Source organism: Quercus lobata, chromosome 2 (genome assembly GCF_001633185.2).
Source record: "Quercus lobata isolate SW786 chromosome 2, ValleyOak3.0 Primary Assembly, whole genome shotgun sequence".
Lineage (NCBI taxonomy): Eukaryota > Viridiplantae > Streptophyta > Magnoliopsida > Fagales > Fagaceae > Quercus > Quercus lobata.
Window position 1 is genome coordinate 91395416 of NC_044905.1, and position 144179 is coordinate 91539594.

The window sequence follows — 144179 nt, forward strand, 5'->3', positions numbered from 1 at the left end:
GTTTTAAGACAATCACAACCAGGGTAGTCAGGATGCTCTACCCTCGGGACACGAAGCACATCGAATACAATATTCGATGTGACCATTATGCGCGTATCTCAAACACGAGTAACAAAAAGAGGTACTGAATAATCAAATCCATGCATGTTAGAGTAGAACTCCTAGATCAACATGGATGGACAAGTGACCGGGACGTTACATAGTGACTCCCAACCCTTATTGTGAATGACAGTGGGTAGGTCAGTGTCGAAAAAGTCTGACAAAATGACTTGGCGTTCCGAATGAACGCCTCATCCAGAGAAGTTCTCAACGAAATCCGTTTTGGCATTCTCATCACGGAACCGGACGTGTGAGGGAGTAGGATCAAAAGAAGAAGTGGATGCCCCAAAGCGAAAGGGGTTCTGGGCCGGAATAGACTTACGTTTAGGTGCCATGACACATTAACATAAACTAGAGAGTGAATGGGGGGGGGGGGGGGAAAGGGACAATCAAAAAAGTCCCAAAACAGTTCAAATATATAAGAATATATAGAATGTAAAGGACGTATGCATGAAAATGCATGAGCATGTGATATGCAATAGTAATTGCATCATGGGCTTAGCCTAATCCAATCATACCAGCACACAATCAGTTTAACATATATAACACACATCTAAATGCATGAAAATATAGTTATAATGCACATGAGATGCAATGCATGAAGTTTTTAAGATCAAATCTACAAAACCCATTTCAAAAAGTTTGCAAAAACCTCATCAATTTGAAAAATCCCAAACATTTTCCAAAAACCCAAATTTTTAGGTCAAAAGATATGAAAATGCATGAAAATTAAGGATTAAGACACTTTCCAAATGAACGAAACTTGATTAAGGCCGAAGAATCCTTAAGGAAGAGATTTGGAGTGAGAGAAAGAGGTTTTGGGAGTTGAAGAGTCTAGAGAGATCGAGAGAGATCAAGCAAAATGAAGTCCAGATCGTGCTAACCCTATTTATATAAGTTCAGTAATTCTCGACAGATAGATAGGCGTCGAAAGGTATCGAGCTTTAAAAGAGTTGACAGATGCAGCTATCGAGCAGGTGTCCAGAGGTGTTCACAATAAAAAAGAAGCTTGATGGATCGAGGAGCTATCGAGTAACTATCGAGGAGACAGAAACTTTCTCGATGGATTGAGGAGATATCGAGAAGCTGTAGAGATTGCAATTAAAAGTAGCTGAAGAGTTCGATAGATAAGCCAGGTATTAAGAGGTGTCTAGGAGCCGTCGAGATGGCTTAAATACAAATTTTCAAGAAGGGAAAAACACAGACATGAATGCAATCAATTATGCAACTCAACCAACGATCCAAACTATATTTTAAGCTCTCTAAATCATATCTCAATAAGAAAAATGATAAGCATATAGATCCCAAAACACACACACACACACATACTAAACAAGTCTAACCAATTTTATATTTCAAAAATAAGTTAAGACAGTTTAGTAAGCATACATTAACATATGTAAACCTTGTGATGGCCAAATCACATTGTACCTGCACATGTATCAAGAGTAGCAAAGAATATTGTATGTTGTGTGTGAAAAACATCGTAAGATTGCATAAGTGTCTACATGTTATGATAATTTGAGATATGAGAAAATCACTTTAACTCACACACAATCATAATTGTTTGATGGAGACTATCACCTTCGAGATACATCCTATAACTCTCACATTTCCTAGAATACATGCTTGCAATCATATATAACGCATTTTTATTCTTTTTGCTTTTTATTTTCTTTGCAAATTTTTCATTTTAAGCAAATCATACATGGGCATATAAGAGAAAGAAAAGAAATACCCAATGGCGTTAAGCTTTTGACATTGCACTTTTACTATGCCGAAGCATACAGATGTTATTGACATGATCAGCGGGTAACAGTGGTGAGATGGTTATTTATGCCTTTCTCTTAGGATTTTCTAGTCCTTCCCGTCAAAAAAAGTGATACGAGTGTTAAGTATAAGAAATTATTTAATCTTATTCATCACAAACACAAGCCACAAAGTTCACTTGTTTAGTTGTGCATAGAGATGCTCATCTAAGTTACAAAAGTTACAAAGTTTAGAAAACTTTGCTTTAATGGCCATCCAAGGTATACAAGTACCAATATACACATACACACACTATTTTTGTATTTTTCAATTTTTTTTATTTGTATATGAAAAACAAAATAAACCAAAAAAAAAAAAAAAACACAACAACAAAAAAAAAAAAAAAAAAAAAAAAAAAAAAACAAACAAACAAAGCTATGGATAAAACTAGACTAACTCAAAATAATAAAGCAAAACACACAAGTAATGCAAACAAAAAACAAGAAGAGGAGAGAGAAAAAGTGACAAAATCACTTGGAGCCCTTTTCTTTCCACACTTTGGAAGAACCTTTCCGTTTAGCGAACCCTTAATCCGACGGTGAGGGGGAAGAGTTAAAACCGTTCAAGTTCGAAAGGAACATGAGGGCTTTGAGAAGATCTCCAAGAGGAGTAAAAGAGAATGGAAGCTGATTCTAATCTCTTGACACGATCATGCTATTGCTCTTTTAAGTGGCTAATCACTTGTAGCAATTAGGTTGAGTATGTCCAACTGCTCCACAGTGATGACAAAAATGCTGCTTTTTCTGTTTTGGCTTTTGAAAGTTTCCCTTCTTAGCCCTAAGGTTCTTACTTTCTTTCTTATCAAATTTAGGGGGTGCTCCTAAGATAGATTTACCCTTGTCTATGTTCTCACTAACTAATTCATTTTTAACATCATTATTCTTAGTTTCAACATTATTAGTAAGAGGAACAAAAACAGTAGTACTAGTAGAAGCAATACTAGGAGAAGAGAAATCATACCCTAAACCAATTTGATTGGAAGCAGATTTCTGAAGACTTAGCATCTCATCGAGCTTAGCGCTTGAAGTTCTTTCCAGCTAAGCTCTGACTTGGAACAATTCTGCCTCAAGCTTCTTGGTTTTCTCAGCCAAGAAGTTATTCTTAAACCTCAGTGCTCCAATAGTCTGATTTGCTTCATCAAACTTTGTAGAGATTTCTTCTCGCTCAAACTCCACACCACTAAGCTTCTTGGTGGCCAACCTATACATCTTCTCATACTTTTCTGAGACCTTGTATAACTTTGCATAGGCTGTGTGGATGTCATCTTGTTCATCTATCTTCTCAAACTTGGACTCTACCAATTCCTCTTCTTCATCCACATCTTCAACAATCCCCTTAGTAGGATTGACAGTGGTAATGAAGGCATTTAGGATTTCATCATCCTCATTGTCGGAATCATTCTCAGGCTCGGTATCGCTCAATGTAGCAGTAAATGCCTTGTTCTTCCCAATGGTCTTGAGATATGTGGGGCACTCTTATTTCATGTGAATGAAGCCTTAACACCCAAAGCACTTTGGTCCTAAGGAAATATTGTACTGACTGCCATCCCTAACATCCTTATTTCCTTTGTCTTGACTCTTGAACTGTGAGGAGCTAGATTACCTACGGTCTTTGTCGAATCCCTTCCCATTTACATTCTTCATGAATTTCTTGAATTGCCTGGTAATGTAAGATTTTATCTTAGAATTTTCATTGTCTGAAGACTCATCTGTGTCACTGCTCTTGGCATTCAGTGCCATGCTCTTACTCTTGCTCGATTTCTCGATTCTAGACAAACCCAACTTATAGGTCTATAGATTGCCAACCAGCTTTGTCAAAGGAATTTTGTCAATATCCTTCGATTCCTCAATCGCGGTAATCTTGGCATAAAATCTCTCGAGTTGAGATCTGAGCACCTTTCTCATAATCTTGGGTTCAGGAATGGTTTCTCCCAGATTAAAAGTTGAGTTTACTATGTCCTTGAGTTTGGCATAGAACTCACCAAATGACTCATCCTCCTCCATTTTGATTTCTTCCAAGCTTATAGTTAGCCTTTGAAGTTTTGAATCCTTAACAGCCTTAGTTCATTCATAGGTTGTTTAAAAGATGGTCCATGCTTCCTTAGCAGTTTCAGTGGAGGATATCTTCTTGAACTCCTCATTTGTGACCGCACTAAATAAAGCATTCAATGCCCTACTATTAAAGTTTGCCGCCTTGATCTTAACATTGTCCTAATTGGCTGGCACTTCTATAGGCTTAGTCTAGCCTATTTCCACAACTTGCCACACTTTCTCATCTAAAGATTGCAAGAAAGCTCTCATGCGTACTTTCCAGTATGTATAGTTAGTGCCATTAAATAAGGAAGACATAATAAGAGATTGTCCTCTATTCATGACAAATAGGGGCCAATGGATCACACAACAAAGATTAACCCTAATTAGAGTGTGTCTGCCCTAATACCACTTGATAGGCCAAAAACGTATTGACCTCTTATGATAAATTAATTGATTAATTAGCCGATTTTATTAATTAATCAAATTAACATGCAATGTACGTGGTAGCACAAACAAATCACCAATTAAACTAAGTATGCAGCAGAAATTAAATTGACATGGTGATTTGTTTACGAATAAGGAAAACTTACATGGCAAAAACCCTATCGGGTGATTTTAAGGTCATCATTCCCAAGAATCCACTATTATCAAAACAAGCGGTTACAAGTAAATGAATCACAGTACCTTATACCAACTTACAATTGAATTCTTACCCCAATACCCAATTGGACTTGTTCTGTAGTGATAATCTCTCATTTCAATGCATAACTCTCAGTACATGACTAACCAATTGTGCGAATCCCAGTACATGACTTTAATCGCCAACTAGAGAAGGTTGTTGGCTGCAAAGTTCTTCAGTTCATCACAAGATGAAGATCATGAAATTGTTTGGTCCCAAAACCCTATGGTGTACAAATACAGCAGTTTCTTCAAGAACTAGGGCAAACTAGGTTTCCGATCACACTTCTTCACTTTTGTGCAATTCTGTATAACCTTTTACGGTCCTTAAAATAATCATTATATATGTTTTAGAGTTGTGAGAAAAGAAAGCTCAAACACATACTCACGAATTAGATGAAAAACAGTCTTGAAAAACTGAATTTCATAAACCTCGACAGATATCTATCTGTCGAGCAGTTGTAGAGCCACAGGATTCAGACAGCTCTCTAAACCTCGATAGATGCTAGTTGTCGAGCTAGCTGTCAAGATTTAATGAGTAGCATTTTCACACTTGATTCTTGGACAAACTTGCATGACTTTAGCACTTGAAATTGAAACCTTATTTCTGGAAGCATTAAACACATCCTAGATCTACCCAATTACAAGTAAAGTGTGTTTTATCAAAGGATTAGTCAATTATATAAAATAGTAACATATGTTCCTATCATTGAATCACATATGTCGTAACGGTTTTGTTTATAATTCTAAAGTAAGAACCTTTTGAAATTTAAAGATTTTTTAGATAATAACTGTGAGGGGGCAAAAAGTGAAACAAAAGATTGATGATGGTATCATGATCTAGTTACTATTCGCTCACACAATGAATTTATAGAGATGGGATGCAAGTTCAACTTTTAAGTACCTGTTGCAAAGTCAAAGATATGAGTCTGATCAATATTACGTGTGTAACATTTAATGTTCAATTGAGTAGAGCCTAGAAATGGCTAAGTGTTCGTCCTCGGGTTTAATTCGAGGATGGAATTACAATTAGATGATTTTTCTCTATCCTTTTTCTTCTCTCCGAATTAGATCTCCCATTGAATCCAAGTGTTTCTTAGCTTTATATAACTTAGCAAAGATGCATCTGGACCTTATATTTGGAGGGTCATGATCAGACTTTCTTGATATGTGTCCCATCAAGACCTTTCTATAAGGTTTTTACACCAGAATATGAGCTGGGAGAACACTACCAAGTTACCTTTGTCCCCCTTGGGATTACACCATGCTCCCTTTATTCCTAATTCTTGGCCTTCCAAGGTTAAGTAAGAGCTCTCGGCATCCTTATCAACTGCAACATTCCGAACTCCGTATTAGTTAAATAGGTCCTCTCTGAGGATACCTCGTGAAGTTCCCCTCCTCGGAAATGCCTTTATCTATTTTATTAATTGCTTTGGATCCTCGTCCCCCTACAATAACTTTTTTATTTTTTATTTTTTTTATATAAGATAGAAATTCTACTCTAACTTAATCTTAAGCGTATATATGTGTAAAATTCTCTCTTGGAGATTTAAACTCCGGCTTTTGTCCCCCAACATCCCACAAACACTTATATTTGTGGAGTGACCATCGTGCCAAGAGTATGCGGTAGTCCCCCACAATAACTTAATTATTCATTTTGATCGTCTTAATATTTTGTAAGTGTATTTTGTAAAAAAAAAAAAAAAAAAAAACTCTCCATACTTTTAATAAATTTAGATGATCGGAGATTAATAACCATTTTATCTAAAAGAATTTAAATTAAATTTTTTTTAATGTTAGCCAGAAAAAAAAAAAAAAAAAAACAGAAGAGGATTTTTATATGATTAATTGTTGATGACCATGTACCATAAGGTTGTAAAGAGAAGAATGGACACGATAAGTAAAAGACTATAGTATAGGAAGCTTTACAGAAGCTAGCATATGGCACGATTCGCATAGGATATTCCAGTCCCACTTTTTTTGGGCCAACCCTTCCGAGTTCGGACTTCGGACAAGGTGACACACCATCTAGTACCTGGTGGTCCTCCACGTCATCAACTTGACCCCCACACAACATCGAACGGTCCAGATCCAACCAATATTTGTGATCAAATCAAATATTCAACTTCAAGGCCTCTTGTCCTTTTGAGGGTTACGCAATCCAAGGCTCTCCAAACTACAATCCATCACCCACACAGTGCTTTCTCTTTTGTTTGTGTAGCCATGGCTGGAGGTAGAAGGCGACCTGCTAAAACCCAAAAAAACAAAAGCAATAGCAATAATAGCAGCAGCAACAACAAGGGTAGAAGAAGAGGATCAGATCCTTTATCTGTTAGAGCTGGTTTGTTCGTTGAAGGTGGCTTGTTATCTGATTGGCAAAATCAAACCCCTTCTCGAGGTCTTTCTCTCTCCTTAAATTGACCTCCAACAAATAAAAGTTCTATCTTTGTTTGATTTATTGGCCAACTTGATGTTTGGTTGCTGGGAAAACAGAGGAAAGTGTAGGAAAATAGGGGAAATTTTTATTTGTTTTTTTTAGATTAAAGACAAAAGAGAAGATGACTTTAAGATTAAGTTAGGTGGATGCTGAACTGGGTAATCCATAGAATTTCTTTTTGGTATCTTAGATGATAGGAAATGTTATATAGTTACGTGTGTTCCAAATTTCCGGTTCTTCCAAGTTTTTGTTTTGGAATTTTGATTGGTTTTTTGAATTGCAGGGAGGAATTCCAATTCGAATAACAAATCTGGGTCTGTGTCTGTGTCCAAATCTGGAAGCTTTGGTAAAAGCAAAGCTTCTGGTTCTAAAATTGAACCTCGGAAAATGGGTGGGAATGCTATTGGATACCGATACCCTGCGCTTGACTTTGAGGTATGTTGTATTGAATCAAATGTTACATGAGTTTAATGTTTTGGAAATTAATTTCCGTTCCAAGTTGGAGAGTGAACAAGCAAGTAAAGCCTTTCTTTTTAGAATAGAAGACTAATTTTTAAAGTGTTTGTCCAGAGCCTTAACTTTCTAATCATATTAGCAAGTGCCATATAACTTAAAGAAAATGGGGTATCTTTCCTAGCCGGATTGGTTTCCTTGGTTGATTGTGTCCCTAGAATCAAAATGATTTTGAAATTTCGTGCATTTTTTTTGGGGGGGGGGGGGGGGGGGTGTGTTGGGACTTGGGAGTTGTTACCTTTTTTATTAAATTCAGTTTCAGTTGTTTTGGTTGTTAATGATGGAGCTCAAATTCTTTAAAAGTTTCTGATTTTGTAATCATTTTGGGGATAGTATTTTGGTTAAATCCTACAAGGCACTAAATTTTCCCTCTCTAAAAAATTCTTCTTTAGCTGTAGATAATTCTTAGTTTCTGCAGAAATTGACCAAATACTTTAATCTTCTTTTAAACTAACGTGAATGTTGGTGACGTTCTATGAGCTCTCATTTGTTTGCTACATTGGAATTTCCATACCCTCCTGAATCTTTTCTTTCTAGGGAAAATGTTTTTGGGAATATTTGTCCATTTAATTGAAGCATTGGATGTTCTATTTCCTAAAATATTTAACCTGGAACAAATTTTTGTTTAACAGAAGGGCAATAATGGAGATAACAGTATAGATGAGTCGCACCCCATTGTTTTAGTGGATTCAAAGGAGAATCAAATTGTGGCTTATGTAGACCAAATGCCATCTTCAGAGCCTCGTGATGTGGAATTTACTTATGACTACCATTCAGATTTTGAGTTAGGTGATGGCTCTCATCAAGGCTTGGGATTCCAAGCTGAAACTGAAGGAACCTCATCCTATGAGAAGGAAATTAATGCCGGTGAGAACATTAATGATGAGATAGGTCAGATGTCTGAAGAAATTTTGGCCGAGGTTTCACCTCCAGGAAAAAATTCGGGGTTCTTGTCAATTGGAGGCATGAAATTATACACCCAAGATATATCTGATGAGGAAAGTGATGAAGAAGACAATAGAGAGTCTCTAGATGAGGAAAGCAATGACACTTCTGAGCCTGGAGAAGCAGTTGGATCGTCTGAAAGTGATAGCTCTGAAGACTCATCTGATAGTGATTTAGATATTGATGATGAAGTTGCAGAAGATTACTTAGAAGGAATTGGTGGAAGTGACAATGTTTTAAATTCCAAATGGTTGATGGAACAAGTTTTGGATGAGTCAGATGATGATAGTTCTAGCAACAGTTTTGATGAGACTGTAGAGAAGTTGGGTGGAATTGCTCTCCAGGATGCATCTAGGGAATATGGATTGAAGAAGCCCAAATCAAGGAAGAGATATTCCAAACCTTCCAAAGAGAATTTGTCATTGGCAATAGATGACCTTATGCTCATAAAAGATCCAAGAACTGTTTCTGCAAAAAAAAAGCATGTTGCTAGGTTTCCTCGATCTTGGCTTCTAGAGGCTCAAAAGAGTAAAACTTCCAGAAACTTTCCTGGTAAATCTCAAGTCTGTTTTTATCTTGGATGATGCACATTTTTATTTTCTGCTGGGAAATAATCTTTTATTTGTTTTAAGTTCTCAATTCATAATATTTGGAGGCAGGGATGCATGCTGCAATCATACTTTCTAAGAGATCATGATTTAATTTAAATAAAAAAGGGGGTTTGAGGGATACCCCAGTGGTTCTAGCACCTCTTGTGGTGCTTGGGATTGGGGTATGATCCCCACCAGCCCCGCACTCCCAATTTTCTTATATAAAAAAAATATGTATATATAATTTTCCAAAACTAACCTCTTTAATCTAAACTCAAATAAAGCTAATGGGAAAAACAGTTGAGACTTTTCAAATAAAGGGTAAGTTAGGAAAGTTATTAATATTATATCTATTGATTTGTCAAAGAGGACAACATTTTGGGATGTCCAAAAATGAAATTGAGGACTGGTATTTTTCTCCAAAAATAAAATAAAATTGAGGACCAGTAAAAAAGGGATGGAGGGAGTAGTACTTTATCAAAATGCTGCATTTAATTGGAGTATAGGGATGAGTTAATCATTGAATCTTATCATTGTTGGTGTGTTCATGTTTGTGTAGCTTTATGACCAAAGATTTGCCTATGTGTGTTGTGTGAACATACACATGATTAAAATCCTATAACCTTGTGAAAGTCAGGAACAATCATAGGTTGATGATTTGAAATCCATGGGCAAATGACTGGGTTGGCCAATTTTATTCATATACACAAGGACCTTGTGTATGTAAGAGAGTCACTCTGTTTCAATACACCTCATATATTTCCTCTTTGTTTTAAACATCTTGCAAATGCTGGCATATGTCTATGATGGTGCCTTGATGCTGTCATCATTTATGTGCTTGAGGCGTAAGTTATATTGTTTTATTAAATCTTTAGTAGGTTGACTGGTTCTCATGAAATTATGAGGCATAAAGCTAAAACCTGGGAGAGCTGGCTTCTTGATATTTGACACACCTAATGAAACCAAAAGTAACACAAATCTATAAGGATAAGATAAATAAATAATGTTGGGGATAATGGCCAATTCAAGGAATTATGACTTTTACCAAAAATACAAATGATTTTTTGAAATGAATGGACAATTAAAGAGCTAGTGGATAATAATCATCCACATAGAGAGCTTCATTAGCAATGGGATTGGAGAGTTGGTACTGATTTTAGGCATTGATGTGTTTCATTTAAAAGAATCATAGAAGATAATCAATACAGTTAAAAGAATTGTATGAATGATGAAGAAACTAGGAAGCAGCATATGAACAGTATGATCAACATCTTAGGAATAAATTAAAGGAATTAATAGAATGTCAAAGTTAAGATTAGTCTTTCTGTGCTTGACTAAAGAAATATAACCTTTTGGCAAGAGAGCCCCAGAATAATTTTCTTCAAAAAACATTTCCTGGTAGGTCTAAAGAAATAGTTTTTTGATCATACACATGCAAACATTGTTATAGTTTTTCTTTTTATTTATTAATGTAGGTTTGGGCTTTCATGTTTTAGTTTCAAATAGCAATCATATTCATGGTTTTAGTTTCAAATAGCAATCATATTCATGGTTTTAGTTTGTTTGTAACAATTAGGAATTTTATTTCATAAATTTCTAGCCATGGGTCTACTTTCTTTAAGCTAGCATTTGTTCTTCTCTGTTGGTGAAAATTTTCTTAACTATTATTCTGCTCTGTCTACTAAACTAAAGGGTCTGCCTTCAGTTCATATTGTAAATTCTTCTACTTACCATTCAGGTGAAAAAAAGAAACATCGTAAAGAAATGATTGCTGTGAAACGTCGGGAGAGAATGCTGCTCCGGGGTGTTGATCTGGAGCAAATTAATTTGGTAAAAGCAGAAAGGAAACTTAATGTTGTTGCCCTTCCTTTTGTTGTTTTTATTTCCATTGAAATTATGGAAAGCATACTAATGCCATTCCTTTTCTAATTAGTTTATAAGGGTTGTTGTTTATTGTTGATTACAGGCATGCTTCATGAAGTTTGGTTTACCTTAACATCTCGAATGCAGATTTCTTTTTTTGGCTTTCTTGCAATTATTACCAGTTATATTGAAGTGCAAGTGTCCTTAAAAGCTAATTAATCAATTTGATTACTGGATATAAACCTTTTCCTTTTTCAAATTGTACCCTTTTAGTTACTTATCAAAAAAAAAAATTGTACCCTTTTAGTTAGATAGGGGTTTCTTAATTTGATATCAATTCCTTTCAGACAATCATACTGTTTATATACTTATGAGATTTTTCAGTATTACTAACAGCTTAATTGGTTTGAACTGTAGAAACTAGAGCGGATTGTATTGGATGGTGTGGATATGTTTTCTTTTCAACCTATGCATTCTCGTGATTGTTCCCAGGTATATACTCTCTTCACAACCCACCTCCCCCCTTCAAAAAAATAAAGAAAGAAGGGAATATAGCATCATTTTTTTTCTTTTATGGATAAATAAAGCGCAATCCTAGTATGGATTATGTTTAACATGCATTTGAATTAATCCTAGGAATCTTAAGAATCTTTCATTGATTTCAAACTGTTTTTGATGTATTAGGTACGACGATTAGCTGCAATATATAGCTTGCGAAGTGGCTGCCAAGGTTCTGGAAAGAAAAGGTATATAATGAAATGTGTGTGTGTGTGTGTGTATTTACATATGTATAGAGATATACAGACATATACTTCCTAAATTTGTTTAACATAGAGTTGATTTCAAGCTAGCTGTTATTTTGTTTTTTCAGATTTGTAACAGTGGTGCGAACACAACATACATGTATGCCATCAGCAAGTGATAAAGTTCGCCTGGAAAAGGTTCAGATGTTAATTAAACTGCATACTAAGTATTATGCATTGTTTGTTCCTTTTTTTTTATTGTCTATGAAGTTGTCTTATATGTTTTCGAAGAATCTAGATTTCTACTGTCTACTTAATATATGTATCAGCAAACCTAAGATTAGTGGTTTCATTATGAATTTCAGCTGATAGGTGCTGGCGATGAGGATGCTGATTTTGCTGTGACTGATTTCTCAAATTTAAGATCTGCCAATAGGAACAGGGTTAAGAAGACTGCTAAGGGCAGTGGTGAAGCAAGTGAGAAGAAACGGAGTGGGAAAAAGAGTTCATATGGCAATAAGGTTTCATATGCGGATCAACCCATGTCATTTGTATCATGTGGTATAATGCAATCAGATGCTGTTGAGATAACAGCAGTTGATTCGCAAGAGACAAATGAAAATCGTAAAGATAACAGTGTGGTAGGCTCGGCAAGTTTAGGTTCATTTGAGGTACACACCAAGGGATTTGGATCTAAAATGATGGCTAAAATGGGGTTTGTTGAAGGTGGAGGGTTAGGAAAGGATGGTCAAGGTATTGCAGAGCCCATCGAAGCTATCAAACGCCCTAAATCACTTGGATTGGGTATGGAGTTCTCTGAGTCAACTAGTGACCCAGCCGGGACCAAATCCGACACAGGCAGGACCAAATCCCAAAAGGCCCAAGTCTCCAAATCTGGCGGTGACCCAACAAGAAACAGGTCCCAAAAGATTGGAGCTTCTGGGTCCCAAAGGATTGGAGCTTTTGAACAGCATACGAAGGGGTTCGGATCAAAGATGATGGCAAAGATGGGTTTTGTTGAAGGCATGGGCTTGGGCAGAGATTCACAAGGCATACTCAATCCTTTGGGTGCTGTCAGGCGACCAAAATCTCGAGGATTGGGTGCCAAAGGTTAGATATCATTAAAATTGATAGAAATTTAATGTCTCTTAGTTCTCTCAATTTTATTTCTTTTTCCTTGTAAATTAATAGCTAATTATGGCATATTACTTCCATTCTTATCAAATGTGCAAAGATTATTTATTAGTTTCATGTTTGTTGCTTCCATGTCTGATAGTCTCCAGCTATCATCTGTTCTTTCAGAGATGATATGTAATTATTTTATTGTCTAGAGCAAAAATTATATTATTCAGTTTGATTGGTATTGGTCCTCAGATATCTGACACGTTTTATTCAATTGATTAATTGTATTATAGCCGTCTAGGAAATTGACATGAACTTTTGTCCAGGTTGCTCGATCATAAGCAGCCATATTGCAATTTTCAAAGGAGGCAATATATATATGTATTTTAATAAAAAATTTTAATGGCTATTCTAGACAGCCCACAGGAATATTCTTCCCCTCCTTTGATGGGACAAAATAATTTTTAAAACTATGCAATTGGTTGGTATTGTAACCAATCTGTCAAATTTTGGCTAGCATCATCATAACATGGCTAGGAAATCGAGAAAATAAAACAAGCAGTTGAGATGAAACTATCAAGGTAGAATAGAATTGGGTGTTTGGATTCCAATTGAAAATTAGACGACAAACCAACCACGAGTATGGAATTTTTTGAATACGAAGATATGCTATGATAACCTGTGGAAAATTGGGCCATGAATATTTGAATTTTGGGTGTGCTTTAGAAGAGAGGATTTTACTGGCTAGGGTGCCGGGCCCATGGCTGAGGCCAGTATCAAGTCTCAACTGTTGTTTGATTAACTGTGAGGATTGTTGTACGGTATGCTCTGTAACTAATCTGAGTGAAGTTCTTCTATGTTATTAAAAAAGAAAAAGAAAAAAAAAAAGGGTTGTCTGGGAAATTGCTTTGCGCACTCTTGGATACACTCTAACAGAACTTGCACATTTGTTAATGTGTTATTGGATTAAATTACTTATGTATGTGTTCATTATTGATACATAGTACCTGTATGGATACTGATGATTTGCTCCAGTGGCTGCGTTTTTCATTTTTTTTTTGAGAAGCGCATTTCAATAACCTGATTTTCTAGTGGGTTCTGTGTACTGTTCACGGGACCCACAAACTTCTTTATTCAACAAAATTTTCATTAAAAATGGATTTCACGATATTATTAACATATTTAAAAATTATTTTGTTATAATATTTTCAGTTTTCAACAAAATAAGTTGTATTTAAACACATTTTTAGTGAAAATTAATAATACAATCATCGCTTGGCATAAGTCTAAAATGTGTTAAAAGTGTGTCGTCTTAAACTTTTTGTTCTAAAAATATAAAGAGAAGACAGGTCTAAAATGTGTTAAACTTTTTGAGAAATCTTAAGAGAAGACAAGTGTAAAATGTGTTAAAAGTGTGTCGTGGTAAACTTTTTGTTTGAGAAATCTAAAGAGAAGACAGGTTCAATGAGGGAACCATTGCAGAGTGGCAGTGGTCCGGGGCATGCATGAGTGAAACGTTAAGACATGTACAAAGACAAAGTGGTGCGTACATTGATGGGCATTGGGCGAATGGTCTTATTCCAGTGATTTTTTTTTTTTTTTGAGATGAAGTGAATTGGATTAATAATAATAATAATATTATTATTATTATTACTCACTGCCCTTGGCTTTGAGCCAGTTCTAAGCACCGACACCCCAAAAATAATAAAAAAGTACAGAATAACAAAAAATAGAGAACCCAATTGTGCCAGCTACATCAAGATCATTTCTCAAAAAAAAAAAAAACTTCGTCAAGATCAAGTCCTCACTTTTAGGCAATACGAGTCTCAAGTCTCAATTACCACATCACATTATTAATTTACATGATACGTACGAAATTAAACAGGAAAAAAAAATGTATATAGGGCTTAAAGACGAGTCTTTTGGGTTAATATTGCAAAATCTGAACTTAATTTGTGTTATAGGAACTGTTGAAAGTTATTTGGGGTTTTGAGGAAAGAGATTGAATTTCGGTATCGTCATTGTCGAAATTCAGCCAAAAGTATGAGAGAGAAGAAGAAAAAGGTGGAGAGAGAAAATGTTGAATTTCGGCAACGTGGATACCGAAATTCCTCTGTCCAATTCTACTGCCCGAGTCCTGTGTTTTGTGTGCCTGAGTGTGGAGTGCTTAAAAAAAAAAAAAAAGCAATTGCGGCAATGTCATTATCGAAATAGGGAAAAAAAAGAAAATATTTTTTTGGTAATTGTGGCAATGACATTGCCGAAAATGGGAAAAAAAATTGAATAGAATTGTGGCAATGTCATTGTCGAAAATGGGAGGGAAAAAAATATATATATTGTTGCCGAAATCTGGGAAGAAATTAAAAAAAAAAAGTGTTACGTTCACAATATTTTTAAAATACTTTCACAACAAATCACAGGTAATTAATTATTATTAGTTCAAATTTGATTTTAATACTGAGATTACTTTTTTAATCTAATAATAAAAACCTGCCACTTAAAATTTGTTGTAAAAATATTGTAAAAATTGTGTGTATCTATCATTTCTTAAAAATAAATAAATAAATAATAGAATTGTGGCAATGGGATTGCCGAAATTCCCATTGCCACAATTCTAAAAAAAAAAAAAAAAAAAAAAAGAAGAAGAATAGAATTGTGGCAATGGGATTGCCGAAATTCCCATTGCTTTTCCTTTTTTTTTTTTTGAAAATTTTCTACACCTATTTCGGCAATCCCATTGCCACAATTCTATTATTTATTTATTTATTTTTTATGAAATGATAGGTACATACAATTTTTACAATATTTTTACAACAAATTTTAAATGACAGGTTGTTATTATTAGATTAAAAAAGTAATCTCAGTGTTAAAATCAAATTTGAATTAATAATAACTAATTACTTGTGATTTGTTGTTAAAGTCTTATAAAAATATTGTGAACGTAACACTTTTTTTTTTTTAAATTTCTTCCCAGATTTTGGCAACAACATTTTTTTCCCCCTCCCATTTTCAGCAATGATATTGCCACAATTCCATTCAATTTTTTTTCCCATTTTCGGCAATGACATTGCCACAATTCCATTCAATTTTTTTCCCCATTTTCGGCAATGCCATTGCCACAATTACCAAAAAAATATTTTCTTTTTTTTCCCTATTTCGGCAATAGCATTGCCGCAATTGCTTTTTTTTTTAGCACTCCACACTCGGGCACACAAGACTCGGGCAGTAGAATTGGGCAAAGGAATTTCGATACCCACGTTGCTGAAATTCAACATTTTCTCTCTCCACATTTTTCTTCTTCTTTCTCATACTTTTGGCTGAATTTCGGCAATGGTGATACCGAAATTCAGTCTCTCTCCTCAAAACCCCAATTAACTTTCAACAGTTTTTATAATGCAAATTAAGTTCAGATTTTACAATATTAACCCAAAAGACTCCTTAAAGACCCTTACCAGAGTCTTTTGGCTGAATATTGCTAAATTTGAAGTTAATTTGTGTTATAGGTACTGTTTCAACTTATTTAGGAATCTGAGGAAAGAGAGTGAATTTCGGCAATACCATTGCCGAAATTCAACAAAAGTAGGAGAGAGAAATTTTTGATTTTCGGCAACACCATCACCGAAATAGGAGGGAAAATTTTTTATTTTTTTTCCCTCCTATTTCGGCAATGCCATTGCCACATTTCACTTTTTTTTTTTTTTTTTAAGAAATGATATGTGCACACAATTTTTACAACAACATTTTTACAACAAATCACAGGTAATTAGTTATTATTAGTTAAAATTTGAATTTAACACTGAGATTAATCCAACAAATATAACCTGCCACTTAAAATTTGTTGTAAAAATAAAAATATTGTAAAAATTGTGTGCACATATCATTTCTTAAAAAAAAAAAAAAAGAAAAAAAAAAAGAAAGTGAAATGTGGCAATGGCATTGCCACATTTCACCTTTTTTTTTTTTTTTTTTTTTTTTTTTTTTAAGAAATGATATGTGCACATAATTTTTACAATATTTTTACAACAAATTTTAAGTGGCAGGTTATATTTGTTGGATTAAAAAAGTAATCTCAGTGTTAAATTCAAATTTTAACTAATAATAACTAATTACCTGGGATTTGTTGTAAAAATGTTGTAAAAATATTGTAAAAATTGTGTGCACATATCATTTCTTAAAAAAAAAAAAAAAAAAAAGTGAAATGTGGCAATGGCATTGCCGAAATAGGAGGGAAAAAAAATAAAAAATTTTCCCTCCTATTTCGGTGATGGTGTTGCCGAAAATCAAAAATTTCTCTTTCCTATTTTTGTTGAATTTCGGCAATGGTATTGCCGAAATTCACTCTCTTTCCTCATATTCCTAAATAAGTTGAAGCAGTACCTATAACACAAATTAACTTCAAATTTAGCAATATTCAGCCAAAAGACTCCTCTTACCAGGTCTTTTTTATTTATTTATAATTATTTAGTATTTAAATATATTTTTTTGGTAACTTATGAGAGTAACTTAAACCTATTTGATGTGATTGAAAATATGGAGGAGAATGTGTTAAACACTGGGTTAAATAATCAAATCAGTAGTCAATCACAAAGAAACCAACGAGTCTTTATTGCTTTAGGTCTCCTCTCTTTATCAGGTCTCAGTTTGCAGTGAAGCACACGGCATAATATGGTCCAATGGGATGCATCAAGATTAAATTAGTGACCTCGGGCCTGTAAAGAAAGTTTACTCTTTCCAGCTTAGATTAAAACTAGTATATGGTTACTTTGTTTACCTAGATTTAGATCTAAGCTACATCAAGTCTAGCTCTCTTCTTTTCTTTTTTTTTTTTTTTTTTTTTTTTTTTTTTTTTTTGGGGATAGAAAAACTAAAAGCTTATAGCTATTTTAACTCCTAAGATACTGATCTACCATGCTATTGGTTAAAGAACATTGCAATGTCAAGTTCATTGAGCCAAGATGCAGAAACTATAAAAAGTCAAACCATAAAAATTTAAATGGTCTCCATGTTCTCCCTCTCTCCCATTTAAATAATTAAGGCTCTAAATTTGAGTTGCTTCTAAATCAGTCTCTTAACTTTAAGAATTTGTAATTTACACCTTCAACTATTATAAACATATCAATATGCTCATTTCATCAAAATCTGTTAAATTTTTTTTTGAGCACAATGAAAGATTTTTTACCCAAACTTGAAAAAAATAACTTCTATGGTTGTACCTTCAGAAGGAGATCTCAATAAATTCTATCTTTTTGTTTTTACTGGGTTTTTTTTTTTTTTTTTTTTTGTTGTAATTTAATGGTATTGTTCAATTCCCTAAATAAGGATACCCTGACTTCAATACACCATCCCTAATTTCTCCCTAATTTCTTGGGCATAATTTCAATAAATTCTTCTCATTGGCCTATTCATTAAACGAGAAGTCAAAGTTAGGCAAAAGTTTTGATCTTGTTGTTTGGCATATCTTTTGACAATAATAATCACACATGCATTGTTATTCCTGTCAAATGTGAAAATTCTAACTTAATTATTGGGACGAGGATTTTCAAATATTTCCTATCTTACGTTCTTACCTTATTATGAATTAAATTGAAATTAACTTTTTGCTCTTTACATTTTTAAAAGCAAGTGCTACAGTGTTACTAGAATCCAACATTTATAATCTTCCTTTCAAAAAAAAAAAAAAAATTATAATCTTAACTTAAAATAATCTATACCTTCAAAATATTAAATAAGTCTATGGTTATGGTACAAAATGTCTCACATTTAAAAAAAAAAAAAAAATTATTGGCACAACATATTTTCATTAGTGCATAATAAATAGTGAATGCATGTGAAAGTGATTTTTTTTTTTAATTTTTTATATACAGAAAGTGATGTTACTTTAATTAAAACTTATCATTTTAAACAGGTTATGAATAAATAACTTGTGTCCCTAACACTGCTTTTCTTATTATTTTATTAAAAAATAATAAGTGACAAAATATAAGAACTTCTTTTATTACTTACAATTTTCCACGGAGTTTATTTAATTAAATTATAATGCAAATTCATTTTTTTAATGTTAAATCAATTTTAATTCTTATAAAGAATGGACAATATTCAAAAAATAAATTACCCAATTATAAGTATCAAACAAGATTTTTACTTCTACTAAATTTAGAAATACTTAATAGGCAGCCTTACTTTCTGTTTTGGAAAGAAAAACATACTCTTTTTTTTTTGAGAAATAAAGAAAAACATACTAAATACTAATAATTCAAAAAAAAAAAAAAAAAGAGATACTAATTAAGTACTAAATTCCCGTTTTATATAAATTATTGGGTAAACTACATATTCGGTCTCTATTCTTTACACTATATTTTAATTTGGTCCCTAAATTGTATCAATTTAGTTCCTAATCTTTCAATGCTGTGTCAATTTAGTGTCTTCTGTTATTTTTTAGATGAAAATTGCTGATGTGGCTAACAACTAAAATAGAAAATTAGTTTATGTTGATATAACAATAAACTAATTTTTTTTTTAGTTGTTTGTCAAGTCAGTAATTTTTATCTAAGAAATAATGACATGGACTAAATTGACACGATATTGAAACATTAGTAACCAAATTGACTCAATTGAAAGGTTAGAGACCAAATTAAAATATGATGTAAAAGATAGAGACCAAACACATATTTTACCCTAATTTATTTCATCCTTTTGAAAATGGGTTGTTTGAATAAGTTGTACTTACCTTCATGAGATACCTCAATATTAGGAGCATTGTTATGACTTATGAGGTGTAACATAATCCTAAAGGTTTTATGTTCAATTTACCACACTATCGATCATGAGAATGGAATAAAATATCTGTTTGTTATTAAAAGTTTGTTTGGTAATGTTGTTTAAACAATACAACACGTATTTCTACAATTCCCTTTTATCCACATATATTTTTACAACAATTAAATAATATTATTTGAAATCTCTTACTAATCCTAAAAATCTAGAAAGGGCGATTAAAAAAGAAATGAAAAATGGACATTAATTAGAGGCCATTGTCGGCATTTGAGAAAACTGACATAGGAGGGTCATTATGGTCAATAAATGAAAAAGCCAAAACAAAACTCCCATGCCATTTTTACTGCGTCACCCCCAAAGCAAAGTCCATTGATATATATCTGATTGCGTTCCTTCCAATTTCTTCACCTCTCTCTCTCTCTCTCCCAAATCCCAAATTCCCAGTGATCCAAGATCTCGTTTTTTTTCTCACAGAGAGAGACCCATCTCTCAATTTTCGTATTCGCTGAAGGTCAGTCAGATCCGTACTTCCTCTCAAATCCTTTTCATTTTTGCCTATTCCTTTATGTAATTGTATTAGATTTCGTAGTTTTCATATCTGAATCTGCAATTAAACCCAAACCCCCCCATCAAATTTTTCCTTTTGCACCCATCTCCCGATCTGGGTCGTCCAGATCCGACACAAACTCGTTCAAAAATGGGGCTCTTTAACCATTTTAGGATCTGGGTATTGACCATTTGCTTGGTATTTCAATCCGGGTATGGGTTTTATCTTCCGGGTAGTTACCCCCACAATCATGCCGTGGGCGACCAATTATCGGTGAAAGTGAATTCTCTCACTTCCATTGAAACCGAAATGCCCTTTAGCTATTACAGTTTGCCCTTCTGTAAGCCCCAAGGGGGTGTCAAGGACAGCGCCGAGAATCTCGGTGAGCTTCTCATGGGGGATCGGATCGAGAACTCGCCTTATCTGTTTAAGATGCATACAAACGAGTCTGAGATCTTCTTGTGTAAGTCGGATCCGTTATCGGCCGACGATTTCAAGATCTTGACTAAAAGAATTGACGAGGTGTATCAGGTTAATTTGCTTCTCGATAACTTGCCTGCAATTCGGTATACTTCGAAGGAGGATTATGTTTTGCGGTGGACGGGGTATCCGGTTGGGGTTAATATTCAGGATGTGTACTATATATTTAACCATTTGAAGTTTAAGGTGCTTGTTCATAAGTATGAGGAGACAAACGTGGCGGGTGTAATGGGGACCGGTGATGCAGCTGAGGTGATCCCAAATGTTGCGAAAAGGGATTCGGGTCCGCCTGGATACATGGTTGTTGGGTTTGAGGTTGTGCCTTGTAGTGTAATGATTAATGCTGATTCAGTGAAGAAGTTGAAACCGTATGATAAGTTCCCAAATAAATTGAAATGTGATCCAAACACCGTGTCAATGCCGATCAAGCAAGGGCAGCCGATTGTGTTTACCTATGAGGTTGAATTTGAGGAGAGTGACATCAAGTGGCCGTCGCGATGGGATGCTTATTTGAAGATGGAGGGAGCAAAAGTCCATTGGTTCTCGATTTTGAATTCCCTAATGGTGATCACATTCCTTGCTGGTATTGTGCTAGTCATCTTCTTGAGGACGGTTAGGCGGGATCTGACCCGTTATGAGGAACTTGACAAGGAGGCACAAGCACAGATGAATGAGGAATTATCTGGGTGGAAGCTTGTTGTGGGGGATGTATTCCGTGCCCCAAACAATGCCTCCCTTTTGTGTATCATGGTTGGAGATGGGGTTCAGATTCTTGGAATGGCTGTTGTGACGATATTGTTTGCGGCTCTTGGATTCATGTCACCGGCTTCACGTGGAACACTTATTACAGGTATGCTTTTTATCTATATGATACTTGGTATTGCAGCTGGTTATGTCGCTGTTCGTCTCTGGAGGACTATTGGCTGTGGTGATTCCAAAGGATGGGCTTCGGTCTCATGGAAGGCTGCTTGTTTCTTCCCTGGTATAGCCTTTTTGATCCTCACCACTTTGAATTTCCTTTTGTGGGGAAGTCACAGCACAGGAGCCATTCCATTCTCTCTGTTTGTTATTCTGATTCTGCTCTGGTTCTGCATCTCTGTTCCCCTGACCTTAATTGGTGGATACTTTGGGGCAAAAGCGCCTCATATTGAATACCCTGTTAGAACCAACCAGATTCCTCGTGAAATCCCAGCTCAGAAATACCCATCCTGGCTGCTTGTTCTTGGTGCTGGTACCCTCCCCTTCGGTACCCTTTTCATTGAGCTATTCTTTATCATGTCTAGCATTTGGATGGGCCGTGTATACTATGTCTTTGGATTCCTCTTTATTGTTATGATCCTTCTTGTGGTGGTGTGTGCTGAAGTGTCGTTGGTTCTAACATATATGCATCTCTGTGTGGAGGACTGGAAATGGTGGTGGAAGTCATTCTTTGCTTCTGGTTCTGTCGCCATATACATCTTCTTGTACTCCATAAACTATCTTGTGTTTGATCTAAAGAGTTTGAGTGGACCTGTCTCTGCCACTCTTTACTTGGGATATTCGCTCTTCATGGTTATAGCAATCATGCTGGCAACTGGCACAGTTGGGTTCCTTTCATCATTCTGGTTTGTGCATTACTTGTTCTCCTCCGTGAAGCTGGACTAAAGAACTTTTTCCCGCTCAAAAGATTGGCACTTTGAAGAGCATTGGTGGCAGCCGTTTAAGGGACAAAGAACGAAACTTGCAGAGTATATGTTTACTTTTCTACAGTTTATTTTGCTAGGGAACTTAGAAAATGTAATAACAATAATTCGTCCAGTTTTGCTTAATTCTTTAATAGATGGATATCATGGCATATGATAGTTTGCTACCAAATTTAATTTGCATTCTGGCGGATGGAGGCATGTCTAGTTGATGGTAGTTGGCATGGGATCTTTAGTTTGTAACTTTTTGACTATTCAGTTCTGTTTGTTTTGAAATACTAAAGGCAAAAATTATATGCTGTTTATTTCGTGACTGTCTTTGAACAATCTTGACATGATTTGTATAGCTTTTGCCTCTGCTTTATTGTATGAGCTTGCATATGAATTAGTAATCTTTATATTTGTTGCATTTCAGGTAGAATTTTTACTTTCCATACTTTTTCAGATAATGAAATTAGTTTATGACTTAGCCTATGTCACACACTTCATTGAGTTTAGCACGATCTAAAGCTGCACAATACACCCCTCATGTTTGCCACACTCCCTGTCATCGTGGTGTTTTAGGCTTAGGTACCTTGATCCAATCCTTGGAACTGGAGATGTACCGAGTGTTGCGTTTCAGCTTGATGGCGTAATAGCATGTCTGATGTCTAAAGCATCAAATGAGTGTTGCGTTTCAGCTTGATGGCATGATAGCAGGTTTGATGTCTAAAGCATCAAATGATTGGATTTGGATAGAAATCTCGTGTATTCCACGTTCCTATATTATTAAAGTGTGTAATGCTGTTGAAATGACCATACCCTTTTTTCAAATCTTTGGACTCCAATTTTACCACTTTCAGAACCCTTCTTTACATATGAATTTGATTTAGAGTCCTAGAAATATCTGTTATATTCTTTCTTCTTGAAGCCCATATTCTTTCTGAATGTTCATATTTTACCCTGGTTTGTCAATTCCTTTCAATTATACACACATTAATATATGAAGATATAAAACAATAACAAATGATAAATACATATACTCTCTCAAGTTTGGTGTAGCAATAAGTTTTCATACGTACACAAATTGATTACATTTTTAACAAGTTGCCGAGGTTTCTTGCCACTGACTGCACTTTTATATTGGTCTCTAACTTATGTCACATTTATAGTGGCAATAGTAATACATCTGCGAAAGTTTAAAAACTTGTTAATGAAGAAGTGAAATCTTGTGTGTGTTTGAAACTTATTGCTGACAACTGCCAATAATTAAATGCTATCTTGTCTACCTACTTTTCACCAAACAGATTGCCTCCTCTACTGGTAAGGCACCCCAGCAGCACACAAAGGAGTCATTCGGTTGATAAATAATACCTAATTTCTGAAAACTTTATATGAAAAATGCCACACTTTAAAAAAGTGAGTTCAACTCACAGTATTTGGGTTCAATCACGATTTCCAATAGACCCATGGTATGTTAGCTCAGTGTTGTGTTTGAGTCCATGATTTTAGACCCTGAATGGATTCAAATCACGTCACTAAAAGTACCACAGTTTTTCATAAAAATTTTAGAAAGTATTTTTATTTTTTTTGGTAAAATTAAAATATGATTTTAAAATTTCAACCATACCACTCATTTTAATCATATCAATTTACCTCTGTCGCTCTTTCATATACCAAGATCTAAATCCAAGTAAACTCCAACTGAGAATCTAAACAAGTTGTAAGAAGACTTGCCTAGAAAACATAATCCATAAACTTTCTTGCAGGTATGGTGCTCCTTTCCCCTTTCATCACGACTGAGCTTGAAGAGGTGATGGGATAAGTGTATTTTTTTTTCTTTAATCTTCATCATTAATCCATATCTGTTTTCAATTGTATTATTCAATTGGATTTTAGATAGTGGACTTTAATTGATTCTAAAAAAAAAGATAGTGGACTTTAATTCTTATAGTCTAAATAGTGCGAGGCAAATGTGAGAAAGAGTAATTTATTGGTTCTATTAGGATTGTCTCTATACATAGTGTAGTTGCACGATTTTCCTGGTCCAAGTCCAACTGATCAGGCCTTGGCTCAAGGCGCAACACACAATAAATCTTTGTAGAGGATGGGTCAAAGAACTTAGCCTCAGTGAACTTAATCGGTCTGATGAATGGACAATGTTATTGCAGAAACAAAAACACAAGAATGGATATCTGACCGAAGATTCTATTTTCTGGGTACAGTTAATACAATTTTTTCATCCCCCTCTTTGAGGGACTTCACTACATTATATAGGCCTCTCATTCTTATCTGAACCTTACACTTGTTGATCATCTAGGTTCCCACTTGAGCACCTGTCCTATCAGACACCCTTGTCACTCCTTTGTGAGTTGCAGTGGCCAAGGTAACACTGTTCATGGGTCTTTTCCTCATTAATGCGGCCAAGAGAGTGGTTGTGACACATTTAATGTGGTGGTGGCAGCTTTCCATGAGATATTTTGGATTTTATTCTTTTTTATATGCTTGGAGGGTGAGCTGCAATGGTTGGGGCGAGCTCTTGATCCGGATTTCGTAATGTCCGAGGAGGAGTTACTCCTCGGACAGGTTTCTTTTATCGCAATCGGGCATAAATAATGTTTGGGCTATGATTTCTCCTCGGACAGGATTCTTCTCGGACGGGCCCGTAGTTTACTTAGCCCATTATTTTGGGCCGGGCCCCACACATAGAATTACCTTTTATTTAATTTAAGAATATATTGTGGCAAGATCTTATCGAATGAGGATTTTGCAGTCTTTATTATAAGTATTCTTTATAAAATTTTAATTTATAAATTATTTATGCTATGATACTAGCAATATACTGTACAAACATTAGTTAATTAATAAATAAATAAAAAGTAAATATTGATATCATTGAAATTTTTCCGAAATATGAAAATAAAAACACCTAAACTCTGCCAATCATGTGATGAAATAATGTATTCATAAGGTAAGCTGCAATGCTACACAACAGAAGAGGGAATGGGACACTCAGGATTCGACCCACCCAACGTCCATGTTATTATTTCTATTAATATGACATGATTTAATTGGATCAATTAAATATGATACCTATCGACCACCCCTGCCATAAGTATGGACGGAATGGCTCCAATCTATATGCTACATCATGTTAGGGGTCTAAATCCAAAATTTTGAACTTTTGGTTGCAAAATCAAAATGATCCACTCTAGCTGTTGTTCAAAGTTGAAAATCCAACTCAACTCACTTTTCCATTGCCAACCTCTTGCTTACATTTCCTATCTTAATAAACTATTTTGCTTTCCCTAATATCACATATACAACTTCTGATTAAAGTTAAGTCAAGAGCCTTCTAGCTTAACTAGCACATATTTTCAATGAAAATGTTCAGGTTCAAATGCTACATTCTTGGTTCTCCTCTTATAACTGTTGAATTTATTCCCCCCCCAAAAAAAAAAAAAAAAAAACTGTTTAGGGTTATGAGTTATTCCCTAAGTTTCTCTTTGCTGCAAATGATTTATAAAGAAGAAAATCTCTAAAGAGAAAAGGAAAATTGAGGTAAATATTGGAACACGTTCACTAATCACCGGCACTGCTTCTCTTACTCTCAAATTGACTCCAAACCTTAATGAGGGTGCAATTTGGAGCTTAGTGTATAATATGTTAGTAAAGGTGACTTATTCCAAGTAGGATTTTTGCACATTATTTAGAGTGCGAGAGTGTGGATCAAGGCTTTTTACAAGGTGCCATTCTTCTATTTGTCTTCCTGATCAAGCAGGATGAAAGCTCCTAGTCTCCATCAGTTTTTGAGTTGGATTTTTTACAAGGTGCCATTCTTCTATTTATCTTATTTTCACACTTTCTTATATTTTTTATTTTTGTAGGCCCTCCTTTTTTTATTTTTATATTTTAAAATGCATCTTTTATTAGCTTTGTGCTCTTTTCCTTTTGAGGCGACTCTCCTCTCCTCGTGGTTTTTTTTTTAAACAAAAAAAAAAAAAATTATTTTTTAATAAATTTATTTTTAATTAATTAATTAATTTTTAAATTCTTTTTTTTGTTAGAATATGGTTTAGAGATTTGAAATATTCTAAGACTTTAATTTTCTCTAATTTTGTGAATATGACAATGCAAATAACTGTAAATTATACTAAAAAATTTGAAACTATTAAGCAAGAATGCAAATGAAAGACTGGCTTCAAACGAAGCACTAAAATGTCTTTGTCCCTTCGCCTTTAATGGTATAGTGTAGGAGTACATACACTTCTTTTTTGTTTATAATGGGAAATTAAATTACTATTCCTTGCTCTTATCATTGACATTTCTCGTTTAATAATCTCAATTCTTTTGGTAATCTAGTGCAGCCTGTGCTGCTTGTTATGTATTTGGTGCAGAACATGCCAACCATTGGCTCTTGGCTCATCGACAATGTATTTTCTGTACCTTTTAAATCAATAAATCTATACCTCCTACTACATCATGCGGTCTATGTTAGATGCTGTCATTTATTTATGAATCCAATGCAGCTTGCAAAATAATGCTATGAATTGCTTTTGATTTTTATTTATTTATTTATTTTTTTGATGGAGTACTTGATAAAAATTACTTGTAGATTGGTGGGAAGCAAGTAGGAGTTGCTGCACAGAAGGGAAACACTTATTCATTGAGCTTATTGTTTGGGAAAAAGAAGGCCGCATAGAAAGCTTGTCTACCATCTATTAGATAGTCAACTATATGCCGTAATTCATGCATCAACACAAACTCTATAGAGAGGTCCTTTTATATAAGAACACAGATGGAATTCCAGAGAGGAGGCAAATATGGTTTAGAAGATGGTTTTTGTGGTGGAGGCCATAATGCCATAATACTGCTCAATTCAGTCTAGGCCAACTGATAGGTGCGGTGGTCTGTCTAAGTTGGAAGGATCTACATCATTTATAATTTCCCCATTTGTATGGTAACTTCTGAAAATAATGCAGTTAAGGCAATCTCAGCATGCTTTAAGAGTTCTAAATCTGTGTTTTATTTCGGAAAGAAACATATTTAGATATCATTTGAGAACAATAATATACTATTTGGTATGTGAAAATTTTGTTATTCTTGACATGGAATGCATAGTTACTATCATCTTAATTAAGGAAGGTTCATTTCCACATCATTGGCAGTGTCCACGTGGTGATCAAACAATTAAATAGTAAGTGTAAAAAAAAAAAAGAAAAAGAAAAAAGGTGTGTGATCATATATTCGAAAATTTGGAATTTGCGAAGACACCTTTTTAATTTTTATGCCAAATTGGTTTTTAGTTGATCCCACCTTAAGCCTGAACACTGCTTGGTGTAGCTGTGTTACATTAGGTACGTAGTTTTGATTTTCCTCTGGATGACAGCTCCTGTGGTACACCGTACATGTAAAATTTGTATGAAATAAGAAAATGTTCTGCTTAAAAACGCATAATTTTCTTCAAAGATGTTCTATACCTCCAAAAATGCCTTATTTTTTTTAAGACATTATGGGTAGGTCTAATGAGGGAAAATCTTTCATCTTGTTGTTTATCTGGCCTTGACCAAAAAAAAAAAAATTCCAAAATGGTGCAATGGAGTTGATTTTCAAGCAACAATACACAATGAGAAAGTCTAGATATACACAAAGAATTTGATAAAAAATTTCACACCAATTGATGTGACAGATTGTTAGTAGTAGGTAAAAAAGTAATACAGTAGTAGGTCTACATAAGAACCGGTAAAAGTTTGACAGCTTAACTATTGTGAAAAATGTTGTGAAATTTTTAGTGTAAGTAGCATTGCTGATATGTTATACCACATAACCTATCAATTATGATTTACTAAACATGCTATGAACCTCAACATTGCCTTAATAACAAGGGTTGCATTTAGGTTTAATATGTGTAGGTAATGTTATATCATTCAAAACATATTCTCTAGCATCTTGTAATAAAATGGGGTCCCGAAGACAAGCCTTTTGTGTTGCCTAGCTAGTAGCATATATATGATGGCTATTCCAAACACAAAGTGTCCAAACTTGGAAGAAAGTAGCAGCAAGGAAATTTGGCAGCTGTAGAACTGACCATGATAAACGAGAAATTATTAGGTCCACAAGGAGGATTATTGACATGGTCCTCCCTGACCTTCCAACCAATAAAATGCTGTTATTTATGCAAATGTGACATCATCTGGTAATTTTTATTTATTTTTTATTCCTTATGTTGATTAGGAAGCTTACACATACATTTGCATAGATGACATCATCTTATTGGTCAGGAAAGACCATATCAGTAATCCTCTTAGTGTAAATAATAATTTCTCATGATAAACCTATATAATAGTCCTATATTTTCATTTAGTGGAAAGACAAAAAGTAGATGACATTCTAAGTTCTAACTCAAACAATGTAATATTTTCTTTTTAATGAAAAAGCCAAACTATGATGGTTCTAAAAACAAAAAAACAAGAAATTCTTTGATTTCTTCTGGAAGCAGATGATTATTCATCTGCTTCTCACATTCTGTGAATAGCCGGGACATTGAGGAATATCCAGAGAGGTATTTAGGAAATCGGTCTGATTCTATCTCTGTTCGTTCCATTTGAAGAAAGGAAGGATCCCAAAGAATCGATCCTTCTTTTAGTTGTTGAATCTCTCTTTGATTGATCAATGTGTGATATTCCGAATCCTCATTACTAATCAAAATATAATTTTTTTTTTTTTAATAAAACGAGTAGTTATTTAGTTTATAGAAATCAAAGCCAAAATCCATTCTACGGATTTTGGCTTGGTAGCATTTGATAACATAAGATTTAATTGTAAAAATAATTATGCGGATCATTTTTTATATTATAGTATATAGTAACTTCAAAAATTCCGAACACCTTCGGACTGCAATTGGCTTTACTTAAGAAATTATACACAATGTTTTTATTTTTAGCCTCATCCCTTTGTCTTTGATCTCCTATTTTTATAGAAACTTTTCAATTGTTCTCCTTGTACCGTATAATAGTCCAAACTTCAAACTCTATATATAGTTGAACTTTATTTAGGCCTTTGACATATCCAACATACATTCATTCTTTCCTACAATTTGCATTTCAACCATGACTCACTTCGACTTCAACATTTATTCTTACGTTCTTCAACCTCAGAAGATCCAGTCTCTTCTCAATCCGCTTTTAATCTTCTTTTTATTGCTGCTTCCCCATGCAAACTCAATTTCCTTCAACTTTCCTAGTTTCCAGCCAAACTTAAATAACACAATAACTTTCCAAGGTGATGCATTTTCATCCAATGGAGTTCTCCAACTCACAAAAAATCAACTAGACAGCCCCATCAGTAGTAGTGCTAGTCGTGCCTCTTATGCTGAACCAATGCACCTTTGGGATGCCAGTGCAGGGAGACTTACAGCCTTAACATCGAATTCTCCTTTATCATAAAAGCCGTTGATACTACATCACCACTACATGGTGATGGGCTCTCATTCTTTATTGCACCATTTGAGTCTAACATCCCTAACAATTCAAGTGGTGGGTATCTTGGACAGTTTAATTCTGAAGTTGCTTTAATCCCTTCAAGGAATCAACTTGTTGCAGTTGAGTTTGACAATTATAAAAATCCTTAGAATCCAGTTTCTAATTAATCATGTTGGAATCAATGTCAATTCCATTCAATTAGTGTCAGTGATAGAGTTAACAAGTAGATATCAAATGGGGTCAATTGATCCACTATGAAAGAATTGAAGTTTACACAATAGTAACTTAGACCACTAACATTCTATTACTACCTCAAGTAAGAAACTTACTACTATGACCACGTGATAGTTCTGAGTCCACAGACTACTTTTTTCTTAGATCCACAGCAAGTACAAGCACTCCCGCTTGTGTATCTTTAAGCTGTTAATGCAGCAACTGAATAATCATCAAGCTCTTGACATAAATCTTGATTCTTGATAACCATAAGTATATGTGAAGGCAAACACCTCTAGATCTCACAAGAGATTCACATACACAGCATAAACAACAATTGCAACAACATAAAAATGTGGCTAGGGTTTTCCCTTTTATACTTAGGGCAAAACATAAAACCCTACACGTTAAACGGGCTTGGGCTAAGCTAGAAAATTCTGTAGAAAAACAATCTGCACTAGTTTCGATCGATCGAATCTAATTTTCGATTGATTAAGCCAGACAAATTTACACAATAAATCCTGCAGTACATTCGATTCCAACTTTACACTTAAACATACTTTGAGCAAGTCTAAAATAAGACTAAACGTTTTGATCATGGTTTGCCAACATTACAAATTGAAGTTCTAATACATTTAAACCTAAAATCTTAGAACCCAACAAACTCCCCCTATGGCAATCCGTGACAAAACACAAACTTAAACAAAGTGCTCAAAGTTTACAAAAACAGTCCATTACAATATCATTGCTTATTACAACAAATTCAACCTAACTACTATCTATAAGTTGCAAGTGTAGACAGCAGCACGACTGAATCAACCTATATATTCTTATAACACTTAACAAACACATAAACGCATGTGTGGAAAATACAATTAAAACAAAAATAACTTCTTGATTTCACATAATATAAAAATAAAGACATATATCGTGAATAACCTCATAAATATAAATCAATAAACAATGTGAAACAAGACACATATATAAATACATCAAAGTATCTCTCCCTATCATAAACAACTCAAAAAAAACACAATACATCATGAGCAAAAAAAATATAAATACATAATAAAGCATCTAGATACAATTTAAAGCTCCACAGCTCCAAAAAAAAAAAAAAAAAAAAAAAAAAAAAATCTCCCCCTATCAACAAAATCTCCTCTACATATGTACTTCCCCTTTTTGTGACGAATTGCCAAAGGGCACTCACTCATCATCAAAAGGAGGTGGTGGAGGTGACTGTCTAAAACTTGCCAAATTTGCTCTCAAAGCCTGAAGCTCGGTAAGCATGTCCACCAACAACTGACCATGAGCTGCCTAAACGGTCATAACAGTGTCCAAATCACAACAAATGCTAGAAACATTCGAAGCAGAAGGTGGAGGAGTAGCAACAGTGGTCGGATTAACATAAGCATCTGCAGCCGGATCACCTGAAGTAGAAGGAGGAGGAGGAGGAGGAGGAGGAGGAGGAGGTGCACCTGAAAAGGAAGAATCTACTCTAGGACGTTTAGAGCTAGCTCGCATTTGAGCAGCCTCTGCCTAAGGAAGGTGGCACTTATATGAGCTATAATATGAACAGGCTCAGACACCGAAAACTCATCTAATCCTAGATGTAACAAAATTCGATGAATAAAAACAGGAAAGAAAAGACCATGAGTAGTAGAACTACTCCTATGAACCTCAATAAAAGAATGAATGAAAAGATGAGGAAAACTCATAGAAGCGTCTGTGACAAGCGCATACAAAAATGCACCTCTCCAAAGGAATGGTGTACAGATGAAAGATAGGCCAGATGGAATGGCAAGAAATCCGGAAAAAGAGATAATAAGTCTTGATCAACTCATAAGAGGTGATCTGAGGATCAAAACCCCAATGGATAAAAGTCCCAGTAAGATATGACATGATATCATCAAGGGGAGGAGACTCATCGTAAGGATAAACAGGATGTTGGACCAATGGCACCCCAAAAGCATTAGCCACTACCAAAGGAGTAATGGTGTACTCATCACCCTATATCCAACTTCTCACCAGAGTGTTGGAATAATAGGAGTGGACAGAAAGGTTCGAGTAGAACTCTCTAATCAAGGCAGTCGGGGGAGGGGGGGGGGGATGTGAAATGTCCAACAAAGGAAGCCAACGCCTACACTCAAAGTTTCTCCGAATCTCACCATCTAACTCATCTAACACAACCTTCCTTTCAGCCCATACATTTCTATGAATGTTTAGCTTCTCATAAGTTTCCTGGTTTTTCTCACTAAGGAATCTCTCACTATTAAAGGTGGGGACAGAAGAAGAGGAGGATTTCTTATTAGCTCTAGTCTTCCTAGACATGATGCTAAAGATCAGAAAGGAAAGACAGAAAAAAGATAAAAGATAAAAACAAGAAAAACCCAAGGGTAGACTGCAAGTTAGAACAGAAATAATATAGAAAACCACAATCTATATGATGCATGAACAATATCTACACATGATGCATGCTCTAATGTAGCGAGAATAAGTTCAATTGCACTTTAAAACCACAAAATTGGCTTGAGCATAGAATTTATATCAAAAACCCCAAATTTTGAAAACCCACTTTCAAAAAACTCAACAAATTGACCAATTGATCATTACACAAGTTAGATAACAGAACATAATGATCAAATCAATTAAACAAACAAGTCAATTTCATCAATTAATGCTCAATTGAACAAAATGCCCAATTTGAGTAGTTTCAAGCCCTAGAAAAATCAAATTTTCCCAATTCATCAAATTGATCCAATTAAATCATAAAGATCATGTTAATATCATCCCATAACAAAAACCCATTGATCAATTTAGAAAGAAAAGATTGAAATCACCAAAATCCCCAAATTTTCATAGGTTCGAAATTCCCCAAAATGCATGAAAAATATGCATGAAACATGAAAATAAATGAAAAAGGAGGGGCAAAAGAGTCTTACTAACCTTAGAAGATAAAAACCTTGCAAAAAGTTTGAGGGAAAACGACAAAAAATTGCTTTGAATCTTTGACCGATCGAAGAGAGAGAAAGAGTTTTTGAAAAAGTTTGAATAGTGAAAGAACACGTGAAAACTCAAGGTTTTAAAAAACTCTCTATGTGATTTTCAATTGATCGAAAATTAGATTCGATCGATCAAAAATTGCATTCGATTGATCCAGAAGTAATCAAGCAGCAATCGAACTAGGCAGATTCAAAACAAAATTTTAATTGCAATTTCGATCGGTCGAAAAATAGGTTCGATCGATCGAAAATTTGGAAAAAACAATTTTTTGAAAAACAGAGCAATTTTATGCAGAAACTCCTCAAAACATAGAATTTTTTGAATAGAATGTATGAGTATGAGATGAAATGCTTTTCAAAAACACTTGTCTTGAACCCAGATCTCCTAAAAATAAGACTTTTAATCAATTTTCCTTAAATTCACAAACTTCAGACACATTTGGCATTAAAGTCAAGGAATTTTTAATCTTGGATGGACAAAACAAGGTCACACACAATAACATGTATAAAGTTTAGCAAATAGTAACTTGTGTAGTGTGTGCAACTAGCAAAAACTTGAGATACATGTGAGGTGATATGTGAATAGTGATCAAGCACAATTTCTACAAAATTCATCCCATAAGTTTGAAAGAGACTATCACCTAAAGAGTTACATCATATAACTCCAACATCTCTTAGAAAACAAGTTTGAAATCTTGTAAGTTTCTTGATTTGCCTCATATTGTACACATCAATTTTAAATGATTGAATTAATTAGAGTCTAATAATGTACATACCAATTTTAGCATTTAAACCGAGGCTACACCTTATGTTCTTTTTGTGCATGTGCTATACTTTCTCTAGCACAAAATCTTATGATATGTAATAAGGTGTTCATGATTGGCTAGTAAACATGGTGAAATGATTATTTATGCCTTTCTCAATAAGTTCAAGTCCAACAATCAAAGGCATGTGACTTCAAGATCAAGATAAATTGATCAAAAACTATAAACATTTTCCCACACAACATACACTACAAAACTCAAACTAGTAAAGTGCAATAAGGTTATGTAAAAATAAATTGGCCAACCTTGATTTCAAATCTAAGAAAAATAATGCAAAACACATTTTGCTTTCCTTTTATTTTATTTTTTATTTTATTTTTATTATTATTGAAAAGAAATAACAAAAACAACCTAGAATGAAATGCATGAATGTTATGCAATGCAAATCCTAGAAAAACAAAGAGACCAAAAGCAACAAAGAAGAAGGGTTACAAAGAGTAGAGCAATGAAGCACAAAGACCATGTCAGAAGGACTCAATTAGATCGAGTCTTTTGCATTCAAAACGTTTTAGATGCAACTCTAGCATTGGAGTTATTATTCACATTAGAATTCTGAGTAACTCCAGAATTGGAATAAAGGTTTAAAGCCTTTACCAATTCACCAATAAGTACCATAGGATCTTGTGCTTGAGGCACAGGTACTTTTGGCTTATTTACTTTATTTGCTCGCTTAGTAGCTTGCAACTTGAAATAGTTTGGACAAATGTGCCCAGACTTTCCACAAAAATGACAAACCCATGCAGATCTATCATGCAACTTGCCCTTAGGAGGGTTATGAGTCTTAGGTTTAGATTCTTGAAGATCAACCCTAATTTTTCTAGGAGGTGTAACTTCAATAGGTTTGACAACCTCACTCACGAAAGGCTCAGAAGAAGAAACAAAGTTTGTGGAATGAGTTTCAGGCACATAGATACTTTCTACAAAACCTAAATCAGTTTTGTCTGAGGGAGACTTTTGAACACAGCATGTGATTAAGTTTGGAGCTTGTAGACCTATTAGTTTGTTCTCTAGCAACAGATAATTCAAGTTCCAAATTCTTAACTTTATCAAGCAAAAGTATGTTCTCAGTCTTCACATTATTCAACAATTTATTAGCATCAAACAGTTTCACAAGCAAATTTTTCTTATCAAGTTCAAGAGATGCAATTTTCTTTAAGCCTAAATCAACACTCATATTATCCTTTGCAGCAATTTTACAATGTTTATTATAGGCTTCTTGCAAATCTGCATCCTCAGAGAGTTCCCCATCAGAAGGGTTCTCCTTAACAGCAACACTTTCATCAACTACAATAGTAGCAGTGAAAGCAATGAAGTTTCTATCCTCATCAATACCAGACTCATTGTCAGAAACTTCATCATCACTAAGGGTTACAACTATAGCCTTACCCTTAGACTTCAAGTATGTAGGACATTCAGATTTCACATGACCATACCCTTGACAATCAAAACATTGTTGACCCATAGAATTAGTAGAAGGTTGACTTAATTTTTCTTTAGGTTTTTCAGTGTTATTCACTTTAGTGGGATCATTCCTCCTAAAATTTCTAGATTCAGCATTGTTTTTACCTCTTGCTCTTATGTTGTTGTTCCTAAGAAATTTTATAAAATTTTTGGTAAGATAAGTAATCTCAGTAGCAGAGGGTTCATCATCAAGTCCATTCACATCAACAGACTTAAGCGCCATTGATTTGGATTTGCTTGTCTTAGGTAGGTCTAACTCATAGGACTGAAAAGATCCTACAAGTTCATCAACAGGGATGGAATCCGCATCCTTGCTTTCAATGATTGCAGTTACTTTGGGTCTAAAATTCTCAGTCAAAGATCTAAGTGTCTTCATAACAATTTTAGTTTGATTATAGATTTCACCAAAATTATAAGCAAAATTAACAATATCATTAAGCTTAATATAGAATTCATCAAAATTTTCATCATTAGACATCCTAATAATTTCAAATCTAGTTGTTAACTACTGCAACTTATTGATTTTAACTGCCTTTGTGCCTTCATGCACAGTTTGGAGAATATTCCAAGCAGTACGAGAAACCTCAACATTAGAGATTCTCTTGAATTCCTCCATAGAAACAGCGTTATAAATAGCGTTCATAACTTTGCTATTAAAAGCGGCTGCTTCTTTTTGAGAAGTTTGCCACTCACTCACTGGAGTAATGGACATCTCCCATTCGTATTCAACAGAGTTCCAGACTCTCTCATCAATAGATTTCAGGAATGCTTTCATCCTTACTTTCCAGTAGGCATAATTATTTCCATCAAAGTGAGGTGGAATAACAAGAGAGTGACCATGTTCCATGACAACAAGGGTCAAGGATCAACTCTTAGATCAAAGGATTTAAACACTAAAGCTAACCCGCTCTGATACCACTTGTACGTTTTTAGACCCCTTAAGTACAAACAGAATAACTTAGTTATTTAGCCAAGTGATTAACTTAGGTAAATTATGCAGATCTAGATTAACACAGATAAATCATATAATTGAACAGTGCGGAAAATAAATAATATAACGATATGATAACCTAAGAAAACCAAACCAGTAAAAAACCTGGGGAGGATTTAACCTAACTATCCTCAAGGTAAAACAGATCCACTATGAAAGAATTGAAGTTTACACAATAGCGACTTAGACCACTAACATCCTATTGCTATCTTGAGTAGGAAACTTACTACCACGACTACATGACAGTTCTAAGTTCACGGACTACTTCTTTCTCAGATCCACAGCAAGTACAAGCACTCTCGCTTGTGTATCAAACTCTTAATGCAGCAACTGAATGATCATCAAGCTCTTGGCATAAATCTTGATTCTTGATAACCCTAAGTATATGTGAAGGCAAACACTTCTAGATTTCACAAGAGATTCACATACACAGTATAAACAACAACTGCAATAACATAAAAATATGGCTAGGGTTTTCCCTTTTATACCCAGGGCAAAACGTAAAACCCTACACGTAAAACGAGCTTGGACTGAGTTGGAAAATTCTGTAGAAAAACAATCTACACGAGCTTTGATTGATTGAGTCTAATTTTCGATCGATCGAGCTAGACAGATTTACACAGTAAATCCTACAGTACACTTGATTCCAACTTTACACTTAAACATACTTTGAGTAAGTTTAAAACAAGACTAAACGTTTTGATCATGGTTTGCCAACATTATAAATTGAAGTTCTAATACATTTAAACCTAAAATCTTAGAACCCAACACACTTTTTTTTTTTTTTTTTTTTTTTTTTTAAAGTAAGGACTAATAGTAATAATGTTCTACAGTGACGTATTCTATGCAAAGAGAATTGAAATATTCTCAAGATAAGAATAAATTAATTATTGACTTTTTGGTTCAATGTTTCAAGACTTTTCTAATTAAAAAAATAAATATTCTTTGTATCATTTGGTTCAATGTTTCAAGACTTTTTATGCCTCATATATATACACACAAACTTTTTTGCATTTTAATTCACAATTGTCACCTCTTGCACTTCTATCCCTTTATCTATACCTAGCCATAGCCTTTTAAGCCATCCCAATCTTTCGATGACACCTACCTAGTTCTAACATTTTTGTTTCATCTAATCCTAATCCGTTTGAGTTGCCTACAACCAAGGAAAGAGGGGCTTTCATTTTATATTGAGTGACAACATACGGCAATTACTATTTTGATGTTAAGGTTGGACATTGTGGATTTGTGGTTTTTGTAAATGATATAATTGACCGTGGATGTTTAGTATGTGTATTTGCTTAGAATTAAGAAGAAAGAGAAAGACACATTCTATATCAACTTTTATTCTATAATAGTCCTCCAAAGTTTTTTTTATTATATATTTTATTTCTCATCATTGCAATTGAATATTTATAATGGATATGTGTGTAAAATTTATAAATGTTGTTTTTTATAATGAACTCATTACAAATAAAGTTCTATAATAATTATGTTATAGTATTTATAAAATATTCTCCAAAACCATCTTATATAAAATATTACAATATTATCCATGCATCGCACAGGTAACTTACTAGTTATTGATAATTCCACATCATTGGCAGTGTCCACGTGGTGATTAAACAATTAAATACATAGTAAGTGTAAAAACAAAAATGTGTGTGATCATATATTCGAAAATTTGGAATTTGCGCAAACCCATTTTTGAATTTTTATGCCAAATAGGTATTTAGTTGATCCCACCTTAACCTTGACCACTGCCTGGTGTAGCTGTGTTACATTAGGTACGTAGTTTTGATTTTCCTCTTGACGACAGCTCCTGTGGTACACCGTACATGTAAAATTTGTATAAAATGAGAAAATGTTCTGCTTAAAAAGTGCATAATATTTTTCAAAGATGTTCTATACCTCCAAAAATGCCTTATTTTTTTAAGACATTATGGGTAGGTCTAATGAGGGACAATCGTTCATCTTGTTGTTTATCTAGCCTTTGACCAAAAAAAAAAAAAAACTTCCAAAATGAAGAATGGTGCAATGGAGTTGATTTTCAAGCAACAATACATTATGAGAAAATCTATATAAACACAGAATTTGATAAAAAATTTCACACCAGATGATGTGACAGATTGCTAGTAGTAGGTAAAAAAAAAAAAATATTAATAGTAGGTCTAGATAAAAACCAATAAAAGTTTGACAGCTCAACTATTGTGAAAAATAATGTGAAATTTTTTGTATATGTAGCATTGCTGATATGTTATACCACATAACCTATCAATTATGATTTACTAAACATGCTATGAACCTTAGCATCACCTTAATAACAAGGGTTGCATTTAGGTTTAACATGTGTAACTTTTAAGTAATGTTATTTCATTCAAAACATATTCTCTAGTATCTTGTAATAAAATGAGGTCACGAAGACAAGCCTTTTGTGTTGCCTAGCTAGTAGCATATGATGGCTATTCCAAACACAAAGTATCCAAACTTGGAAGAAAGTAGCAGCAAGGTTTGGCAGCTGTAGAACTGACCATGATAAACCTATATAACAGTCCTATATTTTCGTTTAGTGGAAAGCCAAAATGTAGATGACATTCTAACTCAAACAATGTAATGTTTTCTTTTTAATGAGAAAGCCAAACTATGATGGTTCTAAAAACAAAAAACAAAAAAAGTCAAAATATGTTATATTATAGTATATAGTAACTTCAAAATTTCCGAACACCTTAGGACTGCAATTGGCTTTATTTGAGAAATTATACACAATGTTCTTATATTAGCTTCATCCCTGTGTCTTTGATCTCTTATTTACATAGCAACTTTTCAATTGTTCTCCTTGTACCGTATAATAGTCCAAACTTCAAACTCTATATAGAGTTGAACTTTATTTAGGCCTTGACATATCCAACATACCTTCGTTCTTTCCTTCAATTTGCATTTCAACCATGACTCACTTCGACTTCAACATTTGTTCTTACTTTCTTCAACCTCAAAAGACCCAGTCTGTTCTCAATCCGCTTTTCATCTTCTTTTTATTACTGCTTCCCCCTGCAAACTCAATTTCCTTCAACTTCCCTAGTTTCCAGCCAAACTTAAATAGCACCAACTTTCCAAGGTGATGCATTTTCATCCAATGGAGTTCTCCAACTCACAAAGAATCAACTAGACGGCCCCATCAAAAGTAGTGCTGGTCGTGCCTCTTATGCTGAACCAATGCACCTTTGGGATGCCAGTACAAGGAGACGTACAGACTTTCACGCCGAATTTTCCTTTATCATAAAAGCCGTTGATACATCACCATTGCATGGTGATGGGCTCTCATTCTTCATTGCACCATTTGAGTCTAACATCCCTAACAATTCAAGTGGTGGGTATCTTGGACTGTTTAATTCTGAAGTTGCTTTAACCCCTTCGAGGAATCAAATTGTTGCAGTTGAGTTTGACAATTTTCTAAATCCTTGGGATCCAGTTTTTAATCATATTGGAATCAATGTCAATTCCATTCAATCAGCGTCAGTGGCAAAGTTAGCAAGTAGCTTTCAAATGGGGTCAATAGTACATGCTTGGATAAGTTATTACTCAACAACCCAACGTCTGGATGTCTTCGCAGCTTACGTTGACATTAATGGCATTGGGATGAATTCTAGCCTTTCGATTACTATTGATTTGAGGAATGTTTTACCAGAATGGGTCAGAGTTGGTTTTTCTGCTGCTACAGGTCAGTTGGTCGAGTTACATCAAATAACTTCTTGGTCATTCACTTCAACGCTTGGAGATTGAAGATTTGAGTAAAAACAAAGTGGGGTTTATCAATAATTTGTTTTGAGCCGAAGGAATTAATTTCCTGTCATGATCATTGCTCTCTGGGTTTTTTATACTACATAGAAACAAAAGTAATTTCAAATTGTGGAGATCCAAAAATAAAACTTTAGCTATTTCAATAAAAGAAGTCGATCAATAGATATGTGATTGATTTGTTGTAAATGAATCATGTGAGTGACAGAATTTAAGAACTAGTAAGAAGTCCGTGTGATGCACATGGATAATGTTGTAATGTTTTATATAAGATGGTTTTGAAGAATGTTTTATATATATTATAGCATAATTGTTATATAAATTTATTAATATTATAAATTGAATGCACATATTAATTGTAATTATTCAATTTAAGTAATGAACAGTAAAAAAACAACTTTGGAGAAATATTGTAGAATAAAAGTTGATATTGAATGTGTCTTTATTTTTCTCCTTAATTCTAAAACAAAATATACATATAGCTTTCCCACATCAACATCCGAAATACCCACAGTCAATCACGACCTTTAAAAAACCCACAAGTTCACAACGTTCGACCTCAACATCAAAATTGTAATTGCCGTCACTCAATGTAATATGCAAGCCCCCTTATTTGGTTGTAGTAAACTCATAAGGTTAATATTAGATGGGACAGCAATGTCGAAGCTAGGTAAGTATCGTTGAAAGATTGAAAGTAAATAACATCGTTTTGGTCTATGTGTATTTGATATGGGATGACATGAAGGGCTATGAATAGATGTATATAAAGGAGTTTGGTAGGAATACTTTTAGGGAATTTTTATGAGGTGATACTTTCTATGTAAATATTTGGGCAAATGAATGCTTGAAATTTGTATTTTCTCATATAAATTTCACATGTTTCTCCTTATTTTAAATGAGAAATATAGGGAATGTGAAAGCAATATATAGATTTAAAACCTAATAGTTTTCAATTGTTTCATAAATTCCATCACAATTAAAGGTTCACAAAAATCATAATTTAACCTTACGATCAAATGATATAACTACAAACAAATATACGTCTGAAAAATCAAAGAATTTGAATATATGAGTAACAAAAACTTAGCTAGTGAAGAAACAACAAAACTTCAAACAAATATATGTCGAGAAAATCAAAGAGTTTGAATTATATGAGCAAAAAAAGATAACCTATAGTGAATGATCTTGACACTAGTTTTCATCCGCTATTCCACTAAGCCATAGACACCCTTTTTTTTTTTTTCTCAAGTTACTAATGAAGTAGTTGAAGAAAAAAATTGGGGCTTCTAATTTGTAAAGAAGTTTTTCTTCATGTCAAACTTTTGAAATTATTGATTTTTTTTTTTTTTTGGTTTTTTTATTAGAAATCCAACATATATATAAATATATATATATATATATATATATATAAGAAGCAAAAATGAACCTTTAGTATAAAAATAATAAGAATTGAGAGACAGGCACCACTACACAAATGAAACCAAAGACACACACTTCAACAAAAATAAAATAATATTTATGTAATTCTTGTTTCCATCTATGCTTTTCACAATTTGGCATACCATCAGATTAAATACATTAAAATTAAAGCACAAATAGGCACGACTGAGGCACTTACAACATCTAAAGAGAGAAGAAATTAATGAAGCGAGACCAAAATGGTTGACACACATATTTAGCATGGTAGGAGTGATCCACGGCATTGTACTTGTACTTGGGCAAAAATAGGCTTTTACCCTTTTCTCACAAATTTTCTAGCAAAATGCCCCATGTCTGAAACTAATTAGAGAAATGTCTATTTTTGAAACTCGATTTTCTAATTAAAATCGAGTTCCAAATGTAAAATTCGATTTTTGGAACATCAAGTTATAGTGAATGTGGACTTTTTTTTTTTGGGAACTCTAGTTGCACTCGAATTTTTTCGAGGAACTCGAGTTCCAGAAAAAAAAAAAAAAAATCTTAATTTTTCAGTTTGCTATAACTCGATTGTCCAAAAATCGAGTTTTAAATTGAAACTCAATTTTTAGAAAATCAAATTTCAAAACAGGGACATTTCCCTAATTAATTTAAGATATGGGGCATTTTGTTGAAAAGTTTTGGTGAAAGGGGCAAATGCCCATTTTCTCCCTTGTACTTGTGAAGAGCCACTATTAATGCTAAACATGAACAACATATTTCAGATTAATTGATGCATTTATAAGGAGCATTGGAAGAGGATGATACCAAATATGATAAAGCAAATCCAAACATAAGAAAGAAAGGTCCAAATCATTCATGGAACATATATAAAGAAACATGAGGAGATACAAGTAGATTTGAGAACATTGGATAAGGTGGCGAAAAGGGAAAAAGAAAGAGTAAATTGACATTTTGGAAATTGGAATCACAGAAAAGCACAAAGATCAAGCGAGGGTTAGCTTGAGCATGAAAGATAAAATTTTGTAAGTATGGAGAGAATTACTGTGGTGGATTTGAGGGCTCTTCAGCTTCTGCACTCATTCATTAAAGCTTGAGACAAAACCTCTTGCATTACCAAACATATGGAAAAGAAAAGAGACATAACTACCAGAATCTATCTTCTCATCGTTGTGTCTTTCTTGTTTAGTAATAAATTTTATCCAATTCATCAAAAAATGAATAGCAAGAGCAGGAGGGTAAAAGAAGTTACTATGATCAATTGGGTAGCAGTTATAAAAACTTAATGAAAAGAGGGTAAAAATGCTAAATAAAAAATTAGAGCACCACATGATAGGAACTCATGCACTTCCACATGAGGTCTCTTCTTTTATATTTGTTGCCTTCCACTTGTCCTAGGCGACACTACAGTATGCAGTCAATTCTCCAGAATGATTAATAGGGAAAAGGTTTCTCTCCAAACTAGTTTGGAGAGAAACCCTTCAAACATCCCTTATTTTTTTTATTGATTGTAAAAATTGAAAATCTAACCATTGAATTGTATATTCTTTATAATCATAACACACATCTAAGATTTCGTTCAAATTAGATGTTATTTACTATTCAATCAATAAACTTATTTATGCATAATTTTAGAGCACAAAAACTTGAATTTAAATATTTGAATGATGATATTGTTATTGATCTTTGATGTTCTTGAAATTTTGTAAGTACAGAGGATTAGATTTTCAAAATTCACATTCAAAAAAAAAAATTGAGGAGTTTGAAGGGGTTTTCCCCAAAATTGTTTGGAGAGAAACTTAGTCCAATCAGGAGAATAGAAATTTGTAGAGGTGGTAATAGTCTCCAATACAAGGTTGTTAATGAGTCACAAATCTATATATATCTAAAAGTTGAAGTGTAGCATTTATTGTTGTTGTGCTTCTGTTGAGCCACATCAGCAACTACATCAATAATTTATTTTCTACATTTTCTTTTTAAACTTTTCTTCTCCCTATTCTCAAATAAATAAATAAATAAATAAAACTCTTCTTTTTGCTTTTAGTCCAGACCTACAGTTACACTTCTTTTAACCTTTCCCCTCCTCTTTGCCTCTTTATCTCCCCACTACTCTTTTTTTTTTTTTTTAAATGTATTTTGACTCTTCTTTTCCCCATTTTATTTTGTATAAATTTGATATAATTTCTATCATTCAATCCATATTTTTCTTACACAAAACTGTGTGCTCTGTCTATCTCTCTCTGTATTTTTCTTCATTTTTATAACTGTCCAAATGGGCTTATGTTAATTAAAAATTCCACAAGGCGATGACTGAAGTACGAGGAAATTAAAATGACATATGTCATTTTAATTAAAATGCATCCTTCATGACCAATTTCATTGGCTGAGCGGATTTTGAAATTACAAATCTGGTGTCCCCTAATTTTGAACTTTCACATGTAGAAAGCATCTTTGGCGTTGAAAGTGCAATAATAACAAGAAATTGCCACTAGGCAGTAGCTAGGCATAAACCAACTTGAGTAAACTACTGTCCATGCATATTATATTTTATTAGGACAAAACACAATACTTTATGTACTATTCCTTAAGTTTTCTACTTAAAATTGAGTCATGTGACTACTTAACTAAAAAATACACTTCCAATCCATGAGAAAAAATCCACATGGTAAAATTTTAAGAGGAGAACCTAAAGAACAGCACCTAAGTACTGTACCTAAATCTTTCTCATTTTATTATATTGTACGCAATTACATGGAGTTAGCATAAGGTTAAGTGTTAATCATAAATTAAGATGATAGGATGGTCCGGATCTTAAAGCACTAAAGATTGACTTGGTTTTCTTGAGTCAATAGATGTAGTTAGTAATGTCAACGGGTCGATTCAGGTTAGGTCTGTGCTCAACCCGTATCAGAAACCAATCATATTGAGTAGAGGAGATGTCAATCCACTATCAACCAAAGAGAAGCGGCAAATCAAACCTCCCACAAGTGGCGGGTAGATTGATTGACACCAAAGAGGTGGACGATAGCAAAGATCTAGTGAGATAACGACAGGGAAAGGCAAAAAATGTAGAAAATCCATTGAGATCTTGCCAAGTTCATTGGAGATTTTTCCAGATCTGACAAAGATTCAGCAGATTTTACTAGTTTTGTAATTTAAATAAAGTTTTAGAGGAGGAGACCTACCAATGACCATTACAGGCAGTGGTTGGTTCGAGTCCTGTTGTTTGGGGCTTGTCTTTGGACAACCCTAAGCGTAGTAAATTACATGCCAACGACCTTATATTATATTTGACACAATGCTCTTTTATTGCAAGCTTGCTGCATTGGGTCATGTTCTTAGGAGGCAAAATATCATTGATTACATTTCTCTCAATCACATGAAATTAGGACCACATTAACCGTTAATTTACAAATTTGATTTACCTTTTGACTCTTTAATCAATCTCTTCTTTTTTTTTTTTCTTCTTTTTTTTTTTCACCTAAGAAAAAGGAGATAGAGAGGAGAACAATGTGGAAACCCTATCGCATTCAATGTGCTAAAAGGCTCTAAATAGTAAATACTAGTTTAGCACACCAAATAGTAAAAAACTCCCTCCATCTGTTGTCGTTTGGGGAAAAATTTTGTATAAAGATTTTCACTTACAGTGATGAGTGATCACTGTAGCAGTACTAAAAATTAAAACATCATTTTTTATTCAATCAGTCCTCTCTCTTCTTAATAACATAATCATTTCTCTCCTCTCACTAATAAAGAAATAATATTTAAATAAAATAGTAAAATAATAAAATATGGGATGTAAGATATATTATTAAATGGTGTGTTAAAATAAATAAAATAACTTTTTAGTTGCTTAAGTAGCATTGTTTAGCACGCTAAACACTAATGCTTACCAATAAGGAATCAATAATAAAAGGAATTCTAGATGGACCCACAAAACAAGGATTCTCAAGGACTCCCTGAAGTGAATTCAACCATAACTTAGATTTAATCCTACTGGTATACATAATTAGATGCCTGTTTGGTTTGACTTTATGGGGCAAAACGTGTGTTTTCTAGCTCAAAACTCAAAATGCGTGTTTAGTAAATTTTTTCAAAAGTGTGATATACAAAAGTTCATTTTCTCAGGTCTAGTTAATCAAATTTGTGTCAAAAAATTGGTCATCTAAAACGGGTTGTAATTAGATTGGGTTATTGGTCTGGTCGGGTGATGAGTCAATCAGTATTTTTTTGTAATAATAATAATAATAATAATAATAAATGAAAAAAAAAATTCTTTTGAGAAACAACAAAAAAATTTGTTAAAAAAAAATACTCAAAAATAAAAGTTAAATAATACACTGATTCTTTAATTTATAATTTATATAAGTCAAAGTTCACTAATGATATTGTTACCATTAAATTTATGCAGTTTTCAGTTAAGTGCAAAAAAAGGGCATAGTTTTGTTTTGGTTTTTTTTTTTTTAATTAAAAACATTACATTTATAAAATCCATAAAATACAAAAAGATAGTGTAAATAACAAACTTTTTATTAAATTTTAAATTTTAAATTTTATGTGCTTATGGGGAAAAAAAAAAGTTTAAAAAACTAGTTGGATTGAATTGCATTCATCGTATGAGCCAAGTGGCTTAATCCTTTTCTAACACTACACTCCGACCCATGTGAAAGGTCCCAGTTTTGGCCCGAAGCCCTCAGCCTGCAATAAGCACCCTAATCTGAAGAAGTGGTGTTCGTTTATCGTTTGGTATCAGCCACTTGAAGTTTCCCACTCAATTCATCTCTTTGCACCCAAACCCATCTCTCTCTCTCTCTCTCTCTCTCTGAGTAAGCAACAATGTTACCCACCACACTCTCTTCTCCTCACTCCACCAATGTCACTCCCACTCCCTCTGTCTCTCCTCTCTCCCCTTTCTCTCCTTCTTCTTCTTCTTCCTTTCTTTCTCTCCCACCATCTTCTTCTACCCTACGTCGTCGTCGTTGTCTCAACTCTTTATGCGTCTTTGGCGACACCCATTTGAGGATAAGCCCAAAACCCAAGGTTGGTTCTTGTTTTCTTGCCCAATATTGTGTTCTTTTAAACTTTTGCTTACTGTTCTCTAATAAAAATGTTTTCTTTATTAGGGACTGAAGGTGGAGTGTTTGGTGAGTGAGCCTTTGAAGGTGATGATATCAGGTGCACCAGCATCGGGCAAAGGGACTCAGTGTGAGTTGATAGTCCAGAAGGTAGCTAAGCTTAACCATGTGTCATTTATTATTTAATTGATTAATCATAGTGCAAAGTTGTTATTTTTAATTATTAGAGATTGCAATGTATAAGTAGCTAGTGTAAGTAAGATGATCAAGTTGGTTCTTTGATGAAAGATACTCATTTGTTAGTTAAGAGGTTGTAAATTCATCAAATATTCATTTATAATGTATTACAAGGTCCACCTAGTATGCGTGTAATGGAATCTGTCTATATGTATCAGTCTCATTGGTTATTTTTTGATACATCTTAAGTGGGGAAGGGGGATTTGGATCTGGGCGTTTCCATTGGAAACACCAGGAGGTGCTAGTTGACCTAAAGGTCATTGGCGTATCAGTCTCATTGTTTATATTATTCTCTGATAGGTTTGGGTTTAAGGCGTCTCATTATAATTGGGCACGCTGCGTTTCGTTTGTTAATAAGCTTGCAGAAGCTATTGAACTTTATTATTTGGGCTGATAGCCACAAAAGTCCTCGTACACTAGTCTGATTTTTTTGTAAGAATATCCTCACCTATCCACTACGAACTAGTGAGTTGAGATCATGAATGTGGTTTTATTGTAGGTGTGTGAACTTTTTTGTGTCAGCTATGGAAGGGTTTGGCATATATGTTGACAATTGTAGATTGTAACTGTTTGATCCCATTTTCTCAGTACTCTGGATGTTGATCCCTATACAACAATGCAGAAATGTATAGCTGGCTGAATTTGAACTTCTTGGTAAAGAAGTTGTATAACATTGATGTTCTTGGTGAGGAATTGTCTACAGAAATAAACGGAAAATTTTTGCTGAGTGCATGCGCTGTTTTTCAAAATCATTAAACTTCCATTGACAAAAAGTAGCAACTTATTTATTCGCTAATAAAAAATGTTTTAAGGGCTAGATTTAGTTTGATGCCTGGAAGGCAAAATAAGAGTGTTGATTCCTTTATTCTGCATATGGTCCTGTAAAGATAAATTAGCTAATCTTGAAAATTATAGGCATATTACAAACAAGTGCTCTCGAGATGAAAAGAGTGCATTTCCCTTTTATTCGTTACATTTATCATACTAAAAGTCTAGATGTGCTCTTTTAATGTTACTTTAGAATTTCATCTTGGGCTTCAGTAACTGAATGTAATCAGTTATTATGTAAATACTCATCCATGCCTCATTTGTCTTGGTACTTCAGTTTGGATTGGTGCACATATCAACCGGGGATCTTTTAAGAGCTGAAGTGTCTTCTGGGACAGAAATTGGAAATAAAGCAAAAGAATTTATGAATGCTGGCCGTCTTGTTCCAGATGAAATAGTGACAGCTGTACTGAAATTTTCTAACTCACATTTGTGTTTTTTCTTTATCATATAGTTCAAAGTACTAATGCTTTGCTTTGTAGATGGTCACAGCACGATTATCTCGTGAAGATGCAGTAGAAAGAGGGTGGCTTCTAGATGGTTATCCAAGGAGTTTTGCTCAAGCTCAAAGTCTGGAAAAACTGAAAATTAGGCCAGATATTTATATTGTATTAGATGTATGTGAACCACATGTTTATACTTTTTATTTTTATTTTTTTATTTATAATATATATTGGTTATCATCCACCATAGCTTTCCTTCATTCCTTCTGAAATTATAAAACATAAATCTACTTAGCTGAAAGATTCTCTGGCATATGAACCATCATAGACTTCTACTTAATATGCCTTCAGAATTGAATATTCTGTTTGTTTAGCATCTTTCACAATCTTTGATAAAATCATCTTAGTTGTTCATAGGTAATCATTTATTTATCAAATTGATCTTTTACATAGATGTGTTTCTTAATACTCAGGTTCCTGATGAAATTCTAATCAACAGATGCATTGGTAGAAGGCTAGACCCAGTTACAAGGAAGATTTATCACATAAAGAATTTCCCCCCAGAGACTGAAGAAATTAAAGCTAGGCTTGTTATTCGTCCTGATGATACTGAGGAAAAAGTATGGTTTGCATATTGACATTTTTATCTTTTTCACTCTCATTGTCATTCCCTATTAGATGATTGTATATCATTTTGGGTATGATTAAGTCTCATGATTGTAATACGCTTTTGTCTATTTAACCTGATTTACTATGAGGTTCTGTGTCTAGCACCTAAATTTTCTTTTCTTTGTGTAATATTTGTTTAGGTGAAGTCACGTCTAGAAATATACAAGCAAAATTCAGAAGCAATCTCAGCCACTTACTTGAAAATAATGACCAAGGTGTCTGCAAATTGATTAAAGTTTATCCACTTTCTTTTTGCCCCTATCATTGTAAGTCTATCTTAGCGATGTCTGTTTGTTATATTTTATCTTGTAAACACAGATTGATGGAAACCGTCCAAAAGAAGAAATTTTCAAAGAAATAGAATCTTTTCTTTTGCAAGTGCAGAAAGATACAGAAAAGATGGAGAAATCAGGTGAGTATTTTCAGGATTTAAAGCGTGTTAGTTAAGAGTATATGGTTAGGATTTGCAGAAACAATCAAGCTTGTTTCAAGATATTTTTTCTGGTTCTATATGGTCACTTCTTTTAGTCTTAACTCTATACTGGAAGACATTATCTATTTTTAAGTGGTTACATTCTTCTACTGTTTACTTAATTATGTACTTTATCAGCAGTTAAGCTTCACGACAATATCAATCTTCTTCTTCTTTTTAAATATTTATTTATTTTAGTTGTTTTTATATATTTCCTTTAGCTGCCAACCAAGTATTCCTGTATTGTGTTTCCACTGTTGGGTGCTCATTTCTTTTTACTGAATTATGGCTTTGGAAATTTATCAAAAAAAAAAAAAAAAAAAAAAGAGTTATGGCTTTGGAATGTTACCCATTCGGTTCAGGCTGGAATTGGAAACTACAAGATGAACGAAAGGGAACCTTATTGCTTAAGAAATTAGCTGTCTTGTTAAGCATTTTAACAAACTTACTTTCCATTTCTGTGTGTGTGTGTGTGTGAGAGAGAGAGAGAGAGAGAGAGAGATGAACAGAGGGTTAGATTCTAATGAAAAATAAAATTTTATGCATTCATTTGTCATTTTTTACTTTGTATGCTTAATAGGCACATGTCCGTTGAATTTGTTACGTCCTTTTTATTGGTCTTTGCTAAGTATAAAATTTTAAGAGTTTTTTAAACCTTGATGGCATGGGAGTTGAATAGTCTCTCCCACAAGTTGAAGATTTCTCATTATGGAACCTTGCATTTAAGTAAAACCCAATGTTCAAGACATTACACAATTATTTTTAAACTTGTACCAGTGACTAGCTTAAGGTTCTTTCATTTGTAAAATTCCATCTTTTTCACTCTTTGCACCAGGGAATACACTACTTGAAAGTAAGAGCCATAAGATTCAGGCATCTGCAAGCGAGGTATAATCTATACAGTGTAAAGTTAATGATGATTATTTTCTGTATTTAAAGTTTCACTTTTATGTAAAGCTTCATTAAATAATCTCTGTTGTATTTCTTTTCTTATTTTACTTTAGCTTTTTACAGGATAACTGGAGAGGGATTCCTACTAAATTGAATAACATTCCTCACTCAAGCGAAATTAGGGAATATTTTTATAAAGACGTGCTAGAAGCAACACAAAGAGCCATAAATGATGGAAGAACTCGACTAAAGGTTTGGTATTGATCTTTATTTCTTTTTGGTTGGAGATTAATTTATTTTGATACATCAATGATTCAAGTTTATTTATCATCAATGATATAATTCCTTCGTTTATTTTTTGTTTCTGAGTCATATATAAATAATTATTTTATGAACTTAGATTTGCATGCTAGGTGGAAACTATAAAATAGGTCACTATTTCAGAAAATGAACAGTATTAGGTACAACTAATATTCCTATCCTCTTTTTTGGGATTATTTTTTACTCAGAGAATATATTTGTAATTACTTAAACTGGTCCAATTCATGTGATTAATTTATTTTGGACATGGTTTTGGGAAGGTTATGGATATGAAGTGCATCAAGTTCAGAGAAAATAAAAGGGTCTGTAGATCAGTCACCATTAAACCAACTAAACATGTAGCTAACTACTATTTAAAGACGTTGTGAGAAAGAAGCTAGTTTTTTCTTTTCATTCCAATACAATTTGCACTTACACAAAATATTAAGTGGCTTTACTGTTTGCAAAGATATCTTCCCCAATGAACCGGATTAATCTTGTTTCATTTCTCATTTAAATTTGACAGGTGGAGAATAATATTCCAGAGTTGAACCCAGAAATGGTAAAGGGCTTTTTTCCTTAATTCTCCGAGTGTCTTTTTGTTTTTAACAATATCTTATGATGCACAGGATGTTTATCGAATAGGTACTTTAATGGAACTTGTTCGAGTTCTTGCTCTTTCATTTGCTGATGATGGAAAACAAGTCAAGGTGATTTTATCTGGCCTCTAACATGGATTTTCCAATAATAATATCCTAAAGTGAACTTTTCATTTATTCAGTCTTCCACACCTTTTTTCTTTTAGGTTTGTGTGCAAGGATCTATGGGGGAAGGTGCACTGGCGGGAATGCCATTGCAGCTTGCTGGTACTCGAAAGATCCTAGAGTATATGGATTGGGGTGATTATGGTGCGCTGGGGACTTTTATCAAGATTGGTTCTGTAGGTATAGAACCGAACAGAAATCATGTTTAATTTTTTACTCAGCTTGTAATCTTATGCATCATCTTTATGAGTTGCATCTATAGATATGTATATTCTAGAATCTTTATTATTTATCCTTGAAAAAAGTGCTTATAAAGCTTGTATGATGATGATATATATAAATATAAAATTGGTAGGATAGTGCTGTTAATATGCATGTAGACTTGTTGACAGAATACATATCCCTATCTATTTGCATTGCTATTTTAGTAAGAAATCCGTAATTTTTTTTTACTTCAAAAAATGTGCTAAGCATAGTTGTCAAAACGTGAATCGTATCGTGAATCGATTTTTTATTTTTCCGTATCGTGTATCGTATCGTATCGTGTATCGTAAGATACACAAACACTTAATAAAATTTATAAAAAATTATAGATATACATATATAAATGGTATATTCGTTATAAATTTTAAATATATTCAACTAATAACTAATTTATTCATCACTTATGTAATAATATTTAACAAACTAACTAAATAAATAAATCAACCTAGTATGTGTTTATAACATACACATTCAAATGATTTAAATTTAAAAGTGATAATATATTACAAATGATCAAAAAATAATAATTTATTTTTATCACATTGCCTAATAAACCCCATCTAAGTTAATGCTGTCATCATGTTTATCATTTTACAAACTTATCTCTTCATTAAAATTTTCTTCATCGTTATTAACATTTACTATCTCTCCTTGTTCTTTTTATTTTAATAATTAAAAAAAAAAATTCTTCTTGGCATTCTAGTTTCATGGACTTATAACAATAATGACAAAAATTTAAAAAAAAAAAAATTATATTGTCAATTAATATCTTATTCATAGTATAGAAAATATATTTGCAAATATTAAAGTGAAGTGTAAGTGGGTACTATGTAGTCTAAATTTTATAGGAAAAAGAGAGGGGGAAAAAACTTATGAATATGCTATTTTATTAGGCCAAATTAAGTAAACTAATAATTTTGTGTTAAAAACAAGTCTAACAACTTGTTAGATTCAAATAAAAGTACAAATTTTAACAAAAAATCTCATTTTAAAGCATTTTTTTATGTATCGTACGATATATATGATTTTATGATACGATATGATACAATTCATACGATAGTACATTATATCGTACAATTCATGAGTACTTACGATACGCCGATACAATATAAAACTTTTTACACATGATACAATACGTATCACGTATCATATGATACTGACAACTATGGTGCTAAGCACAAGTTCTCTATCTTATTTCCATATCCCAACTTGTAATTGCAATTATCTTCTATTTTCCTTTGTTCGTTCTAATACACTAATAAAAATCAAGCAGGCATATATGTATCATATATGCTTACCAGAAAAGCTAGTTTTTGTGTGTCAAAAGGCATTACAATCCACCAAATTTTAAATGCATTAGTTTTGTTGCTTATCCTTTCTTAAGGGTTCATTTGCCATTGATGTTAGCTAGATGTTTAAAAAAAAAACTATTTAAACAATAGCTAGATGCATGAGTGCATGGATACAGTGGCAGTGCTTAGATGAAGTGGAATACTCTACAAATCTTTTCCTTTCTTTTGGATAATTAATCTCTTACAAACCATATACAAGCAGGCATCATACACAAGATCTGCTATCAATTCTGTTCCTCATTACATGTGACTTATAGTTTCAATTGCATTTGCAGGTGCCAAAGAGGTTGATGAGCAAGATGACATGTTTATCATAGTGGCTCCTCAGAATGCTGTTGGGAATTGTATTATTGATGTAAGGAACACAGAAAATCTTCTGCTAAAACATTTAGGACATTGCATTGTCTAATGTCCTTTAGTTTTACTATTCTGTATTTAGTGGTCTTGGGGTTGAATGTGCAGGATCTAAAAGCAATGACTGATGCTGCTGGGGACCGGCCAGTTATTCTTATCAATCCTAGGCTCAAGGTTCAATACCTTTTATAACTTCAGCTGATATCCCTTTCGTGGATTGATTTTGTAATTTATTATATGTGATCACTCTGTCCTGCATTCAATCACACACACACAGTAAATTGGAGAATATATAGATGAAATTGTGAACTCGGTTTCTTGGCCTGAACTCCTTGACTAGCAGGCTCTAATTATTTTCTTTTGTTAGATTTAAAACTCCATAACACTTGTCACCGTACTTAACCACACCTTGAAGTGCTACTTGGACTTTTTTTCCACATTTTTTCAGGATTAGTTTCAACAATACCCTCAGTGAGACATTTCTAATTTCCTGAAATTCTATTGAGGAAATCAGATTGAACTGTCAGATCTGTTGGATTGCTTGTATTTAGATCAGGCATTAAGGTTACATGTGTAAAATCTTCACCAATGTACAGTCTTTTCCGGCATACTGTTATGCTTTTGCTGCTATCCTCCAACCACCATTTTAGAAGAATTTTTTGCAGATACTTTTTTATCTGTTTGACTGATATATATGGATTTCCTCAAATTCAGGATTTACCTGGTTCCAGTGGTATCATGCAAGTAAGTTTTGATCCTGCAATTTGACATATTTACCTAAATATAAACCCATCAATTTATACCTTTTCGATTTCTCTTATAGACAATGGGTCGTGACAAGCGATTAGAATATGCTGGATCATTCCAGAATTGCTATTTCTTTCGGCTTCTCTATTATGCAGGAACCCAGTATCCAATTATGGGTGCTCTCAGGTAAAGATATTGCAAGTTTAGTACTTTTTATATGTTACCCAAACCTTCTGATCATCCTTTTTCTATAATTCTTTGTTGAGTAGTTGTTGTCACCACCCCCCTAATAAGTAATATGAACTCACAAAAAAGGGGGGCAGTGGTACAACACTATCCTTGAATACAAGATGTATACAAAAGAAAAGCCTAAAAAGCAGATAGAGAAAACAGTAAACACAAATGGAGAAAACTTAGGTTATGTTTGGTAACAGTTATTGTTTTCTATTTTCAAAAACTTGTTTTTGGGAATATAAAGAAAAAACAATTTTCTTGTATTTTTGAAATCAAAAACATGTTTGGTTAGTTGAAATTAAAAAGATAGTTTTTTGAAGAAAAAAATAGAAAATAACAAAATATGTTGTTATTAGAATTTGAACTCTAATGCTAACTCATTAAATGAGACAGGTTCATTAAATTAAATAGTTTTTTCATTGACTTTTAAAAATTAGAAACTTAGAAACTGAAAATAGCCTTTTGCATGTTTTCAGTTTCCTTTACGAATTGAGTTTTGAGAACAGTTTTTGCTTTCTGTCCATTTTGGATTACTAAACAAGTTTTTTAGTCTCAAAAATAGAAAATTGTTTTTAGAAATAGAAAATAAAGAGAAAAAACAGTTACCAAACATACTCTTAGAGTATGTTTGATAATTGTTTTTCTTCTTATTTCCTATTTTCAAAAACAATTTTCTATTTTTGAAATTAAAAAACTTTTTTGGCAACTCAATTTGTGAATGAAGCTGAAAACACGCGAAAGGCTGTTTTTAGTTTCTAGTTTTCAAAAGTTAAAGAAAACTCACACTTGATTTAATGAATCTGTCTCATTTAGTGAGTTAGCATTAGAGTTCAAATCTTAATAACAACGTATTTTTTTATATTTTTCTTCAAAAAACTATTTTTTTTTAATTTCAACTAACCAAACATGTTTTAGATTTCAAAAATACAAAAAAATTGTTTTTTCTTTATATTCCCAAAAACAAGTTTTTAAAAATAAAAAACAAAAGCAGTTACCAAACATAACCTTAGTCACACACACACATAGACCCACACATGCACTCAAACAAATTCTAGATGCTTAAGTGTTGGTTGTCGTCGAAGTGGTCATATGTAGATAATTGTTTCCCATTGTTTAATGTGGTGTCTCTAGAGGAAAAGAAATAATAAGTGTTTTGAAGATAATGAGAGATCCATACCATTCCTCAAGTTATTTTTTTTTAGAACTTTATTGGATTGGTTGTCTGCTTTGCAAAACCAAATCATTCACTTCTTTTCTTGATTTTCTTGATTCTTGTAATTTTTGTACTTGATTTGTTGACTCCTATACACTCCCTGTGTAATGGTGCCCCTTTTTTGATATCAATAAAACTTAATACTTATCAAAAATAATTCTAGATGTTTAAGCACATAAGATTTCTTACCTCAGAGATAGATGGTGTCATAGATGGGAACACTTGTTGTTTCCTATTTCATTTCCTTGTATAGTGAGTACTGAGTTGAGTAATCTCAAAATAGTGCTCCTATTGTTTGAAAGAAAATGCATTACATGATGTGGTGCTGCGGACACCAAATAATGCTGATTTGTTTTGTTGGACCTGATTGATTGTGATGTTAATGGATGCTATTAGAGAGATTTGATGGCTATTTGAATTTTATTGCTAGATATGATGTAATCTTATTATGAATTTAATTTCTTTCCTTGTTTGATGTAAATTGGGAACTCCATTTAAAGGGTTCAAAATTCACTGTTGTAAGTAGTTGATGATGGATTTATAAAATTTGGATTGGAAGTTTTCTTCTAGTGCTTGGTGTTGTTTCCAAGCAGGCCCAGGTGCTGATTTTTAGGTTCCTATCATGATTGGTGCGGATTCCAACAGCCCTATTTGCTGACACCTACGTTTTATTTTTTTTTGTTTTCATTACTTGGTGCTTATTCCAAGTAAACCCTACGTGCTGATTCTTAGGTTCTATCCATTTGTTTTATTCTTCTTTTGCTTCCCATGCACAAGTTTGCCCTTTAGAGTTTATTGCCTTGTGTCACAATGTCCCTTGAAAACTTGGTTCTAAGAATAGACAAACAAAATGCAATGGAGGGAGTAACTAATAGCCTGTGTCTTAGAAAAAAGATGATATTTTCTTGCCCCAATTCTTTGAAGTTCAAACAAACCTCATTTATCATGAGACTGACAAAAAGTCCATCATAAAGCAATGGAATTCCCGTCCTTAAGGTTTACAAAAAAAAAAAAAATGGAAATGCCAAACTTGGAAAAACTAGGGGTGTCCATCTAATAGATTATAGAAATATAACCTCTTTCACTTGCAATACTAGATAATATGAATTAAGTGTGTTAGTTGGATGAAAATACTCTTCCATAAACATTTGGTAAAAAGGAAATTTCACATAAAAGACAAAATTGTGTTCTATTGTACCACTGATTGCACTTTTTCAAATGAGTACTGGACCATTGCATCATAAACTTTTCAAATTGTGGCTCGATTGGCAAATCCTTTTCCCAACTTGTTTTCGTAGTGTGGCATGTCTTTGCAATGCTCACGTGTTTAAGATTCTTTTTCTTCTCTGTCATATGGACAATTTTTTATTCAAAATCTCAAACCTGATTTAACATAAGACATTTGGCTGAATGAGTACAAAGTTTAATGTTTCCTTTTTGGTAAAAGACCTGTTTAACATTTTGATATATAATGGAAGTACTTACACCATTATATGATTGGAGCAAAGCTTAAAACCATATTCTTGTTCTCAGTTTTTGAAAATGACGTCCAGTCCTAGATATAGCATCAATATCTATCTCAATTGTATTTGGGTATTCATTATTTTACTTTTATTGATTAAGTAGGAGTTACACACACACGCACAATCCAATGAAGAGATGGATGTGTTACATTAATCTGCTGCAAAATTTTATCACCTAAAATACTAATATGAACAATACCTTAAAAGTATTCTCACCTCATTGTTTCAGGATGTCTTACCCATATCGTTGTGAATTGTATAAGAGGATAGATGAACCATCTGGGAAGGAGAAGTATGTGATCTTGTCTACATTTACTGAAAGGCCGACCATTGATGAAATTAATGATGCCTTCCAAGGAAAACCAAGGTAACTCACATTTGATTGTTATATATTAATATTTTTTGGATAATTTCTGTTACTCTATGTTCTTGTTGCTGTTCACTTTCAAAAACCAGTGTCATGATTAAACCCATTCATTTCATTAACAAATGCAGAAATGAAGCTAAGAATACCTCAGGAATTTGGTAAGAAACATCACATCTTACTTATTTCTGGTTGTTATTATCTCCTAATTTTTTAAATGATTTATCCCCTGTTCTTTTGTAGGGGCTTCTTGAGTGGTATATTTTGAGTAGGAGTGTTGCGGTATATATTATTTCCATTACATGTAAATGTCTTCTTTATTTGCTAAAGAAAAATGTATTGTGCTCTTATAATTCTTCCAATCAGTAATTATTAAGTTCCAATCATCTAAGCCTTGGGAAAAAAATCCGGTTATAATTGTATATCTGGTTTAAAAAATATGGGAAATGTTGCTAAAAGCTCAAAATGCATGTTCATATATGACCTTGCCAGTACATTCATCAGAGAGTACTGAGGCCTGAGAACTGAAGAAACATTGTAAAGGTGCATTTTGCAAAATTTCTTTCAGATGTATGTTGTTATCTTGAAACTGTGTGTCAATCTGGAGGTCAATGGCAAGATTATTTTTGTTAGTTGGTATACTACTGATACATATGTGGTAATATGGTGATTGAGAGTATAAAGAAAGCCATTGGCAGACCTCTTGTCACAGGCTTCACTCTTTTCCTGTTTTTTTATTTATATTTTGGGGCTGAATCTATGCTTTGCTTTAATAAAATAAAATTAGTCATCTCAGTTCAGTTTACATTGGCATTGCTCGATCTCTTGTATAATTAAGGGAAAAATTACCTTTTTTGTCCTTACATTTTGGCCATGTTTTAAATTTTGTTCTCAAGTTTTTATAACTTCATTTTTTGTTCTTGTATTTTAAAATTTTTTTGTCATTTTGGTCCTGCAGTATCTTTACTTGAAGATCAAAATGATAGCAAATTTAAAAATAGGACCAAAAATAAACTTATAAAAATTTGAGGACTAAATTGAAAATATCCCTAGGATGTATGTACGAAAAATTAATTTCCCCTATGATAAATGTGGGCTGCTTAATGGTCCACTGAATATATAACAATACAACTAGAGACCATAAAAATTCACAAGGAAAATTCTTAGTTTATATAATACTAGTAATGTAAGACTTACATTATAAATTAAACAAATGTTTACGTTGTTTTGTACATATTTGTTTAGTGAATCTACGATGTAAGATTTATATTGATAATACCATGTAAACCTATATTTACCTAATTCACAATATTTGTACCTACTATAGGCCAACAACAATTTGCAATTATAATTATGATATTTTTGTGAATTTTTGTTAGTTCACTCAGATAAGAAAAGATAAAATTTTGACTATTCTCTTTTCTTTTTGGAGGAATGATAAAATTATATTATTCTAATCTGCCAAATAAGGGTGTTTTGCTATTAATGTGAACAGGAGATGCTAACTCTAAAGACGTAATGATGATCAATAGTAAATTTTCAACAACAAAAAGGAAATTCCTATTGAAGATTGTTTGTTTTTTTTTTTGGCTGAGATACTAAAGAATGTCTTTAGATGTGAGCTTTAAAGGACATGATATTGTGATGGTGATGGTGATGATTCCAATCCTAGGCCCAGCAATTATAGACGATAGTGAATAATAACAATAAGAGAAAGACTTAAATACAGTACTTATGTATTATTTTTTAGGTTCTTATTTTAATATTCTGTCATGTAGATTTTTTTTCATAGGATAGAAGTGTATTTTTTAGTTAAGTAGCCACATAGTTGAATCTTAAGAGGGCAACATAAAAAACAACACTTAAGATATTATACTTAAGTTTTGTCCTAATAATAATAGTCTAATGCGTCGTGCAACTTGGAGTCAACTAAATAATAGAAGAATTTTCCAGATTCTGAGGTTTGCAAGTTGCAAATGTCAGTTTAGAATTTTGAACAGCCGAACTGTCTTCCTAGTTAGAACTCTTGACGCCTAATAATAAGATTATTAAATTTATGGTCTAATTTCTATGGTATTTATTGTCATCCATCGTTTTCATTTTCAGAATAATCAAACCAACAGCCTACAGGTTTGTAATCTTTCATATATATATATATATATATATGGGAAAAATGCACATGACCCCTTCAAATACGGAGTTACAATATGTTTTATTTTGTGATACTACCATTCCCTATAGTTAGTTTCGTGAGGCATTTTCATTTTTATTTTAAAACAATAAAACTAATATTGCACTGATACACACTTTGTCACCACTGTCGTACGTGACATGTTAATGGTAGAAAAAAAATAATGGATTCATATAATAATGATAGATAGCCAATTATAGTTTGTCACGTAAGACAGTCGTGACAAAATGTGTGGTACTAACATTATTGTAAATAGTTTTATTATTGTTTTCTGCTTCAAAATTTTCTTTTCAATACTAATTATTTGCTTTTTCATTCAATATGAGTTTACGAACATCTTACTTGTTATATTTTACGTTAATTGATAATGACTTCATTGGTTGTCTGGTATGGGATTAACTGTGATTCTAAAATATTTTGAATATAATACAATATTTTCAATTCAAAGATATAATATAAGCTTTATATGGACAACATAATAGAAGCTTGATAACACAATTATTATAAGATTCCCAAAAAAGAAAATACACACAAATATAAGGAAATATACATTCCATAAGATTCTCCTAGTTCATTATTATTTTGAACAACACATGGGATGCTTATTTAAATATGTATTATAATGATAACTTTCCAGCCTTGAAACATTGATGCTTCCATCATGATCAACTGCTTATATATCTCCAACTTTTATTATGAGAGGCCATGCATTGTCAACTTCAACTGACCCTGCAAATACAAAAGTAACCATATATGAATTATTTTGTTCTTATTCTCGCAAGTTATACATGCCTTAAGCAGAAGAAGTTTAAAGTTTGGTCGTTCAGACTTAAAACATTAACAGAGACTGATCCTGTATTCATATTAGCTATTGTGGCGAAAGGGGGTTGATTGAGAGTAATAAGTGTTGCAAAACCTGGAATATAATCGACGATTTTAACATTTACAGTCTCATTTAAGCAAGTTTGTGGCACACTCGGGTTGCATGAGACCTGGAATATTTGCCGCATGCTGCCCCATTTAACCATAATTCATCACCTACTGCAGCTACATAGTTACCTTCGTATTGATTTCCAAGGCATGTAGAGGCCGTCAATGGATAATAAAACATTATTAAATCAAAGGTTAGAATTTTTATAATTTAAATTCTATAACATATATATTTAACCAAAGTGTTAAGTTAATAGAGAGTTTCTCAATTGATTTATTTATAATTTCATGGGAAGCAAACTCATTGCAACCAGTCTAATGTAGTAATAATTGACCCAACTAAAACAAGTGAATTAATTTTAATTAAAATTTTGAAAAACAATAAACTTAGCAAGTTCATGTAACAGTTATATCTATGTCTTGAAGTTTGTGGCAACATGGATCGAAAAATCATTTGGGTAAAACTTATTACACACTAGTATGTATACGCACAAGTATGTAATAAACACTACCCCAATTCGTTGTATTGACCATTTTCAATGCTTACCATCGGCCTCTCCTTATTCTTGTAATAGGGGGAAACCATTTTGAACTGTAATATTCTATGAGATGTACCAATTAACTAAAATTGTTGCGTATAAATATACTCACTAACAAAAGGACTGTAGAAAGAGGCAACCCCAGAATAAATACTTTCAACTAAGGTGAGACATATGGCTATGGTCACCATTAACAAATAATGAATAATTACACCCATATTTCTTTTTAGAATAAACTCTGCACCAATATTGTAGCACTTCTACTTTGTGATTTCAAGAAGTAGAGTTTCCCCCAATTTATAGCGGCACCTTCAATTGTGGAATGATTCAAATTTTCATTATTACTAGCAATGGGCCCGTGCGATGCATGGATAATATTTTAAGCTGCTATATGAGAAGATTATATAAAATATTCAAAATATTCGAAAGTAATAACTTGAACTAGTGTTGTTTTTGTTTAATTAATGATGTAATAAAAAATTTAGGGAATGAAGAATTTAGGCTATAGAGTAAATGTCATAAAAATAGAAATTAGTTATTATGTGGCATAACTATTAAGTTGATTTTTTTTTAATCATAGTTTTTGTTTCTTTAATGCATTGGAGTTGGTATAAAATTTTCTGTAGTATCATGTTAATGTTTAGTTGGCTTATGGAAATTTCATAAAAAATTTATGATTTCATGTTTATGTTATTGAAGTATGATTGTGGTAGGTTAAACAATTAGTGAAAATAATAATATCCTACTAATAGAATTTTATTATAATCCAAAATATATAAAGAAGGTGAGGTGGAAAGTTAAAAGAAAAATTACACTAACAAAGCATCACATGGCAGAATTGCATAATTTCCCATATGAGATTTTTTCTTTCTTATATAATTTTAGAGAAAAAAAAACATACAATATACACACACATATATGTAATGCACACCTATAGATTATTAATATGTGTATTTATGCCATTAACATATCCAATGAACTAAACATGATGCAAACTCTGATGAGGTGAAAGCCTAAATGAGAGAGTTTCAAGTAATATGCCACTTGGCACAACCTCATGCTCTCCCACATGAGGTCTCTACTTTTATATATACTAACATTTAACCAGCGCAATGCGGGAGCATTTTACATTTTTAAAATACTATCAATTTGACATAATAATGCAATAAAATACAATAGTTAATATGTTTATCAAAGGCTTTGCTGTAATTGATGAAGCGTGAATTCGTCAGTCAAGATAGGCAGATGGAACCAACCTCCTGTCAACGCGAATGTGTCCTCTAAGATGGTCACCGGTATGGTGCCTGCCACAACGCCTCCGATGCCAAAGTTAGAACAGGAAAGCACTTTGTGAAATGAAATAGATAAGCAATATAATAATGGGTGTTTCTTAGAGTGTGTATGTACCTTCTGTTGACATGTAAGGGCTTTATATATGTGGCTTTGGTTGCTAGCGGTTGTGGTCGTTAATGGCTTTCTTAGTAATGCCTCCTGCCCAATAATAGGGCTTTTAATAGGCTCCCAACGGTCTGCCTGGCTGGTTTTGTAACTGCCTAAGTCACCGGCTGACTATATTGAATGATTTTCCTATCCTCGTCAGTGATGACTGGTTTCTTCATCATTCAGGACGACCTCGTCATAAGTGTTGACTTCGTCTAGGGAACGTAATCTCGTCATTCCCATCAGTTGCCCCCCAGGTTCTGTGGTCGTCTGTGACGTGTCATGAGGACCATAGAAGATGAAAAGTTTTCCTGAGCTGTCCATGACTCTTGGGGTTCTGCTCCGAATTTAATGTATAGTGGCGGTGCAACACGCAATGTGGCCACGTGGTGCATGCTGATCGATGGCGTTAATGGCATGACCCTTGGGTTTCCCGCTATTTTTCAGTTTCCTTGGGTCTTGGTTTCAAAACTTTCTTTTCCTTCATTTGTTCTAAGTTTTATTTTTCCCGTTTATTCCTACGACGGTTCCGACCCTGCTCCGGCGACGTTTTTTCAAATTTTTCTGGATTCAATCGTTTATTCTTCAAGGTACATTCCCCTTTTCTTCCTCTTCTATTCTCTTTTCCTTCACAATCTATTATGAGCTCCTAATTTTTCTTTGCCCTTTGCTTTGTTGTGGTTGTGTTTGTTTTTCGGGTCTTTAGGATTTTATTCCCCTTTTCATGGTCAGTTCCTCTAAGGTTAGGGTAGCTTGCCCCTCAGTCTCTTTCTTTTTTGCTCGCTTAGGGGCGGCTTTAGGTGTTTCTGGTGACTTCTTTCCTTTAGTTGGCGATATTGTTTTTGAAGGTTGTGGGTTGAGTGTGGTGTTAGGGGAGTTATCTCCAATATTAGGCCAATCACTTGCTTGGTTTGAGGGTGAAGTGAAGAGGATGTCGGAGGTGAGATCTAGTGAACTTGAAACTGGGTTGTCGTCTAGCGACGGCCTAGTGGAGGGTGATACGACCGTCTTTGCCCCTCTCCTATTTAGGGCTTTCTACGCACTCGGGAAGGCGTGCGAGCTGGACGCTGATACCGTAGCTAGGTTTAAGGATATATTTCAATTCCCTGAATGGATTCGTGTTTGTCGGCCCAATAGTGAGGATCGGGCATGCCACTTCTTCCCTGGTGAGGTATGCTTCTATGAGGCTGCTTTCACTTGTGGGCTTAGGCTTCCCGTCCATCTGTTGGTGATGGAGCTTATAGGTTATTTTGGTATTGCTCCCGGGTAGCTTATGCCCAATTCATGGAGGATAGTGATCAATTGTATGGAAATATGGTTGGCCGCTAACGGGGATATGATCAAGGTGAGTGAGCTCGTCTACCTTTACCGTTTAAAAGAGTCAAAAGAGTATGGGTATTATGAGTTAGTACCTTAGGTGAGGAGGACTAGGATCGTCAAGGGTTTACCCTCGTCATTCAGGTATTGGAAGTCCCGTTTCTTTTTCGTGTCAAGGGACGATTTTGAGACCCCTTCTAGCGAGGCTTGGGGTGATATCCCAAGGTTGCTTCGTCGGTGGGGAACCCTGAACTTAGATGTGTCAATATTTCTCCTCGTCTGTTAATCTTTCATTCTGCTTATGTGGCCGTCTCTAACTCTTGTAGCTATCTCTTTGGCAGTTAAGAGACGTCCTAAGTTAAAGAGCAAATACCAAGATCGCATTGAAAAGGCGATAGAGTACGCCAGGACGATTGAAAGTTGGGAGGACCTGGTAGATCCACGGACACTTTCGTTCTATTACTTAGGCCCGGACCCATCTCCCTACGTCTTGCGCAACATCAACATCGAGGGAAAAAAGAGTAAGTATTGACTTCGTCAGTGTTAACTTCCCTTTAAGCACCATTTTTTTTTAAGTGTTTTCCTTCTTGCAGAGATGACAACTAAATTCAACAAGGACATGTATGCCAAGATGAGGTCAAAGAAGGACGAACCTTTGTCTAGTATCGGGAAGAAAGGAGTGCGCGTGACTAGGAAGGTCCGTCCGCTACTCTAGTTGTTTCGGTTACTCTCGTCATTTCTGGTGCTGAGACCGTGAGGACGACCTCCCCAGCCATTTCGGTTGAAGAGATTCCTACTCCTTTGTCGAAGAGGCAGCGCATATCAGGCAAGGAGAAGGAGAAGGCGGATTCTCATTCATCCTCTGTATGGGGAGATCAAGGTCTGGCTGTGGATAGGGCACACGGAGTTGTTACGGCCGAGGACTTAAAGGTTTTTGACGGTGTGCATTTCAACGTGGTTGCCAATCAACAAGTTCATAAGCTCGTCCAGGTAATCTACCCGTGTGTTTTTGGTATTTATCCGTCTTTTACTAACGATGTTAGCTTTCTTTTCAGGTGTTGGGGGAGAGTCTTTACATTGCTTCTAAGTACCTTACTCAGGAGGCCAAGGTGGCGTCACTAACGTCCAAAATGGAAGCCCTGGACGAGGAGAATTCTACAATGAAGAAAAAGCTCATCGATTCCATGCATGAGGTTAATACCTTGAAGGAAAATACCAAGGCTTTATTCGACGATCTTTGTGCTAAGCGTCAATTGACCTTGGAGAAGGACGAACAGCTCCTAGCGGCCAAGGAAAAGCTCAAGACAATTTCTGCGAGGTCCGTCGAGGCTTTCCAACAGACTGATGAGTACAACACTGTGCTCTTCAGTTGGTACTTCAAAGGTTTTGAGCTTTTAAGGCGGTATCTCGTCAAGCATCCCACCGGAGTTGATTTGCAAAACTTGGATCTTGAGGTGGTGGACCAGGAGATGGCGACTAACGAGGTGGCCCAATCTTCTGTTCCTGAAAGTGATGTCCTTGCTGATGATGCTGATGCTGCCGGGAATGATGCTCCTATGGGTGACGACGCTGTTGCTGGCCCTTGAACCTTTATACTTATGGGAATTTCTTTTTTTTCATTTGTTAGCCCGTCATGTTTTGGGCTTTTTTTTTTTTTTTTTTGTAAATCTAATTTTAGAACAATTTAATCTATCCTGAGAACAAATTTCTTGTGTTGCCCAGTGTTTATGGGTTTTTTGGGGTATAACAACAATGGTAATTTGCCTTTGGTTTTTGGGCTTTTTAATTGAATTTGCAATATACTTACTTGTTCGTCAAATGCTTGTGCTATTTTACGTTCGTCCATACCTTGTACTTAGCATAAATTTCTTGGCTGTGACCTCTCCATTTGTCAATGATTTGCTACTTACTCACAATCCTTCAGAGGGGCTTGGATACAGCCTGAGTTTTGTTTTGATTTACTGCAAGGTTCTTGTCCCTTTTTATTTTTTTTTGGGTGGATTCGTCGGTAACCTGAATCCGTCAAGCGGGATCTTGTCACTTACGCCTACTAAAGGATTGTGCCTACGTCAGTGGCTTGCACCCATTGAGGTGGAGCCTTGTTACTTGACTTATACCCATTCAAGGGATGTTTGTTGCGTTTATGGTTTCGTCAGTGACTTACATCCGTCAAGGCGGAATCTTGTCAATTAGCTTTTTGACTTTCACCCTTTTTAGGGATTTTGTCATGTTTCCGGCTTCATTAGTAACTTACATCTGTCTAGGTGGAATCTTGTTACTTAGCCATTCTATGGCCCGCACCCGTTAGGAGGATCACCAGTAACTTACATCCGTCAAGGCGAAATCTTGTTACTTAACCATTCTGTGGCTTACACCCATTGGAGGGATCGTCAGTAACTTACATCCATCAGGGCAGAATCTTGTTACTTAGCCATTCTGTGGCTTACACCCGTTGGAGTGATCGTCAGTAACTTACATCCGTCAAGGTGGAATCTTATTACTTAGCTTTTATATGCCTTACACCCGTTGGAGGGATCGTCAGTAACTTACATCCGTCAAGGCGGAATCTTGTTACTTAGCTATTATATACCGTACGGCTAATTGAACCTACTTACAAAAAGATACTAGATGAATAATTCTCTCATTAATTTTAGGAATGAATATATTTGTTTGTTACATCTATTGGTGATACTTCTTTAAATACTTAATGTTCCATGGTCGAGGAAGTCTCTGTTCTTCCATGGTTTCCAGGTGGTAACTGTCTTGTCTTGAGTAGTGAACGACTCAGTAAGGTCCTTCCCATGTGGGACCCGGCTTTCCTTGGGCAGGGTCCTTAGTTGCGGTGGTAATCTTACGCAAGATGAGGTCACCTATGTCCTGTCGTCTGAGTTTAACCCTTTTGTTGTAGTATTTGGCCATCTTCAGCTGGTACTTCGTCATCTTGTTGGAGGCTTGATCTCTTACTTTGTCCAAATAGTCCAGGTTGAGTCGTAGTTCATCGTCATTGCATTCTTCGTTGAACGTCTCTCGCCTGACGCTCGTTACTCCTACCTCGACCTGGATCACGGCTTCGGTGCCATAGTTAAGCCTGAAAGGGGTTTCTCCTATTGGGGTTTTCACCGTGGTTCTGTAAGCCCACAAGACATTTGGTAATTCTTCTGGCCAGGCACCCTTCGCATCGTCCAGCTTGGCCTTGATAATCTTGAGTAGCGTTCGATTCGTTACCTCCGTCTGTCCGTTTGCCTGGGGGTGCCTTGGGGACGAGAACTGGTTCTTAATTCCAAGATTTGAACAGAAGTCTCTAAAGCCTTGGCTGTCGAACTGCCCCCCATTATCTGATATAATCTTCAAGGGAATCCCGAACCTGCAGATTATGTTCTTCCACACAAAGCTCCGAATTCTTGCCTTGGTGATCGTTGCTAGAGCCTCTACTTCAACCCACTTCGTGAAGTAATCAATAGCAACCAGTAGGAATTTTAACTGACTTTTACCTTGGAGTAGTGGGCCAACGATGTCGATTCCCCATTGTGCAAATGGCCACGGGGAGGATATCATCATCAGTCTTTCTGCTGGAAGCCGTTGTACATTCCCGTATAGTTGGCACTTGTCGCACTTCTTGACGATTTCAACAGCGTCCACTTGCATAGTTAGCCAGAAATAACCTGTTCGTATTACCTTATTTACTAAGGATCTGGGGCCGACATGGTCACCGCAAACTCCTCCATGGATTTCTTCCAGTATGTATCTAGCTTCTTCCTCGTCAACACACTTCAAGTAAGGCATGGAGAAGCCTCTCTTGTATAAGGCATCATTGAGGATCGTGAACCTGGCAGCTCTCTTCTTGATTTTTTTGGCCTCTTCTGTATTCTAAGGGAGGTGCCCATCCTGAAGGAAAGACATTATAGGTGTCATCCAGCTGTTTATATTCTAGATGGTAAATGTTGGGACCTCTTCAATGCTGGGGTGTTTCTGGACTTCCATCGCCAAGTCTGTGCTAATCTCCCATTTCTCTGACGATGCTAGTTTCGAGACTTCGTCTGCTCCCATATTCTGACTTCTTGGGATCTGTACGAACTCCACTATATCGAACTCCTAAGTCAGATGTTTCGTCAGCCTGAGGTATTTCTGCATTCTCTCTTCCTTGGCTTCGTACTCCCCCCTGATCTGCCCGATCACTAGCCTTCAATCATTTTGGACTAACAGGTTTTTGGCTCTAAGCGCCTTTCTAAGCCTCAATCTTGTCAGTATCCCCTTGTATTCAGCTTCGTTGTTGGTAGCCGAAAATTTCAGTTGAAGTCCATACTTGAGCATCTCTCTGTCAGGGGTGGTTATGACGACCCCTACTCCCCCCCTCCTTTGGGCTGACGAACCATCAGTTTGTATCGTCCACCGCTCAACTTCATTGGTAAGGCTGTCCTCGTCCGGGAGGGTGAATTCTGCGATGAAGTCCACCAAAGCTTGCGCCTTGATTGCTGTTCTGGGATGGTACTCAATGTCAAATTGACTAAGTTCAATTGCCCACTGTACCATTCTTCCGGCTGCCTTAGGTCTGGTCATCGATTTCTTGATCGGTTGGTCCGTCATCATGAGGATGGGATTTTCCTAAAAGTATTGTCTTAGCTTGCACGAGGCTACTATTAACGCAAACGCGATCTTTTCAATCTGTGAATACCTGGACTTAGCCCCTTGAAAGGCTTGACTGACATAGTAAACTGGGAGTTGCTTCATGCCTTCTTCCCTAATCAAGGCTGCACTCACTGCTGAAGCTGACACTACTAGGTATAAGTATAGGTTTTCCCCTTCTTTGGACAGGCTTAAGAGGGGTGGACTACTCAGGTACCGCTTTAGTTCCTGGAACGCTGCTTCACATTCGTCGGTCCAGGCGAATGCTTGCTTCAAGGTCTTGAAAAAGGGTAGGCACTTGTCCGTGGCTCTGGAGACGAACCTGTTTAAAGTTGTTATCCTTCCTGTGAGCTTCTAGACTTCCTTGACGGTTCTGGGTGATGCCATGTTGATTATGGCTCGTACTTTCTCTGGGTTTGCTTCTATTCCTCTTTGGAACACCATGAATCCCAGGAACTTCCCTGAGGCTACCCCAAAAACACACTTACAAGGATTCAACTTCATCTGGTATTTTTTGAGGGTGGCAAATGTCTCCTTCAGGTCGTCCAGATTTGTGAGCTCTTCCTTACTCTTGACGAGCATATCGTCCACGTATACTTCCATGTTCCTGCCAATCTATTGGTTGAATATTTTGTTCACCAGCCTCTGATACGTAGCTCCGGCATTCTTTAATCCAAAAGGCATTACTTTGTAACAATAGAGTCCTTGACTCGTGATGAAAGCAGTTTTCTCCTGGTCTTCCTTAACCATCCTTATCTGGTTATATCCTGAGAAGGCATCCATGAACGTCAGTAACTTGTGCCCGGCTGTAGAGTCCACAAGTTGGTCTATTCTTCGTAGAGGGAAGCTATCCTTCAGGCACACCTTGTTCAGGTCTGTGAAGTCTACACACATCCTCCATTTTCCATTTGTTTTCTTCACTAGGACAATGTTCGCGAGCCATTCAGGATAGTACACTTCCCGAATGAACCCTGCTGCCAATAGTTTGGTAACTTCATCTGCAACTGCTTGATCTCGTTCTAGGGCGAAGACTCTTCGTCTTTAGTGGATGGGTTTCCGCTCCAGGTTCACATTTAACTTATGCTGGATGACTTCTGGAGCTATGCCTGGCATGTCCTCGTGGCTCCATGCGAAGACATCTAGATTTTCTTTAAGGAATTGGATGAGTCTTGTTCTCATCTCAGGGCTTAGCGTCGTCCCTATCTTTGTCGTCTTTTTCGCATCTCCTTCATCCAGTTCCACTGTTTCCAAGGCTTCCATTTTGTCTTCTTCCTTCTCTTCAATCATCTATGTGTGGTTCTCCTTTGCAGCCAGGACGGCATGATAACACTCTCTGGCCAAGACTTGATCTCCTTTTACTTCGTCGACACCGTTATCGGTTGGGAATTTCACCTTCAAACAATAGGTGGACGTGGCCGCTCTCCATTTGTTGAGTGTGGGCCTCCCAATGATGACATTATAGGATGAGGGGCAATCCACCACTAGGAAGTCTAACTGACGGGTCAACTGCACCGGGTAGGTCCCCACAGTCACTATCAACGTCACTATGCCCCTGGGGTATACCCTGTCTCCGCTGAAACTGACGAGGGGAGAGTCAAATGGGCGCAGTCTCCTTGGATCTAGCCTCAGTTGCTGGAAGGCAGGGAGGTAGATGATGTCTGCGGAGCTACCGTTGTCCACGAGGATCCTTTTGGTATTGAATCCTTCTATATTCAGCATTATAACCAAAGGGTCATTATGGGGCTACTTCACTCCCCTAGCGTCCCCTTCATTAAAGGACATGTCCCAGTCTGTTCATTGTTGCTTAGACGGAGGTATCGTGTGGACACTATTTACCTGTCTCTGGTATGCTTTCTTGAGGGATTTAAACGATCCTCCTGAGAAGGGATCTCCTGTAATCGTCTTTATCTCCCCGATCACATCCTGTAAAGGTTGGGACGGGCGGTCGTCATCCCGGGAAGAGGACCCATGCTGGCTCTTATTACCGTTCCTGAATTTACTATATTCCCCCTTCTTCACATATTTCTGTAATTTCCCTTTCTGTATCAACTCCTCTATCTGCTCCTTTAGATCTCTACAATCTTCTGTGTTGTGGTTGTGATCTTTGTGGAATCGGCAGTACTTGTTCTTGTCACGGACATTAGGGGATGAGTGTAATGGTCTTGGCCATTTGAGGTAATGCTTGTCCTTGATTTGCGTTAAAATTTTGTCAACAAGCATAACCAGAGGAGTAAATTTTACTGTTCGAGGATCTTTATCATCTTTCCTCCTGTTCCCGTCATTGTTCCGACGATCTGGGCGCTTTCTCTTTTGACCCCTACGATCGTCTTCTTTCTTTGCCTTGTCTCCTGGCTTCTCTACATCCTTTATGGCTGCTAAAGCATCTTCAACATTCATGTACTTCTGTGCCTTCAGGAGCATTTCTGCCATCGTCTTTGGTGGATTCTTTGCGAGGGAGGCCACAAGATCTCTGGATCTCAGTCCCGCTTTGAAGGTCGTCAACTGCACCTTGTCATCAGTTTCGTCCACCTCCAGAGTCTCCCGAGTAAAGCGTTTCACGTACAACCTCAGAGTTTCCTTCTCTCCCTATCTAATGGTGAGTAAGTGGTCTACCGGCCTCTTTGGACGTTGCCCCCCTATGAAGTGACGCAAGAAGGCATTGCTCAACTGCTCAAAGTTGTCCACGGACGAAGTCGACAACTTTGTGAACCATTCCCTTGCAGCTCCTTTGAGAGTGGTGGGAAAGGAACGACACAGTATCTCGTCAAGTGGTTGTTGAAGACCTAGAGTCGTCTTAAAGGTATTAAGGTAATCCTGAGGGTCTTTGAGTCTGTCGAATGGCTCAAGTTGAGGTAAGCGAAACTTCGACGATACAGGGCATTCAAACACCGCCGAGGTGAAAGGCGAATCCATGGCCTTTACCATTCTGTCTACGCTTCGATCCATCTTCTCCTTAATGGCGTTCCTTAGTTCATCCATCTTCTTCCTCATTTCTCGAAGGAGATCTGAATTCTGCTCATCCGGAGTAGTTGGCCTCTAATGGATACTCCTCCTATGGCTATCCCCTTCTCCTTCCAGGTTATCTTTGGACCGATTCTCTTCCTGTTGAGCCTGTTGGACCTGTTGAAGCCGTAGCTTCATTTCGTGATTTTGCTTGGTGAGTTCTTCAATGGTGGCCGCAAGAGCTTGAACTTGTTGGGCCAAGACTGTGGAATTTGGATTGGGTTCCATCTGAATGTAAAGGTTTGATGGAAACTACGTTCTCAAATATGAATCTGAAAATGTCTCCCCACAGACGGCGCCAAACTGATGAAGCATGAATTCGTCAGTCGAGATAGGTAGATGGAACCAACCTCCTGTCAGCGCGAATATGTCCTCTAAGATGGTCATCTGTGTGGTGCCTGCCACAACGCCTCCGATGCCAAAGTTAGAACAGGAAAGCACTTTGTGAAATGAAATAGATAAGCAAGATAATAATGGGTGTTTCTTAGAGTGTGTATGTACCTTCTGTTGACAATGTGAGGGCTTTATATATATGACTTTGGTTGCTAGCCGTTGTGGTCGTTAATGCCTTTCTTAGTAACGCCTCCTACCCAATAATGGGGCTTTTAATAGGTTCCCAACGGTCTGCCTAGCTGGTTTTGTAACTGCCCAAGTCACCGACTGACTATATTGAATGATTTTCCTATCCTCGTCAGTGATGGCTGGTTTCTTCGTCATTCAGGACGACTTCGTCATGAGTGTTAACTTCATCTAGGGGACGTAATCTCGTCATTCCCATCAGTAATAATGACAATCACTTCAAAAAACAAAAATGACAATTGTGCGATATAAAGTCAGGTCAATAACAATGTTGAATGTCCAAAATTCTCCATAGTAGAAAATAAAGTCCCAGAACTCATTAACCAAAAAAACATTTAGGGTGTGTTTGGATATCGCTTATTTTGCTGAAATTGAAAAATTATTGCTGGAAGTACTGTAGATAAAGGTAAAAGTTAGTTGAAATAGTACAGTAGAGCCCATAAATAGTAGCAAAAATAAGCTGAATAGTGAAATAATTTTAATTTTTAATCCTAACCCAAATGCTCACTTAGTGAGCAAAGACATATTCTAGCCCTAATGCATTTGTAAGTGCCAGCTCTGTTTCACTTAGATGAATTGAGCCATCATCATTCACCTGCAAAAACTATAGCGCATATGGTAATCCTCTCAAATGTAGTCCATCTTGAACATGCCAACTACAAAGGTATATAAAATAGGAACAAAATGGATTCTTTGGTGTGCTAAATGGGTGATTGTTGTCCAATCGGAGACAATAGCATAATAAAGACCTATTTAAATGCAACCTTTGAAATGATAGAAACTAATACAACTTTTTTAGCCCCACTTTTGTTTTCTTTAGTAGAAGTGTGTTAGGCTTTATGGAGCCTAGTTATGTTTGATTCGGTTGACGACCCGACCTGACCCGACCCGAAAAATGATGCATGGTTTTTAATGGGAGATTTTCTAAGGCTTAGTTCATGGAGTGAAGGCTTGGGTCGACAAGCCTAAGCCGTAGTGCTCATGGACAAGCCTCCTGGGGGTCTGGGGCCCTAGGAAAAAATTTTGGCCCGTTTTGTAGCCCATTGTGAATCCTGTGCGCAGGATATAGAAAACGCAGTTTCGATGATTAAGGTTGGGTTGTTGTAGTTTTTGAGAGAAAGAAAAACTGTATTACCACACTTTGTATTTTTCCCTAATAATAGTGAAATCTCTGCAACTCCATGGACGTAGGCAAATTGCCAAACCACGTAAATATTGTCTTCTGAGTGTGATTATTTTCTTTGGTGTGTGTTTTCTCTAATTTTTTGTTTCTCACAGGTTGGGAATTTCGTGTTAATTCCCTACAAAGTGCACTTCTATGGATACAAAGAAACAATATTTTAATTTCTATTGGTAGAAAAATTTAAATGTGGAAAAACCAAAGTCAAACCTTAATGGGGAAAAAAACCACCTTAAATTCTCCTAAATTTAGAGGTTTTAATCTAAATGACGTTGATAGAGTGACTGATTGATAAGAGAAAGCATAGCTGATAATTCAACGGAACTCTTATGTAATTATAAGTATTATAAGATCTTTTATAGCCTTAGCACCAAAAAACAGAATCACTTACACCTGCTAGGGGAATCCAAATTGGGATGTAGATGCCCAAGATTGACTATTGCAATTTTTATTTTTTTCATTACTTGGTGTTTATTCCTAACATACCCTAGGAGCTGATTCCTAGGTTCTATCCCATTTTTTATTCTTCTTTTATTTCCCAAACACAAGTTTTCTCCTTTAGAGTTTATTTTCTTGTGTCACAACGTCCCTTGAAAAGTTGGATATTCTAAGAATAGACAAACAAAATGCGATGGAGGGAGTAACTAATAGCCTTTGTCTTATAAAAAAGATGGTATTTCCTTTCTCCAATTATTTGAAGTTCAAACAAACCTCATTTATCAAGAGACTGAAAGTCCATCATAAAGCAATGGAATTCCCATCCATAGGGTTTACAAAAATATGGAAATGCCAAACTTGGAAAAACTAGAGAAGTGTCCATCTAATAATTATAGAAATATAACCTCTTTCATGGCCAATCATGGTTTTAAAAATCAGATTGGACCAGCCGGTCTAACCGTTTCAACGAACCAGGCACCAATTCATTCAGGAAAAAACTCAAAACTAGTTAACACCGACTAAACCGGTCAAAACTGGGTTAAACCGAGAAGCGAGAAATGGAGGCAAAAACAGTTTTACCCCCCAGTCGGTTTTTAAAACCATGCTGCGAATACTAGATAATATGAATTGAAGTCTGTTAGCTAGATGAAAATTCTCTTCCATAAACATATGGTACAAAGGAAATTTTACATAAAAGACAAAATTGTGTTCTATCGTACCACTGATTGGACTTTTTCAAATGTGTACTGAACCATTGCATCACAAACTTTTCAAAAAATTCAGATTCTCTTCCAAATTCACTTGGGACAAGAGAAGTTTTACATAAAAGACAAAAAAATTGTGTTCTATTGTACCAGTGATTGCATTTTTTTTCAAATCTGCGTACTGACCCATTGCATCATATACTATAATAAACCACACTCTTCTTTCTCATTTGCCTTAGGCTTATCCCAATGGTTCTTGTTTCAAGTCCCTAGATAGAAGGTCACAGCTTTGTGGCTCAATTGGCAAATCCTTTTCCCAACTTGTTTTCGTAGTGTGGCATGTCTTTGCTCACATATGGTTAAGATTCTTTTTCTTCTCTGTCATATGGACAATTTTTTATTCAAAATCTCAAAACCTGATTTAACACAGGACATTTGGATGCATGAGTACAAAGTTTAATGTTTCCTTTTTGGTAAAAGACCTGTTTTAACATTTTGATATATAATGGAAGTACTTACACCATTATATGATTGGAGCAAAGCTTAAAACCATATTCGTGTTCTCAATTTTTGAAAATGACTTCCAGTTCCGAGATTTACCATCAATGTCTTTCCCAATTGTATTTGGGTATTCATTATTTTAATTTTATTGATTAAGTAGGAGTTACACACAATCCAATGAAGAGATGGATGTGCTACATTAATCTGCTGCAAAATTTTATCACCTAAAATACTTCTATGAACAATACCTAAAAGTATTCTCACCTCATTGTTACAGGATGTCTTACCCATATCGTTATGAATTGTATAAGAGGGTAGATGAACCATCTGGAAAGGAGAAGTATGTGATCTTGTCTATATTTACTGAAAGGCCAACCACTGATGAAATTAATGATGCCTTCGGCCTTCCAAGGAAAACCAAGGTAACTCACATTTGATTGTTATATATTAGTATTTTTTGGATAATTTCTGTTACTCTTTGTTCTTGTTGCTGTTCACTTTCAAAAACCAGTGTCATGATTAAACCTTTCATTTCAATAACAAATGCAGAAATGAAGCTAAGAATATCTCAGGAACTTGGTAAGAAACATCACATCTTCTTACTTATTTCTGGTTGTTAGTATCTCCTAATTTTTTAAATGATTTATCCTCTGTTCTTTTGTAGGGGCTTCTTGAGTGGTATATATTATTTCCGTCACATGCAAATGTCTACTTGTTTGTTCTTGTATTTGAAAATTTGCTGTCATTTTGGACCATGCACTATCTTCACTTCAAGACCAAAATGATAGAAAATTTTAAAAAATGACTAAAATATGAAGTTATAAAAATTTGAGAACCAAATTTCTAGTATCCCCAAAATGTAGGGACGAAAAAAGTAATTTCACCTACGACAAATGTGAGCTACTTACTGGTCCACTGAAATTGACCCAAGCACAATAAGGCTTGATCATTGCTCTTAAATGTCTCAGGGCCAAAAAAAAAAAATATATATATATATATATATATATGGAAAAATCTCTCATACGTCAGGCGCATGAAACCTGCCTCTCACAGGCAGGTGGGCCCCACACGTATCTCATGCGCCAAGCACATGAGACCAACCTCTCATAGGCAAGTCTTATGCTCCTAACGCATGAGAGATTTTTCCGTATATATATATATATATATATATATATGTATATATAGCTAAAACTGAGAGAAATTTCATTTAGATCCCAAATTAGATTTCAATTGTGGGTCAGTTTTGTGCCATGTATCCACTAAGGTTTTTTAATCAATGCAAAGAGAGTTAATGAGTGCATGGGTTACACGCTAATTCTTATAAAATAATGAATAGAAATAAAAACAATGTAAGATTTATACTATATAGACTAAACAAATGTATACGATGCTTTGTACATATTTTTTTAGTCTACAATGTAATATTTACATTAATTGTATAACATAAACCTATAATTTCCCAATTCACAATATTTCAGCCTACTATCTTGCACATAGGCCAACCACAACCTACAATTATAATTTTAAAATTTTTGTTACATCTCTCAGATAAGAAATGATAAAATTAGACTGTTATAATCTGCCAAACAGGGGTGTTTTGCTATTGAAGTGTTATGTGTACAGGATAAACTAAAAGATGTAATGATGATAATAACATGGCAATGGTGACAATGATTGGATCAAACATTTTGAACGAATATGCTGTATATAGAAAATTTTCAAACAACAACAAAAATCCTACTAAAGACGATAGTGATTCGATGTGATGGTGATGATGATGATTCCAATCCCAGCTATAGACAATAGTCAATGATAATAGCCTATCGGATAAAACTTAGATATAGTCCTTTAGGTATAGTTACTTAGGTTCCCTCTTAATTTTTTGACATCTGTTACTTAGCAAACAAACGTTAAAAGACCCATCTCTTTTTGTTTTCTTTCGTTAATTTTTTTTCCCCGACCTGTGACTGCAAGAAAGCACAAAGCAGAAGCTTTCTTCAGTTTAAATCTAAGAACTTTGAACTTTGATCATACCAAGCTTCTTCATCTTCTTCAGAGGAATGGAAATCCTGACCGTTAGACAATTCAAAAAGCAAGTCCTCATAGGAGACAGCGAAATATAGTCCACCACCACCACCGCCGCCACCACCGAAGACCTCGGAGTAGTCGAAGCCGGAGCTCCGAACATCGAAGAAGACCTCAGAGCCTTCCTCGTCGACTGCCGGGAGATCCAAGACTGGAATGGAAGTGCGCATGAGGCGTGGAAGCTCTCAAATATCTCGCTGTAGTCCTCGGCGGTGGCAAAAGTGTAGCAGCCACTCCGAACCTTGAAAAAAAAAATTAACGGAAGAAAACACAGAGAGATGGGTTTTTTAACATCCGTTTTCTAAGTCGCAGGTGTCAAAAAATTAAGCAGGAACCTAAGTAACTATACATAAAGAATTATGCCTAAGTTTTGTCCTAGTCTAAAAATGATGCTTTTTTGTTTTTTTTTTCAACAATAAAGCCAATACTAACTCTTCTTAGCAAAAAAAAAAAAAAAAAAAAAAAAAAAAAAAAAAAAAAAAATACTACCCAGATTCACATGCACTTTGTCATAACTATCTTATATGACAGGTTGTGATTGGTAAAAAAAATATTGGATCCATGTGATAATGATAGATAGTTAGTTACAATCTATCATGTAAGACAGTTGTGGCAAAATATTTGTATTACTAACATTATTGTAACTAGTTTTATTATGATTTTATGGTTCACATTTTTCTTTTCGATCCTAATTATTTGCTTATTCATTCAATATGAGTTTACAAACGTCTTACTTATTAGATTTTACATTAATTGGTAATGATTTCATTGGTTGTCTGATATGGATTAACTAGCATTCTAATATATTTTGAATATAATACGATATTTTCAATTTAAAAATATAATATATGCTTTATATGGATAGCATAATAGAAGCTTGATAACGCAATTATTATAAGATTCCCAAAAAAGAAAATACACACAAATATAAGGAAATATACATTCCATAAGATTCTCCTAGTTCATTATTATTTTGAAAAACACATGGGGTGCTTATTTAAATATATTTATCATGATAACTTCCCAGGCTTGAAACACATATGTTTCCATCATGATCAACTGCTTATATATCCCCAAATTTTATCATGAGAGGCCATGCATTGTCAACTTCAACTGACTCTGCAAATACAAAAGTAACCATATATAAATTATTATGTTCTTTTTCTCGCAAATTATGCATGCCTTAAGCAGAAGAAATATAAAGTTTGGTCATTTGGACTTACTGATCAACGTTAACATAGACTGATCCAGCATTAATGTTAGTAGCTATTGTGAGGAAAGCGAGTGGAGAGAGATTAATAATTGTTGCAGCACCTGGATTATAATCGACGATTTTAACAGTGACGGCCCCACCTGTGCAAGGTTGTGGCACACCACCGTTTGTAGCCCCAGTGCATATGACACTATATTGTCGCCCGCATGCTGCCCCATTGTCCCATAATTCATCACCTACTCCAGCTACATAGCTACCTTCGTCTGCATCTCCAAAGCATGCAGAGGCTACCAATGAATAATAAAATATTATTAAAGCAAATGTTAGAATTTTTATAATTTAAATTCTATAATATATATTTAACCAAAGTGTTAAGTTAATAGAGAGTTTCTCAATTGATTTATTTATTACTTCATGGAAAGCAAACTCGTTGCAATCACTCTAATGTTGTAAGAATTGACCCAACTAAAACAAGTGAATTAATTTCAATTAAAATTCCAAAAAACAATAAACTTAGAAATTTTGTGCAACAGTTATATCTTTGTTCTTGAAGCTTGTGGGAACATGGATCAAAAAATCATTTGGGTAAAACTTATTATACACTAGTATGTATACACACAAATATGTAATAAAAGCTATCCCAACTCATTGTATCGACCATTTCATTAATGCTACCATCAGTCTCTCCTTAGACTTTTAATATTTTCTTCATCAACCTGAATGAAATTCTATTGTTTGGGGGGAAAAAAATCATTTTGAACTGTAACATTCTATGAGATGTACCAATTAACTAAAATTGTTGCATATAAATATACTCACGGACATAAGGACTGTAGAAAGTGGCAGTCCCATAAAAAGTACTTTCAACTGAGACGAGACATATGGCTATGGTCACCATTAACAAATAACGAATAATTACACTCATATTTCTTTTTAGAAAAAAACCTTACACCGATATTATAACACTTCTACTTTGTGATTTTAGAAGTAAAGTTTCCTCTAATTTATAGCGGCACCTTCAATTGTTATAAGCATTTTTTTATAGACTTGGAATGATTCAAATTTTCATTATTACTAGCAATAGGCCCACACAATGCATGGATAATGTTGTAAGCTGCTATATGAGAATATTATATAGAATATTCAAAATAGTTTAAAGTAATAACATAAAGTCGTATTGTTTTTGTTTAATTAATTATATAATACAAAATTAAGGGGGTGAAGAATTTACGCCATAGAGTAAATGTCATATAAATTAGAAATTAGTTATTATGTGGTGTAACTAATAAGTTGATTGTTTGATTAATTACAAATTTTTGTTTCTTTAATGCATTGGAGTTAGTATAAATTTTTAGTAATATCATGTTAATGTTTAGCTGGCTTATTGAAATATCATAGAAAATTTATAATGTCACATTTATGTTATTGAAATATGATAGTGGTAGGTTAAATACTTAGTGAAAATAGTAATATCTTACTGATAGAATTTTATTATGATCCAAAATATGTAAAGAAGGTGAGGTGGAAAGACAAATGAAAACTTACTCTAACAAAGCACCACATGGTAGAACTACATAATCTCCCACATGAGGTTTTCGCTTTTTTATGTAAATATTTTATTATAAAAAACATGTAAAATACTTTATGTGTGTGTATGTTTACTCCATTAAAACAATATTCAGTGAACTAAACATAAATGCAAACTTTGATTAGGTGGATGCCTAAATGAGAGTCTCAAGGAATGTATCCCTTGTTTCTCAAAAAAAAAAAAAAAGGAATGTATCCCTTAGCAGAATCTTATGCTCTCCCACATGAGTTTGCTAAGAGAGACATTAACTATCTCACAATCACTTGCATTAAGAGAGCAACGCCATTTTGCCGTAAGAAAAATCTTAATCAACTGGTCACATTGTTCAAGAAGTATTAAACTCATACATGATCAAATCAGTGACCACTAACTGGCTTAATCATCCATGATCAAATTAGTGGTCATCAAACAAATTCAACAACTGGTTTTCAGGTGTGACAGTGCTTTTGATTTTGTGTCTTGTGATATTAAGATGAGTCCCATTCCACATACACCTAATGCTTTAAATGGTAGTGGAAAATTAAAGCAGCTGGGCCAAAACTCAAAAAGTCTCAAAACCCATTATTATGGATCATATGTGTGTCACAATTGAAGAACATATGTACCACATACCAATATGGCATCAAGTAACCCACGTCTCTCAACTTTAAACCCAAACAAACAATTTGATTATGAGGTATGTCATTGGGTGTCCTTGTGCACTCATTAAGGGGTTAAAAACAAACTCCATCTGCATTAAGAAGAAACAAAAACTAGTAAACAAATATTCATTGAAACTGAAAATGGCTCAAATCCCGTAAAAATCCAATCGATTTCATTATAAAATTTAATCTTAACAAATGCATTAAGACACTCGTTAACCGGACCCATAATTATATTTATAAACTGAGCACCTTAATAGTGATAAGGTACTATTTAACCGGTGGGGGAGGAATCATGACAAGAATTTCAACTAAACAAGAATGGTTAATGATCAATCTTTCCGGATGTAGGACTTGCAGGGAAAAACACATACTTGTTTTAACCAAAAAATCTACTAAACACATACTAGTTTTAACCAGTTCGCTTCTTTTATTTTTCTCTCTTTTTTCATCTTGGGTTTGGGCACTAGCCTATCTTTGTTTTGGTATTATCTTATTAAAATCAACGTCATAGCAAAAAAGCCATTCCTTCTTGCAGCCTTTTCGCAAGCCTCATACTCATTCTAATCTAATGCAGACAAAATTAGGATGTGAACTGAGAATCAGAATCACGTATGAAACAAACACATGTGCCTAATCATTATAAACCCTGCACAGTGCACACCAAGTTGATGTTACAACTTCAAAGTGAAGACCATCTTTTTTGTTTGTCTGATAGGTACAACTCAGGCAAAGCAAAACTTTTTGGGACCTCTCTCTCTCTCTCAATAGACACAGACTTAAGTTTAAGCAAATACAACATAGATATAGTTAAGTTTCAACAGTAAGATAATATCGCTTATTAATTTGCTATTGGATATGGAAGTTAGTTTCAAGTTGTAACATACTGTCTTGCGAGGCTTGTGCACGGCATTTGAGCTCAAACTCAATAGCGTATCTTTTCATACACTTTTTAACCCCTTTTTTTCGGTTTTGCCATATTTGTTTTGTTAATTTTTGCTGTGAAAACTTTTTCTTTTTTTTTTTTTAAATAAGTTTTTTTTTTTTTTTTTTTTTTTTTTTTTTTTTTTTTTTTTTTTTTTTTTTTTTTTTTTTTTTTTTTTCACAAACTATAGGATACTCATTGAAACCATTCCCGCCATAAATGTATGTGTGAGTGGAACCGAATAAGTTAATATCCTATCATATTACTATGAAAAAGAAGTTAGTAGTCCTAAATATGTGGTTGCCCCAAGTGCGTTTTTTTCCATTTTAATTATTAAGATAGTTTACTGAAATTGAAACTCTATTAGCCAATCGAGTTTACTCCATATAAAACTCAATTATCAAAATTCGAAGAAATTTAAAATTCTACTTCAATTGAAAATCTATTTACCAAAAGTTCAAAGCAATTTAAAATAAAAAATATTTATTTTAATTTTAATCATAATAAAATTTACCATACCATAGCTTGCACAAAATGACTTAATATATTACACATTGCTATTTCTTTGTATTTATATATTATATATATATAATAAATACAAAAATAGAAGATTCTATTCTAGCATAATTTAGAGCATTATATGTGTGTGAAACTTCTTTTTAAGACTTAAATTTCGGCCCTTACTCCCCACGCCCCACAAGCACTAACTGTTAATATGTTTCAATTTATTTCCATATAATTTTTAATTAAGTCATGCATTGAATGTGCATGATACTTGAACCAATCCTGACATAATGCATGCATGGGTGAGATTTTGGCTTAAATTTCGGCCCTTACTCCCCACGCCCCACAAGCACTAACTGTTAATATGTTTCAATTTATTTCCATATAATTTTTAATTAAGTCATGCATTGAATGTGCATGATACTTGAACCAATCCTGACATAATGCATGCATGGGTGAGATTTTGAAGACTTGAACCCTGACCCTTGTTTCCCACGCCCCTCAAGCACTATCTATTAATATGTTTCAATTTATTTCCATATAATTTTGAATTAAGTCATGCATTGAATGGGCATGATACTTGAACCAATCCTGACTTAAATTTCGGCCCTTACTCCCCACGCCCCACAAGCACTAACTGTTAATATGTTTCAATTTATTTCCATATAATTTTTAATTAAGTCATGCATTGAATGTGCATGATACTTGAACCAATCCTGACATAATGCATGCATGGGTGAGATTTTGAAGACTTGAACCCTGACCCTTGCTTCCCACGCCCCACAAGCACTATCTATTAATATGTTTCAATTTATTTCCATATAATTTTGAATTAAGTCATGCATTGAATGGGCATGATACTTGAACCAATGATGCATGCATGGGTGAGCCTAACAAATCAATATCATATAAGCTTTTATTATCAAATGCCCTAAAGACAATGGTTAATATCAAATAACACTTTATTAAATAATGTGTTTATACATTCAAAAATAAATAAAATTAAACCGTATGAATATATCCAAAAAACACACACACAACCAAATGAATTTGTGTAGTGAGTCAATGAATCATTAACAATGATATTTTCTTCTTTACCTCTCTCCTAAGGACACACATTACTAGTACCCCAACCAATCACTATCTAAGAGTGCAAGTTAACAATACTTTTGTGTTATAGGCTGGGTTTGGATCCAACTTTTTGCGTTTGCGTTTGCGTTTACGTTCCTTCACTTTTTTTTTTTTTTTCCCAGCTGCTGCGCACTCATTTAGGGAACAACGGCTACTGTTCATGTGAACAGTAGCCGGCAATTGTTGACTTTTCAATGTTTTTATTAGTTCTGTGGGTCCCGTGAACAGTGTACGGGACCCACAAATTACACTTTTTATCAACTTTTTCATTAAAAATGAGTCCCACGGTACTATTCACACATTTAAAAATTATTTTGCTACAGTGTTTTAAGTTTTCAGTTTTCAGTTTCAGCAAAATAAGTTCTATCCAAACAGACCCATAATTTTCAAAATAAACTAATGATGTACACACGGATCGTGCCGAATATCCGCTAGTATTAAGAGAAAAGAGACACAAACGACCTACATCAAATAATTTGTTCACACGCAACTTACCAATTGACTGCTACAAAATAAAACCCTACTTTTTCTTTATAAAAAAACAAATATAACAACTAATTATTAAAGTATTTAATATTCCTTAACGTGTTATCTAACTTAAATAATTAATATTTATTCTAACATTTAAACCATAAATAATTACTAGCAAAACATGCTTTAAGAATTGCTGATTTTATAATTAACCTTTTTTTTTTTTTTTTTGATAGACTGATTTTATAACTTAGATTGAATATGTGTTATCTCATGATGTATTATCCTTTTCATTATATTAATGCAGTTAACTTATTTTCTATGAATAATTAAAAAAACACACCCCAAAAAAAAAAAAAAAAAAACCATTAAAAATTAACAAGGCTTTGGAGGGGGGAGAGAGGAAATTTTCTATTAAAAAAAACACAAAAACAAGCCTTTAACAAATACTTATACTCCTTTATTTAAAAAATATACATATTAACAATTAATAGTTAAACATATAGTAATACTTTCCAATTAATAGTTAAACATGTAGAAATACTTTCCATAAACATTATTTTATGATGACACTCCCAAATCCCAGTCTCATTAATCGTTGACCTTTCTCTCTGTCCACCACCGATCCTTGAACCCCGGATCAAGGTTTTCAGACCCGGACAGTTCATTAAACCGTAAAAGGGAGAGGTTCAAGGTTTTTAAGGTCAAACCGGGGTCGAACCATGATGACGTCATAATTAATTTAATAATTAATTAAAGCCTAAATATATTTTTTAAATTTATAAAACTAGAAAAATTGACAATATATCTATATATGTGAGGGAAATTTAATGATTTTCAAGCATATATTTAATAATTAAATAAGAAAGTTAATAAAATAAAATAATAACCATGAAAACATTAAAATTTATGATTAATTTTTGAAGTAAAATTGAATATCTTTGAAGGATTTTAATTATAATTTTTTTTTATTCCTTGTAAGAGATGGATAATTTAATTAAGTAAAATAAAATTGTGTTAAGTTGTTTTTTTTTTTAAAAAAAAAAATTGCTAAGGGGTTGGACCGCACGGTTCTCACCAGTTCTTACGGTCCAACCCTGATTTTAGGAGTTCACGGAATTAACAAAAAATCCGGTTCTTTAAACTTAAAAAACCGATTTTCATCCAGGTTCCCGATTTTCACGGTCCAACCTTCCGGTCCGGTCCGGTTCTGAAAACACTGCCCCGAATCTCTATGCTAGCATGGGTGGGTCAATCACTCAATCCATATTAACCATTGACCTGTTGCATACACCAAAATCCAATCCAAATAGTTCGAAACCCACACACTAAGTTAAAAGACTTTGTTGTCTGAATAGGATTAGGATAATGTCATTGACTTATTCATCCCTCCCCCAAAAGAAAGGCTAAATCCTAGTAGTAAATAAAAATAATCACATGTGACTCATGATAAATCCTAAATTCAGCTAGAAAATATAAATAATCACATCACTTTACTTAGCAAAAAAAAAAACACATTTGGGAAAAACAGAATTGTGTCAAATTTTATTCATTACCTTCTCATAAAGATTCTCAAAAAATATAAAAATAAATTCATTCATTATCTCCGTTTTTACCTCAACTAATTATCTTCTCCCAAAAAAAAAAAAAAAAATCATCTGATTTAAATGACAAACGTATGGTGTAAATGAGGAGATAGAGCCAACTTTTTTAGCTAGAGATAGAGCCAACTATTGGACTATTATGTGCCATTAATTATATAAGCCAGTAACACATAAAACTCCACAACTTTTACCATAACTCTTTTTTGTGACAGACTATGATTAATTATATGTCATTTTCATATAGACCTACTACTCTCTTTTTTACCATTCATGGTCTGCCATATGGATAGTTGTGACCTAAAATTATGGTATATTACATGGTCTTAAAATTTTTGCTAATTATATAACCCTCATGGTAATTGGTGGCAATGGGATGTGGCATTTCAGAATTTCTAGAAGGCTCACTTTTTGAAAAACTCAGTAAAAACAAAAACAAAACAAAACAAAGCAAAGTTGTGTGTCATTTTCCATATTTGTCATAGTTTCCACTTTCCACAAGTTGAAAGTTATTGCAAAATAAAAGATGAAAGTGAAATCCATGTAAATCTAAGTAAAAATACTATGGAAAGGGAAATCCATCTGTATATTGGATGCTTACTGTTTGTTTTATCCTGCAAGGGTACAAAATTATTCGCATAATAGAGATTAGTGAACATTCTCGATTTAAGAAAGTGAAATCCTTTTTATTTTAATTACACCTTTTTTTTAATCAAGCAATTATTATTGCAACACAACACATAAAATAAAAAATAAAAAATAAAAACCAAAACAAACATCGCACCAGGCGGCGTGAAATACAACAGAAGTACACGCCCAGAGAGCACCAAAGCAAAGAGAAATAGGCTTAGATTGAGAGTATATTTGATTACTTTTTCTTACCAAATTTCCATTTTACTATAATAAATCTCATTTTTCCTTCTTACACAAAGAAGAGGATCCAACTTGTATATAATAATAATAATAATAATAATAAATTAAATGAAAGAAGGTGAATTACACCCAGCCACCCAATTCAGATTTTTTTTTTTTTTTTTTAAACTGAAAGTACGACCTTTTCGCAATTTAAAAAACTTATGATGAATTAAATAGAAGAAGGTGAATTATACAAACCTCCCTTGAAATTTGAGATAGTGACACTTCATCCACCTTGAGGAAAATGACACCCCTCCCTTGAAGTTTGAGAGAATCAATAAATTAGTTTTTTTCCTTAATGGGTCCTGTGGGAGGGAGGGATCCGAACCAAGAAATGAGGTCCATAGGTCCAGTCCTAGGAAAGGCAAAGGCCCATTCAATCACCAATCAAAGCCTCACATATAGGTAGTGTCCGAGGAAGTCTGACTTGAAGATAACGCTAATTCAGGCAAAATGTGCGAACAGAGATCCAATGATGGGATGCGGACGAACCATTTGTCCGAGGAGCCTGAGGAGCCATGGCACCTCAAGATGTGCCAGCTGTCCACCTACACCAAAAAGTAAAGCACTATTGAAGACAACAGAGTCGAAAAATATCTGGGAAGGTGGCGATTACCTCCACATTCAATACTCTGTGCCAATTGAGCTGGTCGCATTTATAAGGAAAAAACACATGAACTGTGACTTCACAGCTCACAATTCTCTCTACCACCTCTAGAAGGGTCCTTATGGGACAAGCATCCAAATTATTCTCCTAAGACGTACAGATGGAGGGCTGAGATGTAATGGAAAGAACTATATAAGGAAAGGAACCCCTCTATAAAAGAGGATGAACATTTTACAAATTGAGAGAGAGAGCGAGAGAGAGAACTAAAGATCCTATTGTAAAAGAATCAACTTTGACTGTTAATGAACAACCCCTCCTCAGACCTGCCCGAGGAAGAATTTACACTGAATCTATGCCTCTATCATTCATGTTAATTGCGTTAGTCCTATTATCCTCAAGCTTGTAATTTACTTAGCATTGCAATTGTACTCAAAAAGCCCACTCTCTTACAAATTTATTGTATTAGGCTTAAAGTACTGGGTTCCACTATTCTAAGTGGGTTTGGGCTATCTTTCAAGTCCTTACAGGTCCGTTTGAATAAGTTGTTTTAAAATGTGCATTTTTAAAAAACAGCATTTTTAAAACGTGTGTTTTGAAAACAGTTTTTAAAACCACTGATAAACGTGTGCTTTTAAAACATCCGTTTGCAATTTCTTGACTTCAAAAAATGTGCTAAGCACAAGTTCTCCATCTTATTTCCATAACCCAACCTGTAATTGCAATTATCTTCTACTAGTCGCAAATCCACACAATGTGTGGGTATAAATAATTATTTTGTAATTGTAATTGTAATATAATGTATAATTTGTTCCCTCTAAAAATTAAACAATTGCTATCCGGTCCAATTAGGTCTACTTCAGTCCACTTTGCTCTCATTCGGTCCATTCGGTCAATTTCGGTCCATTTTGGACAAATTGGGATTTAAATTGATTCTTTTATAGGTTGCCTATTCAAGTTTAGCTACCAAAAAAAAAAAAAATCTTAATTTTTGGGTTGAAAAATATGAGATTTTATTATATCTGGGCTAAACTCTTTAGTTTTGAATTAAAAAATACAAACAAAATAAACATTAGAAATTAGAAATATGAGGCCTAAAAATGCAATAAAAATGATAAATTTTCAAAAGTATTATTTGGTCCACATTGGTCCATTCTGCCCATTATGGTTCTATTCATTTTACATTGGTCCTATTCGGTCCAATTTGTCCACTTTGTCCTATTTAGTCGATACTGATCCTATTTGGTCCACTATGGTCCTATTCAGTCCAATATGGTCATATTCGGTCCTACTTGTTCCTAGTCGGTCCACATTGGTCCACTTTGTCCTATTCAGTTCACTTTGGTCCTATTCGGTCCTTCTTGTTACATTCAATCCTTTTTTGTCCATTCGGTCCACTTTGTTCCATTTGGTCCATTTGTGTTTACTTTGGTCCATTTAGACCACTTCAATTCATTTTGGTCCACTTCGGTCCATTTTTGTACACTTGCATATAGAAAAAAGACATGTTTATGTTGAGAGTGCCTATTCTAAATCCAAATTTATTTTATATATATATATATATCTCAAACTCATAATAACTAAAATTTTAAGTATAGAATTTATTATTGCTACACTTTTGTTGAGCCATAATAACATAAGCATTGCAGTCTACTTCGATCCGACTAAATTTAAGTTAAAGTCCTTTTAAACATTAAGATTGTGAATATACAAATCTACTATTTATGGCAGATACTCATTTATTCTAACATCATTACTTTTAAATGAATTGCATGAGGTTGATTATACATTCAAGCAAAAAATAATAAAATAAATAAACAAATATGTGTGTTTGGGTGTGTAACTGGACTAAATTGACCGTATGGACCAAATTGGATCAAATAGATCTAACTAGACCAAATTGGATCGAATAGATCGAAGTGAACTGAATGGACCGGATTGGACGGAATAGGACTGTATTGACCAAAGTAGACCGAATTAGACTGAATGGACCAAAATGGACCGAATAGACCTAACTGGACCAAATTGGCCAAGTCGACCATATGGACCAAATAGACCTAACTGGACCGAAATGGACTGAATAGACCTAAGTGGATCGTACGGACCGAATTGGACTAAATCGACCTAAGTGGACCGTATAGACCAAATTGGTTGGAATAGACCTAATTGGACCGAATTGGTCATATTGGACCAAATAGACCTAGGTGAACCGTATGGACCGAATAGATCGAAGTGGACAAAATGGACTGAACAAGACCGAATTTACCAAAGTAGACCGAATAGAGCTAATTGGACCGAATTGGCCAAGTGGACCATATGGACCAAATTGGACAGAATAGACCTAACTGAACCGAATTGGCCAAATTGGACCGAATAGACCTAGGTTGACCAAATGGACCATATTGGATCGAATAGACCTAAATAGATGGAATGGACCAAATTGACCTAAGTGGACGGTATGGATCAAATTGGACCTAATAGATCTAACTGGACCGAATAAACCTAGGTTGACCGGATGGACCAAATTGGACTGAACAGAACCAAATTGACCAAAGTAGACCGAATAGGATTGAATGGACCGAATAGACCGAATAGGACTGAATTGACCGAAGTAGACCGAATGGAATTTTTTTTTTTTTTTTGGAGAATCAGACCTAATTGAATTGAAGTGGACTGAAGTAGACCAAAGTGAACTGAAGTAAACCAAATTGGACCGAATTGATGAAGTGGACTGAATGCCAATCTGTTATTAGCACAGCCAAGATTGTGTTTTGATATAAATTCAAATTGTTACTTCCAAAATAATCAAGTATTAATTCAAACAAAAATCAAACCAAAACTGTAAGAGAGAAAAATATGCTACTTGTAATGGGAAACTAAAAAATACAACACCAAAATGTATAAACCCAATATAAAGTTTTAAAAAATCACAATGATACATCAATATAAAGAAGAGTTGCAATAAAGAATTAAAAAAAAAAATGAGGAGAGAGAGAGAGAGAGTAACCACGTTTCACGAGAGAATAATAAGAAATTTATAGAAAATAATATGGGAAGAAAAAAAGTGAAAAGTAAAAAATATTGTAATAAACACCAAATTATCCAAGTTATGTTATGTTATGTAATAAAATAACATTATATTCTTATATGCTATCTTTATATATAATGCAATAGGATAATATCTATGAAATCAAATGGAAGAAAAAAGATAATAACTTAAAAACATAACTTAAGTAGAGTTTCAAATAATACAAAAACTTATCAACTTAAAGTAGAGATGAAAGAAAAATCTTTTTAAAAAATCCACCAAAAAATAAAAATTTGAGAGAGAGAAATAACCTTATGTGTGTGGGAAAACTATGTATAGAATGAAATTGAGAATTGTAAATTTATAGTAAGAGGGGGATAAGAAAAGCCAAAAATAAAGGAAGATAGAGGGATTGAGGAAAAGTGATTTTAAGATAGATAATAGTGAGGAGATGAAAAGATAAAAGGGATGAGAAAAGTTGGTAAAAGTATAACATTAAGTTGGAAAATTAATAAGAGAGAAAAAAAAAGTTAAAAAAAGAAGAAGAAGAAGAAAAGAGAACATTGGAAATGGGTGGATAATGTGGTGGCTCAATAGGAGCATAACAACAATAAATGCTACACTTTAACTTTTAGATATATATAGATATACATTTGCCTTTGTTCGTTCTAATAGATGAATAAAAATCAAGTAGACATATAAGTAACATATACGCTTACAAGAAAAGTTAGTTTTTGACTTTTTGTGTGTAGAAAGGCACTGAAATCGCCAAATTTTAAATGCATTAGTTTTGTTGCTTATCCTTTCTTAAGGGTTCATTTGCCATTGATGTTAGCTGGATGTTTTAAAAAAAATCTATTTAAACAGTAGCTAGATGCATGAGTGCATGGATACAGTGGCAGTGCATATATGAAGTGGAATACTCTACAAATTTTTTCCTTTCTTTTGGATAATTAATCTCTTACAAACCTTATACAAGCAGGCATCATACAAAAGATCTGCTATCAATTCTGTTCCTCATTGAAAATTTCTGTAACAAACACACACTGATGCTGAAGCAAGATCTTAACTGTGGATTGTTTTGTATATAGCAGAGAAATTGAAGGACAAAGAAGACTGAGAGAAAGAGTGAGAAAATGAGAGAGAAAGAGGAAAAGAAGAATTGAGAAACTGAGAGTAATTCTTGCTTAATTATCAACAGAATTGTACATCAGTATTTATAGTACAAAGCCCTGGGCATAACTCTTATCAAAAAAAAAAAAAAAAAAAAAAAGCCTTGGGCATAACTGTGTAATAACAAACCCACATTATACGGATCTAATCCGTGATTTTAGGAGAGAGAGAATTCAGTTACAACTGAATTTCGCGCCTAAAAGAAACTCCAACCTGTCCTAACAGAAACGACATCGTTTGATGAATTAAAACTGTGCACGTAATACAAATGAAACGGTGCGTTCTAATAAATACATTTTAATGAAAACGGCGCGTTTCTCTATTCATTCAAACAACAATGGTAACTCCCAAAATCCTTGTCTTCAACCTCCAGCTCTGTGATCAAACCCTATATCAGAATCATTGGAATGTTTATGCTTTGCTCTGGAGCTTGCTCTAGACCGCTGATCACTATTATCATCAACAATGTATGACTTAAATTATACACACACACAGTAAATTGGAGAATATATAGATGAAATTGTGAACTCGGAATATCTTGGCTTGAACTCCATGACTAGCAGGCTCTATCTATTTTCTTTTGTTAGATTTAAAATTCCATAACACTTGTCATCGTACTTAACCAAGCATTACATACAAAGCACTCTTAGTGATATTAAGCCATATGCAAGAGCAAGATCCTTTTTAAGGAGACCACCCCTTGAGGTGCTACTTGAACCTTTTTTTCCACTTTTTTTTTTCTGAATTTGTTTCAACAATTCACACAGAGAAAGACATTTCTAATTTCCTGAAATTTTATAGAGGAAATCAGATCGAACTGTCAGATCTATTGGATTGATTGTATTTAGATCAGGTATTCAGGTTACATGTGTAAAATCTTCACCAATGTACAGTCTTTTCTAGCATACCCACCAATTTCGAAGAATTTTTTTGCAGATATTTATCTGTGTGACTAATATGATATATATGGATTTCCTCAAATTCAGAATTTACCTGCTTCCAGTGGTATCATGAAAGTAAGTTTCGATCCTGCAATTGGACATTTTAACCTAAATATAAACCCATTAATTTATACCTTTTCCATTTCTCTTATAGACAATGGGTCGTGACAAGCGATTAGAATATGCTGGGCCATTCCAAAATGGCTATTTCTTTCGGTTTCTCTATTATGCCGGAACCCAGAGACCCACACATGCACTCAATCAAATTTTAGATGTTTAGCAAATTTTATTTGCTAAAGAAAAATGCATTGTGCTCTTATAAGTCTTCCAATCAGTAATTATTAAGTTCCAATCATCTTACCCTAGGAAAAAAAATCCGGTTATAATTGTATATCTGGTTAAAAAAATATGGGAAATGCTGCTAAAAGCTCAAATTACATGTTCATTTATGACCTTGCCAGTACATTCATCAGAGAGTGCCGAGGCCTGAGAACTGAAGAAACATTGTAAAGGTGCATTTTGCAAAATTTCTTTCAGATGTATGTTGTTATCTTGAAAATGTGTTTCAATCTGGAGGTCAATGGCAAGACTATTTTTGATACTTGGTATACTTCTGATACCTTTAGTGGTAATATGGTGATTAAGATAAGAGTATAAAGAAAGCTATTTGCAAACCTCTTTGTCACATGCTTCACTCTTTTCCTCATTTTTTTTTTTTTTTTTTTTTTTGGGGGGAGGGGGGCTGAATCCATGTTTTACTTTAATAAAATAAAACTAGCCATCTCGGTTTAGTTTACATTGGCATTGCTCGATCCCTTGTATAATTAAGGGAAAATTACATTTTTTTTGTCCCTTTATTTAGGCCATGTTTTTAATTTGGTTCTAAAGTTTTTATAAATTCATTTTTTGTTCTAGTACTTTAAAATTTGCAGTCATTTTGGTCCTGTAGTATCTTCACTTGAAGACCAAAATGATAGCAAATTAAAAATAGGAGCAAAAAGGAACTTACAAAAATTTGAGGACCAAATTGATAATATCCCCAAAATGTAGGGATGAAAAAATTAATTTCCCTTATGATAAATGTGGGCTGCTTAATGGTCCACTGAAATTGGCCCAGTCACAATGAGGTTCGATCATTGCTTTTAAAGGCCTCAAGACCAATTCTTATAAAATAATGAATAGAAATAAGAACAATACAATAGGCCAACCACAGTTTACAACAAAAAGGAAAATCCTACTAAAGAGTGTCTTTAGAAGTGAGCTTTAAAGGATATGATAATGTCATGGTGATGATGATGATTCAAATTTTCCAATCCCAGCAACTATAGACGATAGTGAATAATAAAAATAATAATAGTCTAATGCGACGTGCAAATTGGAGTCAACTAGTGACCCAGTCAAGAAAGGATCTTTTCCATTATTAAGTTTTATATATATATATATATATATATATAGTATTTTGGGGACTAAATAATAGAAGAATTTTACCAGATTCTGAGGTAGGCATCATGTTGCAATTTGCAAATGTCAATTTAGAAGTTTGAACAGCCGAACTGTCTTCCTAGCTAGAAGTCTTGATGCCAAATAATAAGATTATTAAATTTATGGTCTAATATCTATGGTTTTCTGCTTCACATATTTCTTTTCGATACTAATTATTTGCTTATTCGATTCATTCAATATGAGTTTACAAACATCTTACTTATTATATTTTACATTAATTGATAATGACTTCGTTGATTGTCTGGTATAGACTAATTATGAGTCTAATATATTTTGAATATAATACAATATTTTCAATTCAAAAATATAATATAAGCTTTATATGGACAACATAATAGAAGCTTGATAACACAATTATTATAAGATTCCCAAAAAAGTAAATACACAAAAATATAAGGAAATATACATTCCATAAGATTCTCCTAATTTATTATTATTTTGAACAATACATGGGGTGCTTATTTAAATATATTTATCATGATAACTTCTCAGACTTGAAACATGGATGTTTCCATCTTGACCAGCTACTTATATTATCTCCAACTTTTATTATGAGAGGCCATGCATTGTCAACTTCATCTGACTCTGCAAATACAAAAGTAAACATATATGAATTATTATGTTCTTATTCTCGCAAGTTATACATACCTAAAGCAAAAGAAGTATAAAGTTTGTTCATTTGGACATACCGAACAAGATTAACAGAGACTGATCCTGCATCAAGATTAGCTATTGTGGCGAAAGCGGGTAGAGAGAGATTAATAATTGTTGTAGCACCTGGATTATAATCGACGATTCTAACAACGATGGCTTCATTTGTGCAAGGTTGTGGCACACCCTGGTTTACAGGCCCAGTGCTTACGACCTCATATAATAGCCCGCATGCTGCCCCATTGTCCCATAATTCATCACCTCCCCCAGCTACGCAGTAACCTTCGTCTTGATTTCCAAAGCATGCAGAGGCTATCAATAGATAACAAAACACTATTAAAGCAAAGGTTAAGTTAATAGAGAGTTTCTCAATTGATTTCTTTGTTATTTCATGGGAAGCAAACTCATTGCAACCACTCTAATGTTATAATAATTGACCCAACTAAAACAAGTGAATTAATTTCAATTAAAATTCCAAAAAACAATAAACTAAGCAATTTCATGTAACGGTTATATCTATGTTCTTGAAGTTTGTGGTAACATGGATCGAAAAATCATTCAGATAAAACTTATTACACACTAGTGTGTATACACACAAGTATGTAATAAACACTACCCCAAATTATTGTATTGACCATTTCATCAATGCTACCATTGGCCTCTCCTTATACTTGTAATATTTTCAACCTAAATGAAATTCAATTGTTTGGGGTAAAAACCATTTTGAACTGTAACATTCTATAAGATGTAGCAATTAACTAAAATTGTTGCATATAAATATACTCACGAACATAAGGACTGTAGAAAGTGGCAACCCTAGAATAAGTACTTTCAACTGAGGTGAGACAAATGGATATGGTCACCATCAACAAATAATGAATAATTACACCCATATTTCTTTTTAGAAAAAACTCTGAACCGATACTATAACACTTCTACTTTGTGATTTCAAGAAGTAGAGTTTCCTCCAATTTATAGCGGCACCTTCAATTGTTATACGCCTTTTTTAATAGACTTGGAATGATTCTAATTTTCATTATTACTAGCAATGAGCCCGCGTGATGCATGGATAGTGTTGTAAGCTGCCATACAAGATGATTATATAGAATATTCCAAATATTTTAAAGTAAAAAAATGAAGTAGTGTTGTTTTTGTTTAATTAATGATGTAAAAAAAATTAGGGGATGAAGAATTTAGTCTATAGAGTAAATGTCTAGTAAATTAGAAATTAATTATTATGTAGTGTAACAAATAAGTTGATTGTTTGTTTAATCATAATTTTTTTTTCTTCAATGCATTGGAGATGGTATAAAAATTTGTGTAGTATCACGTTAATGTTTAGTTGGCCTATGAAAATATCATAGAAAATTTATAATTTCACGTTTATGTTATTGAAGTATGATAGTGGCAGGTTAAACACTTAGTGAAAATAGTAATGTCCTACTAATAGAATTTTATTATAATCCAAAATATGCAAAGAAGGTGAGGTGGAAAGTTAAAAGAAAAATTACTCTAACAAAGCACCACATGGCAAAACTGCATAATCTCTCACATGAAATTTTTGCTTTCTTATATAAAATTATAAAAATATATATATATATGAAATACTTATAAATATATATATATATATATATATATATATGTAATGCACACCTATAGATTATTAATATGTGTATTTACTCCATTAACACATTCAATGAACTAAACATAATTGCAAACTTTGATAAGGTGGAAGCCTAAATGCGAGGGTTTCAAGGAATGTGCCATTTGGCAAAATCTCATGCTCTCCCATGAGGTCTCCACTATTATATATACTAGCTTGTAACCCCATACATATATATAGATACACTTAAAGATATACAATAAGATATATAATGTAATCCCTATATATATAATTCAAATACTATTGATAGTCATTTTTATATTTTGTTAACTCTTTAAAAAAAATTATTAGAATATTATTAGGTATAAAATATAAATTTTCCATATTTATTTATTATTGTGAAGCACTTTTTTTTTTTTTTTACGATTCATTTATTCTACACTCTTTGGTTTTTATACTTAATAACTCATTTGAATGAATATTTATGATGTGATCCCACATTTGGTTCTAAAATTAAGAAATAAAATTCTATAAGAATAAATAATTTAGGACACATGGCACAAAATTGGAACTCTAATTTGGAATTCTAATTTAAGTTTCTCTCAGCTTCACCTATTATTATATATATAGACTAGTGTTTAGTCTCATGTATATGCACGAGTACAATTAAAAACAATCATAATTATACAGTTTTTTTAGAAGATGTTCAAACTATATATGGTATTAACTTACACATTTTTTTAAAATCATACATTTCTAAAATATGTAATGGTTTCTCATATTTTATATGTGTGTGTGTGTGTGTGTGTGTGTGTGTGTGAGAGAGAGAGAGAGAGAGAGAGAGAGATAGAGAGATTTAGAATTTAATTGGTTTTAGACTCTTTGGTTTTTACACTCAGTAATTCACTTACCACAAAAATTAAAAATTTAGATTGACATGTGGTGGAAAATTAGACTCTAATTGAAATCCAATTTAGAATTATACATAATACACATGTTTTAAATTATACAAAAAATGTTATAAAAATTTTATGCATTCCGAACACTAGAAAACATTCTCAAACTCATTTTCAAAGTCGTTACCAAACACCAGAAAGTGAGATAATTTTCCAAGAAATGCTCTTTGAAAAATAAACCATTTTCCAGAAAACATTAATGCTGAAACAAACAGAGCGTTAGTTTACATTGTACTAACAATGTAAGATTTATATTATATACTAAACAAATGTGAGTTTGGTTTACCTCTAATATTTTTTTAACTGAAATCTCCTTTTTATTTTAATGAGAAATTGCTACATCACTCACTAACTAAATAAAAAATAGAGATTAAAACTCAACTGCTACTTGCTATTGTATATTTTAAATAAAATGAGATGTTTAGTTGAAAAAGTACTAGAAGTAAGCCAAACCCAATAAATATATACGATTTTTGTACGTTCCTGCATAGTTTACAATGTAAAATTTACATTGATAGTACAATATAAACCTATAATTATCCAACTTACAATATTTCTGCCTATTATCTCACTAACTACAATCTACTATTAAAATTATGATATTATTGTGAATTTATGTTACCTCACTCAGATGAGAAATGAGAAAAGATAAAATTAGACTATTCTTTTTACTTTTTTGAGGAATGATAAAATTAGATTATACTAATCTGCCAAATTAGGGTGTTTTGCTATTGATGATTACAGGAGATTCTAAACTCTAAAGATGTAATGATGATAACATGACAAAGATGACAATGATTGAATCAAACATTTTGAACGAATATGCGGATAAATAGTAAATTTTCTACAACAAAAATCCTACCAAAGATTGTCTTTTGATGTCAGGTTAAAGGATAAGATAATTAATGTCATGATGATGATATGATGATTCCAATATTGTTATTAAATTTATGGTCTAGTTTTCTATGGTATTGTTATCCATCGTTTTCAATTTCAGAATAATCAAACCAACAGCCAACAGATTTGTAATCTTTCATTTTTATATATATTTGGGTAAAATGCAAATGACCCAATCAAACATGGAGTTGTAGTGGGTTCCAGTTAGCTTAACTGATAAAGTCTCTGATGGTTGAATAAGAGATCTAAGTTTCAACCTTATCCTACACCGAAAACCAATTGATATCTTGGTCTAATGATAAAAAGCTATCATTAGGAGCGGACGCCATAGGTTGGAACTCTCTCAAAAAAAAATAATAAAAAAATAAAAATAAAAATAAAAGAACATGGAGTTGCAATATATTTATTTTGTGATACTTCCATTCCCTATACTTAGTTTCATGAACCATTTTCGCTTGAAAATAATGCTAGTATCATATAGATACATATTTTACCAAAACTGTTTTATGTAATAGAAAATAAATAATAGAGAAAAAATGGTAGGTCTATATAATAGTAATAGATAGTCAATCACAATCTATCACGTAAGATAGTTGTGACAAAGTGTGTATGATACTAACATTATTGTAACTAGTGACTTTGCAATAAAGAATTTTAACTTAAAAAAATAATAAAAAAATAAAAAACTTTTTAGTGTTCAGAGGGTTTGACAATACATTGATAAAAAAAAAATTACAATTTATTATACTTGTTTGGTAACCAAATTCACCAAAACGTATTCACCCAAAATAGAATTATAAAAAACACAATGATTCATCAACCTAAAGTGGAGTAGAAAAAAATAATAAAAAATTGAGAGAGAGAGAGAGAGAGAGAGAGAGAGAGAGAGAATACTCATATTTTCAAGTGAGCAAGTGAAAGAGAATAAAAATTTATAGAAAATAAGATGAAAAAAATAAAAAATTTAGAAACACATGTAGTAATAAATACTGGATTATCTAAGTCATGTAATATGATAAAATAACATTATATTGTTATATACTATCTCTATAATGCAATAAAATGACATCTATGAAATCAATGAAAAAATAAATACTTAACAACAAAAAACTAAATCACATCAACCCAAATAGAGTTCTAAAGAACACAAAAATTAATCAACATAAAGTAGAGAGGCAAGATAAAAAAAATAAAAAAATTTTAAAAAATCCACCAAAAAATTTATAAAAAAAATTAGGAGAGAAAGAGAGAGAAATAGCATTTTTGTGTGCAAAAATTATTCATAAAATGAGAGAGAGAATTGCAAATTTATAGTAAGAGGGTGGGAAAAAGCAATGGTGGCTCCAGGATTTTTTTCTAGGGGAGTCAGCAGTAGTGGAGGTAAAAATTTATCATGGGAGTGAGTAAAAAAAATAAAATAATTAAATTTTTTTTATATGTGCAACTTCCATATTACATATATTATACAATAATCTAAAATAGTATTCAAAATATAATTTAGTGTAAATATCAGTAAGAAAACAACCATTGAATGGACAAAAAAAATATAATGAAATAACTAATAATACACATGGTCAGTCTCTTGGAGTCAGACTAACGATAAATGTGAAACTAAGATGAAGAAAAAAATAGTAACTAATATAAGTTTTAACTTTGGAAGAGTATGACTTCTTAACCATACATGTGATTAGTCTTGAAATTGGAGAAAGCACTAAAAGACTTTTTGGATTTGGAAATCTATAGAGCATTTATCAAACTACTTGATCAAATAGAGAAAAAAACTAAGAAAACATAGAAGGGAAAAAGAAAGATAGGGAGAATGAGAAAAAAATCACAGATATAAATACAGATTTGTTAGTTGTAATAGTAGTGTACTTTTTTGTTGATGAAGAAGAAAAGTGCAGGGAAAAACAACTTTATTCTGCTATCAATGGAAAATTAAACCAAAATCTTGGGAAAAAAAAAAGATTTTTTTTATAACAAATGAGCAAAAAATTTAAACATTTTTTTCTTTCTTATAAAATTAAATATTTAAGAGTAGTGCTATTGACACAACACTTTCACAACAAAATCTAAGTGGCAAGTTATTAAAAGTAGTGTACATTTTTAGACCCCTTAAACACAAAAAGATTAACCTAGTTATTTAGCCAAATGATTAACTTAGATAAATTATACAAATCTAGATTAACACAAATAAATCATATCATTGAAACAATGTGGAAAATAAAGAACACAACGATATGATAATCCAGGAAAACCAAACCAGTAAAAAACCTGGGGAGGATTTAACCTAGCTATCCTCAAGATAAAACAAATCCATTATGAAAGAATTGAAGTTTTACAATAACGACTTAGACCACTAACATCCTATTGCTACCTCAAGTAGAAAACTTATTACCACAACCACGTGACAGCTCCGAGTCCACAGACTATTTCTTTCTTGGATTCACAGCAATCACAAGTACTCCCACTTGTGTTTTTCTTTAAGCTCATTATGCAGCAATTGAAACGATCACCAAGTTCTTGACATCAATCTTGATCTTGATAACCCTAAGTATGTATGAAGACAAACACCTCTAGATCTCACAAAAGGTTCATACACATAGCATAAACAACAACAATAAAACGTGGCTAGGGTTTTTCTTTTTATACTTAAGGCAAAACATAAAACCCTACACGTCATATGAGCTTGGGCTGAGTTGGAAAAAATCTGCAGAAAACAATATGCACGAGCTTCGATCGATTGAATCTAATTTTCGATCAATTGAGCCTTGCAGAAAGTGAACAGTAATTTTCTGCAATTACTCGATTCCAACTTTACAATAAATATACTTTGAGCAGCCTAATTCTAGACTCTAAATTTTGATCATGGTTTGCCAACATTACACATTGAAGTTCTAATACATTTGGATCCTAAATCCTTAGAACCTAACAAGTAGGAAAAAATAATGTTAGTTACTGGTCCTAATAAAAACCAGTTACAATTTGCTACTTAATCTTTATTGTTAAGTTATTGTGAAAATATTGTGAAAGTAGTATTACGATGATCATATTCAAATTTATATCAGCTGAGTTTAAACAAAATTTAAGGTCAGGAGGTTCAAAATTTTATTTTAGGTACTAAAAGAAGTTATTAAAAATTATATATATATATATATATATATATATATAATTCCGGACAGGTCAGGGGGTTAATTTGAACCCCCTAGCCTTAAGGTAAAGCAACCCCTAGGAATAAGAAAAGTCAACAATAAAAAAAGATAAAGGGATACAAGGATACAAGAAGAGTAATATTAAAGTAGATAGTAATGGTGAGATGAAAAGGTAAAATAGAGAGGAAATGTTGGAGGAATTGTAACAATAAGTTGGGAATTAATAAGAAGAAAAAGAATTAAAATTAAGAGAAAGAGAGAGTTGAAAATAGGTGGATAATGTGACTCAAGAATAATATATACTACGCTTTAGCTTTATATATATATATATAGAGAGAGAGAGAGAGAGAGAGAGAGAGAGAGAGAGAGAGAGAGTTACACTTGGTATAACTCTAAGTAATGTTACACCACCTAATAACTTGTTATTGAATTAATCTTTTGAAAATCTAACCGTTGAATTATATGTTCTATATATTCTTAACATGCATGCCAATTTTCATATTAATCAGATATTATTTACCATTTGATCCATAAACTCATCTTTTATGCATTATTTTAAACTACAAAAACTTGAATTTTAACAATTGATCGATGACATGGTTATTAATCTTTGATCGCCTTGAAATTTTGTAAGCATGGAGAATATATGAAGATAATGTAATTTAACGGTAGAGTTGTCAATATCCGCATCCAATTAAAAAATATTGAGTGATGTAACATCATTTAAAGTTACACTAGATGTAACCTAAACCCAACTTTTATATATATATATATATATATATATAAATGATTTTAACGGGGTGATGATGGGATAAATATTGATATCCTTACTTACCTAGTCAGAAAGATTTGACATAAAGAAACTTTTCTACTTCTACCCCAAGGGCTAGGAGAGACAGTAACCATCTCACAATCACTTGCATAAGAGAGGAACACCATTTTGCCAGAAGAAAAATCTTAATCACCTAGTCACATTGTTTAAAGAAGTATTAAACTCATACATGATCAAATCAGTGACCACTAACTGGCTTAATCATCCATGATCGAATTAGTGGTCATCAAACAAATTCAACAATTGGTTTTCAAGTGTGACACAATGGTTTTGATTTTGTATGTCCTGTGAAATATGACGAGTCCCATTCCATACACTTGAAAACTTTTCAGGATGCTTTAAATGGTAGAGGAAAATTAAGGCAATTGTGCCAAAACTCAAAAAGTCTCAAAACCCATTATTATGGATGATATGTGTCACAATTGAAGAACATGTACCACATACCAATATGGCATCAAGTAACCCACGTCTCTCAATTTCAAACCCAAACAAACAATTTAATTATGAGGTATGTCATTGGCTGTCCTTATGCACTCATTAAGGGGTTAAAAACAAACTTCATCTGCATTCAGAAGTAGCGAAAGTTAATAAACAAATATTTATTTAAAGACAAAATTTAGTTACAACCTTACTTAATATTTTTTTATTAGAGGTAAATTTAATAAATCCTTCATTGAATTACATCTTCTTCTTATATCCTTCATGCTTATAAAATTTCTAAAAAATTAAAGATCAATAACTATGTCATTAATAAATTGTTTAAATTACTAGTTTTTGTAAGTAAAAATTATGCATAAAATATAAGCTTATAAATCATATAGTAAATGATATCTGATTGACACAAATTTTGACATGTGTATTAAGAACGTAAAAATCATGCAATTTAGTTGTTAGATTTTTAAAATATGCAATAATGTTTATTTTATTGAATAAGGTTGTAACCTTATACTACAACTAGTTTTGTAGTTAAATTTTGTCCTTTATTTAAACTGAAAGACTCCCGTAAAAAGGCAATTTATGTTATAATTCAATCTTAACTAATGCATTAAAACACTCATTAACTAGACCCATAATTATATTTAGCACTCTAAATTGAGATGGGGGACTTGTAAAACATAGCATTTCTTTTTATATAGGTGGGGGAGGAATCACAACAAGAAATTCAACCAAACAAGAGCAGTAAATGATCGATCTTTCCTGATCTAGGAATTGCAGGGAACAAACACATACTATTTCTAAGTTTTAACCAAAAAAATCTACTGAACACATACTAGCTTTGACCAGTTATCTTCTTCCTTTTTTTCTCTCTCTCTTTTTTTTTTTTTTTTTTTTTTAATCTTGGGTTTGGACACTACTCACTAGCCTATCTTTGTTTTGGTGTTATCTTATTAAAATCAACGTCATAGCAAAAAAGCCATTCCTTCTTACAGCCTTTTCACAAGCCTTATAATCATTCTAATCTAATGCAGATAAAATTTGGATGTTAACTAAGAATCAGAATCACGTATGAAACAAACACATGCGCCTAATAATTATTGTAGGGTCCCTGGGCCCAGAAGTGCATTATCTATTCATATGTTGGGCCTATGGCTCAAGCCGAGGACAAAGATCCGCTCGAGGATGAGATGTCTTCGTCAGCAGAAATTACATTGATGAATAAATGGTGGGGTTTAGTCCTAGAGGCTCCGGAAAGTTTGCCGAGGACGAAAACTTCCTCGATTGAGCTTGGCCGAGGTCCTGGGAAATGGATTGACAGCAAAGATGGCAATCCCTAAAATTCATTTAGGGTGGACAAGCACGGTAGAGATATGAGATAAGGATGAACCCCAAAATATCTGGAAAGAAAGCTGCTGCCTCCACATTAAATGCACTGCAGCTAATCCCCTGGCCGCATTAATGTGAAAGTGATGTCTGAACAATGTATTTCAGCCTTATAGCTACTGCTTGAAGACTTATGAGAAGAACTGATGGGACAAGTATCAACCCTAACCATCTAGCATACAGGTGGACGGTTGAGGTGAAGGGAGAAGAGGGTATAAAAGAAGAGGAGAAAGAACAATATGGGGGATCGGAAATTAGAAAGAAAAAACACTGTAGCAATTCACAATCAAACTTGTAACACTTTTTAAGAACATTATATTAGAACTATTGTCCTCGGACCAAGCCGAGGACGTTCCTTCTTCATTTCATTTGATTGTCTGGTATAGACTAATTATGAGTCTAATATATTTTGAATATAATACAATATTTTCAATTCAAAAATATAATATAAGCTTTATATGGACAACATAATAGAAGCTTGATAACACAATTATTATAAGATTCCCGAAAAAGTAAATACACAAAAATATAAGGAAATATACATTCCATAAGATTCTCCTAATTTATTATTATTTTGAACAATACATGGGGTGCTTATTTAAATATATTTATCATGATAACTTCTCAGACTTGAAACATGGATGTTTCCATCTTGATCAGCTACTTATATTATCTCCAACTTTTATTATGAGAGGCCATGCATTGTCAACTTCATCTGACTCTGCAAATACAAAAGTAAACATATATGAATTATTATGTTCTTATTCTCGCAAGTTATACATACGTAAAGCAAAAGAAGTATAAAGTTTGTTCATTTGGACATACCGAACAAGATTAACAGAGACTGATCCTGCATCAAGATTAGCTATTGTGGCGAAAGCGGGTAGAGAGAGATTAATAATTGTTGTAGCCCCTGGATTATAATCGACGATTCTAACAACTATGGCTTCATTTGTGCAAGGTTGTGGCACACCCTGGTTTACAGGCCCAGTGCATACGACCTCATATAATAGCCCGCATGCTGCCCCATTATCCCATAATTCATCACCTCCCCCAGCTACGCAGTAACCTTCGTCTTGATTTCCAAAGCATGCAGAGGCTATCAATAGATAACAAAACATTATTAAAGCAAAGGTTAAGTTAATAGAGAGTTTCTCAATTGATTTCTTTGTTATTTCATGGGAAGCAAACTCATTGCAACCACTCTAATGTTATAATAATTGACCCAACTAAAACAAGTGAATTAATTTCAATTAAAATTCCAAAAAACAATAAACTAAGCAATTTCATGTAACGGTTATATCTATGTTCTTGAAGTTTGTGGTAACATGGATCGAAAAATCATTCAGATAAAACTTATTACACACTAGTGTGTATACACACAAGTATGTAATAAACACTACCCCAAATTATTGTATTGACCATTTCATCAATGCTACCATTGGCCTCTCCTTATACTTGTAATATTTTCAAACCTAAATGAAATTCAATTGTTTGGGGTAAAAACCATTTTGAACTGTAACATTCTATAAGATGTAGCAATTAACTAAAATTGTTGCATATAAATATACTCACGAACATAAGGACTGTAGAAAGTGGCAACCCTAGAATAAGTACTTTCAACTGAGGTGAGACATATGGATATGGTCACCATCAACAAATAATGAATAATTACACCCATATTTCTTTTTAGAAAAAACTCTGAACCGATACTATAACACTTCTACTTTGTGATTTCAAGAAGTAGAGTTTCCTCCAATTTATAGCGGCACCTTCAATTGTTATACGCCTTTTTTAATAGACTTGGAATGATTCGAATTTTCATTATTACTAGCAATAGCCCGCGTGATGCATGGATAGTGTTGTAAGCTGCTATACGAGATGATTATATAGAATATTCCAAATATTTTAAAGTAATAAAATGAAGTAGTGTTATTTTTGTTTAATTAATGATGTAAAAAAAATTAGGGGATGAAGAATTTAGTCTATAGAGTAAATGTCTAGTAAATTAGAAATTAGTTATTATGTAGTGTAACAAATAAGTTGATTGTTTGTTTAATCATAATTTTTTTTTTCTTCAATGCATTGGAGATGGTATAAAAATTTGTGTAGTATCATGTTAATGTTTAGTTGGCCTATGAAAATATCATAGAAAATTTATAATCTCACGTTTATGTTATTGAAGTAATGATAGTGGCAGGTTAAACACTTAGTAAAATAGTAATGTCCTACTAATAGAATTTTATTATAATCCAAAATATGCAAAGAAGGTGAGGTGGAAAGTTAAAAGAAAAATTACTCTAACAAAGCACCACATGGCAAAACTGCATAATCTCTCACATGAAATTTTTGCTTTCTTATATAAAATTATAAAAATATATATATATATGAAATACTTATAAATACATATGTAATGCACACCTATAGATTATTAATATGTGTATTTACTCCATTAACACATTCAATGAACTAAACATAATTGCAAACTTTGATAAGGTGGAAGCCTAAATGCGAGGGTTTCAAGGAATGTGCCATTTGGCAAAATCTCATGCTCTCCCATGAGGTCTCCACTATTATATATACTAGCTTGTAACCCCATACATATATATAGATACACTTAAAGATATACAATAAGATATATAATGTAATCCCTATATATATAATTCAAATACTATTGATAGTCATTTTTATATTTTGTTAACTCTTTAAAAAAAATTATTAGAATATTATTAGGTATAAAATATAAATTTTCCATATTTATTTATTATTGTGAAGCACTTTTTTTTTTTTTTTACGATTCATTTATTCTACACTCTTTGGTTTTTATACTTAATAACTCATTTGAATGAATATTTATGATGTGATCCCACATTTGGTTCTAAAATTAAGAAATAAAATTCTATAAGAATAAATAATTTAGGACACATGGCACAAAATTGGAACTCTAATTTGGAATTCTAATTTAAGTTTCTCTCAGCTTCACCTATTATTATATATATAGACTAGTGTTTAGTCTCATGTATATGCACGAGTACAATTAAAAACAATCATAATTATACAGTTTTTTTAGAAGATGTTCAAACTATATATGGTATTAACTTACACATTTTTTTAAAATCATACATTTCTAAAATATGTAATGGTTTCTCATATTTTATATGTGTGTGTGTGTGTGTGTGTGTGTGTGTGTGAGAGAGAGAGAGAGAGAGAGAGAGAGATAGAGAGATTTAGAATTTAATTGGTTTTAGACTCTTTGGTTTTTACACTCAGTAATTCACTTACCACAAAAATTAAAAATTTAGATTGACATGTGGTGGAAAATTAGACTCTAATTGAAATCCAATTTAGAATTATACATAATACACATGTTTTAAATTATACAAAAAATGTTATAAAAATTTTATGCATTCCGAACACTAGAAAACATTCTCAAACTCATTTTCAAAGTCGTTACCAAACACCAGAAAGTGAGATAATTTTCCAAGAAATGCTCTTTGAAAAATAAACCATTTTCCAGAAAACATTAATGCTGAAACAAACAGAGCGTTAGTTTACATTGTACTAACAATGTAAGATTTATATTATATACTAAACAAATGTGAGTTTGGTTTACCTCTAATATTTTTTTAACTGAAATCTCCTTTTTATTTTAATGAGAAATTGCTACATCACTCACTAACTAAATAAAAAATAGAGATTAAAACTCAACTGCTACTTGCTATTGTATATTTTAAATAAAATGAGATGTTTAGTTGAAAAAGTACTAGAAGTAAGCCAAACCCAATAAATATATACGATTTTTGTACGTTCCTGCATAGTTTACAATGTAAAATTTACATTGATAGTACAATATAAACCTATAATTATCCAACTTACAATATTTCTGCCTATTATCTCACTAACTACAATCTACTATTAAAATTATGATATTATTGTGAATTTATGTTACCTCACTCAGATGAGAAATGAGAAAAGATAAAATTAGACTATTCTTTTTACTTTTTTGAGGAATGATAAAATTAGATTATACTAATCTGCCAAATTAGGGTGTTTTGCTATTGATGATTACAGGAGATTCTAAACTCTAAAGATGTAATGATGATAACATGACAAAGATGACAATGATTGAATCAAACATTTTGAACGAATATGCGGATAAATAGTAAATTTTCTACAACAAAAATCCTACCAAAGATTGTCTTTTGATGTCAGGTTAAAGGATAAGATAATTAATGTCATGATGATGATATGATGATTCCAATATTGTTATTAAATTTATGGTCTAGTTTTCTATGGTATTGTTATCCATCGTTTTCAATTTCAGAATAATCAAACCAACAGCCAACAGATTTGTAATCTTTCATTTTTATATATATTTGGGTAAAATGCAAATGACCCAATCAAACATGGAGTTGTAATGGGTTCCAGTTAGCTTAACTGGTAAAGTCTCTGATGGTTGAATAAGAGATCTAAGTTTCAACCTCGCCTACACCGAAAACCAATTGATATCTTGGTCTTAATGATAAAAAGCTATCATTAGGAACGGACGCCATAGATTGGAACTCTCTCAAAAAAAAAAAAAAAAAATAAAAATAAAAATAAAAGAACATGGAGTTGCAATATATTTATTTTGTGATACTTCCATTCCCTATACTTAGTTTCATGAGCCATTTTCGCTTGACAATAATGCTAGTATCATATAGATACATATTTTACCAAAACTGTTTTATGTAATAGAAAATAAATAATAGAGAAAAAATGGTAGGTCTATATAATAGTAATAGATAGTCAATCATCTATCGTAAGATAGTTGTGGCAAAGTGTGTATGATACTAACATTATTGTAACTAGTGACTTTGCAATAAAGAATTTTAACTTAAAAAAATAAAAAAAAATAAAAAACTTTTTAGTGTTCAGAGGGTTTGACAATACATTGATAAAAAAAATTTGCAATTTATTATACTTGTTTGGTAACCAAATTCACCAAAACGTATTCACCCAAAATAGAATTATAAAAAACACAATGATTCATCAACCTAAAGTGGAGTAGAAAAAAATAATAAAAAATTGAGAGAGAGAGAGAGAGATACTCATATTTTCAAGGAGAGCAAGTGAGAGAGAATAAAAATTTATAGAAAATAAGATGAAAAAAATAAAAAATTTAGAAACACATGTAGTAATAAATACTGGATTATCTAAGTCATGTAATATGATAAAATAACATTATATTGTTATATACTATCTCTATAATGCAATAAAATGACATCTATGAAATCAATGAAAAAATAAATACTTAACAACAAAAAACTAAATCACATCAACCCAAATAGAGTTCTAAAGAACACAAAAATTAATCAACATAAAGTAGAGAGGCAAGATAAAAAAAAAATAAAAAAATTTTAAAAAATCCACCAAAAAATTTATAAAAAAAATTAGGAGAGAAAGAGAGAGAAATAGCATTTTTGTGTGCAAAAATTATTCATAAAATGAGAGAGAGAATTGCAAATTTATAGTAAGAGGGTGGGAAAAAGCAATGGTGGCTCCAGGATTTTTTTCTAGGGGAGTCAGCAGTAGTGGAAGGTAAAAATTTATCATGGGAGTGAGTAAAAAAAATAAAATAATTAATTTTTTTTATATGTGCAACTTCCATATTACATATATTATACAATAATCTAAAATAGTATTCAAAATATAATTTAGTGTAAATATCAGTAAGAAAACAACCATTGAATGGACAAAAAAAATATAATGAAATAACTAATAATACACATGGTCAGTCTCTTGGAGTCAGACTAACGATAAATGTGAAACTAAGATGAAGAAAAAAATAGTAACTAATATAAGTTTTAACTTTGGAAGAGTATGACTTCTTAACCATACATGTGATTAGTCTTGAAATTGGAGAAAGCACTAAAAGACTTTTTGGATTTGGAAATCTATAGAGCATTTATCAAACTACTTGATCAAATAGAGAAAAAAACTAAGAAAACATAGAAGGGAAAAAGAAAGATAGGGAGAATGAGAAAAAAAATCACAAATATAGATACAGATTTGTTAGTTGTAATAGTAGTGTACTTTTTTGTTGATGAAGAAGAAAAGTGCAGGGAAAAACAACTTTATTCTGCTATCAATGGAAAATTAAACCAAAATCTTGGGAAAAAAAAGATTTTTTTATAATAAATGTGCAAAAAATTTAAACATTTTTTTCTTTCTTATAAAATTAAATATTTAAGAGTAGTGCTATTGACACAACACTTTCACAACAAAATCTAGGTAGCAAGTTATTAAAAGTAGTGTACATTTTTAGACCCCTTAAACACAAAAAGATTAACCTAGTTATTTAGCCAAATGATTAACTTAGATAAATTATACAGATCTAGATTAACACGAATAAATCATATCATTAAAACAATGCGGAAAATAAAGAACACAACGATATGATAACCCAGGAAAACCAAACCGGTAAAAAACCTAGAGAGAATTTAACCTAGCTATCCTCAAGGTAAAACAGATCTACTATAAAAGAATTGAAATTTTACAATAACGACTTAGACCACTAACATCCTATTGCTATCTCGAGTAGAAAACTTACTACCACGACCACGTGACAGCTCCGAGTCCACAGACTACTTCTTTCTTGGATTCATAGCAATCACAAGTACTCCCACTTGTGTTTTTCTTTAAGCTCTTTATGCAGCAACTGAAACGATCACCAAGTTCTTGACATCAATCTTGATCTTAATAACCCTAAGTATGTATGAAGACAAACACCTCTAGATCTCACAAGAGATTCATACACATAGCATAAACAACAACACTAAAACGTGGCTAGAGTTTTTCCTTTTATACTTAAGGCAAAACATAAAACCTTACACGTCATATGGGCTTGGGCTGAGTTGGAAAAAATCTGCAGAAAAACAATATGCACGAGTTTCGATTGATTGAATCTAATTTTTTATCAATCGAGCCTTGCAGAAAGTGAACAGTAATTTTCTGCAATTACTCGATTCCAACTTTACAATAAATATACTTTGAGCAGCCTAATTCTAGACTCTAAATTTTGATCATGGTTTGCCAACATTACACATTGAAGTGCTAATACATTTGGATCCTAAATCCTTAGAACCTAACAAGTAGGAAAAAATAATGTTAGTTACGGGTCCTAATAAAAATCAGTTACAATTTGTTACTTAATCTTTATTGTTAAGTTATTGTGAAAATACTGTGAAAGTAGCATTAAGATGATCATATTCAAATTTATATCAATTGGGTTTAAACAAAATTTAGGGTCAGGAGGTTCAAAATTTTATTTTAGGTAGTAAAAGAAGTTATTAAAAATTATATATATATATATATATATATATAATTCCGGACAGGTCAGGGGGTTCATTTGAACCCCCTGGCCTTAAGGTAAAGCAACCCCTAGGAATAAGAAAAGTCAACAATAAAAAAAGATAAAGGGATACACGGATATAGGAAGAGTAATATTAAAGTAGATAGCAATTGTGAGATGAAAAGGTAAAATAGAGAGGAAATGTTGGAGGAACTGTAACAATAAGTTGGGAATTAATAAGAAGAAAAAGAATTAAAAATAAGAGAAAGAGAGAGTTGAAAATAGGTGGATAATGTGACTCAAGAATAATATATACTACGCTTTAGCTTTATATATATATATATATATATATAGAGAGAGAGAGAGAGAGAGAGAGAGAGAGAGAGGTTCAAGTTACACCTGATATAACTCTAAGTAATGTTATACCACCTAATAACTTGTTATTGAATTAATCTTTTGAAAATCTAACCGTTGAATTATATGTTCTATATATTCTTAACATGCATGCCAATTTTCATATCAATCAGATATTATTTACCATTTGATCCATAAACTCATCTTTTATGCATTATTTTAAACTACAAAAACTTGAATTTTAACAATCGATCGATGACATGGTTATTAATCTTTGATCACCTTAAAATTTTGTAAGCATGGAGAATATATGAAGATAATGTAATCTAACGGTGGATTTGTCAATATTCACATCCAATTAAAAAATATTGAGTGATGTAACATCACTTAAAATTGCACTAGGTGTAACCTAAACCCAACTTTTATATATATATAAATGATTTTAAGGGGGTGATGATAGGATAAGTATTGATATCCTTACTCACCTAGTCAGAAAGATTTGACATAAAGAAACTTTTCTACTTCTACCCCAAGGGCTAGGAGAGACAGTAACCATCTCACAATCACTTGCATAAGAGAGGAACACCATTTTGCCAGAAGAAAAATCTTCATCACCTAGTCACATTGTTTAAAGAAGTATTAAACTCATACATGATCAAATCAGTGACCACTAACTGGCTTAATCATCCATGATCGAATTAGTGGTCATCAAACGAATTCAACAATTGGTTTTCAAGTGTGACACAATGGTTTTGATTTTGCATGTCCTGTGAAATATGACGAGTCCCATTCCATACACTTGAAAACTTTTCAGGATGCTTTAAATGGTAGAGGAAAATTAAGGCAATTGTGCCAAAACTCAAAAAGTCTCAAAACCCATTATTATGGATGATATGTGTGTCACAATTGAAGAACATGTACCACATACCAATATGGCATCAAGTAACCCACGTCTCTCAATTTTAAACCCAAACAAACAATTTAATTATGAGGTATGTCATTGGCTGTCCTTATGCACTCATTAAGGGTTAAAAACAAACTTCATCTGCATTTAAGTAGCGAAAGTTAATAAACAAATATTTATTTAAAGACAAAATTTAGCTACAACCTTACTCAATATTTTTTTATTAGAGGTAAATTTTGATAAATCCATCATTGAATTACATCTTCTTCTTATATCCTTCTTGCTTACAAAATTTCTAAAAAATTAAAGATCAATAACTATGTTATTAATAAATTGTTTAAATTACTAGTTTTTGTAAGTAAAAATTATGCATAAAATATAAGCTTATAAATCATATAGTAAATGATATCTGATTGACACAAATTTTGACATGTGTATTAAGAGCGTAAAAATCATGCAATTCAGTTGTTAGATTTTTAAAATATGTAATAATGTTTATTTTATTGAATAAAGTTGTAACCTTATGCTACAACTAGTTTTATAGTTAAATTTTGTCCTTTATTTAAACTGAAAGACTCCCCGTAAAAAGGCAATTTATGTTATAATTCAATCTTAACTAATGCATTAAAACACTCATTAACTAGACCCATAATTATATTTAGCACTCTAAATTGAGATGGGGGACTTGTAAAACATAGCATTTCTTTTTATATAGGTGGGGGAGGAATCACAACAAGAAATTCAACCAAACAAGAGCGGTAAATGATCAATCTTTCCTGATCTAGGAATTGCAGGGAACAAACACATACTATTTCTAAGTTTTAACCAAAAAAATCTACTGAACACATACTAGCTTTGACCAGTTATCTTCTTCTTCTTTTTTTCTCTCTTTTTTTTTTTTTTTTTTTTTATAATCTTGGGTTTGGACACTACTCACTAGCCTATCTTTGTTTTGGTGTTATCTTATTAAAATCAACGTCATAGCAAAAAAGCCATTCCTTCTTACAGCCTTTTCGCAAGCCTCATAATCATTCTAATCTAATGCAGATAAAATTTGGATGTTTAACTGAGAATCAGAATCACGTATGAAACAAACACATGCGCCTAATAATTATTGTAGGGTCCCTGGGCTCAGAAGTGCATTATCTATTCATATGTTGGGCCTATGGCTCAAGCCGAGGACAAAGATCCGCCCGAGGATGAGATGTCTTCGTCAGCGGAAATTACATTGATGAATAAATGGTGGGGTTTAGTCCTAAAGGCTCCGGAAAGTTTGCCGAGGACGAAAACTTCCTCGGTCGAGCTTGGCCAAGGTCCTGGGAAATGGATTGACAGCAAAGATAGCAATCCCTGAAATTCATTTGGGGTAGACAAGCACGGTAGAGATATGAGATAAGAATGAACCCCAAAATATCTAGGGAGAAAATTGCTGCCTCTGCATTAAATGCACTGCAGCTAATCCCCTAGGCGCATTAATGTGGAAGTAATGCCTGAACAGTGTATTTCAGCCTTACAGCTACTGCTTGAAGACTTATGAGAAAGACTGATGGGACAAGTATCAACCCTAACCATCTAGCACACAGGTGGACGATTGAGGTGAAAGGAGAAGAGAGTATAAAAAAAGAGGAGAAAGAACAATATGGGGGATCGGAAATTAGAAAGAAAAAATACTGTAGCAATCCACAATCAAACTTGTAACACTTTCTAAGAACATTATATTAGAACTATTGTCCTCGGACCAAGCCAAGGACGTTCCTTCTTCATTTCATAAGAGTTCATTTTTATCTTTTTGTCATGAAGCCTATCCTTGTCGTTGTCTGATTAACTAAAGCCCAGTGTTTCGACCCATTTCTCTACAAATTCATTGTTTTGGGCCTCTTGGGCCAAAGTCTGTCCACATTCTGGGCTAGCTTTTTCAAATCGAGTCCTTACAATTATAAACCCTGCACACCAAGTTGATTTTACAACTCCAAGGTCAAGACTTTCTTTTTTGGCGGAAATCACATTTTCGTCCTTATATTTTCAAGCGATTCTCACTTTGGTCCCTAGATTTTATTTTTACCGCTTTTAGTCCCTATCCTGAAAAACGTTTCCTGTTTTGGTCCCTGCGATTACATCAGAGATGGAAAATGCACATGTGGCAAACGGCAGAATTAAAAAAATATTAAAAATATTTTATTTTATTTTAAAATAAAATAAAATTTTAATTATCAATAATTTTAAAATAAAAATATTAAAAATTTTAGTTAAAAATAAGTTCTTCATGTTCTTCCCCCAAGAACATAGTTGCCTAGAAAATAAGAAATTCAAAATTATCTTCTCTTTTATTTCATTTTCTTAGCATCTAAACAAGCAAAAACATATACAAGAACATAATCAAACTCAGATACTCTAACACAATCAACTAACAAAACCCAAAACACAACATTCACTCTCTTTCACGGGAGGTGGAGCCGGTTCAAACATCTTCTGCTGCATAGCCAAAGAAAGAGAAGAATACAAAGGCACTACTTTAATAGGTCCCACGCCGATTCAAAGAAGCCCCAACCACCGTACACATTCCAGCACCACTAAAACAACCAACCCACACTGATTCAAAGAAGCTCCAACCACTTAAACAACATAGCACCACTGAAAACCCACACCGATTCAAAGTCGAACAAGCCCCAACCATCGAAACTAACCCAGCACCACTGAAATCAAGCTAAACCACATCGATTCAAATCAACTCACCACCAATTCAAGCAAGTCCCAGCCACCGAAACCAACTCAGCACCACCGAAATCAATCTAGACCACCACTGATTCAAACCCAAAATCACTGAATCAACATCTATTGAAAGCCACAACTTCAAACCCAAAACACAACAAATCGGAACCAAAGCAACCCACAATGGTAAATACACCGCTGTCTACCAGATTCAAACCCACGACGGTGAGGGTGATGGTGATTTATGAGAGAGAGAGAGAGAGAGAGAGAGAGAGAGAGAGAGAGAGAGAGCGCCTCCCAAGAACTTTCATAAGTGGTGCATCAAAATAACTCTGAAATTTTTCAACCTCAAGAGTAGCACTCATTACAACTAGCTTCAGATCAGGTCTAGTTGTCAACACTTGCTTTAGAGTCCAAACAGAACATCAGTTGCCAACGTTCTTTCTGAGATCTGATCTTCTCTCTCTCAACCCAGATGGTCACCGTGGTTTGATCTGACTAGCTCATAATTGTGTTTTGGTGTATTTTATTGATGAGGATTGGCTTTGAGTGTTGGTATTTTTTTTTTTTTTTATCTGACTGTGTATTTTTTTTTCTAGGCAACCATGTTCTTGGGGGAAGAACACGAAGAACTTATTTTTAACTAAAATTTTTAATATTTTTATTTTAAAATTATTGATAACTAAAATTTTATTTTATTTTAAAATAAAATAAAATATTTTTTTAATTCTGCCATTTGCCACGTGTGCATTTTCCGTCTCTGATGTAACGGCAGGGACCAAAACGGGAAGCATTTTTCAGGATAGGAACTAAAAGCGGTAAAAATAAAATCTAGGGACCAAAGTGGGAATCGCTTGAAAATGTAGGGACGAAAATGTGATTTCCGCCTTCTTTTTTTTGTTTTGTTTGATAGGTACAACTCAGGCAAAGCAAAACTTTTTGGGACCTCTCTCTCAATACACAGAGACTTGTTTAAGCAAATACAACATAGATATGGTTTAAGTTTCAACAGTAAGATAATATTGCTTATTATTTTTGCTATTGGATATGGGAGTTAGTTTCAGATTTAAATCACTTTGAAAAATGTTAGTTATAAATTATTTTGCAATTTTTTTTACGAACTGATAAGATGAGTGATTATTGATAAATAAGTTAAAAAGTGATGTTAGTAATGAATTTAAATGAGAACCAATAAAAATTTATCATATCAACTGTTTTTAAAAGCTTGTAAAATTGTTTTTGTTTTACTACCATTTTAGCATTACTCAATAACTTTTTCAAGTTGTATTCTATTTTCTTGCTAGGCTTAGGCTTGCGCACAACATTTGAACTCCAACTCAATAGCGTATCTTTTCTCACTTTTTAACCCTTTTTTTCTTTTGGCATTTTTTTTTTTTTTTTAGTTTTTGCTTTTTATCTAAGTTTTATTTTGAAAAAACCTCAAAACAAGTTTTTTTTTTTTTATAAAAAAAAAATAAAAAAAAAAGTTAATTTTTATCTTTTTGTTTCACACTTGTCAAATAGATACCGAAAACTACGGGATACTCATTGAACCACTTTGGTCATAATGTATGCGTGAGTGAACCTCAACCGAATAAGTCAATATCTTATCATATAAGTTGCGGTTGCGTCAAGTAGCTATTTTCATTTTACAACAAGTGTCGACGCCCCAATTAATTATTAAAATGGTTTACCATAAATTAAACTCTATTACCAATAGTTTACTCGAAATAAAACTCAAATGCCAAAATTGCAAGAAATTTAAAATTCTACTTCAATTAATTGAAAATTTATTACCAAAAGTTTCAAATAATTTAAAATAAATTTAATATTTATTTTAATTAGAATTGTGGGGCCCGGCCCAAATATGATGGGCTATTCCAGATTCAGGCCCGTCCGAGGAGCGTCCTGTCTGAAGAAAAACCACGTGCGAAGCGCTGCTCAATCCCAATGACGTCACGGAAACCTGTCCGAGGAGTAACTCATCCTCGGACATCACGAAGCCCAAACAGAAAACTCTCTCCACTCACTCCCGTTCATCCTCCCCACATATAAAATGAATAAAATCCCAAAATATCTGACAAAGGCTACCACCACATTAATTGCGCCCCAACCACCCTCTTGGCCGCATTAATGAGGAAAAGACCCCTGAACAGTACCGCCTTGGCCTCTGCAACTCACAAAGGGAGGGATGGGGGCGGCTGATGGGACAGATGCTCAAGTAGATGCTTGGATGATCAACAAGTGTAAGGTGGAGATGATAGGAGAAGAACTATATAATGTAAAAAAGTCCCTCAGAGAAGGGGACGAGGAAAAATTGTAGTGAGAGCAAAAAGGAATAGAATCAGGGAGGAGAGTTCATTTCTGGTTCTTCCATTCTCGGTGTCAATATTATCCATGCATTAGACCGAATAGGTTCACTGAGGCCAAGTTCTTAGACCCATTCTCTACAAATACATATTGTGGGTTGTGTTTTGGGCCAAGGCCTAACCAATAGAGTTTGGGCCAGGAAAATTGTGCAACCACAAGAATCATTATTTTATGTTACATAATAAAATTTACACACCACAAACGATGTTTGCACAAAATAACTTAATATATATGTATTACACATTGTAGGATCAATGAATTTGTGTCATGTGGCTCACCAATCAGTGGCAGCACCACATAGTACTCAAGGGGTTCAATGAACCTCCTGACTTTGGGATTTTTTTTTTTTTTTTTTTTTACATATAATATTTTTAAAGTTTTTGTTTTGACCACCCCAAATTGAAATTTTGAACCCTCCCCCCCCCCCCCCAACGGGGAAAGAAACCCAATAACAAATCAATTCAACACCAACATTTATCTTAACTTTAAAATAAAAATAAAAAAATAAAAAACTAATTTGATCTAAAATCTTATATAAAAAATAGTAAGCCCAACAACAAAAATTAGTAATTCACTAATTTGTTGATCTTAAATCTCAAAAAAAAAAAAAAAAAAAAAAAACTGGCAGTAAACAACTAACACTAAAAGACAATTAAGTGAGGTAATGGAAGTGGGATGTGGGACAATGGGAACTAGGAAGTGAAAACAATTTTTTTTTAATGATTGTATTATTGTGTTGAATTTTTTATAGAATAATGCAAAAAAAAAAAAATATATATATATATATATATAAAGACTAATTGGCTGTCAAAGTTGAGTTGAATTGTTAAATAAAATAATTGAAAAGATAAAAAAAAATAATAAATTATAATATTCTAAGGAATAATAATTAAAGTTCACTTAATAATAATAATTAGTAACTTTATTATAATAAGAGACAATAGATGATTTCTAAGATTTAATTTTAGCAACACTGATCTTCAATATGTTGAGAAACAGTATGCTCAATGAACTTATAATTTATCCTTTATTCTCTTGCTTTACTATGGATAAATTTTTGATAAAGGAATCACATATACTGCAAGATTCATCTTCTACTTAAGATTTATTAACTAAAAAAACTCGCATTGACTTGAATAATATTACTTCAAATTATAGTTGTGAAAGATCTTATCTTATTATCCTAATGATCAAGATGAAATAAGAAAATATTATTACAAAGAGGTCTTTGCCAACCTCTTCTACATGAATTTGAATGGCTCCCCTAAAAAATATTCTTGAAGCCACCACTGTCACCAATTGTTAATACGTTTCAATTTATTTACAAATAATTTTTAATTAAGGGCTCGTTTGGTAATGTTGTTCTAATAACATTGTTTGTATTTTTTGGAAATATATGTGGGTAAAAAAATGTATAAAAATATATGTACTATTGTTTAGACACTAAAAACTATTATTTAAACAACGGTAACAAATGGGCCCTAATTTCATGCATTGCATGAGTATGATACTTAAACCATTCCCTACATAATGCATGCATGGGTGAGCCTTTATTAAATAATTTGGTATGAATAAATCCAAAACACACACACACAACACCAAATGGATTTGTATAGTAAGTCAATGAATCATAATTTGTGTATTACCCTACAGCTCATAATTAAGAATTTATGAATCCCTTACCTCTATCCTTGGGACACACATTAACAGTACCCAAACCAATCACTATCTAAGAGTGCAAACTAATAATAATTTTCAAAATAAACTAATGACGTTCACGCAACTCGTGCCGGATATTGGTTAGTATTAAGAAAAAGAGACACACATAATTTGTTCTCAACCAACTTATACCAATAGACTGCTACAGAAAATACCCCCCTACTTTTTCTTTATAAAAAATCAAATGTAACAACTAATAGCTGATTATTTAATATTCCTTAACTTGTTATATATCTAAGCTAAATAATTAATATTTATTCCAACATTTAAACCTTAAATAATCTTTTTTTAGGAGATTAAACCTTAACAAATTTATATATGTGTGTGTATATATATATAATTTAAGACCTCATGTGGAAAAGTATGAGGTTCTATCAAGTAGCACATTCTTTGCAAAGAGAATTGAAATATTCTTAAGTGCTACATCAGATTTAAGAACAAATTAAATATTAACTTTTTGTTTCATTTGAGTTGGCTACAACCAAGGAGGGAGGCTTGCATTTTATATTGAGTGATAGCGGCAATTAAGATTTTGATGTTAAGGTCTGACGTTGTAGACTTGTCGGTTTTGTAAAGGTTGTGATTGACTGTAAGTGTTAGGAATGCAGAGATGGAGCTATAGTTTGACCTTGGGGACAATGGCTCAACCCTGATTTGGAAAAAAAAAAATTTATATATATAATAGAATTGAATTAAAATTTACGCCCAAGAAAAATTAAACCTACCCCCTTTCCAAAATCTTGGCCCTTTAAACCAAAAAAAATAATCAAACGACACAGATTTGCCCCAAACTCAACCTTAAAATGCCCCAAACAACAAAACTGTAATGAATTTATATCTTTAGAAAAGTAAAAAATTTTAAATTAATGTGTTATGCATATTGCTCAAATTCTTATATTCATCTTTACTTAGTAATTAACTAATTATAATTACTCGTTCTGTGGGATTCAATCATTGATATTTTTTAGATTTGAAAGAATTTCTAGTTCCCTTTTCATATATGATTAAAATATAATGTATAAGAATTGATAATTTTATTTATTAATACTAAATAGATGGTTATTTGGATTTTCATTTTTTTTTTTTTTTTTTTTTTGTTTAAACTTATGCCTCTCTAACTAGGAATCTTGGCTCCGTCCCTATTGGGATGTGTATTTTGTTTAAAATTAATGAGAGAAAGACACATTTTATATCAACCTTTATTCTATAATATTCCTCCAAAATTATTTTTTTATTTCTCATTAATTACTTAAACGGAATAATTATAATGGATATATGTGTAATTTATAATTTCTTTTTATGATGAACTTGTTACTAACAAAGTTTTATTTCAATTATGTCATAATATATTCTCCAAAATTATTTTATATAAAATATTAAAACATTATCTGTGCATTGTAAGGGCAACTTACTAATTACTAGCAAAAGTATGCTTTAGGTATTGCTGATTTTGTAACTTAGATGGAGAAAAATCTATTTTTCATAAAATATGTGTCATCTCATGATGTATTTTCTCCCCTCTCTCCTTGTGTGTGTGTGTTAAAATACTTAGTATTTTCAAAAAAAAAAAAAAAAAACTTATTTTCTATATATAAAAAAGTAAAAACCATTAACAATGCTTTTGGTTAGAGAAGTGATATGTCTACAATATTTTCACAACACTTTTACAAAAAATCATAGTTGACAGGTTGTTACTCGTTTTAATTTGAATCTCATCACTAAATAAAAATAATCAAATGTGACTCATGACAAATCCTAAATACAGCTAAAAAATATATTTATATAAATAATCACATCACTTTACTTAGCAAAAAAAACCACATGGGAAAAACAGATTCAGTTGTGTCAAAATTCATTCATTATCTTCTCATAAAGATTCTCCAAAAAAAATATATATATATATATATATATATCTTCTCATAAAAATAGAAAAAAAAAAAAATACATTCATTATCTCCTTTTTTTACCTCATCTAATTATCTTCTCTAAAAAAAAATATCTTCCAATTTAAATGACAAACGTATGCTGTAAGTGAGGAGATAGAGCCAGCTTTTTTAGCTATTGATAGAGCCAACTATTGGACTATTATGTGCCACTAATTATATAAGATAGCAATACATAAAACTTTACAATTTTTATCACAAAACTCTTAGGTAACAGATTGTAATTAGTTATATGTTACTTTCATATGGACTTACTACTTTTTTTATCACTTATAATCTGCTATATGGATAGTTGTAGCCAAAGTTGTGATATATAATATCTGTTTAACATGATTAATTTTATCAATTTATTTTACTATTCAGCTTATTTTTAGTACTATTTATGAGTCTCACTGCACTTTAGGTCTCACTATACAATTTCAGTTAACTTTTACCTTTATTTATAGTACTTTCAGTAAAAAGTTTTCAATTTCATTAAAATAAACAGATCCAAACAAACCCATAATATAGTCTTAAAATTTTTGCTAATTATATAACCCTCGTGGTGATTGGTGTCAATGGGATGTGGCGTTTCGGAATTTCTAGATGGCTCACTTTTTGAAAAAGTTCGGTCAAAAAACAAAACAAAGTAAAGTGGTGTGTCATTTTCCATATTTGTCAAAGTTTCCAAAAGTTAAAAGTGAAACCCATGTAAATCTAACCAAAAATACTATGGAAAGGGATGTCCATCGCTATATTGGATGCTTACTGTTTGTTTTATCCTGCAAGGATGCGAATTTATTTGCATAATAGATATTAGTGAATATTCTCGATTTAAGAAAGGGAAATCCCTTTCTTTTTTTCCTTTTTTTTTTGATAATCAAGCAATTATTATTGCAGCACAACAAACATCCCACCGTGCCTACTATTAGTGGCAATTTGAGAGATTTTACATTCCTAATACTAATGCTCTGAGGGGTGAAATACAACAAAATTATAATCCTGTACATGTCCAAACTCCAAAAAGAACCAAAGCAAAGAGAAATAAGTTTAGGTTGAGAATATTTAATTACTAGCTGTTTCTTACCAAATTTTCATTTTACTATAATAAATCTCATTTTACCTTCTTACACAAAGAAAATGATCGAACTTGTGTATGATATAAATAAATAAATATATATATATATAATTTTTTAAAATATGTTTACACCAAACCACCCAATTCAGCTTCTTCTTCTTTTTACCGGAAAGTATGACCTTTTTGCAATTTAAAAAACGTACGATGAATTAAATAAAAGAAGGTAAATTATACAAATCTCTCTTGAAATTTGAGATAATGAAACTTCAGCCCAAAGCTTAAGGAATATGAGACCTTCCTCCCTTGAAGTTTGAGGAAATCAACAAATTAGCTTTTTCCTTAATAACAGTAACATAATATTCTAAAATTTGAAAATATTTCATTGACCAAACTTTAACCATAGTTAGTTTTTTTTTTTTTGGTTAAATATTGTTACTTGTCACAAAACCATGGTTAAGGTTTAATCAATGGAACCTTTTTAAAATTTAAATTTTTTTATTATTATTAATGGAAGGACTAATATGATAATTTCCTCGAATCTCGAGAAAAATATATCCCTTTAGAATGAAGTATTATTTCCTAAAATTTCAAGAGAGATTTGTGTAATTTACCAATAAAAGATAATGAATAATATAAATTTATATACTTCTCTCAAGAGTTGTCCCTAACCTCCCAAAAAAATGACAATTCTCTCTGTCCCGTCCATGAAGGGAACACACCCATCTTTCCCTTTTCTCCCTCGTAAGATTCAAATAAGAGAGAATAAGGAGGAAAGAGAGACACACATTAAGACAATATGAAGAAGGACGAGAGAGAAGATTATTGAGGTATGTAAAAAAAAAAAATTCCTAAATGTGATCTTAAATCGAATTGCATTTATTTTGATCATTTAACCAACAAAGATTACATGTTTATAGCATCCATTGACTTGCTTTTTTTCTTTTGTTTTTTTATCTGAGATAGAAATTCTTCTTTAGCCTAATCTAAGTGCATGTGCGTGAAACTCTTTCTTGGAAACTTAAACCTCGGCTCTTATCTCTCCCACCTCACAAGAACTTCTATTTGTGAAATGACCATATTTTGTTGATACATAATTAGAGTAATGGTTTGAATTCTAAATGTCTCAAATGGAAACACCAAAAAGTGCCAATTGAGTTTTAAAACCCTTTGCAACTTACTTATTTATATTGAATATTATAATAATTTAGAAACTTTCACTCAAAAAATAGATTTTAATTAAAATTAATAACTTATTATAGAGAACTAAAATTGATCATTTAAAAAAAAATTAATGAAATTCAAGGTCCAAAGATTAACAAGCTCAGTTAAGTTCTATAATAAATCATACGGAATTTATATTAGGTTGTTCCTTTAAGAAAAGCATAATTTTATATGCATTCTTAAAAAATATTGCGGTTGATTAAATTTTTTTTTTTTAAGACACCTCTTGCGCTAGAACTAATAGTAATATTATTGAGCAAAAATATTAACAGTAAAAGCATATCGAAGTTACCATGGAAAATCTTCCTATAAATCTTGAGTTACAATTTAAAATATTGGTAGAATTTTTATTTTAATAATTTGCACCCACCACTAGGAGAAATTCCTGACTCGAGTTAATTACAACTTGAGTTGGCCAAGAAACTAAAATTTCCATTCTCAATTAGTGTGCATAATTGATATTTGTTATATGACATTGAAATTAGTATATTTACTTGTTTTTTTGCCTTGGTGAGGAACTTGATATTTATTAACGAAATTAAAACTTCATCTGAAAATATATTAATAGAACTTATCTTGTAATAATGGTTTGCAACTTGTTGGTTCATTTTAAGAAAAGTATTGTCCTTATCCATTAAAAATAAAAAATAAAAAACTTATCCATACATATATGTTCTTACAAAATTATCATTTGTTTGCATGTTTGTCATCTCCTCTAAATTTCTATCCATAAATTTCCTTAAATCCTAATCATTCTTTTATGATTTAAAAGTCTAGATTTTGTCATGTCAGGATTCCACTAACAATACTTTTAAAATAATATAATAATGTTGCAAACAAAACAATTAAAATTATTGTTATTAGAATGTTGATATTGCAAAATCTAGACCCTTGAATCATTAAAGAATTGTTAAAATTTAAGGAAATCTATTTGATAAAGTACCCTAGGAAATCTAGAGAATCTGAATCCATTTTTCTCACCCAAGTTATAGCACTTGCCTATATATATATATATATATATATATATATATTAAGAGAGATGCCAAGATTCATTTATTGTAGACTAAGTGACATTTCCTCCCTCATAATGACATTCCATATGGGGTATGAGTTCCTTTATCAAATAAATAAAAATGTTTCAACTTTCAGATACTATCTTCAAGGGGGTGTGAATCATATTGGTATACTTTAGCAATATCAAAGTTGTTGTTTTTCTTTTTGTGGGTCACCCAAATGTTATCTAGCTGAACCAAGTTTAATGCTAAAAGTTTTTTTCCTTTTTTTTGTTATAGTTGCTATATATTAATTGGAAAATTTTTAAGTACTTTCAAAGCACGGAAAAATGGTACTCCTTTTTCTTAAATTCATAATAAATCCTACCATGAATTTAATGAATAGATCCCACCATAAATGTGAGAGAAGAGAGCATTACCTAAATATTAATCATATTAATTTATGTATACATCCTAACGTGATTTTTTTTTTTTTAATATGGTGTACTTACTTAATAGTCTAATAATAACACCTTTTTTTTAAGCACTAAATAGTTTAATACTTTTCTCCTCCTTAGGCATTGGAAAAGAGGCACTTAACATGGTCCTTTTATTGACAGGGTTTAAGTAGAGGGGTTGTTTGTGTCTCACCCAACTGCAAGCTCTTTTATTGTAAGAACGGAAGCAGAGTTTGGCAAATACTTGTTCTTGAAGAGAGTGAAGGGTTGGTTTGTGTTAAGTTATCTCTTACCTATAATATTTTGTGAGGTCTGAAACTGAGAGGAAGAGAAGTTCTTCTAAGATGGCAGGTGGATCTTTTGGCCCGGCCGGTGTGGCCAAAGAGAGGGCACAACAGTACAAAGGAAGACTCACCTCTTATGTGATCATTGCCTGCACTGTTGCTGCTGTTGGTGGCTCAATTTTTGGCTATGATGTTGGAATTTCAGGTACTTCACTTTCATGAATCCGAATCTTCACACGTTTATTATTAAAGTTCTGGCTTTTTCGATGATTACTGTGGTGGAGAATCTACCAAATATAATAATAGTAACAACTTCTTGGGTATCTAAAAATGATGAGCTAAAAAGTGCACAGTGAAAAGTTCAGATGTCACATGGACTTTGCATGTGTGCATATATGGACAGAACAGAATCAGAATTGCCAAGAGGAAGTGAAATTCTGTTTGGTACCATACAAGTAGGAGTTAAGACCTTTTCTATGACTATGATGAAATTATGAAACAAAGTGCAAATAAATTAGTAGTCTTTCCAATTCATATCTAAAATCTCTTCTAATGCATCAGCCAACATAAAGGCTCTGACATCTTCAAGAAATACTGAATCCTAAAGTTAATTATCTCAACACACCAGTGGTCTTCCAATTTTCCTTCCTCTGCATTTTTATTATTATTATTTGTCCATTGAAAATTTGGAACCCAAGTAAATTCAGTATACCAGTGAAAAATATCTTAAGCCTCTACTTCATCCTTCATTTGGTGCTACGAGGAAAATTATATCATAAAATTGTCGCAGGAAAAGGGGAGGCCTTCATGTTGCTTCTTTTTCAGAAAATCAATGAACTAACTATCCAAATCTTAATCTTCTGATCAATTTGAGACAAGAAAAAAATAATCTTGGAATCTAATTCTATACTTTGCCTGATAGTATAGATCACGGCCATGGTTTATCTCTAACTGAATTTAGTGAGGAGTGCTCTCCTTTTTTAATATAAAATTGAAACAGATTTTACCAAAAAAAAAAAACACAACCAACATAAAGTGCAGGATGCTATGAAAGAAAGAGGTATTTGGTATCCAAAACATCAAATTCTGAAAGCAATTTATTTCATAAGTGTGGAAATCTGCTGTGACATGGTGAAAATTGATAAATTAACATTACTCCGATGATGCACTTTTGCTTGTCATGCATACATGTCTGAGGCATAGAGAGAGCATTCATGGTTTTACCAGTTACTAAATGCTGCTTTTTGATTAATAGGAGGAGTGACATCCATGGATACATTTCTTGAAAAATTCTTCCCTACTGTTTTTGTAAAGAAGTCGCAAGCACATGAAAGCAATTATTGCAAGTATGATAACCAAGGGCTTGCAGCATTTACATCTTCTTTATACCTTGCTGGATTGGTTGCTTCTCTGATGGCTTCTCCTGTTACAAGAAAGTTTGGACGTCGAACAAGTATAATCTGTGGTGGGCTAAGTTTTCTTACTGGGGCAACACTAAATGCTGCTGCCATGAATATGGCAATGCTTCTTTTGGGTCGGATCATGCTTGGTGTTGGCATTGGATTTGCAAATCAGGTATATCCCATTTCACGTACCTTTTCAAGTGTTAGATAAATCAGGATATGATCAATTATATTTTTTCTATATTTAAGAACACATGACTTAATCTTCCCTCTTGTTTGTTTTAAAGGCAGTTCCACTATATTTATCAGAGATAGCGCCAACACATCTTCGAGGTGGTCTTAACATGATGTTTCAGGTAGCAACTACATTTGGCATCTTTATAGCAAACATGATCAACTTTGGAACACAAAAGCTTAATTGGGGATGGAGGCTCTCTCTAGGATTGGCTGCTGTTCCAGCTTTGTTAATGACAGTGGGAGGAATACTTCTTCCTGAGACACCTAACAGCTTAATTGAGCAAGGAAAAAAAGAGAAGGGGAGAGAAATCCTTGAAAAGCTCAGAGGAACCAAAAATGTTGATGCAGAGTTTGAAGACATGATCGAAGCAAGTGAGCTTTCAAACTTAATAAAGAATCCCTTTCGAAACATCCTTGAGAAGAGGAACAGACCAGAATTAGTAATGGCAATCTGCATGCCAATGTTCCAGATACTCACAGGCATAAATTCAATTCTCTTCTATGCTCCTGTACTGTTTCAAAGTATGGGGTTTGGTGGCAATGCTTCTCTCTACTCCTCAGCTTTGACTGGAGCAGTTCTTGCTTCATCTACATTCATTTCTATTGCAACAGTTGATAAATTGGGTCGAAGGGCTTTACTTATAAGTGGCGGGATTCAAATGATTACATGCCAGGTAAAAACTTCAACGCTAAATTAGGTTGACATAATAATACTTCCAGGAGAAGTAAAATCAAAACTAATACCATAGATTCTAAGCGCAATCATATTTATGTTACTTCACTGAACACGGAATTTGCAACATTCCCCTAAAGTTTGTAATATGCTTTAATTCAGCAGCTCTAGTGAGAGAAGCAAAAGCCCTTTCTTAACACCAAAAAAGATCTTGTTTTCCTGGAAATACACTAAAACTTAATGAAATAATTACACCAATTCACAAATGATCCAAAAAGTAATACCAAAGTTGATGTCTGGGTTCTGGAGTTCCTTGATTCTATCAAATTAATCATTCTTTGTGTATCTGAAACAGGTTATAGTTGCTATAATCTTGGGGGCAAAGTTTGGCAACCAGCAAGAACTATCAAAAGGTTTCTCAATATTGGTGGTGGTCATGATTTGCCTCTTTGTTCTAGCTTTTGGATGGTCATGGGGTCCCCTTGGCTGGACAGTGCCAAGTGAGATATTCCCGTTAGAAATTCGATCAGCTGGACAAAGCATTACAGTAGCTGTTAACCTTCTATTCACGTTCATAATAGCCCAGGCTTTCCTTGCCCTTCTTTGTGCATTCAAGTTTGGAATCTTCCTCTTCTTCGCTGGCTGGATTACCATCATGACCATTTTTGTTTATTTCTTCCTACCAGAAACGAAGGGAGTTCCCATTGAAGAGATGATATTCATATGGAAGAAGCACTGGTTCTGGAAGAAGTTAGTGCCTACCAAAGGGGAAAGCGAAATAAGTAATTCAGTGGAGCTAGATGAGAACGTTACAGAGCCATAAGCTGAATGGATATAAGCAGCTGGGATATACAAGTGCGTGTAGTGCCTCAGCCAGATTGCGGGTGTTAATTGGCAAAACTATTTGAACCTAATTATCCAAAAAAATGAAACAAGGCAATGCCTACAAAGGCTCCCGCGAGCATGCTGTAATTGATGTAACTCTGTAATTTATGACAAAAGTTTGACTTGTTACAGGATAAGGTCACTTTTTTTTAAAGCCAGTGAATCATCGTTGGAACTGTATGTTCAACTATAGGAAGGTGTTATCTCAGCCCCCACAAGACCATAAATTGATGACTTTACTCAAGCTGAGGCCATAACCTCATGTTCAACCATAGGAAGGTATTATCTCAGCCCCCACAAGGCCATAAAGGCATATAATATAAATTGATGACTTTGCTCAAGCTTAGGCTGTAACCGCATGTTCAACCATAGGAAGGTGTTTTGACTCAAAAAAAAAACTATAGGAAGGTGTTATCTCAGGCGCCATAAGGCCGAAAATTGATGGGTCATTACACATCACCGGGTCTTGACTTATTCTATAAATTAGGTTGCATACATTTTTGCAAAGCCCAGGCCGGCTTCAGCATATAGGCATGCCCCAAATAAAGAAAAGACTCCTCTTGTAACTAATACTATTATAATATAATATATTTATGTGTATATTTTAATTAAGGCCCCTTTGCCCAGGAAAAAATAATAATAGGGCCCTTTTTGTTCGCTAAAAGAATGCATTGTATTTTTTTTTTTTTAAAATCCTACATTTACTATCGGTCATTTTGAAGTTTGAAATTTATCTACAGTCAACTTACGCGCCTACAAAACTCCCAAAATTGTTTTCTTAATGGAAACAAAACTTGAGAAAACTTCAATGGAGAGAATTGGTCATAGGATGCAGTTTCATAACATTTTTGTGGTTCCATGAGTTAACAGAGGAGGTGGTTTAGCTTTGTTGTGGAGAGATGATATCTCTTTGGATGTCCAAACATATTTTGATCGGCATATTGATTCTTTCATAAACCATGGAGTTGATGAAGCCTGGCAGTTTCCAGGTTTCTATGGAGACCCTGACACCGCCAGCCAAGAAGACTCCTGGTCCTTGCTTAGAGTTTTGAGTCAAAGAAGTAATTACCCATGGGTGGTTTTGGGGGACTTTAATGAAATATTGTTGGCAGAGGAGAAACAAGGAGGATTGGACCGATCTGAACAACAGATGCAAAACTTTAGAGATGCTTTGGATTTCTGTAGACTGAAGGACTTGGGATTTCATGGCTTTCCCTTCACATAGTGTAATAGGAGACCGGATAATCAGAATGTTTGGATTCGACTTTACAGGGGGGTTGCTACTGTTGATTGGATTCTTCGTTTTCCCACTATTAGAGCCCACCATTTGGATTGTTTTCATTCAGATCACAAACCCATCTTTCTAGGTTTGGATTCTGATTTGAATCGTTTCTATAGGAAGGGGCGTCCCTTTCGATTTGAAGCCATGTGGCTTAAGGATAGTTCCTGTGAGGGTATTATTCAGAATTCATGGAAGAAGATTGAGGGGTCGGCCTTGGTGGGGAATTTTAACCGGAACATTGTTTTGTGTCTGGAAGGGCTTAAGGTGTGGAACCGTAACACTTTTGGGCATGCTAAGAACACTTTGCAGCGCGGTCTCAAAGAGTTGAAACATGCTGAGGAGTCTAATGGGTACCAGACTAATCAAGGGCTTATTCAAGATCTCTGATCTCGTATTGAGAAACTTAAAAAGAGGGAAGAATGCATGTGGAAGCAAAGATCCAAAATTGTTTGGTTGAAAGAGGGGGACCAAAACACAAAGTATTTCTATTGTAGAGCTAACCAACGTAATAAAAGAAATTTTATTGCAGGTTTGGAGGATCATACAGGTGCATGGTTTGAGGAGGAAGGCCAAATGGCAAAACTAATTGAGGAGTACTTCGGTGCTTTGTTCACTTCATTAGGTCCTTTAGGCTTTGATGAAATTTTATGTGGAATTCAACCATCGGTCACTAATGACATGAACGAGGACCTTACCCAGGAGTTTACTACAAAGGAAGTACATCAGGCACTAAAACAGATGGCCCCCACCACTGCTCCCTAGCCTGATGGTATGTCACCTATATTCTATAAATCTTTTTGGCATATTGAGGGTAATGATGTCACCAGTATTGTCCTTAATGCTCTTAATTCTGGGGTTGTTCATGAATCTCTTAATTCCACTTTTATTTCCCTCATTCCTAAGGTTAAAAATCCAAAAAAGGTTTCTGATTTCAGACCTATTAGTCTTGGCAATGTGATTTATAAACTTATTTCAAAGGTTTTGGTCAATCGTCTGAAACTTGTGCTCCCCAATATTGTCTCCGATTCTCAAAGTGCCTTCTTATTGGGGAGGTTAATTACAAACAATGTGCTAGTAGCTTTTGAGACCCTCCATTACCTTAAAAGAAAGACTCAAGGGAAACTAGGTTTTATGGCTTTTAAACTTGATATGAATAAAGATTATGACCAGGTGGAATGGATTTTTTTGGAGAAAGTTATGAAGCATTTAGTGTTTGCTGACAGATTGATTAAAATAATTAGGTCCTGTATGTCTTCAGTCTCTTATGCTGTCCTTTTGAATGGTCAACCAGTGGGTAGCATTTGGGGTGTGGCGTATTATAAATAATCCTAATTCTCTATGCCATCGTGTGTTCAAAGCTCATTTTTTTCCAGATTGCTCTATTTTAGAGGCTAAAGATTCAACTGTTGGCTCCTACGCTTGGAAGAGTATCCTTAGTGCTAGGGTATCCTCAATGCTAGGGATGTGATTTGTAAGGGTATGGTATGGAGGATAGGGAATGGATAATCAATGAGAATTAAAGAAGATAACTGGCTTCCAGTTAAAGCTAATAGCAAGGTGATTTCCCCCCTCACAACTGTCCAACCCGAGACTAAGGTGGGCTCTTTGATAAACCATGAGCTTGGAGTGTGGAAAACAGAGATGGTGGAAAGGCTTTTCCTCCCTCATGAAGCAGCCATGATTTTAGGAATTCCTTTGAGTAATAGGTTGCCACATGACAGTATTAGTTGGGGCCTAACTCCAAATGGTGATTTTTTCAACCAAAAGTGCATACAAACTGATTGTTGCCTTGGATAACAATGGCGTTGTAGGAAGCTCTAATTCTGACTCTCAGTGCAATTTTTGGAAGAAGTTATGGAGCTTAAGGGTGCAAAAAAAGTGAAACACTTCGCTTGGCATGCATGCAACAATGCTCTCCCCACCATGGCTAATCTTGCTCACAGGAACATTAGCCCATCTGTTGTTTGCGAGCTGTGCAAGATAGCCCCTGAGGACACTCTTCATGCTCTGTGGGCGTGTAGTAAGCTCAAAGTTGTCTAGAATATGTTGTCCTGGACACAAGCTGCCACTCACGCTCGCCCACTGAGCTTTAACGATTTATTGGACTGTTTCTTGCAGGTACAAGAGGACTTCAGGAAGGAAATTTTCATAATGGTGGTCTGGACTGTCTGGAATCGCCAAAATGCTGTGAAGTTTGGCCACCCGACGTTTTCAATGGATCACATCGTCCCAAGAGCTGGAGCTCTACTTCAGGAGTTCTTGGCTGCTCAAGACAAACTGACCGAGGTCCCCATAGTTGTTGTTTCTCACCAATGGCATCCTCCGGAGTTCCCATACTACAAAGCCAATTTCGATGCAGCGATTTTCAGACAAAGCTCCTCGGCAAGGACTGGTGTAATCATTCGCGACAACAAGGGCGAAGCTATTGGTGCATTATCCATGCCAATCCCTCTGTCCAATTCAGTTGCTATCTTGGAAGTGTTAGCTTGCCGTAGAGCTCTCCTCTTTGCCAAAGAAATGAGACAGGTGGTCTTCGAAGGTGCTTCTGCCATGGTCATTCAAGCCATTACCCATGGCAACTCAGAACTAGCAGAGTATGGACACATCGTTGAAGACATCAGGATAATAGCTGCAGATTTTGATTTTATTCAGTTTAGTCATGTTAAACACAATTGTAATGTTGTTGCGGATGCCCTCGCTAAGAAACAGTGGCAACTCCAGGAATTTTTCTCAGGGTGTTCCTGGGTGGGCTTGCCCAGTTACAATTTTTTCTTTTTTAGATTTTAGTTGAAATTTTTTTTTTTAGTTTTTTCTTTTTTGCTTGACAACAATGTTATGAATACCGTTTTAGACCCTGTTTCGGTTTGTTTTGTGGAATGGAATATTTTGGTATCGATCTATTTCGATGTACAGTTTCAGAGTATTTCGGGGTTTCTAAAAAAAATTAAAAATAATATATATTTATATTTTCTTATACAACATAAAATTATTGATCCAAATAAGTAATCCTCAAATAAAACAAATCATTTAGTTTTTCTTCTTTAACACTCAAATCATTTAGTTATTACATAACAATTACTATTTTAGAATATTAAAACATAAATATGTAATTAAATAATGAAAAACAACAACTAAAAATAGTACAATAAAAGTGTGTATATATATATATATATCAAGTATCAACTTAACATTGTTTTTTATTTTTTTATTTTATTTTTTTTGTCTTTTATAATGTGTATTCACTTACTTTTTAAGGGACCATATACCACAACTCCAATTCAATGCCACGGTCCCATCCACCTCTACACTAAAAGACAAGAGCCAAACAGCAATGTCAACAAAATTACATATCTTTATATTTATATACACTTACCCAAATAGTAAAAAACTAATCAATTTATATTGTCAAAAAGAATACAAACAGTAAAAAATCAAGCAATTTATATGGTCAAACAAAGACAAAAGCAGAAAAGTTAAGCAATTTATATAATTATATCGTGAAAAGATAAGTCTAAACTCCAAACGGACCAAACACACAAGTCAGACACTCAGACTGAGAATCAAGCATGAGAGAGAGAGAGAGAGAGTGAGAGTCAGAGTCAGAGCAGAGATGAGATAGGGAAAACCGGAAAAAAAAAGAGAACTGAAATACCGTCGCCGATCTCGCTTATGCCGTCGCCGATCTCTGCATAATGATCAAGCTAACGGTCCAGAACTGTCAGGCCAAGGTGTGAGGTGTCCGTGGTGCCCTCCGCCGCCGCAGCACTAGTCATCATTCATCAAGGCGGTGAAGGAGCCGGAGCGCGACCAGAAGAAGATGAAGAACATCAAGCACAACGGTAACATCTCGCTCGACGATGTCATCAAGATCGCTAAGGTGATGAAGCCTAGGTCTATGGCGAAGGATTTTTTTTTTTTTTTTTGACAAGTATGGCGAAGGATCTTAGTGGACTGAAGGAGATTCTGGAGCTTACGGTTTGCTTTAGCCTTTATTGGGGTTTGGTTTTTTTTTTTTTTTTTTTTTTTGAGAATCCGTGGGTTTGCTACTGTTGGCTTGCCGTGGCTTGATGTTGTTGGGCTTGCCATCCGTTTTTTTTTTTTTTAGAATCTGTGGGCTTGCCATTTGATCTGTTACAATTTTTTTTTTTTTTTTCAGATTTTAGTTCAAATTTTTTTTGGGTTTTTTTGTTTTTTTCCTTGAAAGGAGAACAAATAATTTTTTTTTTTTAATTGGAGAGTGTTCCTAATTTTTATCCGGGTGTTCCTAATTTTTTTTTTTTTAAGGATGAACAAATAAAAAAATTAAATATTATATATAAATTTTTTTTTTTTCAGGTCAGGGTGTTCCTGGGAGCACCCTGACCATAACGTGGCGCCGCCACTGCTAAGAAAGCTAAAGACTCTCTAAGCTTAGCTGTTTGGCTTGAAGAGGTGCCAGAGGACATTGCCCCTCTTCTTTCGTTTGATATTTCTTAAGTAATGGTTATTTCTCCCCTGGTCGTTTTGGTTTGGGTTCTCCAAAAAAAAAAAAAAAAAACGCCTACATACACGTCTAAAGTCTAGTGTGTACCCTTTTTTAACTAACATTAGACTATTAGAGTCTTGCATCCATTGATTGAGCATTTGCATCACAATGCAAAATAAAATAATATTAATAATAATAATAATAATAATAAATGCTCAATTCTACACGGTAGTGTATAAATTTGTAAAGTTGATGTAGTTTTACATGATTACTATAGTTTTACTTTTATATATCAGTACTCTCTCTCTCTCTCTCTCTCTCTCTCTCAGAAGATAATAAGAAACAAAAAACATAAAATGATTTTTTTAATAAAACAAAATGTAGAATAAATAATTTAATGTGAGTATTTTAAAAAAATTGTTGTATAAAATAGAAAAAATAAGATCTTATCCTAAATATTCAAGTATTTTGAGGTAGTGCGAATGCTTTAATGTCATTATCACATCACATCAACCCATTTGTTACTTTGTTGTTTTTTTTTTAAATTAGTTTGACTTTTCCCATTTTTGTTGGTTCCCCTTTTTACTCTTTTTTTTAAAAAATATTTCCAATCATTTATTTAATTTGTTTAGGTATATTTTTATTAGTTATCCTTCTTTTAGGATGATTTACTTTGTATTAGTACTAATTTCTTGAGTTATGTGATAAATAAATTTTTCTTTGTGCAAATTTAGAATATAAAATGATCACATCATTTAGTAAAGATGCAATCTTTGTTTTTGATAAATCATGTTCTATTGTTTTATACTTTCAATTTTATAATATTTAAATTATATTTTTTTATTATAAATCATGTTTCATTTATTTAGAAATATTTATCAATTATAAATGTGTACTAGAAAATGTCCAACTCGATATGAAAAACTAAGAGAGAGAGAGAGAGAGAAAGAGAGAGAGAGAGAGAGAGAGAGAGAGAGAGAGAGAGGGTTGATCTCCAAAAGAATCCATGGATAAAGTTATTAGTAGTATTAAGCAAAACGCAATAAAAATATGAGTGAAAATATAATAAATGAACAAGAAATTCATCAAAAAGAGTTAGAAGATAGCGAAAAAGAAAGAACTTTGAATACAAAAACTTAATTAGTAATTTTGCATTTCAAAAGATAAAAAATAAATTAATTAAATAAATAAATATTAATTTAATTAATATTTAAATAAGTAAAGGCCAACTAAACCTTTCATCTTAGGCTACAAAATTTGTTTAAGTGCATATCCTATAGCAATATCTTGAGGATAAGGACCGATTTTGTGGGGGAGGAATGTTATGCCAAATACAATTTTGTGCCTTCTCAAAAAAAAAAAAAATATATATATATATATATACAATTTTGTGGATTTACAATAAGCCAATAACACGTCTAGTGTCAAACACACTAGTGTTTAAGTCCTTGGAAAACTTAAATGAAAAGCGTTAAAAGTAGGAGTAAATAAAACTTGTAAATTGATGTGGCAATGTGTTATGATTCGGGATGAAAATTTGTTATTTGAATTAAAAGTATTTAAATTTAAGCTTAGCGATAGATCTTTATCTAAATAAGGTAGCAGTAGATTAGTATTGTTATTTGCTAAATTCAAATTGATTCCTATGTTTTAGGATTTGTTGATGAGATTATCTCATTTTAGTTTTTATATGTAAGTTGAACGCATAATGACTAATGAGATTCAAGCAAAAAATTAACCAAAAATATCTATTTTCTCAACTTGTGGATTTCAACTACCATCATAATTAACATGTAGCTCTAACCCACATTTGAAGAAAGCAACTCTCACCCTAACATGAGAACGGGATTTTTTTTAGAGATGATACATCCCCTCAAATGTTTCACATAATAATTGGATCACGTTTGCAAGATGTTACCAAACTACATCTACCTATTAAAAGCGTCAATCCCAACAAATAAAGAATAGAGAGCATGTCGAAGATTGTCAACCAAATCTTAGATATTACCAAGGACATGTCCAAAAGAATGGTAAGGATGAAAGATTCATGGTTTCAAATGATAGAGGTCTTAGATAAATAATGCAATGAAATTTTGGAGATCAAAAACAATCATAAGTACAAGTATCCTATGAAATTTCAAAAAATCATAATGTCCTACACGAGGAATCACCAACAATTTCATTGAGTAATATGTTAGAGGGTGCAGTTGAAAAGACAGATCAAAAGGATCGTCTCGTAAATTCAAATAAGCCTACGCTAATTTCACGCATTGAATTTGTCATTCCCGATAAGTTCAAGGATGTGGGAAACAAGACTTTTTTGTTTCTAGTGCTTATAGAAGTGGTTGAAGAACTAGTGTAAATATCCATGATCAAAATCCTTATCCATCAACACTTCAAAATTTTAGGATGAGTATTCTCAGATTGAAGGAGAAAGTTATGGAGTGAGCAAGCATGGATTTCCATGTCTTGGAATCGTGAGGACAAGATTCATCTTGAAAAGAGATATATTGTTATCTAAATTAATTTAAAAGTATTTATATTTAAGCTTAGTTAAATTTTTATTTGAATTAATTTGAAAGTATTTAAATTTAGACTTAATAATAGGTCTTTATTTGAATAGAATTCTAGTAGATAAGTATTGTTACTTGCTTGTATTCAATTTGAATCCTATGTTTTAGGATTTGCTGATGAGATTTTTTTCGTTTTAGGTTTTTCATGTAAGGTGAACCTGTAGGGGTAAAGTCCCTAGACCAAACAATGGCCCTTAGGCCCTCTATGGAGTTCAATACAGTCTAAGGAGAAAGTGTAGGTGCCAGAAAGGGCCCCCGGCCCAATTCCTATGGGCCTGAGCTTACTTTAAAGACTATCCGAGGAGGGATGTCTCCTCGGACGTGCCAGATATGGCTCAGACATGCATCCTACCAATAATAAAAAATCACTCCACAACTGCCACATTAAATGCAAGGCAGCTACTTTTCTGGCCGCATTAATGTGGAGAAGACAGGCGAACAGTATTACCTTGGTCACAACAACTCACAGAAAGACAGGGGAAAGGTCCGATGGGACGGGCACTCAAGTGAAGGCCTAAATGATCAACAAGTGTAAGGCCTTGATGACTTGAAGGAGGCTATATAAGTGAAAGGAGTCCCCATGAAGTGGGGGACGAGAAAAAAGGAGAAGAAACAACGGAGAAAAGAAAGAGAGAAGCCACAGCTTTTGATCAAGAGCAGAAGTGCACCCACACGTCTCCTCGGACTGGATCTCTATTGGACATGAATGAGATATTCTTATGTTCAATTGTTGCATGGCCCCAAAGTTAACTAACACTCACTTCGTTAGGGCTTAGTTCTGTAACCCCCTCTCTATAAATTCATTGTCTAGGGCATCTTGGGCCAAAATCACCCACCTGTTGGGCCTAGGCCCCAAAGCAAGACCCTACAAAACCTATAATGAAATTCCAGCATAAAATTAACCAAAAATATCAACTTTCTTGACTTGTGGATTTCAACTTCCATCATAATTGGATCACATTTGCAAGATATCACAGCTAAAATAACCACGAACATATAGGACTTGTCTATCTTGTAGGCTAGAAGAAGCCAGACATCCAACACAAACGATAAGGTATTAAAGTACACCACTGGATTGAACTTTCTTTAAGAAGAGGAGATCTAGGATTGATAAATTTATAGTGTTCGATTTTAATTATTATTTTTTTTTTTTTCATTAACACTAAATCAAGTTATTTTATCATTGTATGCAATTGAGTGAGCCAAAAGATTCTTTAGTATACATCTTGTACCGTAATATGTAACCCATAAAGCCTTTTCTAGTTGACTAAACTAACAAAGTACATGTCCTAAACACCCATATATTATGTTATGTATAATTTCTCCCTCTCATGATATCAGGTATTTGGCTAATTGGCAAATTACGTACTCAACTTGTTCTTTTCCTAATGATTTGTGCATCAGACAGCTCAGTCGTGCAAATTTATGACAGGATGCGGGAAAAAAAAATCAAAAGATCACAAATCATGTCTAACAGGAAATTCATTGAATCAAAATATCACATATCACGTCTAACAGGAATTTCATTGACCATATGGTATTCAAAAACAAGAAGTAATAATAATAATAATAAAATAACACATATAGAACACTGCAAATTTCTTGTCTTACTCTGAATTAGAATTAGCAGGTGAAATCAAAGCCACCCAACATGCTTTCTTCAGAACAAAAACTCCCCTATTTGTGATAGACATACCCATTATCAGAAAGGCCGGGATTTGGAGTAACACGATTCGAATTGATGGAGAGAGGCTGAGTTGAAGGGAGATCGGGGAAAAGGATAGGAAGCACAAAGAATCCATACTCGATGCAAATTGGTTTAAAGGAGAAAGGAAGGACTGAGATAGAGACACGAAATCATATATAAAACTGTTGAAATGTATTATGTTATTGTAATGACTCCCGCAAGGAATGTTACACCGTTTCATTTGGCCTTCAAATGAAAGCCTCAAACATTAAGATGGATGACAATTAAGACGGGATAACATTCTGCAAACAGAGGGAAAGAAAAGAGAGAAACAGAGAGGAGTGACAAGATTATTGAGCAAAATTATTAACAGTAAAACCATATCGAAGTTTCCTCTCAAAAAAAAAAAAGAAGTTACCATGGAAAATCTTCCTATAAATCTTGAGTTACAATTCAAAATATTGGTAGAATTTTTATTAGTGTGCATAATTGATATTTTTTATATAACATTGAAATTACTAGTATATTAACTTGTTTTTTTGCCTTGGTGAGGAACTAGATGTTTGGTTGTAGCTTAAATGGTACCTCTAATGTTTCCAACAACTATTGACAGTTCGAATCCTCGCCCCCTGTTGTAACTATAAGGAGAAGTAGAGTAGACAGACTTATTAACGAAATTTAAATTTCATCTGAAAATATATTAATAGAACTTATCTTGTAATAATGGTTTGCAACTTGTCGGTTCATTTTAAGGAAAAGTACAGTCCTTATCCATTAAAAAAAAAAAAATCAAACTTATCCATAGTACATATGTACATACGTATTCTTACAAAATTATCATTCGTTTGCATCTTTGCCATCCAATACAAAGATATTTTTCTCACCCAAGTTAAAGCACTTGCCAAGATTCCTTTTTTTTTTTTTTTTTTAGAGAGATGCCAAGATTCATTTACTGTAGACTGAATGATATTTTCTCCCTCATAATGACATTCCGTATGGAGTATGAATTCCTTTATCAAATAAATAAAAATGTTTCAACATTCAAATACTATCTTGTAGGGGGTGTGAAACATATTGGTATACTATGGCAATATCAAAGTTCCTTTTTTTTCCTTCTTTTTGTCGGTCACCCAAATGTTATCTATGCTGCACCAAGTTTAAAGCTAAAAGTTTTTTCCATTTTTTGTGGTAGTTGCCATATATTAATTCATGTATTCTTACTAACACGTTTTATTTTTAGATATGGTGTACTTACTTAAAAGTCTAATAATACTTTTTTTTTTTAAGCATTAAATAGTTTAATACTTTTCTCCTTAACGTGGTCCTTTTATTGGAAAAGAAGCAGTGGTCTTTTTATTGACAGAGTTAAAGTAGGGAGGTTGTTTGTGTCCCACCCAGTTGCAAGCTCCCTTATTGTAAGAACTGAAGCAGAGTTTGGCAAATACTTATTCTTGAAGAGAGAGAAGGGTTGGTTTGTGTTAAGTTATCTCTTACCTATAATATTTTGTGAGGTCTGAAACTGAGAGGAAGAGAAGGTCTTTGAAGATGGCAGGTGGATCTTTTGGCCCGGCAGGTGTGGCCAAAGAGAGAGCACAACAGTACAAAGGAAGACTCACCTCTTATGTGATCATTGCCTGCACTGTTGCTGCTGTTGGTGGCGCAATTTTTGGCTATGATGTTGGAATTTCAGGTACTTCACTTTCATGAATCCGAATCTTCACATGTTTATTATTATAGTTCTGGCTTTTTCGATGATTACTGTGGTGAAGAATCTACCAAATATTGTCATAAAAAAAATAATAATTGTAACAACTTTTTTGGTATCTGAAAATGATGAGCTAAAAAGTGAACAGTGAAAAGTTCAGACGTCACATGGACTTTGCATGTGTGCATATATGGACAGAACAGAATCAGAATTTCCAAGAGGAAGGGAAATTCTGTTTGGTACAAGTAGGAGTTAGACCTTTTCTATGACTATGATGAAATTATGAAACAAAATGCAAATAAATTAGTAGTCTTTCCAATTCATACCTGAAATCTCTTCTAATGCATCAGCCAACATAAAGGCTCTGACATCTTCAAGAAATACTGAATCCTGTAGTTAATTATCTCAAAACACCAGTGGTCTTCCAATTTTCCTTCCTCTGGATTTGTATTATTATTATTTGTCCATTGAAAATTTGAAACCCAACTTAAATTCAGTATACCAGTGAAAAATTTCTCAAGCGTCTACTTCATCCTTTATTTGGTGCTACGAGGAAAATTATATCATAAAATTGTCGCAGAAAAAGGGGAGGTCTTCGTGTTGCTTCTTTTTCAGAAAATCAATGAACTAACTATCCAAATCTTAATCTTCTGGTCAATTTGAGACAAGAAAAAAAATAATCTTGGAATCTAATTCTATACTTTGCCTAATAGTACAGATCACAGCCATGGTTTATCTCTAACTGAATTTAATGAGTGCTCTCCTTTTTTAAGATATGAATTGAACAGATTTTACACACAAAAAAAAAAATACAACCAACATAAAGTGCAGGATGCTATGAAACAAAGAGGTATTCGGTATCCAAAAGATCAGATTTTGAAAGCACTTTATTTCATAATTGTGGAAATCCGCTGTGACACGGTGAAAATTGATAAATTAACATTAGTCCGAAAAGTTTAAAGAGTTAGGAAATAGTGAATGTAACCATTATTCTAATACTTTTTTGTTAGTCAGATGATGCACTTGTGCTTGTCATGCATACATGTCTGAGGCATAGTGAGAGCATTCATGTTTTTACAAGTTACTAAATGCTGCTTGTTGATTAATAGGAGGAGTGACATCCATGGATACATTTCTTGAAAAATTCTTCCCTGCTGTTTTTGTAAAGAAGACGCAAGCACGTGAAAGCAATTATTGCAAGTACGAAAACCAAGGGCTTGCAGCATTTACATCTTCTTTATACCTTGCTGGTTTGGTTGCTTCTCTGATGGCTTCTCCTGTTACAAGAAAGTTTGGACGTCGAACAAGTATAATCTGTGGTGGGCTAAGTTTTCTTACTGGGGCAACAATAAATGCTTCTGCCATGAATATGGCAATGCTTCTTTTGGGTCGGATCATGCTTGGTGTTGGCATTGGATTTGCAAATCAGGTATATCCCGTTTCGCGTACCTTTTCAAGTGTTAGATAAATCAGGATATGATCAATTATATTTTTTCTATATTTAAGAACACATGACTTAATCTTCCCTCTTGTTTGTTTTAAAGGCAGTTCCACTATATTTATCAGAGATAGCGCCAACACATCTTCGAGGTGGTCTTAACATGATGTTTCAGGTAGCAACTACATTTGGTATCTTTATAGCAAACATGATCAACTTTGGAACACAAAAGCTTAATTGGGGATGGAGGCTCTCTCTAGGATTGGCTGCTGTTCCAGCTTTGTTAATGACAGTGGGAGGAATACTTCTTCCTGAGACACCTAACAGCTTAATTGAGCAAGGAAAAATAGAGAAAGGGAGAGAAATCCTTGAAAAGCTCAGAGGAACCAAAAATGTTGATGCAGAGTTTGAAGACATGATGGATGCAAGTGAGCTTTCAAACTTAGTAAAGAATCCCTTTCGAAACATCCTTGAGAAGAGGAACAGACCAGAATTAGTAATGGCAATCTGCATGCCAATGTTCCAGATACTCACAGGCATAAATTCAATTCTCTTCTATGCTCCTGTACTGTTTCAAAGTATGGGGTTTGGTGGCAATGCCTCTCTCTACGCCTCAGCTTTGACTGGAGCAGTTCTTGCTTCATCTACATTCATCTCTATTGCAACAGTTGATAAATTGGGTCGAAGGGCTTTACTTATAAGTGGCGGGATTCAAATGATTACATGCCAGGTAAAAACTTGAACGCTAAATTAGGTTGACATAATAATACTTCCAGGAGAAGTAAAATCAAAACTAATACCATAGATTCTAAGCGCAATCATATTTATGTTACTTCACTGAACACGGAATTTGCAACATTCCCCTAAAGTTTGTAATATGCTTTAATTCAGCAGCTCTAGTGAGAGAAGCAAAAGCCCTTTCTTAACACCAAAAAAGATCTTGTTTTCCTGGAAATACACTAAAACTTAATGAAATAATTACACCAATTCACAAATGATCCAAAAAGTAATACCAAAGTTGATGTCTGGGTTCTGGAGTTCCTTGATTCTATCAAATTAATCATTCTTTGTGTATCTGAAACAGGTTATAGTTGCTATAATCTTGGGGATAAAGTTTGGCGACCAGCAAGAACTATCAAAAGGTTTCTCAATATTGGTGGTGGTCATGATTTGCCTCTTTGTTCTAGCTTTTGGATGGTCATGGGGTCCCCTTGGCTGGACAGTGCCAAGTGAGATATTCCCGTTAGAAATTCGATCAGCTGGACAAAGCATAACAGTAGCTGTAAACCTTCTATTCACGTTCATAATAGCCCAGGCTTTCCTTGCCATTCTTTGTGCATTCAAGTTTGGAATCTTCCTCTTCTTTGCTGGCTGGATTACCATCATGACCATTTTTGTTTATTTCTTCCTACCGGAAACGAAGGGAGTTCCCATTGAAGAGATGAAATTCATATGGAAGAAGCACTGGTTCTGGAAGAAGTTAGTGCCTACCCAAGGGGAAGGCGAAATAAGCAATTCAGTGGAGCTAGATGAGAACGTTAGAGAGCCATAAGCCGTATGGATATAAGCAGCCGGGATGCATGTAGTGCCTCAGCCACATTTATCCATACAGAGCCATAAGCTATATGGATATTGCGTTCTAAAGAATTAAACATAGCATATAAAAATATAATATTATTCTATTACATATTATGATTTGGATAATTTGGTATTTTGTAATTTGGTATTTATTATATTACATAGCATGATTTTTTATAGTGCTCAATTTAGATGTTAAACTATGAGACTTTACTAATTTTTGTTAATTTTTTAATCATTTATGGTGGATAAAGTACTTTTAATAGTTATATTAGAAGTATTCTATAATGTCATTTATTTAGAGAAAAGTAAAGGTTAGCTAAACAAAAATAATCGGATAGGTGATATTGAGGGGGAAATTGATGCCTTTGAATAAAATATGGGGAAGTCAAGCTAAAACTCAATGATGGGCTCTTGAGATGATGCCTAAAGGCTTTCGGTCTAATGATAAGCCTATCCAAAAGAAATAAAGGCTGCACCTTGACAAAACATAAACAAAACCCAATAAAAATACTTCACAATAGTTAATTAGTACATTAGTGGTCTTGTTTTGATAATACAAGAAAAATAAATTTTCCAGCAGTACGATGAAATTAAACCTAAGTTCTGCAGTCAATTATTAAATAGATTTAAGAAAGTGTTCACTTCTGGAAGTCCTTGTGTGTCCTGGTCAGATAGGTCTATTGTACTTTCAGCTATCATTACATCAATATGAGGGAAGAATTTCATTGTTACAAATACATTATATCCTTCAATAGTAAAACAAAAGGTAAAAATTAATGGTTCCATGGTGAGAAGAAAGGGGTTATTTGGCATGGTGTGAAGGGAGAGAGAAATTCCAGCTCAATGCAACAAATATTGAACTAAGATTCTTGGAATATATATGTGGGGCGTGAATGGGGTAGTATAGGCTGTTTTGAATGAGTGAGTATGTAAACTTGTGATAGTATGATAGAGTTAATGCTGAAACTAAGTCTTTAATGGGTAAAGGGTTGTTTATGACTGATTAGGAAGCATTTGTGGGCTTAGAATGTGCAGAAAAGGAAAGGGAATGTCTAAGGCTAAGTGAGTCTGGGCTAAGAGGAATGATTTATGAGTTGGGGAGAGTTAAACTACAAGCAAAGTGACAAGAATAATAGAAATTTCAGAGGGGTTGGTGTGTGTTTTGTGGGTTGATGTGCTTATCCTTTTATAGTGGAGTTTAGGGAAGCATTAATTAGCAAAAGTCCAAAACATAATACTAATCAAATGACAAGAATAACAGAAATTTCAAAGGGGTTGGTGTGTGTTTTGTGGGTTGAGGGAAAGAAAAGAGAGAAACAAAGAGGAGTGATAACTAACTAACTAGTTTGAGTGGCACATGCTACCCCTTGAGTGATAAATTTAAGATAGAGATAGTGAAATAGTGATTTTTGGTTCACAAAAATAGACTAAACCAAAAATGTTTAGAGACATAACAAAATAGAGACTAAATTCTATAAAGACATGGTGTAAAACCCATGTTTTACTACTCCAATTCCAACATGTCATATCATCTTATCACATATTTAAGAATAAACACAATCACACTTAATCAATTCTAATACCCATATATAAAACCAACCAAATTGAGAATCTATCGAGATGCTATTAGGTGTGATAGGATGTATTAAATTTTAAGTAAAATACTGACGTGGCAATCATTTATTGGATGATGTAAAACATAGGTTTTACACCCCATCCTTATAAAATTTAATCTCAACAAAATATCATAATATTTTTATAATAATTTTATTTTATTTTGACTTATAAAGAACTTACACCTTAACAATTATGGAAATATTGTTATAACAACAAAATGTCACATTTTCACAATACCTTTAATTTAAGTTGTAGTAGGTCCTAGTATAATATTTTATTATTTTATTCTTGATTTATAAGCAACTATAACTCCACAATTGTGAAAATATTGTGACAATAACAAAACTATCGTCCACTTTCTTCCTTCATTCTTGAAAAAGAAATAATAAAAACTGAAATTCA

General features: G+C 33.5%; 7 protein-coding genes across 7 annotated transcripts; 6 read left to right on the forward strand and 1 right to left on the reverse strand.

Annotated features, from left to right (window-relative positions):
- The first annotated feature begins 6568 nt into the window (after positions 1 to 6568).
- LOC115977170 lies at positions 6569 to 13083 on the forward strand. The gene is made up of 8 exons (XM_031098865.1): positions 6569 to 7017; positions 7340 to 7491; positions 8202 to 9066; positions 10843 to 10934; positions 11385 to 11459; positions 11652 to 11713; positions 11839 to 11908; positions 12076 to 13083. The coding sequence occupies exons 1-8, from the start codon at positions 6843 to 6845 to the stop codon at positions 12823 to 12825; spliced, it is 2241 nt and encodes a 746-aa protein (XP_030954725.1). The 5' UTR covers positions 6569 to 6842; the 3' UTR covers positions 12826 to 13083.
- A 6863-nt stretch (positions 13084 to 19946) lies between these two features.
- On the forward strand, positions 19947 to 22629 carry LOC115977171 (transmembrane 9 superfamily member 11). Its single transcript, XM_031098867.1, has one exon. The coding sequence runs from the start codon at positions 20304 to 20306 to the stop codon at positions 22275 to 22277; it is 1974 nt and encodes a 657-aa protein (XP_030954727.1). The 5' UTR covers positions 19947 to 20303; the 3' UTR covers positions 22278 to 22629.
- A 16850-nt stretch (positions 22630 to 39479) lies between these two features.
- On the forward strand, positions 39480 to 40046 carry LOC115973818 (agglutinin-2-like). Its single transcript, XM_031094058.1, has one exon. It carries the CDS (start codon positions 39480 to 39482, stop codon positions 40044 to 40046), a length of 567 nt encoding a protein of 188 aa, XP_030949918.1.
- Positions 40047 to 46155: 6109 nt separating this feature from the next.
- LOC115977172 (adenylate kinase 5, chloroplastic) lies at positions 46156 to 57846 on the forward strand. The gene is made up of 19 exons (XM_031098868.1): positions 46156 to 46517; positions 46601 to 46702; positions 47895 to 48023; positions 48100 to 48234; positions 48534 to 48680; positions 48870 to 48944; positions 49048 to 49141; positions 50037 to 50089; positions 50216 to 50344; positions 50919 to 50954; positions 51022 to 51102; positions 51198 to 51336; positions 53048 to 53127; positions 53235 to 53300; positions 53841 to 53870; positions 53950 to 54059; positions 57073 to 57210; positions 57339 to 57368; positions 57451 to 57846. The coding sequence occupies exons 1-19, from the start codon at positions 46314 to 46316 to the stop codon at positions 57473 to 57475; spliced, it is 1803 nt and encodes a 600-aa protein (XP_030954728.1). The 5' UTR covers positions 46156 to 46313; the 3' UTR covers positions 57476 to 57846.
- A 12195-nt stretch (positions 57847 to 70041) lies between these two features.
- LOC115973819 lies at positions 70042 to 71238 on the reverse strand. Its single transcript, XM_031094059.1, has 2 exons — positions 70861 to 71238; positions 70042 to 70776 (listed from the first exon to the last, which is right to left on the reverse strand). Exons 1-2 carry the CDS (start codon positions 71236 to 71238, stop codon positions 70042 to 70044), a joined length of 1113 nt encoding a protein of 370 aa, XP_030949919.1.
- A 52842-nt stretch (positions 71239 to 124080) lies between these two features.
- On the forward strand, positions 124081 to 127637 carry LOC115977173 (sugar transport protein 7-like). The gene is made up of 4 exons (XM_031098869.1): positions 124081 to 124436; positions 125487 to 125806; positions 125922 to 126545; positions 126900 to 127637. The coding sequence occupies exons 1-4, from the start codon at positions 124292 to 124294 to the stop codon at positions 127365 to 127367; spliced, it is 1557 nt and encodes a 518-aa protein (XP_030954729.1). The 5' UTR covers positions 124081 to 124291; the 3' UTR covers positions 127368 to 127637.
- Positions 127638 to 138726: 11089 nt separating this feature from the next.
- On the forward strand, positions 138727 to 142276 carry LOC115977174 (sugar transport protein 7-like). The gene is made up of 4 exons (XM_031098870.1): positions 138727 to 139126; positions 140251 to 140570; positions 140686 to 141309; positions 141664 to 142276. Exons 1-4 carry the CDS (start codon positions 138982 to 138984, stop codon positions 142129 to 142131), a joined length of 1557 nt encoding a protein of 518 aa, XP_030954730.1. The 5' UTR covers positions 138727 to 138981; the 3' UTR covers positions 142132 to 142276.
- The last annotated feature ends 1903 nt before the right edge of the window (positions 142277 to 144179 follow it).

Excerpts from the sequence above, each read along its gene's own strand:
- LOC115977174 (XM_031098870.1), top strand. The coding sequence starts at position 138,982 with ATGGCAGGTGGATCTTTTGGCCCGGCAGGTGTGGCCAAAGAGAGAGCA. Across the intron at positions 139,127-140,250 it reads CTATGATGTTGGAATTTCAG|GAGGAGTGACATCCATGGAT; the intron begins GTACTTCACTTT and ends GTTGATTAATAG. Across the intron at positions 140,571-140,685 it reads GCATTGGATTTGCAAATCAG|GCAGTTCCACTATATTTATC; the intron begins GTATATCCCGTT and ends TTTGTTTTAAAG.
- LOC115977171 (XM_031098867.1), top strand. The coding sequence starts at position 20,304 with ATGGGGCTCTTTAACCATTTTAGGATCTGGGTATTGACCATTTGCTTG.
- LOC115977173 (XM_031098869.1), top strand. The coding sequence starts at position 124,292 with ATGGCAGGTGGATCTTTTGGCCCGGCCGGTGTGGCCAAAGAGAGGGCA. Across the intron at positions 124,437-125,486 it reads CTATGATGTTGGAATTTCAG|GAGGAGTGACATCCATGGAT; the intron begins GTACTTCACTTT and ends TTTGATTAATAG. Across the intron at positions 126,546-126,899 it reads TTCAAATGATTACATGCCAG|GTTATAGTTGCTATAATCTT; the intron begins GTAAAAACTTCA and ends TATCTGAAACAG.
- LOC115977172 (XM_031098868.1), top strand. The coding sequence starts at position 46,314 with ATGTTACCCACCACACTCTCTTCTCCTCACTCCACCAATGTCACTCCC. Across the intron at positions 48,945-49,047 it reads ACTTGAAAATAATGACCAAG|ATTGATGGAAACCGTCCAAA; the intron begins GTGTCTGCAAAT and ends TTGTAAACACAG. Across the intron at positions 49,142-50,036 it reads AGAAAAGATGGAGAAATCAG|GGAATACACTACTTGAAAGT; the intron begins GTGAGTATTTTC and ends TCTTTGCACCAG.
- LOC115977170 (XM_031098865.1), top strand. The coding sequence starts at position 6,843 with ATGGCTGGAGGTAGAAGGCGACCTGCTAAAACCCAAAAAAACAAAAGC. Across the intron at positions 11,714-11,838 it reads CAAGGTTCTGGAAAGAAAAG|ATTTGTAACAGTGGTGCGAA; the intron begins GTATATAATGAA and ends TTGTTTTTTCAG. Across the intron at positions 11,909-12,075 it reads ATAAAGTTCGCCTGGAAAAG|CTGATAGGTGCTGGCGATGA; the intron begins GTTCAGATGTTA and ends TATGAATTTCAG.
- LOC115973819 (XM_031094059.1), bottom strand. The coding sequence starts at position 71,238 with ATGAGGAAGAAGATGGATGAACTAAGGAACGCCATTAAGGAGAAGATG. Across the intron at positions 70,777-70,860 it reads GGCAACGTCCAAAGAGGCCG|GTGGACGAAACTGATGACAA; the intron begins GTAGACCACTTA and ends GAGACTCTGGAG.
- LOC115973818 (XM_031094058.1), top strand. The coding sequence starts at position 39,480 with ATGCACCTTTGGGATGCCAGTACAAGGAGACGTACAGACTTTCACGCC.